General features: G+C 37.9%; 21 protein-coding genes across 39 annotated transcripts in view; 15 read left to right on the top strand and 6 right to left on the bottom strand.

Moving 5' to 3' along the window:
• Nucleotides 1-1,262: 1,262 nt before the first annotated feature.
• On the top strand, nt 1,263-3,944 carry LOC113770713 (30S ribosomal protein S10, chloroplastic). Of its 2 annotated transcripts, XM_027315272.1 has the most exons (3): nt 1,263-1,609; nt 1,750-1,800; nt 3,434-3,944. In XM_027315272.1, exons 1-3 carry the CDS (start codon nt 1,400-1,402, stop codon nt 3,743-3,745), a joined length of 573 nt encoding a protein of 190 aa, XP_027171073.1. In that variant the 5' UTR covers nt 1,263-1,399; the 3' UTR covers nt 3,746-3,944. The 2 variants fall into 2 exon arrangements, with proteins under 2 accessions (XP_027171073.1, XP_027171074.1); XM_027315273.1 differs by lacking the exon at nt 1,750-1,800.
• A 5,861-nt stretch (nt 3,945-9,805) lies between these two features.
• LOC113770163 (serine acetyltransferase 1, chloroplastic-like) lies at nt 9,806-11,420 on the top strand. Its single transcript, XM_027314550.1, has one exon. The coding sequence runs from the start codon at nt 9,887-9,889 to the stop codon at nt 11,093-11,095; it is 1,209 nt and encodes a 402-aa protein (XP_027170351.1). The 5' UTR covers nt 9,806-9,886; the 3' UTR covers nt 11,096-11,420.
• Nucleotides 11,421-12,356: 936 nt separating this feature from the next.
• LOC113771970 (cytochrome P450 71D10-like) lies at nt 12,357-15,061 on the top strand. The gene is made up of 2 exons (XM_027316512.1): nt 12,357-13,241; nt 14,435-15,061. Exons 1-2 carry the CDS (start codon nt 12,357-12,359, stop codon nt 15,059-15,061), a joined length of 1,512 nt encoding a protein of 503 aa, XP_027172313.1.
• A 3,806-nt stretch (nt 15,062-18,867) lies between these two features.
• Nucleotides 18,868-20,716, top strand: LOC113772186 (tabersonine 16-hydroxylase 2-like). The gene is made up of 2 exons (XM_027316761.1): nt 18,868-19,769; nt 20,007-20,716. The coding sequence occupies exons 1-2, from the start codon at nt 18,879-18,881 to the stop codon at nt 20,628-20,630; spliced, it is 1,515 nt and encodes a 504-aa protein (XP_027172562.1). The 5' UTR covers nt 18,868-18,878; the 3' UTR covers nt 20,631-20,716.
• Nucleotides 20,717-21,534: 818 nt separating this feature from the next.
• On the top strand, nt 21,535-28,792 carry LOC113772352 (putative DUF21 domain-containing protein At3g13070, chloroplastic). 2 transcript variants are annotated; one of them, XM_027316942.1, is made up of 14 exons: nt 21,535-22,367; nt 23,492-23,589; nt 23,687-23,780; nt 24,540-24,617; nt 24,781-24,884; nt 25,390-25,471; nt 25,751-25,890; nt 25,978-26,056; nt 26,174-26,237; nt 26,865-26,956; nt 27,058-27,123; nt 27,981-28,100; nt 28,251-28,430; nt 28,519-28,792. In XM_027316942.1, the coding sequence occupies exons 1-14, from the start codon at nt 21,768-21,770 to the stop codon at nt 28,765-28,767; spliced, it is 2,046 nt and encodes a 681-aa protein (XP_027172743.1). In that variant the 5' UTR covers nt 21,535-21,767; the 3' UTR covers nt 28,768-28,792. The 2 variants fall into 2 exon arrangements, with proteins under 2 accessions (XP_027172743.1, XP_027172744.1); XM_027316943.1 differs by having other exon boundaries at nt 21,536-22,367; nt 27,984-28,100.
• Nucleotides 28,793-30,674: 1,882 nt separating this feature from the next.
• On the bottom strand, nt 30,675-33,725 carry LOC113771968 (putative calcium-transporting ATPase 13, plasma membrane-type). The gene has a single exon (XM_027316511.1). It carries the CDS (start codon nt 33,723-33,725, stop codon nt 30,675-30,677), a length of 3,051 nt encoding a protein of 1,016 aa, XP_027172312.1.
• Nucleotides 33,726-36,077: 2,352 nt separating this feature from the next.
• On the bottom strand, nt 36,078-39,359 carry LOC113770672 (U-box domain-containing protein 2). 2 transcript variants are annotated; one of them, XM_027315207.1, is made up of 2 exons: nt 39,220-39,359; nt 36,078-37,692 (listed from the first exon to the last, which is right to left on the bottom strand). In XM_027315207.1, exon 2 carries the CDS (start codon nt 37,636-37,638, stop codon nt 36,232-36,234), a length of 1,407 nt encoding a protein of 468 aa, XP_027171008.1. In that variant the 5' UTR covers nt 37,639-37,692; nt 39,220-39,359; the 3' UTR covers nt 36,078-36,231. The 2 variants fall into 2 exon arrangements, with proteins under 2 accessions (XP_027171008.1, XP_027171009.1); XM_027315208.1 differs by lacking the exon at nt 39,220-39,359 and adding an exon at nt 38,025-39,208.
• Nucleotides 39,360-46,774: 7,415 nt separating this feature from the next.
• On the top strand, nt 46,775-51,731 carry LOC113772579 (zinc finger CCCH domain-containing protein 18-like). The gene is made up of 8 exons (XM_027317205.1): nt 46,775-46,996; nt 48,066-49,040; nt 49,162-49,329; nt 49,423-49,602; nt 50,015-50,091; nt 50,422-50,580; nt 50,718-50,835; nt 51,216-51,731. The coding sequence occupies exons 2-8, from the start codon at nt 48,082-48,084 to the stop codon at nt 51,286-51,288; spliced, it is 1,734 nt and encodes a 577-aa protein (XP_027173006.1). The 5' UTR covers nt 46,775-46,996; nt 48,066-48,081; the 3' UTR covers nt 51,289-51,731.
• Nucleotides 51,732-53,359: 1,628 nt separating this feature from the next.
• LOC113770840 (transcription termination factor MTERF9, chloroplastic) lies at nt 53,360-56,987 on the bottom strand. 11 transcript variants are annotated; one of them, XM_027315444.1, is made up of 7 exons: nt 56,527-56,987; nt 56,027-56,081; nt 55,759-55,952; nt 54,989-55,678; nt 53,975-54,741; nt 53,821-53,885; nt 53,360-53,659 (listed from the first exon to the last, which is right to left on the bottom strand). In XM_027315444.1, exons 1-5 carry the CDS (start codon nt 56,860-56,862, stop codon nt 54,430-54,432), a joined length of 1,587 nt encoding a protein of 528 aa, XP_027171245.1. In that variant the 5' UTR covers nt 56,863-56,987; the 3' UTR covers nt 53,360-53,659; nt 53,821-53,885; nt 53,975-54,429. The 11 variants fall into 11 exon arrangements, with proteins under 11 accessions (XP_027171245.1, XP_027171239.1, XP_027171243.1 ...); XM_027315438.1 differs by lacking the exon at nt 53,821-53,885 and having other exon boundaries at nt 53,886-54,137; nt 54,287-54,741; XM_027315442.1 differs by lacking the exon at nt 53,821-53,885 and having other exon boundaries at nt 53,886-54,036; nt 54,287-54,741.
• A 1,387-nt stretch (nt 56,988-58,374) lies between these two features.
• On the top strand, nt 58,375-59,191 carry LOC113770474 (NADH-ubiquinone oxidoreductase 20.9 kDa subunit). Its single transcript, XM_027314940.1, has 2 exons — nt 58,375-58,652; nt 58,821-59,191. Exons 1-2 carry the CDS (start codon nt 58,499-58,501, stop codon nt 58,973-58,975), a joined length of 309 nt encoding a protein of 102 aa, XP_027170741.1. The 5' UTR covers nt 58,375-58,498; the 3' UTR covers nt 58,976-59,191.
• A 1,907-nt stretch (nt 59,192-61,098) lies between these two features.
• On the top strand, nt 61,099-63,888 carry LOC113769900 (peptide-N4-(N-acetyl-beta-glucosaminyl)asparagine amidase A). The gene has a single exon (XM_027314219.1). It carries the CDS (start codon nt 61,727-61,729, stop codon nt 63,587-63,589), a length of 1,863 nt encoding a protein of 620 aa, XP_027170020.1. The 5' UTR covers nt 61,099-61,726; the 3' UTR covers nt 63,590-63,888.
• A 399-nt stretch (nt 63,889-64,287) lies between these two features.
• LOC113769902 lies at nt 64,288-65,915 on the top strand. The gene is made up of 4 exons (XM_027314220.1): nt 64,288-64,742; nt 64,930-64,979; nt 65,317-65,401; nt 65,516-65,915. The coding sequence occupies exons 1-4, from the start codon at nt 64,478-64,480 to the stop codon at nt 65,560-65,562; spliced, it is 447 nt and encodes a 148-aa protein (XP_027170021.1). The 5' UTR covers nt 64,288-64,477; the 3' UTR covers nt 65,563-65,915.
• Nucleotides 65,916-66,232: 317 nt separating this feature from the next.
• On the bottom strand, nt 66,233-71,977 carry LOC113769899 (probable WRKY transcription factor 20). The gene is made up of 6 exons (XM_027314218.1): nt 71,600-71,977; nt 70,126-70,320; nt 68,651-69,191; nt 68,375-68,534; nt 68,139-68,294; nt 66,233-67,031 (listed from the first exon to the last, which is right to left on the bottom strand). The coding sequence occupies exons 1-6, from the start codon at nt 71,948-71,950 to the stop codon at nt 66,539-66,541; spliced, it is 1,896 nt and encodes a 631-aa protein (XP_027170019.1). The 5' UTR covers nt 71,951-71,977; the 3' UTR covers nt 66,233-66,538.
• A 3,550-nt stretch (nt 71,978-75,527) lies between these two features.
• LOC113772267 (truncated FRIGIDA-like protein 1) lies at nt 75,528-78,552 on the bottom strand. Its single transcript, XM_027316858.1, has 3 exons — nt 77,709-78,552; nt 76,820-76,995; nt 75,528-76,724 (listed from the first exon to the last, which is right to left on the bottom strand). The coding sequence occupies exons 1-3, from the start codon at nt 78,538-78,540 to the stop codon at nt 76,173-76,175; spliced, it is 1,560 nt and encodes a 519-aa protein (XP_027172659.1). The 5' UTR covers nt 78,541-78,552; the 3' UTR covers nt 75,528-76,172.
• A 1,717-nt stretch (nt 78,553-80,269) lies between these two features.
• Nucleotides 80,270-82,807, top strand: LOC113770821 (probable serine/threonine-protein kinase WNK11). 3 transcript variants are annotated; one of them, XM_027315412.1, is made up of 3 exons: nt 80,270-80,375; nt 81,208-81,711; nt 82,140-82,807. In XM_027315412.1, the coding sequence occupies exons 1-3, from the start codon at nt 80,373-80,375 to the stop codon at nt 82,539-82,541; spliced, it is 909 nt and encodes a 302-aa protein (XP_027171213.1). In that variant the 5' UTR covers nt 80,270-80,372; the 3' UTR covers nt 82,542-82,807. The 3 variants fall into 3 exon arrangements, with proteins under 3 accessions (XP_027171213.1, XP_027171214.1, XP_027171212.1); XM_027315413.1 differs by having other exon boundaries at nt 81,152-81,711; XM_027315411.1 differs by lacking the exon at nt 80,270-80,375 and adding an exon at nt 80,490-80,610.
• Nucleotides 82,808-86,388: 3,581 nt separating this feature from the next.
• LOC113771967 (putative inactive receptor-like protein kinase At1g64210) lies at nt 86,389-88,311 on the top strand. The gene is made up of 2 exons (XM_027316510.1): nt 86,389-87,634; nt 87,725-88,311. The coding sequence occupies exons 1-2, from the start codon at nt 86,389-86,391 to the stop codon at nt 88,309-88,311; spliced, it is 1,833 nt and encodes a 610-aa protein (XP_027172311.1).
• Nucleotides 88,312-91,483: 3,172 nt separating this feature from the next.
• On the top strand, nt 91,484-95,980 carry LOC113770153 (heterogeneous nuclear ribonucleoprotein 1). Of its 2 annotated transcripts, none has more exons than XM_027314540.1 (5): nt 91,484-91,893; nt 92,015-92,136; nt 92,419-92,645; nt 92,947-94,138; nt 95,270-95,980. In XM_027314540.1, the coding sequence occupies exons 3-5, from the start codon at nt 92,424-92,426 to the stop codon at nt 95,281-95,283; spliced, it is 1,428 nt and encodes a 475-aa protein (XP_027170341.1). In that variant the 5' UTR covers nt 91,484-91,893; nt 92,015-92,136; nt 92,419-92,423; the 3' UTR covers nt 95,284-95,980. The 2 variants fall into 2 exon arrangements, with proteins under 2 accessions (XP_027170341.1, XP_027170342.1); XM_027314541.1 differs by having other exon boundaries at nt 91,970-92,136.
• A 3,648-nt stretch (nt 95,981-99,628) lies between these two features.
• LOC113770065 (protein TORNADO 1) lies at nt 99,629-104,943 on the top strand. The gene is made up of 3 exons (XM_027314416.1): nt 99,629-101,301; nt 101,419-102,662; nt 103,361-104,943. Exons 1-3 carry the CDS (start codon nt 99,795-99,797, stop codon nt 104,738-104,740), a joined length of 4,131 nt encoding a protein of 1,376 aa, XP_027170217.1. The 5' UTR covers nt 99,629-99,794; the 3' UTR covers nt 104,741-104,943.
• A 233-nt stretch (nt 104,944-105,176) lies between these two features.
• LOC113772494 lies at nt 105,177-107,877 on the bottom strand. Of its 3 annotated transcripts, none has more exons than XM_027317102.1 (2): nt 107,671-107,877; nt 105,177-106,820 (listed from the first exon to the last, which is right to left on the bottom strand). In XM_027317102.1, exon 2 carries the CDS (start codon nt 106,798-106,800, stop codon nt 105,490-105,492), a length of 1,311 nt encoding a protein of 436 aa, XP_027172903.1. In that variant the 5' UTR covers nt 106,801-106,820; nt 107,671-107,877; the 3' UTR covers nt 105,177-105,489. The 3 variants fall into 3 exon arrangements, with proteins under 3 accessions (XP_027172903.1, XP_027172901.1, XP_027172904.1); XM_027317100.1 differs by lacking the exon at nt 107,671-107,877 and adding an exon at nt 107,343-107,659; XM_027317103.1 differs by lacking the exon at nt 107,671-107,877 and adding an exon at nt 107,069-107,327.
• Nucleotides 107,878-114,735: 6,858 nt separating this feature from the next.
• Nucleotides 114,736-120,876, top strand: LOC113769937 (kinesin-like protein KIN-12F). The gene is made up of 16 exons (XM_027314266.1): nt 114,736-115,098; nt 115,191-115,325; nt 115,455-115,538; nt 115,670-115,795; nt 115,903-115,962; nt 116,052-116,105; nt 116,220-116,312; nt 116,422-116,517; nt 116,764-116,912; nt 117,109-117,258; nt 117,634-117,763; nt 117,849-118,787; nt 118,890-118,988; nt 119,063-119,158; nt 119,253-120,044; nt 120,295-120,876. The coding sequence occupies exons 1-16, from the start codon at nt 114,811-114,813 to the stop codon at nt 120,550-120,552; spliced, it is 3,549 nt and encodes a 1,182-aa protein (XP_027170067.1). The 5' UTR covers nt 114,736-114,810; the 3' UTR covers nt 120,553-120,876.
• A 374-nt stretch (nt 120,877-121,250) lies between these two features.
• Nucleotides 121,251-121,896, top strand: part of LOC113770423 (chloroplastic import inner membrane translocase subunit TIM22-2) — a 2,199-nt gene continuing 1,553 nt past the window's right edge. The window contains exon 1 of the mRNA XM_027314871.1: nt 121,251-121,570. Within this exon, the coding sequence (XP_027170672.1) occupies nt 121,360-121,570 (211 nt within the window). The 5' untranslated portion in view covers nt 121,251-121,359. The remainder of the gene's footprint in view (nt 121,571-121,896) is intronic.

Genomic DNA, 121,896 nt, shown 5'->3' with positions numbered 1-121,896 from the left:
AGTGCCTTAAGCTAGCTGCTAGATTCTATGGACCATTTCAGATTGAAGCCAAGGTTGGTGCAGTTGCCTACCGTCTCAAGTTACCAGCAGGGGCACGCATTCACCCAGTCTTCCATGTCTCGCTACTCAAGGAAAAGATAGGGCCTTTGCAATCAGTGGCGATCACACTCCCTGAACTTGACAGGGAGGATCAATGCCCCCTACAACCTGAACTGGTCTTGAAAAGAAGGGTGATCATGCGGAATGGACAGTCAGTGATCCAGTACTTGATCAAATGGAGTCAGCTGAGTGAGGAGGAAGCTTCGTGGGAAGATAAAGACTTCATCCACGCTCAGTTTCCTCAGTTCCAGTCTTGAGGACAAGACTGTTAAAAAAGGGGAAGGTAATGTCAGGACACAACAATTGATTTCCCAAATTAGACAAATTGATTTTGCCCCAATGCGCAACGATGTCGTTCCTTTTAAATGTTAGTAGTAGCTTCAATAACTGAACGATGTCGTTCCACTTAAATGTAGTAGAACCAGCAATAGGTAGAACGACGTCGTGGAGGGTCCTCCAACTCATTAGCACGACGTCGTGTAGCGCATAACAGAATTAGTTAGCAAATTTGATTGTCGGTTACTTCATCCTATTTGTACTGCTTTGATTGGCGGAAAAAGGCATCAGAAGTTTATAACAGAATTTCCCTCTTCCCAATACTTTCTCTCTCTATTCCTACTCTCTCTCAATTCTCTCCCTTTCTCTTTCGCCCCTTTCCAACTCCAAAATTTCACGATTTCACCAGATTCAGAATCAATTCAAGATCTGAGGATGACAATGGATCTAGAGGCCTGACAAATCTCATGCCAATAGAAATTCGTCAACAAAACCACAACCCACATTTTAGAATTACTTGACTTTAGTATATATCATTTGCCCAAAGGAAAAAAAGATTAATTTGTTGGTGTGCTTGATCTCTCTCAAACAAACATTGAACTAGAAAGAAACATCTCTAGAGGAGTAAAACTTAAAAGTACCACAAGTTGGGGTTGGGCTAAACTTGGGCCTAAATCAGAGGAATCTTACGTGGATAAAATCGCCCTAACTTTGGGTCCGAGGTACAATCTGTAAATAATGGGCTCATCCCAGTTCATATTTTACCCAATAGTACTGGACCCACCCACTTCTACTCTAACAAATGTACCGACTAAATATGCATTGGCCCATACAACACATGGTGTCAACAGAAATGAAAATAAATAAAAATTCGAAAATTCTAAGGATAAACCTCAAAATTTGCAAAGCTCGGTCTGCGGGACGATTTGCTCCCAGCTTCCCATACTTCATAGACAACGCCTGAACCAAAATTGGAAAACAAAGAAAAGAAGTGAAGCTGAATTCAAAAAATTAAGTAATAGCTATGTCATCTTCGTCACTTTCTACCACACTTTTTCCAATATGCAATTCGTCTTCCACCACAATCTCCACAAAACCCAAGCTTTCTCTTCTTTCTTTGCCTTCAAATGAGGCAAAACTGCCGACCCTTTTGGGAAAATCCTCTCGATTTTTAGTTTCAACAGTCTCTGCTGCCCCTGAAGTCTTGGACACTGCTGACTCCACTGGCTTTCAGGTTTCATTTTTCGTTTGCTAATTCTTTTTATTTTTATCCCCTTTTTTTTTTGGCTTTTTGTAGTCTATTTTAGTTAAATATTGATCAAGATTGTATTTTGAACTTTGCGGTTGAGGAGTGTTCTTTTGTGGGGTTTTCAGGGTGAGGATTCTGGTGTTGAAACGTTGAGTGCTGGTGGTGACTCTGATAGGGTGAGCCCATTATGAATTCTGACTAGAAACTTTCCGGGTCTCTTTTTCTTTTTTCCCTTTCCTTTTTTTTTTTTTTTTTTTCTAAAGGGTGGTTATGGTCTTTGGTTTAATAGATTTCTTGGATATCTGAATTATATCACCATGATATTGTGCTGATACGTGGTAAATATGACGTGTTCTTTTTTTTGTATTTTGAATTTTCATCAATAATGTCTCTAGCTGCGTTTTGCGCTTCCGAAATTAAGCAATTCAATGCAACTCTGAGCCAATACATTTCCTGAACAAAAGATCCTTTTTGGCAAATTTAAGGAACAAAAATGATATTCTAAAGATCGATTTTTGGAATTTCAGCTATTCTGTTATAATGTATTGAGGAGGTTCGCAGTATATGCTACTTCTTCACAAGTTTTGTCAGATTTGAGTAATCTCTTGGGAGCAGCCAAAAAAACGAACCGACTAATCACAATGGCTTTATTTTGCTGCTAGATACTCGAGTGGCAACATGAGAGTTTGCCAAACTCGTATATGCAATTGTTGAAGATTTTTCATAGATATACTTACCTTGTTATTCCTAGCCAACATTAATAGGTTTGATTCTTAATTTTATTTGTAAACTCCTCGGATGTAGACTCCATTGACCGTCACTAGCTTGGGAATTATTTTCTCAATTTAATTTGATTTTATATTCAAAGTCATGACAACTCTACATCAAGAACAAAGTTTTATATGAAATGCTTCATCAAGAATCAGTCAAAGGGTGCCTGATATATGGGTCATTTGAGTTTTTGGTCTTCAATTTCCTTCCTTAATTGTGCTTCGTATTTAGAGCTTTGCCTTACTAATACTGTGCTGGTTGGCTGACAATGTTTGTCTTGAAGTTTCAGCTTGACGGACCATTTGATTGGTTTTGTCTTTCTATCTCCAAGTAATTTCATAAATCATTTCCTTAGTTTCCTCCCTCAGTTGACATAAGATGATTATATTACCTACACGATGCATCAGTTCTGGTATTGACTGTCACAGAATCGGGCTTTGCCCATCATTATTACATGAGATGATTCCATATTCAGATTTGCTGCAATAACAAACAAAGCTGGAAATGTGAGGTCATCTTTTGAGATACCTCTCCAAGGGAGATAATTAACTAGTTAAGGTATCTCGACATCTCACTCATGTCCAAAGCTTTCTCATAACTGAGAAACATGACTATCATGAAATTGATCTTGTCCATGGGCCTTCTGTGATTGGATTGCTACAACATCACCAACTGATTAATTAGTGGAATGCTCGTGTAATCGCATTCTATATAGGAGGATATATAAAGATTTACATGGCTCCAAGAGCTAGTTCTTGGTCCTGTGGATAACTATTGGAACTTGGGAAACTTTCTATCCAGACTGAATTCAAGTTACAGCATCACACAGAGGAAGAAGAAACTAGCAAAAAACAGGCTAATCTAATTGCTATCTGATGGCCTAAATGTCATGTTGTGGCGATTGCACAACAGTCGAAAATTGCAAAGCCTTTTTACAGATGAAAGTTTTGAGCCATTTATAGTTGTACTTGCTGGATTTTATTATCTAAGAAAGACATGTACTGTACGTCTATACTTACCAAAAAAACACGTTTTCAGGTAGCACCAAAGCAGAAGATTAGGATCAAATTGAGGTCATATTGGGTACCCCTGATAGAAGACTCATGCAAGCAGATAATGGATGCTGCAAAGAATACAAACGCAAAGACAATGGGTCCTGTGCCGTTACCAACCAAGAAGCGGGTGTATTGTGTTCTGAAATCTCCCCATGTCCACAAAGACGCCAGGTTTCACTTTGAAATCAGAACTCATCAACGTCTTATTGACATACTTTACCCCACTGCCCAAACAATTGACTCACTGATGCAGCTCGACCTTCCTGCTGGGGTTGATGTGGAGGTCAAGCTATGATATAGCAATCTTTTCATTTTTATGGTTACTTTTGAATATCTGTGCTTTGTAGAATGGCCATTAGCCTAGCATTGAAGAGGATGATGTAATTGGCATTAACTCTTATGGATATCATAACAGGATCTTATTGCTATCTTACATTTTGCGATGTTTATATTATGCTTTGCTGTTGCTGTGAATTCATGTATCTTTTTTATGACATCATACGCTTTTGGCTTGGGATAGCGTCTACTGAAAATTTGCACCCTCGTTAGCAGTGTGGCTCTTTGCTCAATTTCTACAATTGGAGATATTCTAGTTGGGCTCAGCTTTTTCACACGTGCTGTCAGGTTTTGATCATCTTTCCCATGCTGTCAACCAGCCATTTGGCTTTCATTTCCCGAGTAAATTTCTCCTAATGATCTTCCAAGATTTGTGGTAACTGCTGAAACACAGTACCCTTGTTTTTCTAAGCAATAACAGAAAACTTGGTACCATGATAATACAATGACTTTTGTTACTTGTGTAGTAAGCCAGGATCGACTAGGATAATTTGTTATGGTTCGTGGACTCGCGAATTCTTTGCTAATTTCGCCTAGCCCTTGATGCCATATCAAGTTTTTTTTTTTTTCCATTGTATCCTGTCGTTGACTGCTGTCTCTTCCAATTGCATGTATTACTGGGACCTTGGGCCTTAACCAAGATGGGTGCAAGGAAAGACAGTGGCCCCATTTGGCAAGTGAATTTTTTGAATGTTTGTCTAAAATTTTATTGTAGTTTCGTGTAGAAGTTTTTTAAAAATTTTTTGAAGTGTGTAAATTTTTGAATATTTTGAAGTGTATAGTTTAAAAACTTTGAGAAGTTTTTTAAAATGATTGTAATTAAAGTTTTTAAAAAATTTGTAGCAGATAAACTTGTCAAAAAATTTGGGTTTCAAACAGGGCGGAACTGGTATACTAAGTTGATTTGGCAGCCAACATGGTCAACTAATGGACACCAAGTCTCTGCTGGGATGCCAGAGTGGGGAAAATTTTGTGAATCTTTTAAGTTCTCCGCTGACGTGTATGCTTGTGCAGACTAATCCCCAGCCAAAGTTTATCAAATTTAAAGCCTTGCGTGTAATTCTCAAGTAATGAAGCGTTATGTTGCTTTAGAGCACGTATTGGGTTTGCCTAGTTAGCAGATGCTGATATTATTATACTATCTTATTGTGATCCTTTATGACGCCAGAGTCAAGAGTGTTTGTCAGTGCTGAGCATATATGATGGTTATCAACAAATCATGTCCCTGAATCTTGGGTTCTGAGGAAGAAGACAGGAAACAAGGATGCTCTTCTTCTTTTTTTCGGTTCAGTGTGAGCGAGATGGGAGCTCTCAAATTCGAAACCTCTCGCTTATATTTTCACCTTCCGTACCATCCAACCCATTCCTCCTCGCTTAGAAACCTAAAGGATCCTACTAATTCATTACAGATCAAATTTAGAGTCTCAAATGCTCAAGTGCTGTGTTTCTTGCAAGTGGAAGGCACTAGCTATCTTGACAACCAAGACTCTAATATACAGCCAAAACTGCCTAGTATAGGCGGCTCTTACTGATATGCTGGAGGTAGAATGAAATGAATGTAGCTGCTCTGGCTGATGAAAAGCCAATTCAAAGTTCAAACCACAAAAGAATCGACATTCGACCGGAGGGCCCTTCAGGGAGTGACGAAGAAGATTGCAGGGTAGGAGACCCAAAAGTTCTATCCACTTCTTTCATCTTCAAAGTTGATAATATAACATCCCCATCACTGAATTTTACGACCATAAAGTAAGCGAAGGGGACTGCTCATGAGTCATGAATGGCAATTCCTAGGAAGTGTGCATGCCTCGTTTTGTTGCTAGGGAATCTATTGCTTTTGTGACTCTTATTTCTATGAATGAGGCTCCATTATTACCCAATAAATAAATGCCAATTGCCAATACCATCCCAATTTGGACGAATAATTAATAAGGGTGTGTCATTTGGATAGTCCTATTTTCCTTTTTTATCTGTCTCAAACTGTAGTTCACTTTTCAATTGAAAAATGTAGTTATCTTTTAATTTCTCTAAAATATCTTTATTCAATGTAGGTTGTTATTAGTATAAATTACCTTATTTAATATAAATTATTATTGAATATAACATACCCAACTTAACGTAAAATGAGGATTGATTATTTTTTGACCATCAATTCAAATTTCCATAAACTATCAATTCAAGTTTCCATGAATAATTAATATAAAATTGTACTCTATTTAATGTAAGGGTATTTTAGAAAAATAGCAATCTAAATTTGTTTTTCTAATAAAATTAATTACTTTTCCTTAAACTGTGTGAAAAAAAAAACTAGGACTATTAAAATGGGACAGGGAAGTATCAAAATGCAAATCATTAATGGAAGTCTTAAATGTGGTTTGCGCGTAGTATTTAATCATAATGCATGATGGAGAAACTGTAAATTTTTTGCATTTTCATTTTTGGCCAATCATTGACATTTAGATGGACCCTTTTGGATGAAATAACCACAACTAATATGCATTAGTTTATGGGGTGATCAGTGATGTTATATACTGCTCCTAAATGTACATAAAATGATATGAAATTGAAGAATGCAAGTAACCTCAATTGTCAAACGATAGGAATTGTATGCGGAAGCTTCAGGTGGACGCTCCCCAGACGTAAGGGATTACATAATTCACCTGCCACGCTTGTGTTGTGACAAACCTTATGGGGGTTTGTGTTCAAGAAGAATACGATATGTGTGACGCGGCGGCGGCGGCGCGGCGGCCACAGTGAATACCGTTTTTGCATCCGCCCGGGAAGGTGGGTGCATTGATTTGAGTCCAATTATTAGGTTCGATTACGGAAGCAATTACATCATTATTGTCTTTAAACGCTCCCGCTGCCGCTTTTAACATTTCCGCGTTTCATCATCATTGGTCTATAGCAATTGCGTATGGTTCGTCCATTTGGAGTCCTGTTTGGATTACCTTTTTTTTTTTTCCAAAATTTTTTAAACTTTTTGTGAACACATTTTTTTTTTAATTTATCTTTCTACCTTACATATTTCAAATTTTTATAATACATTTTAATATTGCAAAAGAACAATTTGTCTGGATAGTGAGTTATTTGCACATTTTATTTGTTTATATCATTAATACATTTTTCAAACATCTTTTTATCTCACATACATCACATTAAAAAATGCTACGACATTTTTTTTTTCAAAAACTTGTCCCATATATTTTGTTTGGATAGTGAATTATTTGCACATTTTTTCTTTCATGAAATCATTAATGGTATTTGGGCATGAGATTATTTGAAATATATAGTCCTCATTAGCGGTGTTTGGATATGAGATTATTTAGAATACTATACTACTTTCTGTAATGCCATATATGTAAAATTTTGTGGGTTATATAATTATTTTAAAACTTTAATAACTATTTTACTTTCTATTTTTTTTGGATTTATATTGTGTCTTAGGATACCAACTAGATAAACTTTTGGCTATTGCCCACCAAATTGCTTATTGCCCTCCCAATAGCAAATTACAAATTACTGTACAAATTACCTGGTTTTTTTTTTTGTCAAAACGGCAACATTTCATTCATCAAAACCAAGTTACACATTCTGGAGCAACTACTCCTCAATGTCTGCTTGAGCACTATCAAGCAACCAAACTGGAAAACAAGCTTTCCAATCAATAACAAACCCTAAATTTAGAGCAAATTTTGCTAACTTATGGCTAACAAAGTTGAACTCCCTTCAAACAAAGGAGAAACAACATTCCTCAAAGTTATGTTTTAGCAGCTTAATATCCTGCAAGACTGTGGATATAACCACATCATCCGTATCCTTCTGTATTCTATCTATTACAGCCTTACAATCTGATTCTATAATGATCCTTTCCCAGCCTTCCAAAGCAGTTTAACCATTGCAGTTCTGATTGCCAATGCCTCCTCGAGTATTGGTGCTGAATATGTAAAGGAAGGACAAGCCAATGTAGCAACCAGCTTCCCCTTCCAATCTCTAGCAACAATACCCCAGCCAGCTTTATTTGTCTGCTGATTCAAGGCAGCATTAGTATTCAACTTGATCCACCCTTTATCAGGAGCAGCCCATCTTTCTTGCTTCCTTACCCTTTGCCTTAACTCCCTCTCTTCCTCCATTCCCTCACCTTGGATCTCCTGGTACTCTAACCATTCTGTTAATGCCTTATGTACCACCACTCCTGGAGCCCTACCCTTTCCATTGAAGTTTATCTCATTCCTATCCTTCCATATTTGCCATAGCAGGTTGACTGTGAAAGTAATGTGCTCCTCCCCCTTCTCCCTAACTGTTGCCTCCACCAACTCAGACCACCACAACCAAAACTTCCCTCTCAAACTTTCCAAACCATCCCACTGAATTGGAGCCATTTTCCAAATAGCCTCTGCATGATTACATAGAAACAACATATGTTCAGTCGACTCTGAACAGACCTCACAGCATTTACATAGTGGATTGCCTTGCATGCTCCCAGCCTTGATGTTTTCATTGACTGGCAGAATACCCTTCATGCATTTCCAGATAAAATGTTTCAGTTTATGCTTCATATTAAGTTGCCATAAGACTTTCCATCCCCTTGCATTTACCTCATTCCTACATCCAGATTCTTCATGACTATTTCTCACCCTCCTCCCTATCTTCCTCTCCTGAGCAGACCTATAACCAGACTTGACAGTGTACTCCCCAGAAGCAGAATGTGCCCAGAAGAGTCTATCCTTGGTATCCTGTAGGCTCAAAGGAATCTGCAGAATCCTCTCCCTATCCTTCTTAACAAACACCTTTCCCAGCAACTCCTCATTCCAACTCCCATTTTTAATCAGCTAACTAACTCTACTCAATCCCAGACTTGAATCCTGTTGTGTGCTCACCTTCCCTCCTGCCACCCCAGGGATCCATCTATCCTTCCAGATGTCTATAGTCTTCCCATCTCCCACTCTCTTCCTCACCCCCTCTTCCATCAGTAACCTTGCACTCAAAATGCTTTTCCAACACCATGAATCAGTATGTTTCCCTTTCATCTTCCAGATTGAGGTGCCTTTGAAGTATTTGGCTTTAAGGAGCTTATACAAATTACCTTGTTGATTGCAATCGATGTGAGATTGAATGACGCCTTGTTTGGAAATGGATTTTTTATCAAAAAAAATTTCTAATGTCGCCTTATTTGGAAAAGGATTTTTTATCAAAAGAATTTCTACGTTTTTCGTAAATACATTTTTCAATCACTTTTTTATTTCATATGTATCAAATTGCGACATTACACTTTCTACAAAAACTTCAGAAAATTGCAATTCAAACACAACCATTTGGCTAAATAAAGACAAGTGTGAAAAACCCCAAGTGATAGTATATGTCACCAAGTGCATTTTTTTTTTTTTTTTTTTTTTTGTCGACACAGGGGTGTTCGGGTCAATTCTTATGGGGCCCGACTAATCCCCTGCGGCCCGGGCCCGACGCCCCAACCCGACCCGAACACGTTAAGTGCGCGGAGGAATCCAACGTAGCGGAGACTCGAACCTGTGACCTCAAGGGTCACTGGTGAGAGGCGTTGCCGCTGGACCATTCACACGGGAACCACCAAGTGCATTTGATACTTTAGATTTCAAACGTTAACTGTTTCTCCATTTGTCAACTCGAAGAAGAATGCCATTTGGATTTTCTAACTAAAAAAATCTACCTTAAAAAAGAAACTAATTAATGCCACTATCCTCGGACAATAGATATGCTATTGCAACTTTCTAAGGTGAGATAAATGATGTGGACCTTCAATTGATTGGTTCCATAAAAATAGACAACAAGAACAAAATATACAAATGCAAAAAAAAAAAATCATGCCGACTTTCCTATTGACCGGTGCCATAAAAATATAAAATGAGAATAGAAAAGAAATTTGTTGGATACGTTTATGGCTGTATTTGGATTGGACCATCTTCTATGAACAATAAATAAATACAGTACCAGCGTATGCCGTAGGAGCATCCATCATTATATAACCGGAAGATTCGCACAAGAAATTCGTTTTATTCTTTCTCTTCTCTTCTTCTCCGAGGAAAATAATTAGTACTAGTAGCAATTAAATTTTTTTTATTTTTCTATGAAATTTCTGGTTATTGCTCTATCCACAATTCCTTCGCCTCTATATAAATCTCACTTGTCATCCCCCCGTCTCCTTGTGCCTATGTCCACAGATTTTCTCAGATCACCAACAAACATTCTCAAAGCCATCTTTTTTAACCCTCCCAAAACTCCTAAGATTCAACCTTTAGCCATGGCAGCCTGTATTCACACTTCAAGAGCAGAGAATTCTAGGACCAGCTCACTTTCTTGCGATCCAAACGGGTCCCAAATTGATGATCGTGTCTGCAATTACATAAAATACTGCAGACCTAATTTTTCTGACCTTGTTTCTTGTGTGCCCAATTCTGAGAATCATTCAAAAAGCATACGCATCCCCGAAGATTTGGGCAGCTTTGACCCTGTTCAAAATCAGGATGATTTATGGGTGAGGATGAAAAATGAGGCAAGATCAGATATTTTGCAGGAACCTATCTTGTCAAATTTCTATGTTAATTCTATATTGGCACATGATTCCTTGGAAAGTGCATTAGCTAATCATCTTTCTGTTAAATTGAGCAATTCTGGGACTCTTCCTAGTGGTACGTTGTTTGATCTTTTCTTAGGTGTTATAGCTGAGGATAAGGAAATTATTAGAGCTGTCAAGGATGATTTGAGAGCAGTTAAGGAAAGAGACCCTGCTTGTATCAGTTATGTGCACTGTTTCTTGAATTTCAAAGGATTTTTAGCCTGCCAGGCTCATAGGGTGGCTCATAGTTTGTGGTCTAATGGGAGGAAAATATTGGCACTGTTGATACAGAACAGAGTATCTGAAGTTTTTGCGGTGGATATTCATCCTGGGGCAGATATTGGTAGGGGAATATTGCTTGATCATGCTACCGGCGTTGTTATTGGAGAGACTGCGGTGATTGGAAATAATGTTTCAATCTTGCACAATGTGACCCTTGGGGGCACTGGCAAGGCATCTGGAGATAGGCACCCAAAACTTGGTGATGGGGTGTTAATTGGTGCTGGTACTTGTGTCTTGGGGAATGTTAGAATTGGAGATGGGGCTAAAATTGGCGCTGGTTCAGTTGTGCTCAAGGAGGTGCCTGCTAGGACTACTGCTGTTGGAAATCCAGCAAGGTTGGTTGGAGGAAAGGAGAACCCCATTAGGCTTGACAAGATGCCCAGTTTAACCATGGACCACACCTCACATATATCTGAGTGGTCTGATTATGTTATCTAGATTCTGGGTATATTTATATACATGTGCTTGTAGTTGGCAAGCAGGAGGAGTTGAGTATTGAACTTGTCATCTTGATAGTTAAAGTCAAGATGGTTCTCTAGCGCCAACCCTTACTGTAGAATGTTTTTTACATTGTTCCCATCTAGGTCTTTGTTTGATTAGTCCCAGGGAACGTAACTCCTCTCTGTCTTATATTTCTAAGAGAGAACCTAAGTTCTCCAATTCATGTACCAAGGCCTGATAAGATTGCAAGTTTGGCCACGGACAGTATATCAGATATCTCTGATTGTCATGGATGAAATGGTATTTCAATTTTGCTGATCTCTACTTTCATTTCTCAACTAGTATTTTGTTTATGTTTTTCATTTTCTGTATTGTAACTCGTGCTACACAAGAATGGCGATTCAAATTCTAAACATTTTGCACAATGCAACTCAAGTAAAATGATTTCATCAAAATGTGAGCGCATTTGGAACAAATTTTGTGTATATCCCTTCTGGTACTGGAAGAAGAATTTGCCTAGGGATACACAATTTGCTCTGATAAATATGGAGCTCCCGCTTGCAAAATTACTGTATCATTTCGATTGGAGTTTACACAGAGAAATGGACAGGAAGAGTTGGACATGACAGAAGCCTCAGGGATCACAGTAAGAAGCAAAGATCATCTTTTTCTTGCTCCTCCTCTTGTAGTAGACTCAGCAAACTGATGTTTCATGTTTTTCATCTGCGGGTTGAATAATTGCTTGCAAGGAAATAAGATTATCTGGAATTAACCTTAACGTCTTAAAGTTGATGAATATTTCATTAGCTAATTACCTAAAGCTCTCATATAAGCACCAGTTGCACTCATGAATTGATATTTATGCTTGTGGTCAAAAGATTTTAGTGCCTTGGATCCGTTTTTCAGTGCAGCAGCTAAGCACAGAAAAGTTGAATCCATAGACAAGTAATTTATAGCGGGTCACTCAGATTAATGGCTTAAAACCAAATCATATCAGAAAAATCAAAATAAACAATTAGGTACGCGGATCATCTCCTACGTAAGCTGCCTCATAAACTACAGACAATTTTGTCTTCGTTCCCAGATAAACCGTATATGACTATAAGATATTACTTCCTCCAGTCACTTGAAAAAAAAAAGTAGTTGCAATCTTTCAATCTTTTCTTCCGGTTAATTGGATGTGAAGCATTCAAAAAACCATTTCTAGTTTTTGATTCAAACCATTGTTAGCACTTTGTCGTTTCAAGTTTCAACCCTCATGGAGTTCATCACCGTCATTGCCTTCTTTATCTTTCTCTTCATGCTAATCAAGCTTCTGAAAAGATCGGTAATGAAATCAGATCTGAAGATGCCTCCAGGCCCAAAACCACTTCCAATTATTGGAAACTTGCATCAGCTCTTTGGCTCTCTAGCACATCGAACCCTAAGAGATTTGGCCATCAGGTATGGGCCACTGATGCACCTAAAGCTAGGTGAAGTATCCACACTGGTGGTAACTTCTCCAGAGGCTGCTGAAGAGTTCATGAAAACACATGATCTCCAATTTGCCAACAGGCCTCAACTGATAAGCGTGAGGATTTTCAATTACGATTGCACTAACATTGCATTTGCTCCATTTGGGGAATACTGGAGACAGCTGCGCAAAATCTGTGTCATGGAGCTCTTAAGCACGAAATGTGTCCTGAGTTTTCGGCCAATTAGAGAAGAGGAGGTCCTCAATTTCATCAGAGATATTTCCTCAAATCAGGGATCAACAGTTAATATTAGCAGAAAAATCTTCTCGTTTACGTATGGCCTTGTTGCAAGAGTTGCTTTCGGCAAGAAGAGCAAGTACCAAGAAGAATTCATCTCACTCATGGAGGTAGCTTTAAAGATGAATTCAGGTTTTAATGCAGCGGATGAGTATCCTTCAGTCAAAATCATTCAAGTGACAAGTGAAATGAGTCCTAAGTTGAATAAAATGCACAGGGCTCTTGACAAAATCCTTGAAAACATAGTTGATGACCATGCGCAGAAAAGTCGACAAATAGTTCCTACGGATGGAGCAACAAAGGAAGATCTGGTTGATGTCCTTATAAACGCCCAAAAATCCGGTGATTCTGGGATCCCCTTGACCAAGAACAATATAAAAGCAGTCATACTGGTGAGTGAGTGATATTTATCAATTTTCATTCAGAAAGAAAGTAATGAATTTTTGCAATTTGTTTACTGCGCTAGCTACCAGCTTGCTGAGAAGCATGGTTCAAAGTCGCGGTCGCGGTTGTGGTCGCGGCCTGGACCGTTCCACATCGGTCTCGGCATATCGGTCGCGGTCTTGGCGAGACGCGAATTTTTGAAATATTTAATATTTTAAAAATTGTAAAAAATATGATAAACAAAAATAATTAAAAAATTAGTAAAAATAATAAAAATTCGAGTTGACTCGGGATGATTCGGAGTGATTCGGTGAGACTCGGCCGTTTCAACCCTTTACGGTGATGTCTCGGCGAGTCACGTATCTCGGTATCGTTTCATCGCGATCTCGTCTCGGACTAGACCGAGACGGTGACGACTCAGCCGAGTCGTCTCGGTCTCGGCCGAGTTTTCGAACCATGCTGAGAAGAACATGCTTGCCATTTTCATGTATAATTCAGATGAAAAGAAAAGTGTGATTCAGGTTAGTCGTCATGTGGTTAAAAAAATAAGCCTTTTAGTAGGGGAAATATAACTAATATCATCTAGAAGTGTTATAAAAATAATAGAATTGCAAGGCATTTGAGTTTTGGAAGAAGGATTAAAGACCAAGCTCAAAAGCTGGCATTACAAATAAATGCCCCTTTTGGTTCATCTGAATCTTGCATTTTAGCTTTCAAAGCATAATTGCTGTTGCCAAAACCCTAATCTTACGTCCTTTATGAATTGCACTAAGAGTTGATTGCCTTGTTTCCATGGTTCGAAGTCTCGGCCGAGACCGAGACGACTCGGTCGAGTCGTCACCGTCTCGGTCCCTATCGATACGATATCGTGACGAAACGATACCAAAATACTTGACTCGCTGAGAAATCGGCCGAGACGTCACCGCGACGGATTGACTCGGCCGAGTCACTCCGAGTTATCCCGAGTCAAGACGAGAAATCGGCTGAGTTACACCGTGACGGATTGACTTGGCCATTTCTTTTGCTATTTTTTATTATTTTTGTTTAGCATACTTTTTTATATTATTAATAATTTTTAGAATATTAAATATTTTAAATTTTACGTCTCACCAAAACCGTGACCGATATGCCGAAACCGATGTGGAACGTTCCGAGCCGCGACCGTGACTGCGACCATGACTTTGAACCATGCTTGTTTCAGGACATTTTCAGTGCTAGGAGTGAGACGTCATCTGCAGTAGTGGAGTGGGCTATGTCGGAAATGTTAAAAAATCCAGGGGTGATGACAAAGGCACAAGAAGAAGTGAGAAAAGCTTTTGATGGAAGCGGAAATGTCCAGGAGTCAGGACTTCATGAATTAAAGTACCTGCAAGCAGTGATCAAAGAAACTTTTAGACTACATCCCCCTGTTCCACTGTTACTCCCAAGGGAAAGTAGCGAGCAATGCAACATTAATGGATTTGAAATACCTGCAAAAACCAGAGTTATCATCAATGCTTGGGCAATTAGCAGGGATCCCAGGCACTGGACTGATGCTGAGAAATTCAAGCCTGAGAGGTTTCTCTATTCTACAATCGATTACCAGGGGAAAGATCTCAAATATATCCCATTTGGCGCTGGAAGAAGGATATGTCCAGGCATAGCACTTGGTCTAACATCAATGGAGCTGCTACTTGCACAATTGCTCTATCATTTTGACTGGAAACTTCCAGGAAAACTGAAGAATGAGCAGCTAGACATGGCCGAGGCCTTTGGTTTGACTGTCAGGCGAAAAAATGATCTGCAGTTGGTTGCAGTTCCCTACAAAACTGGTTCTTTATTGGCATAAGTGTAAGACATAAAAGTAGGATCGTAGTTTAGACTTGTAAATCATAAATAGTAATTTGAGACATACCTTATGATCGTCGCGACTCCACAATTAACCGATGTCAAGTACCCATCATTTAATACGGCTTCTAGGTCCGACACCCTTGTGGAAGAACCATGTGACTTCTAATTACAAGGTACCTTCCCTACCTGGTCTTCCCTCACCTACTCTCCTATTATGTTATTTTAGTGATGGGTAAAAATAACGTATGTCAGAGTGGTGAGAGGGACCAGGAGCCCTAGAACATTTATAGAGTCACAATCCCTCCCATCATGGGATAATGATAAATTCTAATATTCTTATCGTACTTTATTTGTTAATCATAATGATAAGATATAGTTTAAAATTACTGTAATTATCAGATAAAGTACCATAATAAATATCATATAATATGTCCACATACAATGAATATGGAACTCCCTACTTCCTCCAGTCATCTATTCTCATTAGAGTTCTGTAATTGGTTATTCATATTTATTCATATGGTTATTTATCCTTCTAATTAATGGGAGTTATCTTAATAATATTATATGTGGTCATGTAGGCCACATAAATATTCTAACAATAAGAACTTGGTCCATTTACCAGGCCAAGATTGTTTAATTTCAACAGATCAATCTCATGAGACTCTGCCATTGATACACTTTTATGATTCAAATCCGTTATCCATCTTTGAAGATTCGGACTTACAGACCTATTACAATTTACAAGTCGATTGAAGTTATATGCAGTTTATTATCCTACTTAACAAAGTTCAGCAAACTTTGTATACTGGGATGGAAAAAAAAAATTACTGCTATCCAGGTTTTGCCATTTTGAATTGGATAGAGGTTTTTTCTCGCCCATGAATTACAGTTTTTCATCATCTGCTTCAGGATAGAAATTATATGGCTCTGCATAAGCCACAAGATCAATCACAAGTAGATAAGATTGTCAGTCCCCACATTCAATACAGCCAATCCCACAAATGCACATCAAACAGATGGACAAGTGTCCCAAGCCCTCTTGAAAAAGTATAAGCTGGTAAATGGATTGGATATCTGTTGATTTTTTAGGGCATAAACTAAGAAACAATACTTTAGTGTTGCAAAAAAAAAAACTTATAAGAGACTTGTATTGAAGGTAGAAAATGAGCTTATGTTCTACATTCATCAACTCACTATTTATAGTGATTACATGAAACAAACTAGCAAAATATCCAACTAACAATTATTCTAGAAATCTCAACAAAATATAATCTTCTACTACTAGCAAATCTTAACTAATATATTTGTTAACAAACCAACATGATCTTTGGTTAACAAATATCCTTATTTTCTAATAACTAAATTATTTTGATATCAAATCCAATCTGATAAAATCTATAGGAAAAGTTGGCATATCTCAACACTCCTCCTTGCCACTTTTGCTGCAAATTTTCAATTGCCTTCTCAAATCTTTGAACCTTGTTTTGGACAAGACTTTCATAAAAATGTCTGCAATCTGGCCATCAGTCTTGCAATGTTTCTTGAGCCAAACTTCAAAATCAATACCAAATTTTTCGATGTATTCAAATGACTTCTTTGCAACTTGAAAGTGGAACTCCCATATGTAATAGATGAACCTGAAGAAGAAATTCACAATACAAAAAATGATTACTATGAGAGATATAAAACAATCCTTCAAATTTTTGTATGGCCTTTTATCAGCTATGTCACCACCATCATCCTTGGGTAGTATTTCATGAATTTTCACAATGTAACCTCCTTCAATTGCTTCATCAGTGATCTCCTCCTGAATTTTAGCAACATCTGAATTTTTTGGTTCACTATACTGCACCTTAGAATTGTCAATTTCTGACAAATTCAAAGCAAAATTTTTGTCTTTCATTTTCACTGAGAAAAGTTCATTCCCAACTGGATCATGTATAACACAAGTCCTATTTTTGAAGATGACAGAATAATTCTTCTCCAATAACTGTCTAACACTTAATAGATTTTGATTAATTTCAGGTACATACAAAACATTAGAAATAATTTTGGTACCTGAACCATAATCAATAGCAACACTACCTTTGCCTTTCACCTCAATATAATCTCCATTTCCAATTCTGACTTTGGAGATTTGCGATTTATCAAGTTTTCTAAATATAGATTCATCATTTGCCATGTGATGAGTGCAACCACTGTCTATTAGCCAAGTTTCAGTATTGAAATTATTGCTTACAAAACACGTGACCATGAAAAGTTGCTTCTCATCTTGTTCATCAACCATCTAAGCGTGATATTCTCTTTTTCCTTTATTTTTGTAAACTCTCTCCATATGTCCCATTTGCTTACAAAACCTACATTGAATGTCAGGTCTAAACCAACAATATATTGAAAGATGTGAGATTTTCTTACAGTGTGGACACGGAGGATTTCTGTCATTTTTCTTCTCATCTTTGCTTTTTTTTCTTGACCATTTCTTTCACCTTGTCGAATTTGATCCTTGTTTATTGCTTGAAAAGCACCTTCAATGACTTCTTCAGTTCTTATGGCTCGTCTTTGTTCTTGTGCCTCTAGAGCATTGATCAATTCTGGCAAGGTCATCCGAGAGAAATCTCTTGAATCTTCAAGAGAGGAAATCTTGGCTTCAAACCTTTCTGGTAAACTCACCAAGACTTTCTCCACAACTCTGCTATCTGGAAGTTGTTCTCCAATCAATCTGATTTTGTTCACAACATTTAAGAGTCTGTCAGAATAGTCTTTAATGTTTTCTTTGTTTTTCATCCTAAGGAGTTCAAATTCTCTCATAAGGTTCAAAACTTGCATCTGTCTTGTTCTGTCATTGCCTTAAAAAGCCACTTTGAGAGCATCCCAAGCTTCTTTTGCAATTTCACAAGTCATAATTTTTGTGAATACTGCATTGGAAACTGCTGAATGAATGCAAGTCATGGCTTTTGATCTCCTTTTGACTGCATCTCTATGGACTCTCATCTCTGCAATAGTTGGATCTTCTGGCAATTCAGGAACAGGATCTGTATCTATCACATCCCAAAGATCATTAGCATCCAATAGGACTTCATTTTGACAGCCCAGATTTGGTAATTCTCACCAATGAAACTTGAAGGATTTGACAAGAAATTGTTTCCTGGCATTTTGATGTTGAGGGCTTAAGTGTGAAAAAGGAATTCTCACCAGATTCACTCACTCTCAAAGAAACAGGCATTTAAGATTTAAGCTCTTGATACCACTTTGTTATTTTTTTGGGTATAAACTAAGAAACAACACCTTAGTGTTGCAAAAAAAAAAACTTATAAGAGACTTGTATTGAAAATAAAAAATGAGTTTATGTTCTACATTCATCAACTCATTATTTATAGCGATTACATGAATCAAACTAGCAAAATATCCAACTAACAATTATCCTAAAAATCTCAACAAAATATAATCTTCTACTACTAGCAAATCTTAGCTAATATATTTGTTAACAAACCAACATGATTTTTAGTTAACAAATATCCTTATTTTCTAATAACTAAATTATTTTGATATCAAACCCAATCTGATAAAATCTGTAGGAAAAGTTGGCATATCTCAACAATATCCATTGAGGTTTTGCTGCCCTGTGAGAATTTAGTAAAACGGTAAAACGACTGTTTTGCCTTCATTGGAATCAACCTTAATCATCTGGCGTCGAATTTTGCCCTTTGAAAGCGAAATCTACAAAGTCAATATTGGCAACCATGATCTGCTCACTCTCTTGGGCCATTTGATTTCCTGCAAAATACAACAGATCAACTTTCTCCCCGGTCCTCATGGAGTTCCTCACCACCGTCTGCATATTCCTCCTCTTTTCGTTCATGCTAGTAAAGCTTCTCAATCCGTACAAAGGCAAGGAGTCTGCTCTGAAATTGCCTCCAGGGCCAAAGCCACTGCCGATTATAGGAAACTTGCACCATCTTGGTGGCTCACAAATGCATCATATCCTGAGAGACTTGGCCAACCAATATGGACCGCTGATGCACCTTAAGCTTGGTCAGGTTTCCACTCTCATCGTGTCTTCACCAGAAGTTGCCGAAGAGTTCATGAAAACACATGATATCATTTTTGCCAATAGGCCTCGGCTTCTATCGGGCAGGATACTCAATTATGATTGTACTGACATTGCCTTTTCTCCATTTGGTAATTACTGGAGACAGCTGCGTAGAATCTGCAAGATGGAACTTTTAAGTCCCCAGCGCGTTCAGACTTTCCGATCCATTAGAGAAGAGGAGGTAATGAATCTAATTGAATCAATTTCCTCCAACAGGGGTTCAACAATCAATCTTAGCAGCAAGATTTTATCTTTAACATATGGGATTACCGCACGGGCTGCCTTTGGCAAGAAGAGCAAATACCAAGAAGACTTCATCTCTCTCGTAAAGGAAGCTATAATAATCGCTGCAGGCTTCACCATAGCTGACATGTATCCTTCGGTTGAAATCATTCAAGTCATTAGTCAATTGAATCCCAAGCTCAGGAGGTTACACAAGAACATCGATGCAATACTTGAAAACATTGTCAACGACCATAAAGAGAAAAGCTTAAAGACAAGAGGTACAGATGAAAAAGCAGAAGAGGATCTAGTGGATGTTCTTCTTAACATCCAAAAATCTGGTGAATTTGGAACCTCACTAACCAATAGCAGCATCAAATCAGTCGTCATGGTGAGTGAAACATTTACCTATCAAATTGGCAATCATTTTCATTCTTTAAATTGCTTTACTGTAGTTCAAAGAGAGCTTTTCATCTTGAAAGCAAGGATAGATGATTCTACTTTACCACTTTCTGGTGTTGCATATTACACTAATGGAATTCAACTGAGCTTTGCTCTTCTTATCCAGCTCGAAAATGCAGTGAGATTAATCTAAAAACTATCCTCTGCCTTGTCCACCAATCTTCAGGACATTTTCAGTGCTGGAAGCGAGACATCATCCACAACCGTGGAATGGGTCATGTCAGAAATGTTGAAAAATCCAGACATCATGAAAAGGGCACAAGACGAGGTAAGAGAAGTTTATGACAGAAGAAGAAATGTTGATGAATCAAGGCTTCATGAACTAGAATACTTGCAAGCAGTGGTAAAAGAAACCCTGAGGCTACATCCCTCAGCACCACTGTTGCTTCCAAGGGAAAACAGTGAACAATGTGAAGTTAATGGTTATGTCATACCTGTAAATACAAGAGTTATTATCAACGCCTGGGCTCTTGGCAGGGATTCCAAATACTGGACTGAAGCTGAGAAATTCAAGCCGGAGAGATTCCTTGATTGTCCAAGTGATTATCATGGGAATGATTTCAAGTACATGCCTTTTGGAGCTGGAAGAAGGATATGTCCAGGCATATCATTTGCTTTAGCTAGTATTGAACTACAACTTGCACAGCTACTGTATCATTTTGACTGGAAACTCCCAAATGAACAGAAGCCAGAGCAACTGGACATGAGTGAGGGCTTTGCTTTGACAGTGAGGAGGAAAAATGACCTGTATTTGATTCCAATTCCCAGTAGCTGTTCCTTTCTGGAATAATTCTAAATGTGGTTTTGGGGCAGTAACGGAGCTTTGCAGTTTGGCATATACGCTTGGATAGTGTATTATTTGAAATATTATTTGGAATAATTACTGTAGCACTTTTTGTGATGTAATGTATGTGAGATAAAAAGGTGATTGGGAATATAAAAAGGTAGGTTGGAAAATGTGTTTGTGATGCAAGTGACATATTATTTGAAATAATTGAGGTATCCAAACACTCCCGGAAATTGAAAATGTGTTTGTGATGCAAGTACTATTATTTTATTTGATCTGATGTATGCTATTATTACTTTGTTGTACGAGTAAATTTTAAATATATAAGTAGAACAATTACTTGCCGGAATCCCACCAAAAGAGTAGACAGTAATTTACTATACTAGAATATGAAAAAAAAAAAACTGTTTGCTAGTACCTTGCTACTAGTATGTAACTTTTGTCGAGGAATTTTTTTTTTTTTTTTTTTTTTTTTTTTGTCTATTGTCACCCTCTACTTCTAGTCCTAGTTCTACGCTAACTTATACTAAGAGGTTACCCAACGGGATCACGGAGAATCGACGGAAATTAAACTATCATCAGATCATGCATCCATATGGATATTAAAGAAGTCATATAAAATGACAATTTTTTGAGGAATTATAAGGGTAAGGAGGAGACCTGCAGAATCCCAGCTCATAAACACGAGCCCAACTGGAAATCGTGGGACGGTCTTCGTTTGGAGGGCAAAACGAAGGTGGGCCTGAGCTTCTAAATTCCCCTACTACAACAATGAATCTCAGCCCATTTTTCTTTTAATGGGAGAGGTCGGCGGTCCGCCTATCGACTATTTGTAGAAAAGGACAAAGATACGAAAATGCAAGTTGCAGGGGCATTTGGCGTCATTTCGCTCCAAAGTCCTCGCCACCCAGTTGCCTGTACTGTAGGAAAAAAAAAATAAAAAATCCTTCCATGTTTGGTTGAAAAGAAGAACAAAACCACCACCACCACCGCGATGACCTCCTCAGCTGTTCGATTTCACCGCTTCAAACTCCGCAAAAAACCCTAGCTCCTCTTCTTCCTCCTTTAAATTAGCTTCATTTTTTTCCTTCTTTTGGAATTAATATTTGTATTTTACAAACAAACAGAAAAGGGAAAAAAATGGATGCAGTGGTAGAAGCTTCACTCCTCGGTCGCTCCACATCTGTAACCGTTCCCAAACCCCCATTTCGCAATTTCCGAACTTTGACTTTCAAATTTTTCCCCAAATTTCCCTCAAGAAACGGAGTTTACACTTACCGCCCCACAATTATCAACTCCACTTCATCCCCCAGTTCGAGAAATCTATTCAATTCCCAACGGATTAGAATTAGTCCGAAAATTGAAGCTTTTAGTGGTTCGTTAGCAATTAGTAGGGATTACGAGGGGGAGAATGTGGAAAAATCTTCGGGGACGGCAGTGGCAGGGACGAATTCAGGTTTTGTGGAGGTTTCATTGAGGAGAGGATTGGTTTTGGCAGTGTTTATTTGTGGGTTTATGGTGTTGTCGTGTCGCAAAGCGGTGGCGGTGGAGGGAGTACTGAATGCGGGATGGAATGGCGTTTTTGAGAGGAGTGGGATGGCTTTGAGGAGTTCTTGGCCTAAGGTTTTGCAGGTTCTTTGGGTTTTTAAGGAGCAAGGTCTGGTTCTGGCTGCGTTGTTGGGTTTATCGGCGTTTTTCTCCATGGCTGAGACCTCTATAACTACTCTTTGGCCTTGGAAGGTATCAACTTTCTGCTCCACTGTAAACGCTGAAATATGATTAGCAAATGTTGGTTTCTTTATTGCATCTGTTGGTTCTGTTTCCTGTTTTATCCTGAACGGTGAAGTTAGAACCCTGTTAGTAAACGAAACTTTTATACAATAATAGTATCAAATTATGATGAGTGTAAGCGACTATTACTGATATTTATCGTGAAACTGCGTCCAATTTCAGTGTCGCAGAAAAGGGGTCATAGTTTGTATTCCACTGCAAAATAGAGTTTGCAAAACTAACTGGTCAAAAAAGTTTGAATTTTTCAATTGTTCATAATGATTTGGATGAAGATGTAGTTTAGGGCTTGGGTTAGCTCAAGAATACTCTTCTGAGTAACTTTATCTGGCAACTCTGTATGGCAGATATTTTGCTTTGTAATCCCTATATAAAGTTCCTGCGTCTAAGAGTCTTCTTCAGCATTTATCCTTCTTGCAGGCCTATTTTTCACATGTTTGAATATGATGATGTTTAGCATTTCATTGAAGTTCCTATTAGTCAAAGCCATTATTTTGGGGCTTCCCACAAAATGTTAAGATGTCATTTGAAATTGGCAATTGAGATTCACTGATAAAAAGTTACCTCTCCTTCTGAAAATTCATGAGCATAATTGCGTGTTGCCATTGCAAGGCATCTATAGGAAATATTGCAAATTGTGGCCTTGCTATCACAGTACCTTGGCATGAATATACAGACTTTGCATCTTACACTCGAGATATTGGTGTACAACGCCATCATCACATCTCAACCTTTTTCCACCTTGTAGCATCGAATTTAAGCTATTTCAGATTTTGGGAGCGCGATATTGTTTTCGCTAATGTTCCATTATCCAAGAGTTATTGAAACAAATAACTAATCCTTCCAGTATAGATCTATTGTGTAATTATAAAAAAATTTAAAAAAAAAATGTAACATATGTGGAGAACACTGACTTTCAGGCTTATAAATGCTAGTAGTTACTTCTTTTCTTAAGAGTTTTATTTGGGTATTGATTGCAATACTATTGCAAATTATATAGATGATGTATCTCTTACCTTTTCTGTTCCCTGCTTAATTTCTCTACAAGATAGTATTTGAGACTTTAAACATGCCAGGTGCGGGAGCTAGCTGAAAAAGAATCTGAAAATGGTGTTTTTAAAATGCTCCGTAGCGATGTTACTCGGTTTTTGACGACTATCCTCATTGGCACAACGTACTGCTCTCTTTTTGTAAATGTACTATGACCATTCTGTTTTCTCCAGTTGAAGACAAGCATTATCTCTTATTGTAGATTTCATTTATGTACTCAGCGTGGTTAATATTGGAGCTACGGCATTGGTTACAGAGGCTGCAACGGCAATATTTGGTGAAGCTGGTGTGAGTGCTGCGACTGGAGTAATGACGGTATGTATGGATCTCTCTGAGTTTGTCAACTGAGAATCTCACAGTTTGCAGTAAAAAAATTTTTGATAAATTTTTCTGTTTCAGAAGATGTTTCGGTATTCCATTGTAGATATTGATCTCAGGGTCGTGGTTCCTGTGTCTTTCTTGTAGGAATTTCTCTTATTGTCTGATGCTCTTGAAACAAAATATTGATAAAAGTCTTGGCAGTTTTAGTGTCCTAAGGCATGCTTGAAAACTTGCTATGGGTGGCAGTAAATTGACCTGCATTGATATTTTTTCCTTGCATGTTGAGCCAAAAGTTGCATGTTAGTCTCCTTGTCATCAAACTACACTTCTGTTCATTTTCTTATTTTCCATTTCTTGTAATTATGATGTAAAATTTTTTTCTATCAGTCTTAATGGGACATCAGGGCTAGGATTGGAAAAGGTTTTAACTTGTGAGAATTACAGCAGATTAAATGGTCACTAATGAATGAATTTGAAGTGTTGAAAAAGGGTACGCCTTATTAGAGCTGGTGATTGGAGTTCAGAAATTTGTAATTATCGTCAATAAAGGAAGTTAAAAATTTTAGTAAGAAAATAATGCATAAGATTAAAAATTTTGATTGTTGGATTAAAGAGGTTCTTGCATTTCTTCTGGTACAATGACAAGGACGTCTCGTTCCCTTCTTTCCCCTGGGTTAACATCAATTTTAGCTGTGAGTAATAAGACTTCTATGTGGTGTACTGATATAAACCCCTTGTCCACAATGTTGCCAGGTGGCTATTTTGCTCCTCACTGAAATTACTCCAAAAAGTATAGCTGTTCATAATGCCACCGATGTTGCTAGGTTTGTGGTAAGTTAAACTTGTTTCGTTTTTAGTAAAAATTTTAAGCTAATAAGGATTGGAAGATTGTTTCTTTTTGTAAAATTACCAACTCGTTACTGTATCTCTCTGTATGTGTGAAGATATTCTGCTATCAAGTGCATTTGACTAGATGTATCGTAAATGTATCTAGGTCAGGCCTGTGGCGTGGCTTTCCTTGATACTGTATCCTGTAGGAAGAGTGGTCACATATTTGTCAATGGGAATGCTGAAACTCCTTGGTTTGAAGGGAAGAAGGTATGTCTCAGCATACAAAATTTTCTGACATTTTCTAACTTCCATGAGATGGCCAATTTAGTACACTGCATCAGTAATTTACTTGGACTTTCAACACTATCTCATTTGTATATGTTTGGTTATTTTTTTATCTGAATTTGGCTGGCTAGCGCCAGTAAAGAAGAGTTCTAATGAGGATGAGGAAAATTAGGACTTAGTCCCCTTTAAGGAGGACGGTCATGTGCCATCAAGCTTTCTAGTGCCAAGAATCCTATGATGTATAATTCGTAACTCTAAGGACTCTTTCAGTACCCTATAGCTCTCAAACAGTTTAATTCTTTTAATCTGCTTGCTTTGAATGGCTTTCAAACAATCTGTACACAATAAAATGTTCAAACTATGCTTGAACAGTGCCACTAATTTTCACTACAAGTTTTTGTTACTGTTTATTGCTATTATTCATGTTTCAGATGTAAATTGGATTCTCGTTTGACTCTACTTTTTGGCCTTCTTCTTAATGTACTAGTGAACCTTATGTTACTGAAGATGAATTGAAGTTAATGTTGCGTGGAGCAGAGTTAAGTGGGGCAATTGAGGAGGAAGAACAGGCTAGTAATGCACTCACTTCTTTTTTTCATAATGTTTCATGCATAGAGGCCATATGAATTATAGGAGCAATTCTCTGCTATTTAAAAACATGGGTTGAGACTTTTACAATCACAGGAGCATTGTACACATCAAATTTCAAGATATACATGTTAAACTAAACAGTAGAGCAGTTGATCATCCAATGCTTAATTTTGTTTTCATTTTCTGAGCTGTTTTGATGCATCCCGTTGAAAAATGTAATTTGCCTATGAGAGCAGCATTTGATTTGACTCTTTCAGGACATGATTGAAAATGTGTTAGAGATAAAAGATACACATGTAAGAGAGGTGATGACACCTCTTGTTGATGTTGTTGCAATTGATGCCAGTGCAACACTTGTTGATTTTCATGATTTGTGGGTGACTCATCAGTACTCCAGGTACTTGAAGCTTCATTTTCATTTGTCTAGTTGGTCTCTTTTTACCCTTTCAACCGCCTGCTAATAAATATGAATCCCTGCTTGCAGAGTGCCTGTCTTTGAACAGCGTATTGACAACATAGTTGGCATTGCCTATGCAATGGATCTTCTAGATTTTGTCCAAAAGGTTGACTAACTACTTCTGCAAATGATATTCCTTTTTTAATTAGGGAAGCAATATCTTTATCTAATCATGCAAAAATATCTCACAGTCTGCAGAATTTTATTCTGTTTGATTTTGAAGGGGGATCTACTAGAAAGTTCTGTTGTGGGAGATATGGCACATAAACCTGCATACTTTGTGCCTGGTAATTTAAGAGTGCCTGATGTTTCATTGATTTTGTATGTTGCAGTCATGGAATGTCTTATGTTTGTCTAGGTTCTTTTGGTATTATCTGCCTCCTTGCTTGCAGTTCATTCTTTTATTACTTCTTCCAAGATTGATGATTATGAAGAATATTGAACACCACATAGACATTGAAGTAAATCCAGATTCATGCTGTTTTTGGAATGAGCAATTAAAAAGAAACATATCAGTGCCCATTCAGAAAATTGTATGGAGGGAAATAGGCCCCAGTTTTTTTTTTTTTTTTAAGATTTTCTCCTTCCCAATTGATTTTTTAAATTGGTTCACATCTCATTATTGGTAATGTGTATGAGCTGAAGATTATAGGTATGCTGTATTCAGAAATCACATTGTAGGAAAATCATTGTTTACAGAATGCTGTTGAGATTGATCTTTTATAATTTACTTGATGTTTTGCATCATACTGGAAAACAAAGTTTCTAACTTAGTAACTACTATTTGAATTTGCATCCGCATTTATCGAGTGTTCTCATCTCTATTCTAGACAGTATGTTTTAATTGTTGTTCCTTCAATTTAATTTTGTGCTACTACTGAGCAATGGAATAATATGACTTTCAATTGTTGCAGATTCGATGTCAGTGTGGAATCTTCTTAGGGAGTTCCGCATCAGAAAAGTACATATGGCTGTTGTTCTTAACGAGTATGGAGGAACTATTGGAGTATGTATCACTTACTTCATTCTATTAAAGAGTCCTTACCTTTTTCCAATTGAGTTTTTGCCTGATCCCTCATGTTTACTTTGTGCTAATTAATGTAACAGTTAGTAACACTTGAAGATGTGGTTGAGGAAATTGTTGGTGAGATCTTTGATGAAAATGATTCAAGTGTAAGGCTCATTGTTATTACTAATAGTATTTTTTTTTAAAAAATTTGTGCATATGTCTTCATGATGGTAATTTGCTTCCCCTACTCAGTTCAGAGCTAAATTTGTATGTTTAGATCATTTATATCAAACCAGCATTGAAGTTGGAAATGGTTATATGATATCTAAGTGCATTTCATGAGATAAATTTGCTTCCCCCTACTCAGTTCAGGGTGTGATCTTAGCTTGAGCTGTTTCAATGTGCTATCCTAAGAAAAACAGATCATGAAAATGATCAGTGGGCAGTTACAGATAAATAAATGTACACTTACAATAGGATGTCGTAGTTTAACAAGGCACAGGCACTAAGGGAGATATGAAAGTTAACTGGTGGGAAAATCTCCATCAGGTTAACTAGAATAAATCTAAATAGATAACTAGGAACATGTAGGAACACTAGTAGCCTATATGAAAAAAGTGGGAAGGAATATTCTGTACTCGCTGTGTCCATCTTTATTGGCCAGAACAGTGCTTAATTAGCAGTGGTGTTATTAACATACCAAAATCACCCCTAATTTGAACACCTTGCAATTACATGTCGTCAGGCTAGCCATGTTTGGGGAAAAATAGAGAAGTTCTTTGTGAGTTATGGTATTTATTGACTTTTGACAATGTACATTTGCTTTGGGCCATAGGAAGTATTATTGACTTGAATGTTGTTCTTTGCATGCAGCTTACGGTTTCGCTGACATCTTATGGTAGTAGTGTGACTTGGGGGCATTTCTTATTAATTGAGTTCATACAAAAATTGGTGTTGTATCATACACTTCATTTTTTAGCTTTTTTTTTTTTTTTTTGGTCTCATGTTTACCATCATATAGCAGGAGGAAATTCAGAAAAAAACTGGTTATATTGTAATGCGGGCTCAAGGCATATACGATGTGGATGCGAACACCTCTATTGACCATCTTTCTGAGGATCTAAATATCAAAATGCCTGAGGTATCTTTTTTATTTAATATAAAAAGGATATTGTTGTGCTTATTGTCTAGCATCATGAGTAACTCGAACAGTAATCTTCAGACTTTAGGATGGTAATTCTCTTATCAAATGCTGCCTTACAGCCCAACTTTTTTAATAATTATAATTCAGGGTCATCAGTATGAGACGGTGTCTGGTTTTGTCTGCGAAGCATTTGGTTACATCCCAAGGACTGGTGAGACTATAAAAGTGGTGCTTGAAAGGGAAAATGAAGAAGAGAATGATGAGTATAAAGAGGCAGAATCTGATCGGACAGATCAACATGAAAAGAGTCAAATATTTAAGCTTGAGGTACATTTGCCAATTCGCTCTGCATTTTCTGCTACCAATATGCATATGCAAGTGTTAAAGATGGGTTGTGATTTGCATCTCACTGCAGATACTAGCGGGAAATGCTAGAAAGGTGAGTGCCGTCCGGTTTGAAAGGGTAAACCAAGATGATGAATCGGAGACAAAAGAGGTGACCCGGTTGTTCCCTAAGATTATGAAGAAGAAATGGGGTGCTGATGGCGACACAGACAAGGCCGACGATGGGGTCCTAGTTAAGGAGATAGTCGACCACAACCTTTCTGATGACACTGTAAATGCTGAGCAGGTTGACAATCATGACCATCAAATCAAACAATAATAATAGCATTTCACATTCTAACGACCTTTCAGCATTGCCAAGAAGCATAAAAAAAGAAAAAACAATTGAACGAAACAGATTATTACGTGTACGAGAAAAGAATGAAAATACAACAGTGCATGGTTATGATCAAAGTACTACGTGCTGCACGCTCCAGCCCTTCGTCGTCAGACGGCCTTTGAGTAACAAGGCAGAACTTTGATTGACATGAAATTCTCTAATCCTAGGCTAGACTCCCTCACTCTCTCTGAGGGAAAGTTTTGCTTCTCTTGGAAAACGTTGCTCGAGGCATAGGGACCTGTGTTGATGTTTTGTGTTGAAACAAAATTGCCCGGGGTTTCAATTGATCGGATTCTTAGTTGTGACGGCCTTGCTTCCTTTGCTGTAATGCAAGATGATCTCAGATGTCCAGCTTGTAGGAGTCCAGGTAGCCAAAGAGGAGTGGGGGCTTTCTGGAGATGAGGAGGGTGACCGGGCGAAGTGGAATGACCGACCGGTCGAAGAGAAGTCATCGTTGGTCTCCTTTTAAACCAAAGAACAAATGTTTGAAGTCATCCTTGATCTCAGATGTTTTTTTTTTTTTTTTTTTTTGAAAAAAGACCAAAGAACAATGTTCGAGGCATGCGCATGATCATGATGGGAGTTAATAATTGAACCAGAAAGGCTTGAATAACTGAAGCAAAGTTGAGCTTGTTATTTTAAAAAAAAAAAAAAAGAAAAAAAAAAGAAGCAAAGTTGGACCATAAGAGCTTGTTGTTTAATAATTTATTTATGATTGGCCGGAAAGCAATTTGTTTGGTACTATGATGATTGGATACTAGCAGTAATTGCAGCACAGCACACCAAGGTATATAAACACCGGAGAATAGCCCACTTCAGTCTTACTACTATTAAATTAACTTTATAGTATCTCAGAATCGACAAGACCATGCGCGAAGTCTATGTCGATGGTGTGTGCTTTACTGCTGCTGTATTCTTTTAAGGATTAATACGCATTGATTGATGCCAACTGCAACCGCCATGGCTGGATAGGGTTGCCTGGGAATTATGCCCTACTGATTGCTACTCTGGATACGCAGACAGAGCAACCTTTTTTATGTTTGGTAGGTCAATAAATGAATGAAAGCTAAGTCATCGTCATAACTACCCCATCAATCTTGATTCTTTCTCAAAATGTATAATAATGTATAGTGTATTTTCCAATTCAAGATGTCGGCGGCCCCGGATCCACCTGCTCCGTCTTACCGAGTCTTTTAGTCAGTTTGTTTTTGGATTCGAGCTCCCCTAATTTTTTTTTTCTTCCCTCCCAACCAAAAAAAAAAGAGTAGCAAAATGTTTATCATCCATTTTCATTTCAAGTCGCGTTTCAAGTCTTTTAGAGTTTTTTTTTTTTTTTTCAAGTCTTTTAGAGTTGTGACAGAACCAGAGAGACGTAACGAATTTCTCTTAATTGCAATGATGAAGACCGAGTTGGACCCATCCTGTAAGTTTCCATTCATTTTTCTCCACTTTTTGACCACGATCGAATCCATTTATATACGCGCATGGATGCTTTCTTCCAAATGGTACTCAAAACCTTCAAAAGAAAAGAAAAGAAAAGAAAATGCACTTGGTTCACGCTGTTTAAAAATATCCAAAGTCACGCTGAAACCCTACTGCTGCTTACCTATGCAGCTTTTTTTAGTGTCTGGATTACGGCCTAAATGTTTGGAGTCCATGCACAATGACACGAGATGAAAGGCGAAGATGATCGAGGGAGGAAGGAAATATATGACTACTGTTCAAGTTGTTTTTTCTTTTTGTCTCAAAGATGTTTGGACAAGTTCCAATTTTTATTTAGAGAGAGTTCGAGTTTCGTGCTTCTGAAGGAAAATAAACTATGTACAGTGCACGATTGCGTGATGAGATCAGTTGCATGGTAACACCAAATCAGAACCCCTTCTTGCAGCAGAAGCTAAGGGAGAACATAACGCTGCAAGTCCAATACAGATCCACCATCTTTTGAAATTTAAGCTTCCCCAGTGAGCAACAGCAACCATGATCACAATGAGAAGCATCTGCAGAGCCAGCATCATCCCCGCAACCGCAAGGAACAACAAATTCTCAATCGAGAATTCCCCCCTCGAAATATTACCAATGGTCTTCTTAGTTACCTTCATGGCTGCAATCAATGTAAAAACTTGGCACATAACATAAGAATTGAAGCTCATGGTTTCCAGCACATCTTCGTCAATGTGAAGCATATCTTTCCCTTTCATCCCTAGGACCATCAAGATTGCGACTTGAAACATAGACCGGATGACTATATTCCTCCACATGGTCTTGGTTATAACTGGACCGGCACCGAAAACCGGTGGTGGACTCTTCCTATCCTTCCCTTGACTTTGAGTGCTTTTTGATGGTTCCATTTCTACCATCAATACCGCCAAAGCAAATGCTCCGAGAGCTTCCACGATTAAGTTTGTCCAAAGGAGCTGAATCGAAGAAAGTTGCACCTCAATTGAGGAAGCTTCAAATATCAAATTTGTGGTGAAGGCAGAAATATTTAGAGTCAAATGCAATTCCAGAAACTTTTCAATACTTTGACATGCATACCTTCCCAACCTTAAGATGTTACCAACTGTAGCAATACTCAGCCCTGCAACAATATCCGCATAGTCTTTCGCTATTTCTGCATTTTTTTCTCCCATGAAAATTCCAACATCAGCATTCACAAGAGATGGAAAGTCTCTTATACATGAACCGACGGTTGCCACCACCTCATCCTTCTTTTTCAGGCACTGCACCATTAGGAGTTTATCGGCAGGGGAGGCATTTGCAATCACTTGGATTTTATCGATCATGTTCATGCGAACTTCCTCGGAAATGTTCCGAAAGTCTGAGCCATCAATGACAGTTAATTCGCTGTCATCTTCACGCCTCAAGATTCCAGAGTGAATGGCCATGATCCTTGCTGCCTTTGGATTGTCATCCACCAGTAACTTGGTATTCACTCCCAAGTCCCGCAAAGCTTTGATTGCCTGCCTTACCTCAGGTGGATACGGATTTTTCAAGTACACGAGGCCAATCAAGGTCAATCCACGATCAACCTGTAGGGTTTTCTCATCATCAAGATACCCTTCCTTCTCCGGTTTTGGAGTTTCTGGTTCCTCAGGTATCAGTTTCTCCCAAGCAAAAGCAAAGCTCGGGAGATTAGAAGATGCAATTTGTTCAACTATCTTGTCGAACATGGCTCTCTTTCCTTCGTCTAGGGCCTGCATGGTTCCATCTGCTTCGTAATATTTAGAACACCGAGGCAGTATACAATCTGGAGGTCCTCTCCAGTGGAGATCCAAGATTTCCTGTTTTTCTTCAAGCCTCTTCAGAACCAATAAGTTTTGATCCTTCTCACGATCAACGGGTCCATTGTGAAGGATTTCACTGTTTCTGTACATGTCATCCACGTCCGCATCAAGCACCTGTTGAGCCCAATAAAGGAGAGAATCCTCGATTTGACCCCCGGAAGAATTCATGCAAACAGCTTCCTGCAATTTCCCGAGGACTTGGCCACTTATTTCTTGAGAAATATCTTTGATGTGGTTAAGTCCAATCCACACCTCGGCCATTTCTGCATGCTTCATGGTTAAATCACTGGTCTTGGTAAGACAAATTGTTGTTACCAAGCCAAGTGTGGCACATGTAGAAAGCTTTTGAATCATGGCACTGAAAAACTTCATTTTCTTTGATACAACGAAGAACAAAATGAAAATCCCTAGGGGCAAGCCATCTCTTGTTGCAAAGAGTAGAATGCAGAGCATACTCACCAATCCATTGATTTTTCCACCTTGCTTTTTCAAGAGTTTTGTTGATTCATCGACTATCTCTTCCACCGTGTTCTTTACGCCCTTGGGGTCTGGATTATGACTTTCATCACACGCACATTTCCACACGAAACATCTAAGCACCTGCACCATGAGAATCAATAAGGAGAGGCTCAACCATAACTTCTCCAAACGAGAGTTCAATCGGTCAATACCATCCTGCAGCTTGGAATCCATGAGCTTTCTTTGATTGCCGACTGATACCATATTAATTAACTTGCTTATTTCTGTGTTTTTCCCAACTGATGTCACGAGCATCCGGCAGTTTCCTTCCACCACCTTTGCACCCGTAAACATGCTGGCATAGTTTGCCCCTCTTTCAAACAAACCATCGTCAAGCTTGAATGAGGATCCATCAATGAATAATCCGTCAGCAGGGACCTGAGCACCAGTCCCCAACAAGACTACATCACCCACCACCACTTGAGAAGCTGGTATTTCCTGCATCTTTCCCCGGCGCACAACATTAACACCTTTTTGGTGCTTCTGTGATTTTTTGAGAATACGTTTTTGCTGTAAGAATCTAAAGATATGGCCAAAGTTGACAGCAACAAACATCGCAAGACAAACGATTGCTCCATCAAGGAATGCTTTTTCTGGACCATATCTCTTGACATCAATCACGAGAGAAAGAATTGCGCAACACACTAAGAGGATAATCGTGCCGTCTTTGAAAGCTTCCAAGACTAGCCGGTTTAAGCCTTTAGTCCCAAGTTGGGGTTGCTTGTCTGATTCTTGGTTTGAACCAAACGTTTTGATTCTGCAATCAAGATCTTTTTCGTCTCCTGTTATACCAGAATCAATGCTGGTTCGCAAAGCTTCAGAGATTTCTTGGATTGTCGGACGAGGATGATCAGGAGAGTTCAGGCCATTGCTCTCGACAAGTTCTGCTAGTCTTTCTGGACTAACAGAGAAATACGGCATATCAACTTGATCTTGCACATTTTGATTTTTACCAGCTGATGAGGACAGGACGGGATCCTGAACAGAAGTGTCCCCAATTTCTATTGAAAGATGGGATCCACTCGGAATGTTAGGGGTGCTCGTGATCGTACTTTTGCAAGATTTTGCTTTTAGAATTTTCATAGGCCATCCCATGTACATTTGAATAGCACTTGGCACCAATGTGGGGACTGGAAAGACAAAGTAGCTAGCAATAGAGTTTGGGCTTCCTGTAACAAGTAAAAACAGCGCTACTCCATCTCTATGAGGTTCTTAGGGAAAAGGAAATGAAGAGGAATGGAGCTCATGAGGGGTATGTACTGCTGTTTGGTTTTTAAGGATGATCATATGCAAGTGATGTTGAGCAAATGAGTATGGCTAGAATCTCTTGGAAATTATGTGCATGTATTCCTCGAAGTTTCAGTGACTAACGACAGGTTCGTTAAACTTCGTTATTTTGTGACCTCCTCAATCAAGTTAACCTCAAATGTCATTTATTATAGTCCCTCCGTCTCTTTTTTCAGACAGATTAAGAAATTTAGTTAACGTAGTTACAATAATTATTTTTTATTTTATACTTTCCTCAAATACCTCTTATTAATATTAGATCATTCATTCAAAATAAGAGACACACGTTTGCTATATCTTACAAAAATGGTAAATCAAAGTAGTTGTTAGTGTTGTATTTAATATTCAAAGTAGAATAATCAACTAATGGAGTAGGGCATTTGCTAATAACTATGTACATTAAATACGGGCGTGTTAGTAAAGTAGCAAACTAACTACTCTTTAGAAAACGAAATAAGCCCATAATTTGGGGGACAAACACAAAAGAAAAGTGAGCCTATCTTTATGGAACGGAGCGAATAACTATTTATTATTTATTTTGATTATTATGGTTATTGTTTATTAGTTTGAAAAGTTTCGACTCAAATACTTGTAATTTGATTTTATTCCTAACTTTCACATAGTCAATAACTTAGTCCTCCTTTTTTTTGGACTTGTTTTCTGGGTGTGCTTGAACTTGTGGCCTAAATTCTAATTAGTCCTAAATTAGTTCTTGAACCAAATGTGCCAAAAAAATCCAAGGCCGTTTTAACTAACTTAGGATAGTGCAGTGAAGGTTTGACAGCTAAAGAGATAGGTTCTTTTTTCTTTTTTTTTTTTGGTTTGGGAACATATATAGCATGGATTGAAATTTGAGCAATATCTTTCCTTGTATGACGAGACAAAAATGGGTTCTCTTCCTAGTAATTTGGTGTGCTGCTGGGAGGATGACCCACCAGCAGTCTATCATGCGATTGGTCTATTGAGAATATAGTCAAAACACAGCTGACTCCGATCCCACTGCTGGTGTCCTTCCGTGCATTTTCATCTTGGAATGGAACTCGATATTATTATTCTTCTTCTTCTTTCTCCTTCTCTTGATCCAGCTTACTTGGCTCATGGCACCAGAGGAGCAAAGATTTTCAGAAAAGCATTTCAACATGAAATGAAATTGCTTAGAAAAAACAGCCAGCCAGTGGACGTCGAGTCTTACGTGGGTGGGTGGCATCGGAGCGATCAGGACGCCGGCTGGCATTTTACAATGTGGCAACTTCTGCACATCAATCAGTAATTTGATCATTATCAATGATATATCAATCAGGAATACGAGCAGCAATTGTCTGTAATCTTTGCAGAGGACCTTCCCTTTTAAGACTGCGATAATGAGTCGGCCGCCAGGAGAAAAATGAACACATACTTCCATCCATCCTCACGTGGCCCTTATAGTCAATTTTTTTCTTTTTCTTGTTTTTTAACGTCAAGCTTAACACAACTTCGTTGCATTTTCGTTACAAAGAAGTGAAAATGCCAACTGAAATTCAATCTTCTTATCTCAACTGTCTCCATCGTCCTACCACCAATTCCCACAACCAAATCTATTGAAAATGCACATCATTACAAACATCCCACCACCCCGGGACCCCTCTCTCTCTCTCTCTCTACAATTTATTCCATCTTTGTAATTAGGTGCAAATAAATGACAACTTCCAGTAAAATGACATTAGTATTTTCTTAGACTAAATTTGTTTTTTTCCTGCTGGATTGACAGTCGGTCGAAAACATTTCTAATGGTGTGAGAGTTGTGGATTATTACCTAGGAGGCCCTGCCAAAGTTGTTTGCTGTTATACTCTAACTAAATGTGAGTCCGTCATCTGAGAAAAGAAATGTGCTACTAGTTTCAATGCCGGCCATGCATGCAAATTCGCATATACAGCAACCTTATTTGTAAAATTTTTTATTTGTGGCCGACATAGTGCGCAAACGTTTGCGTATTCAATCCCTTTTTTTTTTGCAACGATCGAATGGAGGGGGGTTCTTTTGAAAGTGCAATGATTCTCTCTTACTTTTTTGGTCTTTCGGACGCTGTTTGAGTCAAGAGGAAAGTGAAAAAGAACGATTTAAAATCTTAGATAAGATGACAACAAATATTGGTCTATCCCTAGTTAGAGACGGTCGCAGGATGGACAAGGAAAAACTGCACAAACTGTCTTGAACAAGCATTCATCTTTTTTGATTGCCAAAACGGGTTTTAGACGACCGGCATTCTCTTACTGAATATGTACATGCATTGCCAATTTGCAACTCGATTTACAGAGATCCTTTAAAGGACAAAAATCAGGAAAGGCTAGGATCCAAAGTGAGGTGTTCGATGCTCAACAGTCTCAAAGATGAATCCAAGCGTGCATCAGAGGCACGAATTTGCATCAGTTTATCCTGCGTGTCCTGAAATAAAGGACTATCCAACACACACGATACTCTATCACCTAGTGATGGATCCTCTGAAAAATTGACTAGTGCTTCAGCAGCATTTTCTCTCAGTTCCTGAGACTCGTCCTCCAACATCTGAATAAGCAATGGAATCACTCCTGAATCAGCAAGAGCTACTCTCCCAGACTTATTGTAACTGAATTGGGCAATGGCCCCAGAAACCTTTTCCTTAACATCACCATTACCGCTCCTCAGGAGCTCAACTAACGCCGGAATTGCACCCGAGTCCTGCACGACGGACACCAACTGCTTGTAACTTGCCAGATGCCATGTAATATCCGCCGCTGCTGCCTTAGCTTCATCATTACTTCCTCTTAGGATTCTAACCAGGTGCTGAAAAATTGGAGCAGCATTTTCTTCAACTACAGCCAATATGCAGAACACATCCTCCGCAATCTCCTTGCCTAATGGTTCACATCCCTCGAGAATCTCAGCATACACTGGGATGGCTCCAGCTTGAGCAACTGGTCTAATATAATCAACGTGCGATGAAATCACACCAAGTGCATTAGCAGCTACCAATTTAGCTGAAGTATCCCCATTCTGAATCAAGTCCAGGAGTGCTGCCGCTGCCCCAAAATTAACAAGTGTACGCCTGGCTCTTTTAACCAATCCCAGCAACCCAATCCCTTGAGCAGCTCTAGTTCTAGATGCCATGCTGCCACACTTTGCTGATTCAATAAGAAAACGAAGGCCACCTGAATTGAGAAGTACCCTTCTAACCTCTCTCAAAAGAGATAATGCACTCAAAATTTCCAATAAAGGCCTTTTTAATCCGTCAGGACTAGCATTTAACATATTGAGAACAATTTCCAAACCACCATTTCTAACTACAGCCGGGCGATTACTATCACTGAAAGTCACCATGTTGCGAAGGCATTTCAAAATAACCATTTGCAGGTTGCTTTCTGAAGCTTGTAATAAGCTCAACAAGGAAGGAATTGCCCCACACTGGCCGATGATTACAGCCAATCTACCTTCCCCTAAGCAAGCAATGCATTTTAAGCAGTAGGCAGATGCTCCGTGAATGGATGGAGTCTGATTGTCAAATGGGCTTCTGAGAAGCTCCACAAGGACTGGTATGGCACAAGCTAAAATATTTTCAGGTGCATGTTTGGACATGCGCCCAAGCTTGAAGGTGGCTTGGATACGCTTAGATTTTTCATCACCTGCAATCACAGTTTCATATAGATGAAATGACCTCTCCCAATTTGTGCCTAGTTCTGCCTGTTTTGTATCCAATTTATCCATCATATTGAGCAGAAGACCGATAATTGGTCAACTTCGGATCTCCATTAGAAGGAACTCCTAAGATCAAATAGAGAGGGGAACAGGGAAGACAAAAAGAATGAGAAAAGCTTTTTCAAAAGTAAATTAAAAAAAAATACTTTTATCAGGTAAAAAGAAAGGAAAAGCTTGATGGCAATGAAAAAAATTCAGAAGTGCCAAAAAAATGTTGGTTGGGATCCTTGTAGGAATCTTAATCCAAGCAAGTCATTCAAGTAAGCATAGTTAAATCGAAAGTGGCAAGATGCGACAAGGAGCATTAATCAAGCCAAATCCACAATAAAAAGAAGGTTGCTTAGTTATGAGGCAGCAAATGAATGTACAAAATCACAGCTTTACATGAGTTCCGTAACCTCTTTTCCTACCCAAAACAAACTTCAAAATGATCAGCATCAGTGAATCCACCAAAAACCTCAAAACAGAACATGTAAAAGAATGAATGCTTAGTTGCAAGGCAGCAAATGAATGTACAAAATCGCAGCTCTACATAAGTTCCAGAACCTCTTTTCTTACCCAAAACAAACTTCAAAATGATCAGCATCAGTGAATCCGCCAAAAACCATAAAACGGAACATGTAAAAGATGACACTAGACTAGCTTTACTAATCTTGCACACTGAGGACCCAGTACAAGAACTCCCAACTTAGAAGCTAGAATCACTTTTACTTCATAAAGAAGATTCACATTCTACATCAGACACCTAGAAGAACAGTTCAGCCATACGAGTCCATGACCACATTTCAAGCTTATTTGCGATTGACTAACCAGAGTACCACTCGCCATAGCAGACAGAAAGCAAGCAAAACCATCAAACTAGTGCATAACCAATACGTCGTCATCATCAGCTACAAGTACTCCCGAGAAGAAAATCAGCATCAGAACCAATATACAATCAAATTTTTATCTAAGACATTGGCTTTTTACTGGTAATTTTGGTAAATTGAGTACAAAATGACAGCAAGAAAAAGAAAAAGGAAAAAAAATACAATTTACAGGGCCTAATACTCCGAAATTAATCCTCATTCACTCATCCATGATCAGTCATGTCATCCAATGAATCCATGTCTATGAAACGAACCCATAATATGGAAATAGACCACATCTCGGCAAAGCAACTGTAATCCAGCCACTTTAAAGAACTGACTTTGATCCGTGAATGGTAATAATAAACTATACAAATTGAATCATAAGGGAAAACCCGATACAAATTATCAGTTATTTCACCAAATTGTGGAAATTTCCCTCATAATTGGCGGGATACATAGTCATCAAGAGAAAAGCAAAAAAGGGCAAGAAAAAAAAAAAGAAGAACAGATTGAATTAGAGAAAGAAAGACCTCAGCCGAGACTAAAATGATTCCAATCAAGCAGAGCCCCAATTAATAGTACATGTAGTTTCAACGACAAGTATATATCTCTTGCAAATCATAAGAAACACAAATAGGTAAAATTATTTCCAATTAAGAAAACAATAAAATTAAGCACCCGAGGACATGCGTTATATCATTGAGATTAGGGTTAATCAGCGGATTAAGATGATAATCCTAACCTCTAGTTATCAGAGAGAAATATGAAAATCTTTTCCCCTTTCTCTTCGCTTTCTCTTCTCCGTCGGCCGTTTCAGCTGGAGTCATAGATAGGTTTGTCACTTATCGGAATGAATGGTCAAATAATCCTTGAATATAATAAACTGCTGCTTAAGGCGTGGGTCCGGAACAGCCTTTTTGGAAGTTGAAATCCTGAAAGCGTGGTTTCCTAGTCCCGCTGTGCAGGATTGATATGGGCAAGCCCTTGGGGTGAAAGTTTCAAGCAGCCCGAACTCTAATTGCTCTTCTGGGCTGTCAATGTCCAAGAAATGTAGGCTTAAGTGTTCATTGTGGCAGCCCAATTAGTTTTTGCCAAGACTCTGCAACTTTTTATTCCGAGCAAGTGGATGGATCATCATCAAGATGCGCTAACTCATTCCATCAGGGCAAAGAAAATAAAACATCGTCTGATTACCTATGGATTAGACAATAATCAAATTAATCTTGTCCTCTTTAACCTTAGCATCATGATGAAAGCCACTCGGATTTTGGATTTGGAAATGATATAAAGCTCATGAGCCTTTTTTTTTTTTTCCCCGGTAAGCAGAACGTCTTGAACGAACCCAGAACTCTCTACTTGCAATTCCTCGTTTCCAAAACTCATGAGATTAAATGATAGCTTTTGATCGTGTCTTTTATTGAGATCACAATCTTAAACAATTGCTTTCTCGCCATTAAGTGGAGAATTTATCTTCATAATACTACTACTGTCACTGGTTTTATAGCGAAAAGTAGAAGCGTCCGCAGTAAACAATAATCTAACCAATTTAATACGTACGTTATGTCAAGCTTTTTGACAGCAACATCATGGTGGAGAATAAATGGTACGAGATTCCTTCTTTCTCATTTCTTTCTTTTTTTTCATTTTTCACAGTCAAATTGATTTTCTTACTTTGGTCAAGAAAACAAAAACAAAAGATTTCACAATACTGATAATGATGATACCCACTAATAGTATCAGTATGCTGCCTCTGTTATAAAAGTTGTAAATCAATGCTATGCTGTGCTATGGTCCCCTTCTCCCTCATGGACCACGCATGTGATCTCTATTCAACACGACCCATAAACTACCGACTCCCACCAAGCCTTTGCCCGAAAGAATGAGGCGCAGATTATCAAAATCCTAGTGTTGCTTTGTCTGTAATCGAGTGGCAATCGATCATGTTTGGCCCACAAACACCGGCTGCATGTGATTCCTATCAGGAAACCATTTTCTTTCTTTCTTTCTTTCTTTCAGCAAAGATCAAACACACTAATTCCAGGCATTATTTATCGGCTCTGTGAAATTGTTTATGACCTGCCATAAATGGCAACTGGATTCTTGTCTTGTCATTTGGCCTCCTCTCTTAGAGGAAGGGAAAAAAAAAAAAAGAAGGAATATTTATTTCATAAACTTACATGATCCCTCAGATAATCTTCTTATCTCCTTATTCGCATTTTGTTTCCTTTTGTGCTCATGCTAAGTCCTTCCTCGACATCTAGTACAAGACTAATGGAAAATGACATGGGTATATTTGAATTTTTATGTTCGGTTATATTTGTGGAAGGAAAAAAAAAAAAAAGAGAGAGAAATGCGTTTATTTTTATTTTATTTTTAAATGCACAACGGCGAATCCAACAAGACTAATTGGTGGGAATTGAAGGTTGGTGATTCTCTTGAAGTGTAAGTAACTTTTTATATTTATTGAATAACAAAGGTTTTATGTTCTCTGGAAACCCTCAATTTTGATCGTTATCGCTATATATTTTCCACTTTAAAATTCCCACCTACAATTTTGGAATTTGTTGTACGCATTTCTCTCTGGATACTTTTACTAAATCCATCTAAAACACGGACAGACGTTACACTACACCTTGCAGCTCTGATTGTGTTTGGATTGCATTTTTCATAATTTTTTATGAAAAAATTACTGTAGCGATTTGATGTATGTGAGGGAAAAAGGTAATAGGGAAATGTGATCACGGAAAACGACGTAATTTTCCGACGGAAAATCACAATCCAAACAAGGTATCATTCCACCAGTAGAAGATTCATTTAGATAATATTATTATCTCTCAATGTGGTTAATCATTTGAGGTCTTGTTAGGATCTTTGATTTGTAACCACTTGTTTTAGGGGGTTGGTGATTAATATGAATTCCAGAAATTACAATTCTTGTTGGTTAAATAGTTTTTTTTTTCAATACCTAGGTGATAGGGTTAATTTGTACCCTTCAATAATTAATTGGGGCTAATTTTTCTTAAGAACCTTGTAGTGACACTTTTTTTTCAAAAATGTATTCCCACCCCTCTCCACACATTTTTTTAAATACCTTTCTTCATGCATTTTCCTTTCTCAACTGTCAGAAACAAGATTTGAATATTAAACCTGACAGTAGAGAGTAGTACTCTAAGAATCCTCTCCTAACCACCTTACAGTGACACTTTTCATCCGCTAACTTTTACTATTTTTAATGATTAAAGTGGTCATTATGACTTCAACTATTATGATATCAATTTGTGACTTCCGTTCCCTTATGATAGTTACATAAGCATTCTTTTGTAACACTAGATATATGTCGTTCATACATACTTGCAGCATAATGTTGATTAGAATTCAATCAGAAAAGCAATGCTAAGTTTGATGTTTGATACTCTATAAGTGGACATTACCATCTAGTCTAGTATGAATTAATCATCAAGCAGGCAAAAAAGTTTTGGAAATTGCTAGGTATATGGTAGCAAACATCTGAACAAGTCAACATGTTTGTTGATATTACATCTAATGTTCTAAACGGAAATGATTGGCCAGATGAAAGCAGCTTATTTGTAACAGCGCCTTCATGGGCAGCATCGGGAAGTCCGTATGGTGGTTATATTCTCTCCACAATTCACAACTTTTTACTACTCCATCTTATTAGCAAAAAACCATCAGCCTTAGGCTGATGGCCACCACCAAGCCTTTAAGGCTTTGGTGGCGAACCCTTGCCTCCCACCAATTTGCCACAGTTGTGGTTCTTCAAAAAATCCAGATGGGTGCGTGGTGCACCCATCTGGTCTGGTGGTGGTTCTTCCCCATCGGTCCCCCCATAGGCCCAGTTGGGTCTCCCCTCTAGTTAGGTTAGAATAGAGTAGAAATAGGAGTAGGGTTGACGATTGACAAAAAAAAAAAAAAAAAAAAAAAATCTTATTAGCAAAAGCATGATTATTTTTTATTTATCTTATTTGTGGTTAAATGTCCCACAGTTTGATGGACCACTTGAAGCCGGGATACAGTGAAAGAACGAGCTGGCTGATTAATTTACCAAATCAGCCATTAATTGGTCCAATAATTACTTGACACGTGACTTCATAGCTTAGGAACAATAATCGAGATTGATTTCCATTGATGCTAGTATCATTCTACCATCAAATTATGGTTGTGCATAACTTTTAAGCACTAGTCGCTTGATTAGTGGTCATTTCACTGAAAAGTGAAGCTGTAATATGGACGAATAGGAAGGCTGGAACTGAAAAGGTCAAAGCACTAAGCCACTAACCTCCCAATCCCATCCGCAATGAAACTCCTCCCACTGCTAATTACCCTTCCACCCGGGCACATTAAAAATTAAAAAGAGGAAAAAAAAAAAAGAAAAGAAGAAGAGAACCCTTTGAATTTGATGATATATTGCGGCCTGCTTAAACAAACGGATGGTTTGGTGCAATTACGTTAGAAACTCGGCGAGGAGCAATTTATAGGTGTGCTTAGAGATGGAATTAGATGTTTTGGGGCCAAGGATCTTTAATTAATTTGATAAGTAGTGTATTTGTTTAGTGATCATGGCGCGTCGATGTCACATGGGGCAACTTTGATTGGATTTCAGGACTTTTCTTCAAGTACAAAAATATGCATTAACCTTTTATACATACTTTCATTCCCCTTCATCCCTTCTTATAATAATTATAATCAGTTTGTGACTTCTGCTCTCACCGCTTAGAATTATGGAAAATGCATAAGCATTCTTTTATAGGAGTAATATAAAAATAATAGATGTTGAATACTAACTATGCAGAAAAAATAGGTGTTACGTAGCGCGAGAATGCTTAGCTTAGAATGATTCCTCCATAAAACTACTTATTAGAACATTATCTAGACTAGACTGGTCTAAACTAGTTTCACTCCTCCTCCTCCTCCGTCGGAATAAAATAATAATTTCCAATTCGCTGACTAGAAAACAAATGAATACGCAGCTAAATATGTAGCAGTAGCAGAGCGGGCAGGCATCTGAATAAGGTCAACATGTTTGTTAGTACGTACGTCTTTCAGAATTGAGAACCCTTGACAGCTTCAAGTTATTCAGGATTTTTTTTTTAAAAAAAATGGTGGTGTAAGCTTGAAGTTGGGTGTTGTGGATATGGTTTAAATTACACGTAATATGCTAAATGGAAATGATTGGCTAAGTAGTCAACTCCGGACACGTCGCTAAAACATTTTTCTTCTTTTGTTTAGTTTTTTCTAATATTTATGTAATTTGCAAAAGCTGATTGTGATTTTCATCCTATGCTAAACTGACATCTCTTCGCATGCAGAATACGGCCGTACGCATGGATGTATTCTTTCCACAATTCTGTAATGCAAGAGTTTAGATTCTTTTTTTTTTCTTTTTTTTTTGTTGGGGGGGGGGGGGGGGGATGGGGGTTTGTTGAGCAGAATCTTCTTAGTCAAATAATTTAGTCTCAAACTCAAGAAGATTTATCCAAAAAATAAAGCAAGTCTTTTTGCAAACCTTTATGGAAAAGAGCAAGATGGTTAAATGCCCCATGTTAAACCAATATATTAATCTATACTCTATATATATATATATATAAAGGAAGAGATGGAGTTTTGGGATAAATATTTTTTTTGTCACTTTATATACTTTCAACTTTACTTTCCTGAAAATTACTCACTATTTACACAAAATGCTAAAATAACTAAATTTGATTATTTTTAACCAAAACTCATCTAAACACATCTTGACAAAATGATCGACTGATACTAAGTATTGAAACTACTAAAATAACTATCATTTGATGGAAAAAAAAAGGTTAAAATACCACCATTTGCTTTAGTAACAAAAATTTTATATAAAATTGACTCACCGAAAAGCATTTTTAGTTGGACACACATTGCATATGCCTTAGTTGGAATTTTTTTTTTTGTTTTTTGTTTTTTGGGGGGTGTACAAATAAACTTAGTGCTTACAACTTACAAGCAAAGCAAAGCAAAGAACAGATTGGAAGATGACGCAGAAGAAGAAGAAATCAAAAAAGTCAAAACATCCAAAATTTGGAGAGTCCACGCGGGCGGGGACGGTAACTGAAGCCCGCTTCCACAGCAGATCTAAACTGTCCCTCCTAAGTCTCTCCTCGCATCTAATAACTGCTCCCTTTCACTGCTCCCTTTGACTCTTCACAACAAATCTAAATCTTATACAGTACTTACTTGTGGTACTATATATTTTAATCTTTAACCATCCACCTCCATGGGCCCCACTCTATCGCCTTCATGAGAAACTGAAGACAGCCAAAAAAAAAAAAAAAAAGCAACGTAGGAAAAACTTTCTCTGTCATCCGGGCGTCCAGCCGCTTGAAACGGTCCCTTACTTAGTTCTTCTTCCCAAAACACCCCCTTCCCCTTCCAATAATTATTTTTATGCCTTTTTAGATTTTTTCTGAATAAAATACTTTTTTATTGTTAACTGCCGCATTGCCAAAACAAAAATTTGTAATTTTGTCCATTTTATAGCTTCTCTGGCTTGAAATTCTTCCTGCGGCGGATGGGCCAGCAAGAACTGTTCAGCTTTATCCCTTAAACAGGAGACAAAAAATCATGAGAGTTTTTTTTTTTCTTTCTGGGAAAAAAATAATAAATAAGAGCAAACATCACGTGCCAATAATGACTTAATTACGTCTACAGTGTTAACTTTGTGATTAGGACTCTGTCATATAAAACGTTACAATAAATAATCCATTCTGAGTGTAAACTTGAGTGAGTCATTTGTTATATATATATATTAAGGAGAAAGTGTATTGAGAGCACACAAGATTCCAGAAATCACAATTTGACCCCACCAAGGTGAAGGTCATTTGCACTTTGCCCCTGAGTGCAATGCTTTTAAACCGAGACAAATATTAACCACTTCAACAGTTGATCATTCAAAACAAATTTATCCTTTGTAGGATAATCCAAAAAGTTTTTCTATCACCAACTTTGATGTTTGAAACTTGAACTACTGTTAAGAAATTTTTCTTAAAAAAAAAAAAAAGATGCATAACTGTTCAAAATGGATATACATATATTAGCACTATATTACACTCTCCTCTAAGCATTTTTCATTTACATGTCCTGGCTCAAAAATTTATTTGTTTTGAAAATTGCATCACCGGTATCGTAACATTTTTTTTCGAATCAGGTTTTTAGAACGAAAACAAAGAAACTGAATTTGGCCATTTCGACATCTAAAGAGGATGCTATAATAAGTGAAAATTCAATTGAAACGCTATTTATGACTAAATTTGGCGAGTGGAATTATCGAAAGGAACCATTAACCATAAGACGCCAGAGCGACGAGTCTATTAGAATTTGTGTCTCAGGGGTTGCAAAGTGCAGGCGACTCCATACTTAGGAGGAGGGGGAAGTGTAATTAACTGCACAATTTTTGGCCATATATTTGTATCTGAAATTGTTTGTGGTGTACAACGAGACATAAATGATATGAGTGGGGTCGATTAACAAAAAAGGAGGAGTGGGGGTCCTGTGTTGAACAAGTTGCATCTAATCATGTCTAGTGATCCCTTAATCATAGTGATGAACAACATGACAAAATATACAGTAACATTGCACCTTATTATTATTATTATTCAATAAAAGTAGACAATAATAAAAGATTAGGATGTATAAGCAATTTTATCCTACATCAAAGGGCAGCTCTAATCATCTTAATCAAATCCTTCCCATGCAAATCCAACGGTCCAATCAGAGGAGGAGGCGCTCTGTGATCAAGAGAAAACCCCCACCCCACGTTGTTGCCACTCAATTCATCCTCCGCCCGACATCTGTAGTCTAAGCTTTGCCAATCTCTAAAAACTAATCCAGTTTACCTTACCCTCAATTTTCAATTTTGCCACTACTAGTACGAGACCATTATCCAAAACCCACAAATTGAAATAATAAAAAAAACTGAATGGCTTTTTTTTTTTTTAATATAAAAAAATTTGTTTATCATATCATCCGCTCGGATTTCTAGCAGGGGTACTATCGTAACATCGTAAACTTCAAGCTGTCTTCAACAATTTCGTAACTCTAGGAATATATTTTGTTTATTATGAATTAATTAGTATCATAATGCTAGCTGGAAAATTTAAACAAATTCCTTAATAAGTGACATTACCAACTTTTTTTTTTCTTCTTCTTGGAATAGGAAATTCAAATTAAAGTAGAATTTTGCCTGCTTTCATTCTTTTCTTCTTCTTTTCATTTTATTTGAATAATATTTTTTTTCGGAGGAAACACAGTTGTGCCTTTTTTTAAAAGCTTTCAATTCTGTCATTTTGCTTTCTGGTACGGTGTCTTTACTCTCTTCCCTTTCTCCGAGAGAAGTGAAGCAAAACCAGAGATGGAGTGAAGTGAAGAGGCAAATTCTGAGTTTTGTTTTCAGTTTTTTCTTCATGGGTTCAAGCAGTTTTGGGGTCTCCTTTGACACTTAAATTTTCTTACTCATACTCAAAAGGTTTTGTGGGGTATGTAAAAATCTGGTCTTTTTGCTGTTTTATATGCTCTTCCAAATGGACTTTTTGTTGAGTCTCAAGATGTATTTTCACTCTGGTTGTACTTCTTGTCTATTGAAATCCTGAGAACAGGTTTTTAAGCCTCAAGATTGAGGTCTTTTCTTTTTTATTGGTCTGCTTTTGCTTCTTTAATGCGTGCAAGAGTACTCTTTTTTTTTTTTTCCCTTTCTTATTTTTAAGGGGGGAGAGTGGGAAGGGGGGTTGAAATCTTCATGATGTGGGAGCATGATTGTGGATTATCATTATCTAATGATGTTTGAATTTTGAAACCCTGTACTGGAAGTTGTTGTATTCTATATGGTAATGAACCGGGGGAATAGGGACTTTGAGTTGAATCAAAACTCAAACTTTTGGTTTGTGTAAGGGGGAAGTTTGGTTTGCTTTCAAGAATTTGAAATTCCAATACCTTCGCATCTTAACTTGGTTGAATTTCTTGTTCATGTTTTTCTTATGGTACTCTTTGGATCTTCAGTGTAATCTTTTTCTGTAACCGCTCTAGTGAAAATTATGCAGTTTTCATGCATTCACTGCTTGGTACCCTTATTTTTTTCCTTTTTCAATATTTTCGGCTTTTGTTTATTTTTCTGCAAAAGATTGCAAACTTTACTGTTTCCCTGTTTAGTAAAAAGTCTTACTTTGGCTTTCTCACCGTCCTACAGCCTTTCTGGAGTTGTCTGAGGCTTTGTTTTTTCAATTTTTCCTGAAATGGATTGGATTCAATTAAGCAATGAGGTGGAATGATTTAGTAAAACTGAGATCTTAGCCCTTTTTGAGGTTTGCCCTAGGCCAAGTTGTAGTCTTTACTGTCTTTTAGATTGTGTCTCTGACAAGATTGTAGCAGCCTTGGCCTTACGCTCTCAGTCTTTCATTTATATTGTTATCTTAGGCTTGCTTTTTGGGTTTTTTTTCCCAAGATCCCATCATTATTATCTGGAAATAATTATAGCCTTTTTTTAAAAAAAAAAAAAAATATCTTTGTTTTGCTAATTCTATTTTCTGTTTTGGGTTGATATATGTGCAGTTACCAGCACAATAAAATGGATTCCATTGAGGCTGCTAAAGTTGTACATGACAGAATAATGAAATTAGAACCTGAACATGATGTTGCTAGGAAGATAGTTGGATATATTTACTTACATGACTTCCCTGATCAAGAGATGATAAGATTAGCTCTGGGACCTGACCAATTAATCCGTAGTTTGGTACAGAAAGCGAAGGCTGCGCTAATGTTAGGCTCGACACCAGTTCCGTCTCCTCCAATTTCACCTAATATGAATCCTACTCCTATTTCAGATCATTCTCTTCAATATACCACTTTTTCACCTGCTTCCCCTCGGCGCTTTTCATCTCCTGCTGCTTTCCGGGTTTCAGCTTCATACTGGGAACGCCAATTAGCCACTGACCAACAGCCTTTGAGTAATGGGGATTTTATACCAGTAACTTATCCTGATTCAGTCCCTGATGATCATAGGTTCGAAAATCAGTTTCTGGGCATGGAAGAACAGCTAGAACCAGTGAGCCTAAGAAATTTGGATTTTCCTGGTGATTTTTATTACCCTGAAGCTGCATTTTGCAATGCAAATGGTGGAGGCAGCAGGGTTCCTCTTAGCCAACTTGAGTTTCCAATCAAGACTTGTCACTATTTCAACAGGGGGTTTTGTAAGCATGGCAGTAATTGTAGGTACTTTCATGGACAACCGTTTCCAGATAGCTATCCTCAAGTTTTTGGCCCTAGTTCAAATGAGAATGCTTATGAAGATCAACTGTTGTCGCCTGGTTCCCTTGAAAAATTGGAATTCGAAATCACAGAGCTCTTGAAATGTAGAAGAGGGAACCCAGTTTCAATTGCATCACTGCCGATGATCTACTATGAAAAATATGGGAGAACTCTTCAGGCTGAAGGATATCTGACTGAGAGCCAGAGACATGGTAAAGCTGGTTATAGTTTGACAAAACTGCTTGCTCGATTGAAGGGCAGTATTCGCCTGATTGACAGGTATGATCCTTAATCATGGTAGCATTGTTGTAGGTTTTTTTTCCTGGTAGCATTATTAATTCAGGTTTTATTGTTAATTCTGGTACCATTCTGTGTTTGACCCTTCACTGGTTGTGTACAGGCCTCATGGACAGCATGCAGTGATACTGGCTGAAGATGCACCAAAGTACATGGAATCGCGGGGTGAAAAAAATGATCCTGGTCCAATTGTTAGTGGTTCACGACAAATATATCTAACATTTCCAGCTGAGAGCACTTTTTCAGAGGAAGATGTCTACAATTACTTCAGGTAAGCTGTCTCAATCTTCCATATTTCGGCAACTTTGAAATATGAATTTTGCTTCCTGGAATTTATCTAGTTCTTTTTGCAACTTCTCTGTAGTACTTTTGGCCCAGTTCAAGATGTTAGAATTCCTTGTCAGCAGAAACGGATGTTTGGTTTTGTAACTTTTGGTAGTGCTGACACTGTCAAGATGATTTTGTCAAAAGGGAATCCACATTATGTTTGTGGTGCTCGTGTTCTTGTGAAACCCTACAGGGAAAAGTCAAAGCTTGTTGACAGGTATGCTGATGATGTTCATTAAGAATTCCATAGGATTTATTCATCATTTGGTTTCTTTTGCTAAAGTTTTAGTTTGAGTTATTTCATTCCTTGTGAATTTGGTTGGTTATATTATGTAGTGGGCATACATTATGTAGTGGATATATATTAATAACAGGAAGATGCTTTGCTTATCATTGTACCCTTGGGTGATGGTGTGTGTAAATGATGTTTGAAGATCACCCAAAATGAGTTTTTCAGTTCTGCTTTATGCCATAAATCCTAAAAGTCTAACTAATACAGATATTTACATACAGCGTATCTCCATGCATACTTTTATCTCTGCCTAAAATTTTTTATTTATAATAGTAGCACCTGCAAGAAGAACCTTCTATTCTCTGCCTGACATGGTGAGGTCATTGGTCTAATGCAGGAAGTTTCCAGAGAAGCTTGAGTCTCCAATGTGCTACCATCTGGACCACATAAATATGGATTCTGAGCTTCAAGCTAGTAAGGAATTTTGTATTTACTGCACTCCAACTTGAAGACTTGAATTTTGATGATGTGTATGCGTTTGATGGTAACTTGAGGAAAAACCTAGTTCTCTTCCTTAATATGTAGAGACAATTGTTTAAATGCAGATTTTGTCTGTATCATGGACTACAAGAATTTGGTTGCCTAATTTTGTATATAAACTCTTTCTGCTTAATGAGTATAGATGTATTCTGTAGATTGTCCCTATTCATGATGTTTCTGCATTCACCTCTTACATCACCCAATAATACCTTTAGTTGCAGCACGTTCTCTTCTATATGAATAATTTGATTTGGATTGCAACAGGATGGCATTCACCCAGAGTCAGAAAAATTCAAGGGCAGGAGCAGGAGCAACAGGTCATTGAATTGGAGAGACGCATGTCACAGTTAAAATTAGCAAGAAAACCTCTTGCCAGTCGATCTTTTTTTGGCCATTCCATGGATGAACTAAAACTTTCAGAAGGTTTGTCATGTGTATCATATGTGATCATGAGTTTGTATCTTTTATCACTCATCTGTACCCTGGTTTGGGCTCCAGTGTGCTCACAATTTTTCGTTTGTTTCTTTATTATTTACAAGGTGTGTGAATGTTTGTTGCAGATTGTTTTAAGCTTTCATTGCCAGAGAACTATAATCATTTTCTGGATGTTTTGAGTTACGGATCAACAAGTGATGATAACCTAAAACGTCGTGGCACTAACTTTACTGATCAAGGGAGGTATGGAAGATATCTGTTGCCAGCCTGTCTTGTCATTCAGTATTACGCTTTCATGTATTCGCAGTTGGGTATGCATGTGCTTGTTGACTTATTTTCTTCTTGCTGGTATTCTTAATTGGTTACCTTTTACCTTTTAGTCACTCAGTATATATTGGGCTTTTAAGATATTTCTCATGCTAAGCGAATTCATATTTGAACCTATTATTTAGCTTCCTGTGCTCAGTGCTTACATTTCATTGTCTCCATGTCATTGAGATTCACGATTGTTCTACTCATATTTGAGTTCTTATTCTTTTTACTATTCACACGCTTACTGCTATCTGCTTGCATATTTGGATATCTGATTAACTTCTTCTTATTTTGTTCCCCCATCATTACAGCAATGAAGGTTTGAATCTCCCTGACAGCCCATTTGAATTGCCGGTAGCAAGCAGCATTTCTTCTGTTATATAGGCACTGAGAGTTGAACTACTGGTCCTGGAAGGCAGTATCTTTTCTTTGACAGAGTACAGCTATTAGTCAGGTTTCCAAATTGTCGTTTGGATTTACAAAACATAGTTTGCATCAAGTACAGTTTAGCAAAGGAAGGATCATCAAAGGCATGTCCTCTAGGAAAGAAGAATGACACCGAGAATATGTAGAAGTTCTACAGGTTTTTCTTTTCTTTATATATTTCAATCTTAGTCACAGAAAAAGGAAGAGGTCTTGAATATCTAGAAGTCGAAATGTAATATAGCTTTAGATGAAACAAGCTAAGTATATATGGCAGGTTTCAGAGAGGTGAATATAGTATTAGAATCTGTGACCTAGAAATAGACTAAACAACTACAAACCGAAGTGCTGGTGGCATATTTTCAACTAATTGATGAAGATCAGTTTGCTATTTAGTGTTGTCTCCACTTCGATCAATTTATCCATGCCAACCTGCTAGTTTCTTGTTATTTGATCTTTTGCTTAAGCTATGCACATTTTGCCACCATGCTGAGGATTTGAAAAAAGCCTCATTTATAGAATTATTCTTAGACTAACTGATTTCTCATGTTGCACTGCCTTTTCGGCCTAAAGTCATTATGATCAAGGGTTTATTGTTGAGATGATAGGTCGTTTCTGTGGTTGTTCCTGTTGCACAAGGAGTTTAGGGTCTTTATGGCAAAGTTCTGTGTAATCTGCTGACCGTTGGCGAATATGCTTGTGCCTTACTCTCTGTTCCATGGTCATCTTGCTTTCCCCCTCAGAAGGGAAGTAACAGGAATATGTGGGGCTTTCAAAGTCCAAGATTAAAAAAGATATCTTGGACTCGGTTACCCTTTTCCTCGCTTCGTTTCTTAAATTTCACCGTTGTCCAGCTATATAAAACTGTACCACACAAACATAAAGCTTGCTTTTGTCCAAAAAGGTTGAAGATGCGTTGTCCCTCTGGAAAGCAATGGACAGGCCCTGTTAAATATAAGTTTCTGTATAGCCTATGATGTGAGAATTGACCCTCGTGATAAAGGTAAATGGAGCATATGCGGAAGGTCACACTTGAGCCGAAGCTTATCCTGCTGTACAGCAATTCTGGAAAGTGACATGTGATAGGCGCCACCGTTTTCGATTTGGTTTGGAATTAATTTATAAGGTTGTGTTTAGTCACCTCGAGTTGGACTGCCCCTCTTCATCTTCATCTTCATCTTTACCTGGATCCAGCAGACCAAGATGCTCAAAAAGGCCGATGATGATCAGGCACTGATCTAGTAGTAATTGTTTGAAAACCGGATCATCCAAACGTTCTCTTGAGCTCATCAAAAATAGACATAAATTAAACATAAAGATGGCTGGATGTGGCAAAAATAGGCCCGCTAATCTCGGGAAATAAAGATAACGTCACAGTAGCCGCAGATAGAAGCTTCATTTCTTCCAGGCAAATGGAAATGTCTATGTACAATAACGTCCCGACAAAAAGCTAATGGGATCAAGAACAAAAATCCCCCGGTTGGAGTGTAGGAGGACCAGTACAGCAACAGTGACAATGAGTTTTCTTCCTCCATTGGATAATGAATTTGGTTGAGCCATCAATTGGACGGCAACAGGAAACCATCAGGTCCCACGCTTTTGAGTTGACATAGTGCATGGTGCCAAATAGTAACAATTAAGGAGAAGCCAGCACCTGATTTCCTGGATAAATAAATTCTAAACATCTTTATTTTTTTCCCCTTGAACAAGGTAAATTTCAAGGTGGCAATTCATCAATATCCATGTCATTTTGGTCCTTCCCCGAACTGGATCCTAAGTCTTGACAGGTGGAACTCTAATACTTGTGTTACATGAGATGAGACTAATCGCTTTCTTGGCCACAGTCTTTGATCATTCTGTCGTTGATTGTTAAGGAAACTGTGTCATCAACTGCTAATTAATGCTTCTTTCGGATGCCATACCATGCCACGTATCCTGATGCATACAGGTTCCGGGATAATTGTTGTTCTGTTGAGATTTGAAGGCTTACTTCTTTCAATTGAAGGCCTTTTTGCTTGTTTAGACCACAAAATGGACAACATGAATCATAAGATTTTACAATGATGTGATTCACAGTGCTAAACATATGATTTTACAATCTATTCGACAAATTTTACCGAGTTTAGGCAGTTGCCCCTTCTCTGTTTGGACTTTAAACAGACCATGTTTCGATAAGATACAGATCAGGTAGATGTATAGTACTGCTCTCATACATGCTTCTTTATGGCTTGTAAAGTGGGTGGTGTCGCTATATTTCTGGTATCCATATGCATTGATTCCTTTGATCTGAACGCAATACTGGAATTCCAGCAGTCTACATCATCCAGGACTTCTGGCAAAAATGAAATGAGAAGTAAGAATATGTTTCAAGGCATTAACAGCCAAAGAATATGTAGGTACGGTACAAAAATGACACACTGTTGCAAAGCAAATGTATAACAGAACTGTGAGAATAACACATACACAATGACTTGTTAACCTCTGGTTTCTCACCAGAAAATATGTAAGCCACTTGAGAGAAAAGAAAAACCCTGAGATAAAATGCAAGTAGGATTAACCTGTAATAGGTTGAAATTAGAGCCATCAGACACGAGCTTAATACTAGCAAATCCAATGATGAAATAGCATCATTTTGGAAAGGGCCAACCTTGAACGTCCTGGCTTCATCGACACTTTTGACTTTTATATAACCATGAATATATCAGCTTCCTGTTAGATCATTTCCAGTAACAGGCAAGGAGAACAGTGACAGAGTCAAATAAAATCTTCAATATGAGATGCTCAGTGCATCGCACTCTGTCTGAGGATGTCTGAGGACGAAGCAAATGCACAATTTGAACATAATTAATGCTCTAAGATTTTTAATCCAAAACCTTATGGTGTTAACAAAGTACTTCACCAGTCCAACTAGGTGAGTAACTGAAACCAATTAATCTACTGAAAGCAAAGACTCTCTTACCATATATCTGTGAAACAGCATCAGAGGTTCACCCTCACAAATTCTTGAATGCTTCAAGAAAGAGGTGCATAATGGTATAGAAGAGACATTATTTCCTCTACAATGTCTGAAGAAGACAAATTTCAAATTTAAATATTGCTGTGTTATCTTTCATACTTCTTTGCAAAGTCCCTGAGCAATAATTTCTGCCGAAAGTCGAGATATTTGTCTAAGCTCGTTCCTGCCCATTGCTGACAGAAGTGCTCGTCAGTTGGCACAAATGAACTTAAAGGAAATGGTCCCTTTGGAGCTTTCTTCAGAGAAACCAAAAACCTGTGGCGAGGCCGAATCCTTTGGTCCAGAGACAAGCTCAGGTACATTGGATACTTGGTCAATGAGTGAACCTCATTTCGAAGTTCATTTATCAAATACATGTACTTAGGCTTCAGATTTTTTTCCAGAGAAAGTGAGAGCACCTGCACACGGGTTGCAATCATCTCTGAGCCATATGAGAAGATAATCCAGGAACAAAAACATTTCAAATGTTCTCTCCATCGCATAAGCACAATCAAAAGCCTCTTATTGTCAACATTCAAAATAGTTTTGCACATAGATTATCAAAATGAGCAAGCAATAAGATGATGCAATTAACAACTGTAAAACATAAGCTCAGGCAGCTACATCATCTTAAAGTAGTTTCATTCATAATAAGGACAAACAAACCTGTGCAAGGCTAGTCAAGACTTTTAATATGTCAGCATTGCGCAACCCAATACTCCTCAGGAAATTAATCCTTGGGAGTAATCCATCTTCAATACTGTAATGAAGTAATTGGGGATGCTTTGTGACCATCTTCACTATACTATCTCTGGGAGCACCCAATTCTTTGGCAAGAAATTTGAGACGAGTATTCCACGAACTGTCAATCCGCTGAACCAGGATTTGAGGGCTCAACTGTACAACCTTGCTTAGGTCACTCTTCTGGATACCTACCTCCTCCAACAGGTACCTCACTGTGGGCTTTAATGAGTTTTCCACACTGTAAGAAAATAGGGAAGGAGTTGCTGTAATTATCTGCCCTATTTTTGAATCTGGAATGTCCAAACCAGCCAAAAAAGCTACATGGGATTTCAGATTGTTCTCCACCGTATACTCAAGAATCTGAGGCTGCCTCATTATCATCTTTCTAATGTCTCTGCACTTAACACCGACACTCAACAAGAATTCCAATCTTTCTTGTGCTGATACAACATTTATCTGGAGGGAAGGCATGTGTCTCTCATACATTTGGATAAAGTGTGAATCTTTTAGTCCAAAGCCGCTGAGATAATCAAGAAGTGCGAAGCATCCTTCGTCTAAATCTAGTTCTTCTATTAAACGGTGATACTTGGTCTTAGAGGATATTCCCACGTCCTGCTTCAGCCATATAAAGTTCATACAAGTACTATTGCAAAACAGTATTCTTTACATATTCTAATGGTTATAGTGCGTACCTTTTCTTTGGCATCTCCAGCAGATGAGCCAGTAGTAGCTAAAAATTTTGAAGTATTATGAAAACTGCCAGTGTTTCTCATGTATAAGGCATTTCTTCCTTTTCTTTTGCCAAACCTGCCTTTGTTCATTTCTAGGCTTTTCCCAGAGTTCAATGATCTTACACCCCATCGACTTTCAAAATTTTCGTGCTCGACTGCGTAAGAGGTTATTAAAGTCATAGTCAAACAAAAGATTGAAGTAATTTATCGTGGAGAACTTGAAGTATACCTTGCCTTGTTTTGCTTGCATTCCACGATTTTGTTTTATCTCCTGGAGAATCATCCTACAGTATTTGATAGCACATCGTTAAAAGCGAGCAGCAATGCAGTCAAAGATAAGGATAGTTCTATACAACATGTAAATTTTGCAATCAATTACTAGCTAATGTGAAATGAACAAATTGAAGCAAGAATTCGTTTCTGTAACTAGACTTCGAGTAATATTTATCGAATGGAAAACTACAGCAGAGAATCCATGTTGGAATAGTCCGATTGAGACTACAGAATCTAAAGGTTGCACCTTTGAAATGAAAACTCAACCATATCTATAACCAATTGCTAAAAGTTAATCTTGCTTAATTTGAATAACATTTAAAACAAAGCTGCTTAAGTACGAAAAAATTATAATAATACAGTAGAAAAGTATGCTTTCAGGGAAGAACGGAATAAAAAAAAAACACCCAACTAATTTGCTAAGCAGGCAATTAAAGATAAAGAAACAAAACCCACGTCAGAAAACCAATCATCATCCTCGTTTTCTTCAGCATCATCTTCCTCAGTGTCATAAGGTGAAATCGGTCGGCCGTACCTAGACATGTGCTTGGACTTAAGAATATTCGGATTGGAATGAGATGACGCAACGCCAATTCTGCTAAATATAACTCTATTTTTAATGTTTCTGCTTCCATCAGCAGAAGAAACACGGGACAAATTTAAGAAGATTAAAGAAGGAGAAGAAGATTGAAAGGGAAATCCACTAAATAATGCGGAATTGAAGCTTGGGCACGTAGCCATATGCTGTCTAATAGCATACTCATAGTAGGAAGAGTGAAAGGAGACTGACATAGCAAGAAGAAGAATATACTCTAAAACCCTAAAGCCCTTGAAAGCAAAAACAAGTTCTTCTTTAAAGGGAGAGGACCGTACAACATCTATCTTATCTTCTTGGTTCGCATATTATCTCCTCCCCGGGTCGCCATCCGTCATCAGTTCAGTCAAATTATGCATTAGTTATTCCCACAACACAAGTGTTTGTCTGAAGCAGGAGGCGGTGATTTTTGTTATTATTACTCCCTCCGTCCCACTTTGATAATCCTACTTTGATAATCCTGTATTCCTTTTTCATTGTCCCAAATTGTAGTCCACTTTCCAATTGAAGAATGTAGTTGTATTTTAATTTTTCTAAAATACCCTTATTCAATATAAGTAGTTGTTACTCTAAACCTACCCCATTTAATGAGAGTTGATTCTTTTTTTACCATTAATTCAAGTTCCCATAAAGTTGTACCATATTTAATGTGAGGGTATTTTAGAAAAATAGCAATCTAAATTTATTTTTCTAACAAAGTTAACTATTTTTTCTTAAACTGTGTGAAAAAAGAAATAGAACTATCAAAGTGGGACGGAGGGAGTATTATTTTTTGATAAAGTGAAGTAGAGAGCCAAGAGCCAACATTTATTCTTTTACATGCTTTGGTATTTGGATTGCTGCTTTTTGGTGAAAAATTTTTACGTTATCTTGAACGCATTTTAAATTATTTTTTAATTTCACATGTATCAAATTATTATAATATATTTTTTAATAAAAATAATAATCCAAACAAAAGTTTTTACCTCCTCTAGCACAAAAGTTTTTGTTGTATCGTACCATTGATGAGGAGGTTTTTTCATGGCAATTGGGAAGGGGAACTAGGAGGAATGGAGACTTTTGAGGTATTTTAAGACCAAAGTTTGGACAACTATATATGTTTGAAAAAAAAAAAATTCCTAATATAGGTGGGTTTAGATTTTAATGAAAAAAATTATGTGTAGATAAATTACCATCAATTTTGAATTTGAGAAGTGACAATCTTAAGTATCATTCTCGAGTTGCCTAATACTGAATAATTATATTTGTCTACTCAACTCATTATTCAAAAAAATAATTACTCGTATTTAATTACATCATGAACATGTTTGTGAATCGCCTTTTCCTCTTTTTAACCGCGAACATGTTTTTTGATATATAGATACGGTATAACATGCTACGAAAAATGTGCTAATTTTTTTTTTTTTTCAGATAATCTTGTGTCCAAATACGCTCACTCACCGCTAAATTGGAAGCTCAATTGGTTGAAGCTAATTGTCTGGAGCAGGCCTAACTGTGTAATTGTATAAACTCCATGTACGTCTTAGATGCTAGATCTCTAAGCGGATCCAATGCCTCGAACTAATGGGCCTTCAGTTTTCCCACTGGAAATACCTTGTTGAAAATCATTGTGGCCTACAACAAGAGGCCCAACTCAAATTATTCTCAGACCAACATATTTGTATGCCCGTGTCGACCCACCTAAAACCCAAACTTACCTTACCATTTTTCGTCTCCAGAAAACAGTGAAGCAAGCTGCAAAGCAGAGAGATTTTACGGTCCTCTGGGAGTCTTTCTTCGGGAGAGCAGCTGCAAAGAAGTGAAAAGTTGGAAGAAAACAAGAGCTAACAAAAAATGAATACAGACATCACAGCATCAGCAAAGCCAGAATATCCAGTGATAGATCGCAATCCACCCTTCACCAAGGTCGTGGGCAACTTCAGCACCCTTGACTACCTCCGCCTCACCACCATCACCGGCGTTTCAGTCACGGTCGGCTACCTCTCCGGTATCCGCAGGATCCTTTTGTCCTACTGTGTTCATATTTCAATAACCCATTGCTTCTTTTTATCTTTTCTTAGGTTAATTTGTTCTTCAATATACGCATCGTGGACTTGATCTTTTTTGGTCGTAAAAGTGAGATCTTTTTTCTTCTTTTTTTTCCTGTGCTTTCTAGGAATAAAGCCTGGGATAAGGGGGCCATCAATGGTGACTGGGGGATTAATTGGACTGATGGGTGGGTTCATGTACGCGTACCAGAATTCTGCAGGGAGGCTTATGGGATTTTTCCCTAATGATGGAGAGGTAGCCAAGTACAAGAAGTTGCTCTAGGGTTCTTGCCCTGTCTTGTGCTAATTTGTAGCATTTCTTTACATTTTCTAGAGATAGTTGAGGAAAGGAAGGAACTTTGTGACGGTTTTGGTGAAAAAGGTGCTATGAGAAATAATTAGACTCTGGCTACTCTTTGATTCGGATTGTTTTTGTTCTCAGTTTATATATTGATCATTCAAGATGCTTCTTTTACTCCCAATTTGGATTGTTGTCTTAGCCCTGCAGTTCTTAAGCTTTTCTTCTTCTTTTCCTTTTTAGCTGGACTCTAATTGGTGTCATTGTATTTTTGGGCTTTTTTGGGTTTCTGAAAGGCTTTCGCTGATGAATAGTTGATATATGAAACCGCATTGCCAAATATCTTGGAGTAGCATTGTCAAATGACTTCTGTTTTAGATCCCCTCATCTTTTCCTTTCTATCGAAAAAATAGAAAGATTTAAGTTGCTTAAGTTTGCTGTCTCGGTACTTGATTGAGACTTTATTTGCAGTGCTTGCTTATTGTCGTCGGTAGTGCCTAGGGCCTATGCTGGTCTTTGCTTATTGTGCTTGATAATTTGTCATGGTTACTCGTCCATCTCAACATTGAAGGTTTTATTATGATGAGAGCACTTAGAGCCCCTTTTTTTTAATTGAGAACTATATGATGCTCTAGGTCAATGGAAGTTGCATCTGTTGGCTTTATCATTACCTGGTTAATCGGACATATATTAGATGTTTCTTTTGGTTTTGCTAAAGTTATCCATAAGGAATGACAGTTTTTTAATATAATGGTTCTCCACTCTGGTCAGTTTATCGTTCATGCATGGAATATATGGTTCAAAAGTTGCTTCAAGGATGATTGCCATTACTGCAAGCATCGTTCTGCTTATATTGTAACCTGAATTGCACTTTGGTAAGTATGGACATCATAGTGAGTTCTATGAGTGGTCTCTTAATGTTATTTGAGCTCCGAATAGGAGTCTGTATTGATTCACGAACCAAGCATGCTTTGTTGAAGCTAGCATTTCGACAGTAGCTCATGAGTTTTCTGTAATCAAAATTGAGGTGCATACTTCTTTTTAGTTGTGACCATCAAAATCTATGTAGAGTTGATTTCTCAACAACAATGTACCCCTCATTCAAACCTGTTAGGTTTCCTTGTATGAAGATTAACACTTTGGATATTCTACTTTTCTTTTTCTTCCTTTGTTTCTTCTTACTACACTTCTTAATGATACTGACTTAAACAATGAGTTGATTGTCCTTATGAGTTAAAGATCCAAGCTTGTAGTAATGATTGCTCTTCTTTTATCTTCTCCAAATCCATGGTAATGCATGCCTTCGATTTTTGCTTTGGATGCAATGTATTCTGTCATCAGTTACGGGGCATGATGCATTTAACAGATGTCCAATAGAAAGAGCAAGGGATTATGGTTTAGATTTCAGTTTGCATTCACACTTGCAAATTGGTGAATAGTTCTACAATATACAGGAAGGCCATGATCCAGATGGGATTGTCTTGTTTATTGTCATATGTATGTGAATAAGCATCTTCCAGATGCGATGACACTGTTGGAAGCCAGCAGAAAGATTCGACAGTGGTCGTCACTGAAGTTGTGTGGTGTAAACAGGTGATGGTTAATCTTATTCCTCCTTAGGAAGATGGAAGAAAACAAGACATCCGGAGGGAAACAAAGACATCATAACTCATAGCTACATAACTGGTAACTCAGAATTAATCGGCCCTCTACTTTGTTTCCTGAAAGGGAATAGCAGGCTGGTAGGAGCATTTACTCCTAGCTCTATTTGCCTTAGCTTCATGAGCTTCAGAATGAACGAAAAGTAAGAGGGGACTTGAAGCTTTTAACTAACCTATTGTCAAGATTAATGGAGAAGCTGACTCGAATAGTGCAAATCGGACTCTGGCATTGTTGCTGGCGTAATAAAAATGCCCGCACAGACGGTTGACTAAAGCTATAGTAGTACAAAATTCAGGAAGATTCTTAGGAAGTCGGGGGAAGAGTTGCGGATTGTTGCATTAAATACAATAAAATTTTCATCTTGGAAATTTTCAACGGGGTACGGTCCCATGACAAGAATCAAATGCAGCAAAGTCAGTACGGTCCGCTGGACACGTATAGAAGCTCTTCTCGTTTTCAACAGCCTATTCGATTCATCAAAGTTAACTTGTCATCATGTAGTTTAAGGCCACCAAACATCCATTACTGACTTTCATTGCTCAGGCTTCTGTTCAACTCTCCATCTGACTTATCGAACTCCTCAGAATCAATAGCTAAACCAAGTCCCGATCCAAGAAAATCGAAACCCATGTAAAATCTCCTCTTCTTTGAGTTCCCTGTCTATACTTATTCGGTTCTTCCTTGATCATCCAAACCAGACAATCCAAAAAACCAAGATGCAAACTTTTTTCCTCTCACTGATCCTCTTGTGCCTCGCTATTCCACCTCAGTCCAGAACGCTACCCCCTCCATCAATCCCACTTTACAAAACGCTCTTTCGTCTTTCCATCAAAATGAAAGTTAACTTGTCATTATGTAGTTTAAGGCCACCAAACATCCATTACTGACTTTCATTGCTCAGGCTTCTATTCAACTCTCCATCTGACTTATCGAACTCCTCAGAATCAATAGCTAAACCAAGTCCCGATCCAAGAAAATCGAAACCCATCTAAAATCTCCTCTTCTTTGGGTTCCCTGTCTATACTTATTCGGTTCTTCCTTGACCATCCAAACCAGACAATCCAAAAAGCCAAGATGCAAACTTTTTTCCTCTCACTGATCCTCTTGTGCCTCACTATTCCACTTCAGTCCAGAACGCTACCCTTCCATCAATCCCACTTTACAAAACGCTCTTTCCATCAAAATGATCGCAACGTTGCCTCACCGCAAGAATATTTTGAAGTCACCAAGCCACTTCCCTTCGACGGCGCCCACGCAACATGCACTCTCCCAATCCTCACTCACAATTTCAGCAACACTTACGGCCTTCCCCCCTTCTCCGTTCCTTACTTTCCGCCCCTGAATTGCATCTGGACTCACGTCACTCTCGAGATCCAAGCCTCTTGTCAAGGGGAGCAACACGACCGCATAGCCGCTCTCTGGCTCGGTGGAGCCGAGCTGATCCGCACCAGCACGGCTGAGCCCACAGCTGATGGAATTTTCTGGACGGTTAGGAAGGACGTCACCAGGTATTCTTCTCTTTTATCACAGAACAACCTTACTCTCTCCGTCATGCTTGAAAACATCGTTAATGAAGTCTTTACTGGCGTTTACCAAGTTAATGTTACCTTCCTTTACTATGATGCTAACGCCAAAAATGTTAAGCCTTTGTTAGCTTTGCCTTCAGAGAATTACTGGCCTAGTAGTAGGAAATTGAAATCTGTGTACAACCCTTTAGAACCACTGGTGGATTCTGAAAAGGGTTCCTTTGATTTACTATATGAGAAACCAGCGGATTTGATCATTCCTATTTCAGAGGTTGGAGATGAAGGGTATTGGTTTAGGATTCAGAATGAATCAGATATTCATTCCAGAGGAGTTCGAATTCCTCAGAATACATATAGAGCTGTGGTTGAAATTTACGTGTCATTTCATGGGGATGACGAGTTTTGGTACTCTAACCCTCCTGATTCATACTTAAAGGTGGCAAATGATGATGAGGCTCAGCATGTGAATCCTTCTGATTCATATGCAAACATGAATAAGGTGACTATGGGGCGAGGCCACGGTGCTTACCGTGAAGTTTTGGTGATGATTGATGGGAATCTTGTTGGATCAGTGGTACCTTTTCCGGTGATATTCACTGGTGGAATTAATCCCTTATTTTGGGAGCCAGTGGTTTCCATTGGAGCATTTGATCTTCCTTCATATGATGCAGAGTTGACACCCTATTTAGGCTTGCTTCTCGACGGGAAGGTGCATTCTTTTTCGCTTCGAGTGGCCGATGGTATTTCATTTTGGCTTGTGGATGCAAATTTGCATCTCTGGTTGGATGCTGGTTCAGAGGAGGTTCTGGCTGGAATTGCTTTTAGTTCTCCCGAGTTTTCTTTAGAGCGTGAATTGAAGTTTGCTGGGCTTGATGGAAAGTTTCAAATCGAGGCAGAGAGGGAGACTAAGATTTGTGGCTGGGTGAGCTCAACTGCTGGCAATTTTACTACCTCAGTTTCGCAAAAGTTGAAGTTCAAGAACTCTATAAAGTTTTATAACAATGGCACTCGGAAATTGGTTAAGCAGAAAGTGAAGGACAAGATTGAAGTGAGGATTGAATCTGGTACCGGTCACAGGATTCTCCATACAAAGACTAAAAGAACTTATCCGCTAAAAATTACCACTGAAACACTTCCTGGGGGAAATAATACTTATTCGATGATCGCTAGAGTGAAAAATTCGGTGAAGGAGAAGAAGACTGTGGGGGGTGCTAAAAGCACTTTGCAAAACAGCCAGAAGTCGAGTGGGTGGATGTCTGTCAAGGATCATGAAGTCCTTTCTGGTGGTGCAAGTACTGAGCAAAATTACAGTTACGAGGATGGGTTAGAATGCTACTCGCGGGTAGTTGAAGCTGAAAATGGTACTCTTCTTAAGGACGCTGCTAGAATTCTATGTGCAACTTCCTCTTAATTTTGCTTTTGGTTTGTTTTAAGAAATCTTTGTAGTTAAAACTTTTATGTGTGCAAATTCTGAAGTATCCCCTGGGGAATTCTGAAGCCCAGACTGAGTTAACCTAGATATACCGCGGTTGGTCCGGAAGTAGAAGCAAGCTGCCATAGATTGTTTGTGCTCTGCTGCAGTTTATCTGGACAGTTCTTGATTTAAACCGCTTGGTTTCAGAGGTTCTTTTAAGTTTTGTACAGCTACTTTAATCAGCTTTATTTACTTGTTTGTCCTAGCTTAATATACTTGATGGATGTTGGATGCTTTTTGCCCCTCCATTGTTGACCGCGGCAACCATATTGCTCCGCTGCTGCATTGGCCTTTTTCACGTCTTTTGGCAAAAGCAATACTCTGTGCTAAAACAATCATTGGATTCATGACGCTAAAATGCGCTTCCATGATTGAATAGACGGCTAATTCAACTATAGTAGAACAAGAAGACAACTGCCGTCCAGCATTCTGTCATCAACCAAGCTGACTCCATGATCCGTCTTGCTCTCCGGCAAACCAAAACATCTGGAGCCTAATGAAAATTTGATGAGCGGAAGAAATTCATGGCTAGGGGCCTAGGGCAAGAAAAGGAAAAAAAAAAAGAAAAAAGAAAAAAGGGGGACGTGGAGAAGTATGATATGACCTACTTATATCTGGGTTTGGCGCGAAGTGGAGGTCCAAGTGGACGTGGAGAAGTATCAGCGGCTCCTACTCTGTGGCTCTAATAAATACTAAACCGAAAATGCCATGGCCAAAAATGTTGCGACTCATCAACGAACGGAACAAGTTAAAAGCTTTCTAGTTTCCCGGCCGACTTCCTGGCCCTGGCCCTGGCCCTGGCCCTGCTCTTAATCAAAAGCGAAGATGGGGTATGCAGTCGTTAGCGGCGGCTTTATACGAAGCTCAAATCAACCCACCACCAGAACCAGATTCCCCACCACAACACTTTCCCATCCAATATCTCTGGCTCCCAGTGGGAACACTACTAGTAGTAGTATTACTACAAGTTATGAATCTCTCAAAATCAAGAAATCAAAGCCAAGAATATCCGCCCTGGCCGAGGTTTCCAGTTTCACTTCTGACCCTGCCCGGGCTGTGGTCACATGGCAAATTGTTGTTGGTGCTTTAGGTACTCGACCTTGACCATGTTTAATTATCTTGGCTTGTTCGGGTGTTCACTCTCTGTCTGTCTGATGAGTGATGTCTGGGGAAAAGATTTTTTTTTTTTTTTTTTAAATTATTATTATTATTAGTGTTACTCTCACAATATATGAATACAAACTATTCAAGAAGTCTTGCGTTGTAATTTTTGGCAGCTGGAATTACACCTTTTATGGTTGCTGGAATTGAGTTCGGCAAAAGAATTGTAAGCATTTCCAGGATCCTTCTGTTTATCGTACTACTTTGAATTTTGATGTAGAGAATGGAGTAAATTTGATTAGTACGTAGTATTTACCATCCAGATTTTATTATTGTCGATTGTTATATATGATTGAAAGGAAAAAGGAAGGAAATTTTTTTTTTTTTTTTTTTTAAAAAAGGAGCTTGGTGCGGTAAATTAGTATTATTCGTGCAAATACTAAAGCAAATATCTCTGATACATGTGAAGGCAAAATAGAAAAGATTACTGAAATGCCTAGTAATAGTCCACGAGGTAGTATTACTGAAAAAAAAAAGAAGAAATGAAAAATTGCAACGTGCAGGTGAAACAGAGGCAATGTGGAGAATGTAAAGGGTCAGGTCTAGTTCTCCGGACTGACCAACAATACATCCGTTGTCCTGCCTGTGGTATCTTCTCTAACCAACTCTCTGTTTTCTTCAAACTGGGAGACACAACCAGAAGAACCTTCATCGCTGTGCATTCTTATTCTCTTTGACTGCATTCCTTTCCTTTCTTGGCAGGTGGATGGCTACCATGGCAGTCTTGGAGAAGATTCTTCACGGGTTAAAATACTATACTTTTCTTGCCTTGAGGATACTTGTGGGGTACATTGTTGAAATGTTGATAGATATGGATGCGGGTACGAGTTTATGCAGTCTGTGGGCTGTGTTTCAAGGAGATTTTATTCATGTAATTCTGGGTTTGGTTCGTACTTCATAGTAGTACACCACATACGGATTGTGACTCCTGTTTTGTGTAACTCAAGGAATTTGCAGTCATGCAACAAAATAACCACATTTGAGGATGTTAGTCTTTTCCCCAGAAAGTATCAGAAGAGGTGACAGACAAATACACCTTCCTCAACCTGTTTAATCGTCAGTCAGTTTGTACATGATGGATGGTAATCTTTCCTTCGATCAATCATGAATTTCGGTACATAAACTCCTGTATCAATGTAAACAAAAGAAAGACTGTAGATGTAGCACAGATGGAACTATTCTCACACTGATGGCGGGGCGGAAAAATTCATCGTGGTGGGTGGCTCCCATGACGAGGTTCTGCCATTTCCAAGTAGTGGTCCCTTTTTATCTTCGATCAGACGTATAAACAACAAATTAATGATTTCAAGATTGCCCGAGGAAAGTGAATGAGTAAGCAGATGGAGGAACGTTCATACCCGGGGAAAATTCTTTCATTAGTTGTCGCCAATCATGATGTTGGGCAGACGACAAGAATCCTGTTAAAATTGACGCTAGCTTTTACTTGAAAATGAGGAAGGGAGATGAGATGAGATGGATTTGCTACAAAAACCAAAAGAATTCGAGCACTTTTGAGGGTGCAATGTCAACCTTTACTGTATTCTAATTTACATGGTAACTAATACTATCTTACAGCATGGGCAGCTCTCAAACATAAAACTGGAGAGGCAGGCATTCACAAGTGAACATCGGTTGAATCCTTCGACCATTCACCCACCAAGAATCCCGAAAAAAATAAATGGTGGCATTATTTTTTCACTTTTCCTCCTCGTACTCAGTAACACTTTACGGGCCCAAAATTATTCTTCCAAGATTTTGTGGACATTGGTTTGAAGACCGCAAAGGTGCTGTCCCAAAACCACCGCCTTCGTCCAAATTTTCTTTGGATCCATATAAAGTTATTCCACCATTTACAACACCATAACATGCTGGCAATGTAGATGCTTGAACTACCATTCGAGTAGAAGCAGCTGCACGAACTTGGCTTTGAAGAGGCTCAGAGTTCAGCATTTGTAGCTGAGCATCAGGTCTATGCTCAGCACCATAGCTAATACCAACTCCAAGATCAAGGCTTAGTGGATCATCCTCTTCTGACCTAATTCTTGACATTGCACCCATCGTTGCTGGTCCTGCCATTTCATGGCTACTTGTTCTGGCAGTTGGTACATCATGATTGTGTTTTCCTTCATATGTCGTAATAACTGCTTTGGGATCATGCGATGCTCTTTCAACATGTTTCCTTACTGGACATCCTGCATGAGTGCACTTGTAATAACTCCTGCATCACACCCAAGTGGTGAGTCACAAAATGCTTGGAAGATAATTCCTAGCTAAATGGTAAAACTACACCCATCTCATTTAAGAAAATAGGGTGTGCATGGCAACTGGATAGCAAGGGCCTGGGTATTTTCTGTCAAAAATAAGAAACGCCTAAATGAGGGAATCATACAACTATAACCACCAAAGAAGATAAAAGGAGCAATACCAACTTGCTTATAATCCATAAAACCAAAATCCGATTGCTCAAGACTTGACTTCGCAGAATTCATGGAAGATCAATGATTACAAACAACCAACAGCTCATACATTTAAAAATATAAATAAATAAATGTAAGACAGAAATCTTGCTTAATACTCCATTAAAATACATAAAGAACGCTAGGCCTAATAAATGGAGGTTAGTTCTACAAGCAAAATAATTTTCCTTTATACAATGTGCCGTCTTAGTGATCACAGACCATGTAGTGTCAGAAAAATGTGGACAAGCACTATGTGCAGAGATTGCAACATAGCTTCATCTCATATTGGGAGTAGGTAGTTCAAAATGCAGAACAAAATCGATTCTAAGAAATTTTTTAAACCACTTATATCTCAATTTGTCCTCAACGCCTTGCTAATATGCAGAGAAAATTGGTTGCTAAATTCTATTGATGAAAGAAGCAAAACAACGCATGATCAAGTTCATACTTCTCCAAGTAGAACAGGATATCCCAGAAAAGCCAGCTTCAAAGAGAAGGTACAGTTACTCCATGACACAAATAAACATAAAGTTGAGTTTTTGGATATCAGTTGAAATGGGAGCATGCACATTGTATAATTCAACACCCAATCAAATGCAACCCATCCTTTCAAGCACAAAAATAGAGCAACTTATACAAGTTGAGCCATATCAGATGGTCAACACAGATGTGACACAAGAAGGTATTGATGTATTTGGATATAATGATGCTTCCAGATAATTTTCTGGATTTGGATAAAGGAATCATATACCACCACCAACGTAGTACCTTGTGATGTTCTAAAACAACGCAACTTCTGGGACAAGAGCATAAACAGCAACAATATACTATTAATCTGTATGCACAACAATAAACTTATTATGTACCTAGGATTTGGGTTTCCACGGACCACTTTCTGCCCATATTTACGCCACCGATACCCATCATCCAGTATATCAACCTCGCTTACAGTTTGAACAACAACACGTGGCTCACGGATAGGCTTCACCACTGGTGTAACATCAAGTGAACCATCTAATTTCCTGGTCAAAAATTTTACAGAATTCATAAAACAACCATAGGAGTAAGAATAATACATGGATCTTTTGTGAGATAAAAATACCTCCTCTTTGAAAATGGGTCATCTTCATCAATCTCATCATTAACACACTGCAATTTTGACAGGGTACCATCCAATCCATCATCATTTTCTTGCTGCGGAGATGGCAGAGGAGTGCTATTTGGCTCGACACTGGTATTCTGGCTGTTGACGTTTAGTTTGTCTTTGGCAAGAGAAGCAAACAAGAGAGAAGATATTAATTTACCATTCTTAGACGCATACAGCAAAATAAGGATCAAAAAGTTCCATAAAACTGCATTAATTTGTTAACTTCTTTACCTTCTTGACCAGTAAAAGTTGAATCTTTATCAAATTTCTCTTCTTGAATAGACAAAAGAGCACCAGGAGTAAATCGACGGCTTGGCTGAGGCTTAGGATGATCATGTGAACCCTTATACACAATTTCTGTTATTTGCCCCTCAGGAGAACGTTCAAATATCTTTTTCACTTCACAGTTAGGATACGTACATTTGTAATAGCTTCGAGGAAATTCACTTCCTTTTACAAGTTTCTGTCCATATTTTCGCCAATTATACCCATCGTCTGATGACCTGTCATTTGCAACTGATGACGTTGTATCTTTACTATCAGAATTTGATACTTGATTGCTGATATTTGGATGATTTTTCTGATTCAATACATCAGAATCAACAGCTGTAGTAGCACTATCTGATATTGTGGTTGGTGCAGAAAAATTTGACTCTTTTGCCATCACCACCTCATGTTTAACCAAAGATGAAGATACTAATGACTGAGGAAGGCCCAAATCTGGAACTTGTCCAAGTGACTCATTATGCTGCTGGACTAAACCTGATGACACCTTCAAAATAATTCTGCAAGTAAGATTCCAGTAACCCCCAAAGCGGCAAACTAAGCAGTTAATGAACAGTATTGAACAAATCCACATATTGTAGCCCTTGAGATTTTGTTTAGCGTCGGGACATACTTACTATGACATAATATGGTTGCTGATAAAGGGCAGTCACAGGAAATGAAAAATCTTCTCTTCTCCTTTTGGTTAATAAAAGTTCCTCAGAAGAGGCGAAAAATATTTCCAAATGTATAAATACCATAGTCTTGTTCCATGATATTACTTATAATGAGAAAAAATTAAACCCAAGAAAAAAAAAAACCAAAGATCTAATCCTAATGATTATGTACTCTTTGGCATGTCAACATAAACTTAGTCACAGGAAGGAAATAATGCACCAGTAAACAAAAGGCAGCTACACAACTTTTCCAAAAGAGAAACTCATCAGTCAATGGTTGGTTTCAAAACATTCTCATTACATATACATAGTGGTGCAGCATATAACTTCATTTTTTACACAGAATTTTTGAACAACAATATTTTTTTGATCTTTTTCCATCATGAGAACTTCAACAGAAGAAGAAATGGTAGCAAGTGAACTTCTAATAGCATAATAATATCCTAAGTTCAGGGTCATGAAATTTTAGAAAATAAGAGATCATTTCTACCTTGTTAAACAGGGAAAGAGCTATTCACAATAAGCAAAGAAATATTAAGCGGACCATCAACATCAACAGCTTTCAAAATCATTCTTGCCTTATAGCCCCTTTTTTACTCACCAAAAACACACCAAACTAAAAATCCTTCAGGAGATTATCATTAGAAATGCTTAAACAACTTTGACCTCAGAGACTGTATAAGAGTACCTAGGTTCTCAACAACATAGAAATTTGAATAATTGTTTAAATCAACTACACAAGTACATTAAAAGTGATCAAATTACCGCAAGTCCAATTGGTCTCAATCCTGCTGCATCGCCTGAATCAGCATGGAACTGAAACTCAAAATTGCAGGAATTCGTCTTGTTTACAGTATTCAGACTGGAACAGTTTGTGAGATATGAAAATCCGGATGTCCCACTACAGCCTTGCATCATTTGAGGCATAGAAAAGGTGCCTGTAGTTGGAGAAGGCTCTGCCTGCAAAATTACAAGGGTGAAGTTAGCAGAATTAAGTACTAAAAAATCAACAAACAGGAATTAGCAGAATGAAATTAAAGAGCAATTGTTAATCTTTTTCTTCTGTTTTCCCACCCAACTTCTTGCCTCTCTATCTTCAGGGGGAGGAACTGAAGGGAAATTGTTAGTCTTTAAATGTTTATTGTCCTGGCACTCCAGGAGTGATTTCAAGAATGATTGAAAGTAGGTCCCTTCTTAGTAACAACAGTGCTCATTAATTTGAAATATGAGACCTAAAACTTCAACGTATCAGATGTGTTTCATGAGTTTCACACCAACAGAAGTGAAAAGATGTGTTCCTCTCTAGATGCCAAGAACAACTTAGTACGTGATTTTATGCATATACAACATCATTTGCCCTATAAGAGCAACAACGGAAAAGAAGGAAGCACCCAAAAAGAAAAAGAAGGCAAAGATTCATTATGTGAAAAAACAACACTGAAGCTTAAAAAGTAAACCCAGAAAGCAAAATGTTCTAGAGAACATGAGGCATAAATCCACCAAGAAACAAATACAATACACCTCAAGTGCGAGCATCAGAATCTACGTCCTGAGACATCCACGCTAAAACACAAGTTCGCACATAATAAACTAGATATTCTCCACATAGCACTGAGATGGTAGACAAAAAGGAAATGATCCCAACAAAGTGAAATGTGATGATAAGAATCAGACATCCCATTAGAAAACTTCATATTCTCAGCCTACTGAGCGCCCAAGATGGAAAAAGGAATTAAAACGGACAAATTGCGACGTGATGTAAGGAACCAAACATCCTATCATTAATTGAAATGGTACTATCCACAAATAGACTACAAAGCATTTTACAAAGCAGACCTTCACATCATCCAATTCCTCAAATTCTCCACTAGACACTAAGACAGACATCTAACATCATCAAGGCACTCAGTTTCGCGACACCCTTGACGTCAACAACACCATCCCATTCCCCCAACCAAAAAAGAAAAAGGAAAAAAAAAACATTTGAGCTGTAAAAGATGTCCAAGTTCAGAACCATTCTTTTTTCATATTTGTAGCCATTTTTTTTTTTATTTTAGGAAGTACGGTGTCTAAATGAAACAGAAAATGGGTATCGGATCGGAATCTGAACCTAAAGCTAAGGCTAGTTTAATTTTCACTACCAGAAGTAAAGAGGGAAAAGAAAAAGGCTCTTGTTCTTCCACTGAAAAGTAAAATCAAAGCTGAAGATAACCCATTTAATCTAAAATAAAAAGCTAACCTTGATGTTGGAGAGTAGAACAGGGGATTCAAGAAACGACGTCGGGCTAAGCCCAGGTGGGATTGTGAGGGTACAAGGTGACCTAGAGATCGGGAGCTTGGCCGGAGACATGAGCTTATACTTAGCACCGCCACCACCGGCGGCGGCGGCGGCGGAGTGGTGGTATGCTGCAGCAGCTTCTGAGTAATTTCCATTTCCATCCCTGACTCGCTGGAGAGATGAAGTCAGCCGGCCGTCCATCTCCACATTCGAACAAGCACCACTTTGCTGTTCTTCTACTTGCTGTTGCTGCAGCAGTTCGAAGGCGTGAGGGGAGTGATAGCGTGATTGCAGTGAGGAGGCTTCTTCCATTGGAAAAGCTGAAGAGAACGAAGGTGGGAGGACGAGGGAGGACCTCTTTTTGCTGCTTCTTGTTTAATGGGGGAGGGCTATTTTGGTAAACTTACGTTCAGGGGTGCTTAAGTAAATTCGAGTTTTCCTCTGAAACCTGTGCGCGGATTAGCATTGGACCGATGTCTTTGTATTTATTGAGTAGATAGAAATACACTACTCCTGGAAGAAGCTTTTGTTTTTGCACCGTATTAGGGGTATGATTGTAAATACGGAGTTGTGTGCGCGAGTAGACTTGTCAGTAAGGGACCAGTAGTTTAGCAGTTTTACTGGGGTTGTAACATACGTGGATTCTGGACCTCATTGCCTTGTCTCTTTCCCGGTGTTTTCGAACTTCTTGTCTTAAAACCTTTTCCCTAGTTCGTTGAATTAGAATAAATTTTATATACATTGATAATATATATATTATCATAATTAGATATACGATATATATATAAAATTTAAATTTAAATTATATGTCACGTATTTAATGGTGAAAATATATACACTATCAATATATAAAAGATTAATCCATAAAATTGTGCGTTGAAGTAAAATTGCACTCACAATTCTGCATTTCTTGGCCATATATGGAAGTTATGGTCTCTCTCATGTTCTCCTCTGTTGGATGCATTGGGACATCAGTTGGATAAGAGATCAACGTAGATGATGCTAGGAAAGCTTAAGCCCACTTGGATCGATTTTTTTCTTTTCTTTATGAGAGAGTTTTGGAAAAAAAAATTACTGAAACTCTTTCTTAACATGTGATATATGTAAAATAAAATTGTGATTTTAAAAAATGCGTATGAGAAATATTTTTGAAAAACGTACAAATTCCGTATCAAAAAATCACAATCCAAACAACGCCTCTCATTGAACAAACAAGATGGATTCCTCTTCTTACTCAAAAATTATTATTATTGTTCGGTCCTCACGACTTAGGCCTCAACTCTCAAACTTTTTTCTTTGATTTTCTTTTTCAAAAGATTTGAATTCTCCATTAGTTAAAAAAAGTCAGTAGCATATTAATTGTTCTTAGTGGTTTTTGTACTCTCCGCTCGGACTTATGAGCAGATAAGCGAGCAGCATTCATTTCACTAGCAACGACCAATGGGATAAAGAGTGATTAGTACGTTTAATCCAACTTATGCATCAAAACTATATGATTTGCAACACTTTATCCGCTTTTCTTCTGCCTTGCGTTGCTTTTATACGGAAAAGCGGAATTTTGGTATTCTTAACAAGACATTACATAGAAATGTTTGCTAAAGACTGATTAAGATTAAGAATGTATTCAAATTATATGGTGTGAGGTTAATGGATTTGGTATCAAGATAACTATAGTACTAATTGCGTTTTTGGTTAAGAAATCACTATTAGGTGACTAATCAAATAGTTAGATGCAAAGAACCTGAGTATTGGTGGAGAATCATCATTCACTTTATATTGTTCCCCATTGACAAGCTACCATAAAATCAAAATTGGAGAATTTTATGCTGAAAAAATTAGGGCTCATAGGTGAGCTTCTTTCTTTCCTTCTTTCTTTGTTTTTGGTTTAGGAAAAAAAAAAAAAAAGAGTTTAGGTGACAATATGTTATTCATGGGAAAGCAAACGGAAAGCGTGGGGTTCCATTTCATGGAGCGGATTCCAAATGACGAACAAGTGTGTCAGTTGTTGTTGCTAGTACTTATTTTCATTACTTCTCTTTTAATTTCCTCCTCGTTTACTTTAGATCTTCTGCTTGATTAAGCAAGATTTCATTATTCATGTCCCATCACTCATCTTCTCCTTGTTTTCTTCCTTCCTTTTTTTTTTTTTACCCTGAATTCTATGTTATCTTTTACTAGTCACAAAAAAATTTCACCTAAATCATTTGTCTTCCTAGAACCTTAGAGATTTTAGTGGACTATTTTATTCCAGTTCTATAAACGTCATGTGATTCTTCAAAGAATTCACAAATATATGCGCCACTCGGGCTCCAGAAATTACTACAAAACTTAGAAAATCGTTTTTATAATAACTTTTAAGGGCCTTAAATGCCACCAAAACTAAACTGGTCTCTAAAACATGTCAAGAGACTGACTTGTAACGAATGAGGAAAAAACGAAACTTCCAATTGCTATTGTGCCAAGAGATGCCCCTTTAGGTAACGCTCAAACCACACCGCAAGGTTTCTGTAAAAAGGAGAAAAAAATAAATAAAGGTTTTGAGATGTCCATTTCGAGCTACAACCGCCAGGCACTTCCCCAACTACTTTCTGAGAGGTTTTGTTGTGTTCGGATATCATACAACCACAGAAACCTTATGAATGATAGCCGATTCACCTTGTTATCTTGCATTTTCATGTTGTAATATCATCAAGATTTCGAGACCTAATGTGCACATACCTGCTAGAGACTAGACACCTGTAAGGTGCTATTTCCATCAAATAGAAAGCATACTTCGTTGAATATAAGAGAGAAAGAGAGAGAGAGAGTGAAGCATCTCATACCTGTTAAAACACCGGAACAGCCAATAAAATAGACTTAAAATCAGACAGTTGAAATAATAACACCCCAGCTCTCATAAACTTCACAGTTTGAATCCACATCTTTAGAGTTTACAAATAGACAGAGGAGAGCAAGTACTATTCTGTCAATAAAATTTTAAATGCATGCATATCTGTGTGTGTGTGTGTGTGTGTGTGTGTGTGTTAGAGAGAGAGAGAGAGAGGAAGGGTGTTTTTGGGGGGTGTTGGGGGGCTTGGGCTTGGGCTTGGGCTTGACTGGGCAGGAAGAAGATCCTATCCATCTCAGGGTCTGTGGAATCTGGATTTGCAAAAGGCTTCTGCACCATTTCCTGATAAAAGTTTGTCAGAATGGACAAGACTTTATTAGAGATGTTCAACACAACGAGGTTGCGGCCAAATATGACTACTCTCAAGGCCCGAAGCAAGTCAGCATCACAATTCACAACCTTAGCTCCACTGCAAATGGCACCCGTTACGCACACCCTAAATATGTGCTCTCAATATCCAAAACAAACAGGATCAAGAATTTGTCCACTTTCGGTCATGATATCCTCCACAAAAAGTTCCCAATCAACAATCAGTCATGTCAACATATCAGCCAACTACAAGACCCACAGCCTAGTAGCTTCCCCATCATGGAGAAGCATTCCACTTAAAAGTTTGCCCATGCATATAAGGCAGCAAAACAATTGGTTTTGCTACACAAGTAATTATGTCATGGACACTAGGATTCTCATTCAGGACAAGACAATGATGAAAGCTTAATGTCACTAGGATGAAAATGTATTTCTAACGTGAAAGGCTACATCACTAAAAGGAAACTTATGTACAAAGGCCTGTCGATGGTAAAAAAATCAACCATGGATGTTCCGCACCAGCGCTTGCAGATACATCTAACATCGATTGAAGAAAAATTTGACCTTGCACTCACTGAGCATTAAAAAGAGTACTCAGTTCTAATGATAAGATGCAGTACCAATACATAGCGTTACAAGCTTCAGACTAAAAATAACTAGCCCATTTAACTAGCCTAGTAAAAAATAAACTCATGAACACAAAATAACGGGCCACTTAAATTTGCAACTTCAATCCATGTGGTAAATACAGAATTCCTGGCATGCTTATATTCTTAAGTTCTGAGAGGCAGGATTATTATGATATCTTAATCAGGATTAACAAAACAAATTAGCTGCACGTTTCAACAGAAATAAGAGAAAGGAACAAAATACTATTAAAAAAAGGTTTGACCTATTCTGACTAAATGAAAACTGTAATTAAGGTACAAGGACATATTTAACTGGAACAGTTTCCAATGGTGGTTAACCCCAGAAATCTCTTTTAGCAAATTTCAACGTGAAACCACATGATTATGGGAAAAAGAATGGGAATGAACTATGTGCTTATGCCACACAGGATGCAAATGAAACTACATGATTGTGGCCTAAAAGGATCGGAACTGGAAGATAGTTTGGGAATATGGTAGGCATCACTGATCATCGGTAAGTGATCTCTTAAATGCCAAAAGGATGTACACCTGAAAATTAATTCAGGGGTACCACCCATCACTGACATATCAGTAACTTTCCAGAACCAAGTATAGTATCTGCTAAATGCTGGTCACCAAAAGCAGTATGCTTTTGTGCTAACCACAGGAGAAAATCAGGGGAAATTAAGAGACCATCTATAAAAGCAAACTACTGAGGATAGTAAGCTTGATGGTACTGAGGTGGGAAACCATATCCACCATAAACAACTGACCTATCATAGTAACTAGGTCGCGTGGAGGTTTCAGAAGGGTATAGACCGGCTACAGAAGGGTCTATATGGGTCCCTGGCAACCCATAAATGCCAGCAGATGTGCCTCCATATGGGGCAACAGCAGGAGTTGAGCCTGCCAAGCCATAGGCTGCTGCAGATGTACTGAGGTATGGATCTGCCAATAAACCTGCCATCTGCATATGAGGTTGTTGGACTGTTGGAACAGTTGGATAGGTAGCAACATTCTTTTGGAATGTAGACCTGCCAGCAGCTCCAATCTTCCTACTCTGCTTACCTACATTGGGCTTCTGTTGTTGAGCTTTGACTGCAGGGACAGGTGCAGGTCGCTTCTTACTTGTCCTTTCTTTTTCTAGCTTCTCAACACGCTTCAGAAGGATGTCCTTTGAATACTGAGATTCCAAATTGTGATCTTCAATAATTCTAATGACTGATTTGAGCGAGCTAATTTCTTTTGCAGCTGCCTCATTCTACAAGGAAGAAGGAATGGGTTACTTGAGCAACTTAGGCAGATTTCAATCGGTGAAGAAGTCTACAGAAGACATGTTAAAGTATAGTAGATTACTAAAGATTGACGAGAACTCTTTCCATCCTTGCGAACTTTCTGAGCAAGTTTCTTTGAATCTAATACATAGGTTTTCAGCAAAGGCACCGGTGGGAACCTGTCCGTCATCTCAAATTGGAATACGAACTTAACAGCCAAAAGATGTTTGCCCTCGCCAATAAGTTTCTGAATTATGTCTGTCACAAACAAGCGAGGAAAAATATATTTATCAGACAATTCAGAAGAGATTCAGCGGTAATCCAAGAGCATATTCCATAAATGCATTACATTTTTCTTATTAGAGTATGCAATCATTTGTGTAATGACTAACAAACTTTAAGGCTTAGCCTGATGCAAAGATAATTAAGACAAAACTTGCAGGGGACTTCACAGCTTAGTCCGGCTCTGCTCTATTTCTCATGCACAAGCATCCTGTCAGTACAAGGAGCGAGAATTCTCTCCACAAAATAGTTACGTTAACCTAAGGTGTTCGTCCATTTCCATTGTTCGGGTACAAAAATTGCAAAAGTTTCTACAAGTTCTAGATAACTCTATTCACCATTTCACAGCCAAATTCCAGATGCAATTCCCAGTTAGAGACAGTTTACACATAGAATTCCACTTCTTTCACCCCAATTTAGGTGATGGAAGGCAAATTCAACAAATAATCAATAAAGCAATACATATAAACCAGGGTGCAAAACCTAACTCAAATTCAGCTCACAACCACATGGCTACTAGCCTTTTCAAATCTTTCCCCAATAAATATCCATAAATTCAACAAATATCCCCTGAAAATAATCACATGTCACTGCCTGACCACTAAAAGCGTACAAAAACCTAAGAAATTATTCACTTACACAAAGTGAGTAAAAATGATGATGAGCATATTAGTACAATAAAAAATTACCAGAAATCTTATCGCCAAACTTAAGGGCACGACACAACTCCACAACCTGTCGATACCTCGCGATTACAGCAGCATACTCAACCAGCTCATTCAAGTCAAAACCATCATTCTCCACTAACCCAAATGCAGCCAACATATGCAAAAAACACAACTTTTCCAATCCATCCTCCTCACCTCCACCATCACCACCACTACCACTACCACTACTGGCGGCAGCCAATTTCCCCTTCCACTCAGCCGCTATCGCCTTCGCCTTCTCCTTAACCCCGTCCCTAATCTCCACTTTAGCCCTCATCAACTCCTCTAACAAAACCACGCCCACCCTCCTCAACCCACCCAAGTCCACACTCGTACCCGAACCCGAATCATCCGCAACCAACCCCTGCATGGCATCGACAACCAATTTAGCTGGGTCCGGCGCGTACTTCCAAGCGTCCGCCAATTCGACCCGAATAGCAGCCCGTTCTCTGGGGCGGTCGAGTATATAATTTCTCAACCCTAACCCATCCATATTCTCACAGAAAGACTTCAATTCAGCCCGAGCCGGAACTGGGTTCGACAAATCCTTGGCTGGAGTTTCTTTCTGTTTGGGCTGCTGGGGCTGTGGGTGGGACAGGGGTTTCGGGTCGGGTTTTTGGGATTGGAGGCGGGAGAACTTGTGGAGGAGGTGGGACTGGAGGGAGGTGAAGTACGAATCTAAGTCTTCCCATTTGAGATTGGTGACAGAATAATGGGCTTGAAGCTCTTCGAATGCTGATTTAAGTTTGGCCTTTTTTCCATCGACCAGTTCTAGTTCCTTTGAGATTGATTTCTGGGTGGTCGCCGTCGCCATTTTTTCCCCCGCTTTTCTGTTTTTTACTTTTTTTGTCACAAAGTGAATTTTTATAGGGGTGAAGAATATATTGCAATCAAATGGAGGAAACAAGTCGGGTGACTTGAATTCAGGATACCGCCCGAACCAAATTTGGGGATAATTGAACCCGAGCGGATCCAAAATGGGCTTAATTTGATGTTGGTTCTCGAGAGTACCCGTTTGGAATTGAAGTGATTTTAAAAAAAAAAAAAAACACTTAACACAAGCGTTATTAGCAAATATGCTTTTAAGCCTTTACGGCGTCAAACGCTCGAGCTCCTTATGTTAGTTGTCAAACGCTGTAGAAATACTTTTACTACTTAAAAGCATTTTTTTTTTCTCGCAAACGCACTACAACTCAAAATAGGGCTTAGCTCTATATCCTATCAAGTAATTGATATTCCTTTTTTTTTTGGTAATAATTGATATTCCTATTTGCTTTTGAAAAGGAAAAGTAATCCGTAGTTTTTATGTTTTAGTGCTCTTTCCATCAATTTATGTTGTCCAAAATGATAGAGAAGATTTACCTTAAAAACCCTTGCTTTGGATTTAAAATCTAATTAGCCTTGTTTGGATTGCTTGTTTCCGTCGGAAAATATTGTCGTTTTCCGTGATCACATTTCCCTATCACCTTTTTCTCTCACATATATCAAATCGCTACAGTAATTTTTCCATGAAAAATGACGAAAAATGCAATCCAAACACAATGTATTAGAGATCTCAAATACACAGCTTTGCTACTGAAATTGATCAAAACTTTGTATTTATTTTCTTGATCTTCCTAACTCGAGGTACATTGAAGTTCATAGCGAACCAAATTCGATTCAACTGATATAAATGTACAGATATTTGCTTGGCACGGTAAAACAAAAGGAAGCCGGTCGGGAGAGAGAGAGAGGGGGGGGGGGGATTGATTTTGTTCATAAAATTATGTACCAATAAAAATGCTAATAAAAAATAAAACCTTAGCAAATGAAGTCAGCCTAAAAGGATAAAAAGGATGCATTAACTTTCAGTCTTAACTTAAATTGTCAGGTTAAAAAGAAAAGGAAATAGAGGGAAGCACCACCTAATATTGAGCCTTTATCTCTCATACCTTGTTCCTTATTAGAGGATATGTCTTGATCTTCTTATCTTCTAACAAATCTTAATAAATATGTATGCATTATCATATCTTGTTCAATTATTTTCCCACATACACACTCAAAACGTGGGATTTGTAAACTCAATCAAATCAAAGAATTGCCAAATCCCATGGAATATTTATCTTCACCAGTTCAATATATATACTTTGTAATTCTGATCATAGAAATTACAATGATAATAATCCGTTCTTGCGTATTCTTCTTTATTTTTTATTTTTTTTTGGGTGAAGAATCCATAATAGAAGTAAATCAGAATTGGATCCCTCTACAAATTTATCCACGCGCAAACAATTTACTTGTGCTAGTAATTAGTAGTGCTAAATTAGTGCTAGTAATTAGTCACTGGTAAGTAATAACCCTCGAGTTTTAGAACCACAGTAAAACCCACCGAACAGGGGTTAAGACCCAGTAAATGCAGAGCCGTCAAGAGTCAGCCGCCCTAGCTGGCTTTGGCTGACAAGCCCCCAACCGACCAAGTCGAAAATTCCCCCTAGTCCCAAGCACTACTATATAAACCGCCACCTCAATACTCTTCATCATCTTTTTCAATGTCGCATGTTTTGTCTCGTCTTTTTACGGAAGCAGCAGTAAGCTCTAAGCTTCTGTTTAGACTTTAGTGAAGAAGACAAAAGTCTTCTCATCCACCCTTCTGGGCCTTCTCCCTACATGGTAAAAGATCCCATCTTTTTCGTCGTTCCCCCAACCACCCCGGGCTTTTGGTCTATTTCGTGCATGTTTTCGTACGGTGGTTTGTTGGCATGTTTACTTTCTCGTTAACAAAGCTTTGAACTGCCTTAGAAGTCAGGATTGCGCATCATAAGTTTTGAATTTTTTTTTTAAAAAACAAAGAAAAAACTTCTGGGTTGACCATGAAACTCTGATCTGTATGCAAAAATATGAGAAAGTGAGAATTTTTGGAGTTTTTTTTTCGGAAAATTTCTATGAATTGTCAAGTTTAGGAGTGTTGGTTTTTTTTTTCCCTTTTATTGCTTTTGCTATTTGGGAAGTTGTGTGGTTCTTTCGTTAACAAGAGATTTTCAGAATCGGTTGTACTGCTCTTTTTTTTTAGCTAAAGAAAATCTTTTGGATAAGTATGAATTTATCTTTTTTTATTTTAATATAAACCTGTGAAATCGTGAATTTGGTTAGTTTTTATCGTTGGATAATTGCTGTTATGTAAATTTGCGTTTAGGAATTTGATGGTTAATTGGAGTCCCTGCAAATTACTTAGAATTTCGTTTTTTTTTCTTTTTTATCTGCTTCATTCATATAAAAAAAGGAAAAGATAAAAAATTGAGATCCAGAGATTGATTGCATCATTTCAATTGGCACTCATAAGGTTGTGTATTGCTTTTGACTAGTATTATGTTTGCTTTGATTTGAATAAAGTTTCGATCTTTTTATTTATTGAAGCTGCCAAGTCGTAAGAATTTTTTTGTCATCAGGCCTTAATCGGTTTTATTGTTGGGATCTGAATAAAGTTTTGGTCGTTTCATTGAAGCTAACAAGCATGGGCTCTGATGCGGCCAATGCAGACACGGAGCCATTCGTGGAGGTTGATCCCAGTGGCCGATATGGCCGGTATAATGAGCTTCTGGGCTCAGGATCAGTGAAGAAAGTGTACAGGGCATTCGATCAAGAGGAAGGAATAGAGGTGGCTTGGAACCAAGTGAAATTGCAGAAATTCTGTGAAGATAAAGCTATGATTGAGAGGCTATATTCTGAGGTTAGGTTGCTGAGGACATTAAAGAACAAGAATATTATAGCCCTGTACTCTGTGTGGAGAGATGAGGAAAAGAAAACATTGAATTTTATCACTGAAGTTTGTACTTCTGGGAATTTGAGGGAGTACAGGAAAAAGCATAGGCAGGTTTCGTTGAAGGCATTGAAGAAATGGTCCAGGCAAATTCTCAAGGGTTTGAACTATTTGCATACTCATGAACCCTGTATCATTCATCGAGATCTGAATTGCAGCAATGTGTTCATCAATGGCAATATTGGACAGGTATAAACATCTTTTATTAGTTGTCTGTCATTGATATTGTCGGTATTTGCTTGGATGTTGTTGAAATTTTGGAAATGTAGTTGCTAGATAACGACAACGGTGTAAATGTTCTCTCCTTTACTGATAATGCATTAGTATATGCCTGAGTGAAATTTTAAATTGAGTAAATGAGATTGTTTGATTTTGCTTTCTTTTTTAGAAATAGAGACCAGGATCAATAAGATTAGGCGTGCACAGCACGTGCCAACTGTTATCTCGCTCCTCTCAATTGAACCTTGTAGAACATGTAGTTTTTGGTTAGATAAAGAAAACTCAGGAGTTGATTTTGCAATACTTTCTTCCTTTTGCGGCTTAGGAAATTGTGATATTAGTTAATTGCTTGAAATTTCTGCGGGGGGAACTTTACAGTTTGTTTTTGACTTATATAGGTGAAGATTGGTGATTTGGGATTGGCTGCAATTGTGGGGAAGAGTCATTGTGCACGTACAATGGTTGGCACCCCAGAATTCATGGCCCCAGAGCTATACGAGGAGGATTACACCGAGTTGATTGATATATATTCATTTGGTATGTGTGTGCTTGAGATGGTAACCCTTGAATTGCCCTACAGTGAGTGTGACAATGTTGCAAAGATATACAAGAAGGTGATGTCTGGGGTGAGACCTCAAGCCATGGACAAGATTAAGGACCCTGAGGTGAAGGCATTCGTAGAGAAGTGCCTTGCAAAGCCAAGGGATAGGCCCTCAGCTGCTGATCTTCTCGAGGACTTGTTCTTTGATGGGATAGTTGACGATGATGACGATAATGCAGAGGATAATATTCGTCTATGATGACTATTGATTATAGATGTAAATGTTGGTTTTGCTAAGTCAGCAAGCAACCTTGTTGCATTGTTTCTTCAGCTTTCCGCCCTTTTTGCCTCTGACTTATTAGAGAGGCATGGGGAGGATCACAACTGGTTTTGGATGATTTGTTTTGATATTAACAAAGCTGTAGTTGCACAACCACACTATTATGTTAGTATTAAGTTCAACAAAGACAATGAGTAGGATGTCGAGTTGTACAAGAAAGAACATGACCAAAGAATAAGTTGTTGAACAAGGTTTATAAGTGGTTTTGGGAACGTTTCGGCTCCTCAAGCAAAAGTCAAAAGTATTAGTACTAATTTATTTGTCGATTGCTGAGACGCAATTCTGATCAATGGAAAAAAAAAAGAAGAGTTATGTCAGTACAATTCACGTAAAGCTAAAGACGACTTGCAATTGCATAGTTGCAAGTCATTAGGTGATTGATTCTTTTGAAACTAAACGCTGGCAAAGATGTGCAGCCTAGCTAGTACACTTTCTTCTGGTGCTGGCTGGCCGGTGGGGTGATTTTGTTTTGTTTTCTAGTAGTATTTCACTAGTATTTTGTTGTGCATTGGTGGCGTCCAACAAGCCAAGATTCCAACCTCAAAAGATTAAAGATTGAGGCCGAAGCAAACGACCTTCTGACTTTTTTACGAATTTGGGCCTTTCTTTGGCGTAGGAGGTGGGGAAGACAGCTTTACTAGAAGAAGAAGCGGCTGGCAAGTACCAGTTGTCGCTCTCAAGAAAAGGGAAAAAGAATGGCTGCCGTGATTGGCTATATCTCTTGCTTTCTGTTTCATTTAATGTGCCAGTAATATAAAAGAAAGAAGGCGGTGCAACGGCGGCGTGGCGCACGAGCAGATTTTCATATGGGCCTCTCCAACTAACGGCCGTCGGACTCGTAGGCTGCTCTGCCTCCATGCCCAACCACTTCCATCAACTCTGTGCAACGACCAAACAAAGGTCGCGGCTGATTTCTTCCAGTAATGACCAAAAAAATCACAAAAATGGAAAAATTGGTGGAGCTTTTCTCATCTATGATAATGCGGTGGTGCATAATGGGCATGCAGCGACCAAAATTTATAGTTTGGTCAACAACACTAACCAAACTTTACTGGTACGGTGAAGTCTTACCAATTTTTTTGGATTCTAGAGCGATTAACCTCCTGTGTAAGATGAGTTGAAAAATTATAGAACGGTGCTAGTCTACTCGGCTTTAAAAGATTGAAAATAGCAGCAAAAATATATATATATTTTTCAGATTAGAAGAGTATTATTTTATCGTTTTTAGATCATTCAGATGGGGAAGTGAATTCCTTTAAAGTCCGTAAAGATTGATAGATTTTACTTTATCACTAACTTTAGTGATACGTTATTGGCCAATCATGAGTTGATGGAAGGGCTGGTTCGATACGAACTAGGGCTTAATTGGGGCTTGATCGTCTTCAGGGATTGATTTAACACATTGATCCACTTTGAAGGGTCAAATTGAAATTTACCCTGATTTTTATTCATATTAACGAGAGCGAGCAGGAAAATGGTCAGAGCCCAAATAATGATTATCTTGAAAATGATATGCGTTGATAAGAAATCTGAATTTTGCCATTTTCAGTTCTCCTAGTATACTGAAAGTAGTAGTAATTGAAAGGATCTAAATCAAATTTGCCAGTGGTTTGATTCTGACCCTCTATAATCTAATACCCCTCGCCGCAAGTAGATACTTCCTCCGTCCCACTTTGATAATTCTGTTTCTTTTTTCACACAGTTTAAGAAAAAATAGTTAACTATGTTGGAAAAGTAAATTTAGATTGCTATTTTCCTAAAATACCCTCACATTAAATATGGTACAACTTTATGGGAACTTGAATTGATGGTAAAAAAATAATCAACTCTCATTAAATGGGGTAGTTTTATAGTAACAACTACTTACATTGAATAAGGGTATTTTAGAAAAATTAAAATACAACTACATTCTTCAATTGGAAAGTGGACTACAATTTGAAACAGATGAAAAAGGAATACATGACTATCAAAGTGTGACGGAGGGAGTAGTAAATAAGGTTTTGCTTACAATTTTCTTCCTGCGAAAGAAAGCTTAAAGAATTGATCCCTGGTCGTGCAACCAAAAAGTGCAGTAGAATCGAAAAGCCAACACAACATAATGGACTATCAAAGTGTGACGGAGGGAGTAGTAAATAAGGTTTTGCTTACAATTTTCTTCCTGCGAAAGAAAGCTTAAAGAATTGATCCCTGGTCGTGCAACCAAAAAGTGCAGTAGAATCGAAAAGCCAACACAACATAATGGCTTGGATACTCCAATTGGTTTCGTAACCTGATAGTTACTGACATGTCTAGTGATATCGTGATCGATTTTTGTGTACTATTTCGCTATATATTTTTGAGGTAAGGCTTTACATAATTTTAAGAGATTAATCTTGTCGAAATGTTAGAATACCCTTAAGTTTAAAAAAAAAAAAAAAAAGAGCCGTCCAAATATATCTCTCTCTCTCTCTTTCTTTTTTGGGGCGATGTTATCAACGAGTTTGCACAATTCAATCAAACTCAAAAGTCCAGTCTCAATCAGTAATCTAATTCCCTTTTGCTAAAAACCATTGCTAGACAGTTAATCGCATCACATGATTTCCTTCGTCAGATACTACAAACGTGATCTGCCTAATATACCTTATGCTACGATTAGCACCATCACACAAATGGGCGGTTCCCATTTCTTGCTTTTGTCGTTTGCAAGAGTTCCATCAAATGCACATGCTAATAGGGCTGTCAATGCCATCGCGTCGAACCTAAGTTTTAATTGGGTTGGATAGAATTTGGGTTTAAAATTAAATGTGGGTTGAATTTGGACCAAACTAGATTTGAACCCACTTAACACACGATCGATATATGAGTATAATTATATATACACAAAATAATAATACATATAATTTATAATTGTACATATCATGACATAAAATATTAATAATTTTTATAAAAATATTAATAATTTTTATATAAATTTATAGTAATTCATAATTATACTATATATATATATATTATATGTTTATGTATTTAATTATGAACTTGAGCCAAACTCGATTTGAACCCGAAACTCATATAATAGTGTAGGTTAAACTTGAGCCTTTTAATTTGAACTCGAAGCTCAAAAGCCCAAAATTCGAAAACCAGTATAATTTGTCAGCCGAGTTTGAATTTGCTAAAATTTGACTCAAAAAAGTTCAATTAACACCCCTACATATAAATAGTCCTTTTCCATAAGGTTCATAAAATTTTGATTGGTCAACTATTGAGAATTACATAACACGACACAGGGTACAAACAATCTACATGCCAACATGTCTCCGTATATTGTTATTTGAAAAAATTTAATCGAAAAATCCTATATTAAGGGTAAAATACAGCTTAAGCAACAGCCATAGACTAAAAGATAGTCCACCTATTTAATTTTAAAATTTTCATATTTATGTCTAAGTTTAGAAATATCGTGATTTCAAATCATTTTTTGTACTTGAACTCAATTTAATCTAATCGGGTTTTCAAACTCAATGACACATTGATACGAGTTTGTCCCATGTTTTTAACCTTATCATAGGGTCAAATTAGAGCATAGGGTGCTGGACGATTGGAGCAAATTTAATAATAACATTTAGTCTGTTTCCCATCAAAAAATTCGAGCATAGGGTGTTTCGCTGTAGGATGATGTTATGCGAGCTGGTCATTGGAAACCGTGAAGAAATTGTTTCCATTTCCTATGCAAAACTAAAAACGGGAAGATGCAGGAGAATGAATGATAGCAATTCCCATCCACTCGGGAATGATAGTCATTGAATTGAGAGCAGGACAAGTATCATTCCGATTTATTGACAACTCTAGGATCATGCAGAGGGGCAGCATTCCTTGGCTGGCAGCTTTGGCAGGTTTAGCTTTATTTGTCAGCGGCTGCAATGGAGGTGAGTTATCTGAAATCGAGCTATTTTTCAACTTCATTCGTGCTCTTGATCCCAAAACTGTATTGAGAATTGAGTGGAGTCGGTCACTACGACATCCATGTTCAAATCAGTGGAATGTAGTAGTTAGATGCAAGGTGGTTAGTCTATTTGGCCGCCCTGTAACAGAAATCAGACTTCAAAACCTGAACCTTAGTGGGATTCTGGATGCAGAGACACTATGCAAACTACCAAATTTGTGTGTGCTTATCTTAGCCAAGAATCGAATCCGAGGGACCGTCCCCGATTCCATAGCAAATTGCAAAAGCCTGATGCACTTGGACTTGAGCAACAATTTGTTGACAGGAAGCCTACCTGCAGTAGCTCTTAGTAAGCTGAAAAATCTTAAAAGATTTGATATTTCTAACAATCATAATGGTAGTACGGATCCTCAATTGAATCGTGAAGCCAGACGTGTGAGGAAATATTGGCTTGTTTCAGAAATATCACAAGCCAATGCTATTAGCAAAGGCGAAAATTCAAATCAAAGATATGCATTCTCTCCAGCTCCAGAAGATGTATCACATGGCAAGCAAAGTTCAAAGAATGATGATAATCCGCGTAAACATTGGCAATCGTGGATGGTCGTCATAGCTATGGGAGTCACATTTGTTCTGCTGCTCATATTTTTCACGAAGCTGAAAGCTGTCCAAGCAGCTAAAGACACAGAGATTACAAGGGAACTCGCACTCTCTCTTTCCCCCCCGAAAAGTCCTCATGTCGAGATTGTGGTAGAAGAAAAGGCGGAAGAACGACATTCAGAGCTCGTGTTCTTCATAGAAAAGCATGAAAGGTTTGGTTTGGAAGAGCTTCTTGAAGCTTCAGCTGACCTGCGAAGGCCGGGGCATTGTAGCAGTCTTTACAGGGTAAGACTGAAGAATAATGCCACTTTTGCCGTCAAAAGATTGAAAAAGTTGCAGGTGTCCTTTGAGGAGTTTGGCCAAACAATGAGAAAGATTGGGAATTTGAAGCATCAAAACATCCTATCTCTTGTGGGTTACAATTCCTCTAAAGAGAAAAAACTCTTAATCTACAGATTTCAAAATAATGGAAGTCTACTAACTCTGTTCAACGGTTAGTCTCATTGCATAGATAAACATATGTGATGAATATTTCTCACGTTCCTGCAGATTCAAATTATGTGAACAATTCTTGCCTTTGCAGATTATATCGAGGGCAAAAGGAATTTGCCATGGAAACTTCGATTATCAATAGCAATTGGGATAGCGAGGGGATTGAACTTCATATATCAGTGGCCTGAAGACGGGGAGATCATCCCCCATGGCAACATTAAGCCTTCAAACATCATGTTGGACGAGAAGGAAGAACCACTCATTAGTGAATATGGAATTGCAAAGTTTTTAGTTTCCAACAAAGCACGTTTCTTCAACTCCTCCAGTTACGCAGCACCTGAAAAACGACTGACTGAGCAGGCAGATGTTTACAGCTTTGGAGTGATCCTTCTTGAGCTATTAACAGGGAAGTTTGCAGAAATGCAGAAGAATGGGTTGGACCTTCCGAAGTGGGTGAAGGCCAAGGTGCGCGAGGAATGGACCGGAGAGGTCTTTGACAAGGAGATTGAAAAGTTTGAGATGTATGGTTTTTCACTGTTAAACATCTCTCTCATGTGTGTGTCAGAATTGCCTGGAGACCGACCTTCCATCTCTGAAGTACTGCAGAAAATACAGGAAGTCGTAACTGCTCAAGAAGATATTTCTTCCTCCTCCACAAATTCTGTTGAATCAATCTAGCAAAGACTGTTGTCTTCCTGTGGCCTTAAAATCCCAAAACAACCGTCCGGATTATGTGTAAGGTTCGGCCGACTAGTTGACTGAACCTTTATAGCGAAATCATAGTTAATCTTCAGTTTCAGCCTCGTAGATTCTTCCATATTGGATCTGGACATCCTTTGGTACGCTGACTTCTTGTTCTTCTGTGTGGATTCTGTAGGTAAGAAACACCATGATTAAAAGACCATTGCAATGAGGAATAGCTGGTATAAAAAGGACAACTCACTGCAAATATATTCGCGTTTCAACTTATTTGCTTAATCTTAAATTTGTTGCAGCATCACAGAATTATAATATGAAGTTAAGGCATTGTAGAATTACTTGTGTTATTTTAGTGGAAATGAATGAACAGTGAATAGAATATGGATGACCCTAGAAAGACATATATCCCTGAAGACATCAATGATCATGCATGGCACTTTTCAGGACAATTCGGGGCTTTGGGTGTCACCAATTGAATTTGTCATGCGCACCGGTGGCCCAACCATCAACATCCCAGTTTAGCGAAACCTCACCCTTACAGTTTATGGTAAAAAGCTTGAAAATGAAAAATCCAAGGGTGTGTTTCGATTGTAATTTTTTTAAAGAAAAATTGTTACGTTTTTTGTGGATACATTTTTCAATCATTTTTTTATCTCATATATATCAAATTGCTACAATAATTTTTCTACAAAAAGTTCAAAAAAATGCAATCCAAAGAAAGCCTAAAAGATCACATGCGGTAATATCCCGTGCATCACTAGTTCGAATCTTGCTGTATATCCTTGGGCGGGGCTCTGTACAGCCCAGGGGATTAGTCCGGCAATGACTGGGATACCCCTGTGTTGACCAAAAAAAAAAGAAAGCCTAAAAGATCTTAAACAATACGAGGGACTTAAATGCAAGAACAGCACACAGATTTATTGAGTTGCTGTGATATTTATTCATCTGATGGAGGAAACTCTTGGAGTTTTATGTTTTCATACGTTTGTAACGAAATTACTTTTTTTTTTTAATCAAAAAGAGGTTTGGGACTGATTTTTTTTTTATTTGGACCATTGTTTATATACAATTATTAATTAGAAAAAAAGGATAAAAATTATGAGAAAAAGAAAAAAGTTGTTTCCACGGATCAGAGATATTGGAAGAGACATGTTGTCACATGTCAATTTCAAGACGTGGACGCTTGACCTTGATTTTTACCCGAGGTGCATTGCAATAATCAGCTGGCAAGCCGCAATCTTATCGACCAAGCGTAGCCCTACTATGCTAAATGCTACTATTTGCTAATTTTGCTTTTAATCTCATTTTGTTGTGCAGTTGCATTAGAAATTGGATCATTAAGCAATTCTCATTAACTAATTATCAAACCAACAGTACTGTTGGTTTGTTTGGATTGTAAGTTATTTGGGATTATTTGGGATATTTTTACTGTAACACTTTTTGTGATGTGATGTATGTGAGATAAAAAGGTAATTAGTAAGATAAAAAGTTGTATTAAAAATTGTAATGATAATGTAAGCAAATAAAACTGAATAAATAATGCTCAATCCAAACAAACTGCTTCATAGCTATCATTTGCAGCAGAAACAAATAAAACATTACAAGCTCTCAAAACAATTTTTAAGTAACTAGGAAGATTTGAGGGACCTAAAAATGGAAAACTCACTCCTAGTGTACTAGGGAACTTTTCCAAGGTGAATGACTCAATTATTCTAGTCAGAATCCTTAAGGGTGGTCCTCTTTGGAATCCTCGTCGGTTTAACCAAAACAAACGGGTTTTTTTTTTAAAAAAATAAAATAAAATTCATTAACGAATTGTGAAAAATCGTTCAGCACGTATTATTTTATATTATTGTAGTAAACATGCATGAAAAGTAACAAATATGTAGGTTAAACATGCATTAAAAAATAACAGATATGTAGGTTAAATAGGCACAGATATAATAGATCTGAAAAATTATAAATAAATCTGAAAAATACAAATAAGTTCAAAAATTGTATTATAATAAGATAAATTGCGCAACTCCATAGCTGTCAAACAACTTTGGTTTAATAATCCAAATTTAATATATAATTACAATTTAATAAAAAATATTTTAAAAACAAAGTTGTCCAACAACAGCTTGATAATATTAAAAAAAAACATTAATGAAATAAAGCCTACAAAGTAGAGTAAAGAAGTCATATAACTAGTATTGTATTAAAATATGTATTAGTATGTCAAATTACGTAGTAACTCATGTTTTAATCTTCTCTTCTTTATCATCGGACATGAAAAAAAGAAAAAATAATCTATTTATGTGAACATATTACAAATTTTTACTTTAAAGTATAGAATATTGGTTACAACTGTTAATTGTATTACATTTTGAAACATAAAGCACTCATAGGAAATTAAATTTTGTTGATAAAATAACTTAATAATTGTCAGTGTTTGGATACCAAAATTATTCCAAATAATATTTCGCTTGCATCACAAACACATTTTCCAACCTACATTTTTATATTCCCAATCACCTTTTTATCTTACATACATCATATCATAAAAAGTGCTACAGTAATTATTCCAAATAATACACTATCCAAAACAATAATTATAAATGAAAACTGTCAAAATTGGATCTGAGCAATTAGAGGACAACCGAAACTTGGCTCCTAACCGTGTAGATGCTGCTCTATATTTTTTCCTCAAAACAATAAAAGCATGAGAAAATGGATAAAGTGAGATTGAAAAAAAAAATTGACTTTAATGTTGTTGTTTTTCAGAAAGGTACATGATTTTCATTTTCAGTAGTCATATCATAAAGAGATTTTATAAAGGAAAAAAAATATGTAATATTAGCAATTGATGAATTGATTTTATTGTTGATTTTAGAAAGTACATGATTTTCAATTTCAGTAGCTCATGCCCCAGAGATTGTATAATGGAAAAAGAATATGTATTATTAGCAATTGATGCATTGATTTTTTGGAATTCCAAGCTGGTCTAGGGGAAGTTTGTGGAACAACAAATTTGAGGCCTGCACTGTAAGTGTATAAATCTAAATCAATTTTAGTTCATTTTGTCCGCACTAGATATGTGTTTCATTTTCATGACACCCGTAAGTTCCTTGGAAAACATTTCACGATATCTTCTTGGGAAAAATTTCTAAGAGACGCTCGTCATTTCCTGTCATCTGCCTTAGGCTCCTCTAAATTTTCTTTCACCAGAGGATTGCCTAACACTCACACAGAGACACACACTCACACACACATTTCTCTCTCTCCTCTCTCCATTATAAATATTTTTTTCTAATAATTTCTTTCTCACAGCCCCTCATCTCAGCTAGGATTTCCATTGCCCCTTTTTTTAATTTTTATTTTACTACTATTTAAAAGGAGTGGAATAACCAAGAAAAGGGCAAAGAGGAGAGGGACCTCTGGGGTAGTGAGAGAGAAAGAGAGAGAAGAGGATGAGCATATCCTCTGTTTTTATTGTGGACATACATATTTATTCCTCTTCTTAGATCTTATTGGTTTCATCCTCATCAATTCCTTCTCATCTGGGCTATCCTTCAAATGGTGAGATTGCTTCAAAAATTGATTCTTTTTTAGCTCGTCTTGATTAAATCTGTAAAATTTTGATCTTTGTTAGCAGATTTTGTATTGGGCTTCTGATCTATGCGAATTATATTTCTCTCAGAGGTGCTGGATTGAGTTTTAATTGATGCATGAAGGATCCGATGATCCTGGATTTTTTCCAACTTTTCCCACGTGCTATTTGATCGGTGTCTTTGCTGGGCTCTGCCTGATTTTCTGGATAAGGTCAGATTTTTGTTCATCTTTCTCGTCCATCCCACATTTGGATCTGTTTTGCTTCATATCTGATGCGGACTGTTGCAGTCTCCTGTTTTTAATAATCTGTGTCATCAACCTTTTTTGATGTTTACAATTGTGCTAATTGCCAATTGATTTACTCCTTTCCTGAGGTTTGGACGATTGTTATTTGATTGTTATAGCGTTTTGTTAGATTGTCAGTTTTTGCATTTTCTTTGTAAGGTGCTGTTGTATTTGAATTGAGGATGCTGATGATTTAATTGTTTGCAGAAAGGATGGAATCAGATCTCGGTAAGCTGTTCATCGGTGGGATTTCTTGGGATACGGATGAGGATCGCTTAAAAGAATATTTCAGAGCGTTTGGTGAAGTGGTAGAGGCAGTGATCATGAGAGACCGCACTACTGGTCGTGCTCGTGGCTTCGGTTTTGTTGTCTTTGCTGATCCTGCAGTTGCTGAAAGAGTGGTTATGGAAAAGCACGTGATTGATGGGCGTACTGTAAGTAGCTTATGTTGTAAATTTCATCGAAACATTACAATGTAGGAGTCATAAACTTTTGTCAAGCAATACTGCACTGCAATCTGATATTAGTTGGAAGCATGCCATTTGGCATGGAACCTATTCTTAGAGCTTAGTAATAGTAATATTATGTACCTGACAAGCAGGAAAGTGGAAAAACCCATACCTTTGTATGGTTTTTCCTACAAATGTGACATTAAAGATATGATAATTCAGGCGTCTAGAGTAATGAGCAAATGTCTCCAAGTATATGAAGTCTTTTGCTGGCTTTCATTTTCAGGTTGAAGCAAAGAAAGCTGTTCCAAGGGATGATAAACACATAATAAATAGAAATAGTAGTAGCATTCAAGGATCACCAGGTCCTGGACGCACAAAAAAGATTTTTGTAGGAGGCTTAGCATCTACAGTCAATGAGAGTGATTTCAAGAAATATTTTGAGCAGTTTGGTAATATTACAGATGTTGTAGTGATGTATGACCACAACACCCAAAGGCCACGTGGCTTTGGCTTCATAACGTATGATTCAGAAGATGCAGTGGACAGGGTGTTACATAAAACCTTTCATGAGCTCAATGGAAAGATGGTTGAGGTAAAGCGGGCTGTTCCAAAAGAGCTATCTCCAGGGCCTAGCCGTAGTCCCCTTGTTGGATACAACTATGGTTTCAATAGAGCAAATAACTTCCTTAACAGCTATGCACAAGGATATAATCTGAGTTCACTTGGAGGCTATGGTGTCAGGATGGATAGTAGATTTAATCCAGTTGCTAGTGGTCGCACTGGTTTCTCTCAATTTGGTTCTCCTGCTTATGGAATGGGTGTGAATCTGGACCCGGCATTGAGTCCTGGTTTTGGTGGGGGTTCGAGCTTTAGTAACAATCTTGGTTATGGGAGGGTTTTGAACCCCTATTTTGGTGGCAATTCAAGCAGGTACAGCACTCCAATTGGATACAACACAAGCAGTAGCAGAGGAGATTCATTTTTAAGTTCATCATCTAGGAACTTATGGGGAAATGGTGGTCTGAATAATTCTGCAAATACTGCCAGCTCTGGTTCATACCTGGGCTCTGGAAGTGGTGGCTTTGGAGTCTTTGGAGTCAATGGAGCAAACTGGGGCTCTTCTGTTTCTGCTCCTGTTGGTGGTAATTCTTCTAATTATGGCACTGGAAATGCTGGGTTCAGAGGTGGAGAAAACAGTTATGGCCTAGGATCTGGAGGAATTGGAAGAAGCAGTGGGACAGGTGTAGCTCCAGCATCATCATTTGCTGGGTCTAGTGATGCTTATGAGGGGTCTTATGAAAATTTGTACCGCAGTGGGTCAATGTATGGTGATGCTACTTGGCAGTCTGCATCCTCTGAGGTAGATGGTACTGGTTCATTTGGTTATGGACTTGGAAATTCATCAGACGTTACACCTAAGGACTCTGAAGGTTATGTTGGAGGTTATACTATTGCAAATAGGCAATCTAATAGAGGTAATCCTTTTATATGCCATTACATAATTAACTCAAATATGTTGCATTTTAACTATATATTGGAACTTTTCCAGTGATCACAATGTATCCTTGATTTTTTTTTTTCTTAGTGCTTTCTTCCTTTTCAGTTATGGTGAAATTTTTTTTGTACAGATGAAAATTCTTCTCTTAGCATTCTCTGGGTTATATGAGTAACTTGTTTATCAAAATCTCTCTCTTGGTATGCTATTGTAACAACAGAAAAAAAGAGATCAAATGAAAATCATATCCTGCACTTGTTAGCACTTGGGGGATTTAATACTTTAATTGGTAACCATTATTAATAGCACAATGCAGCACTGCTTTGAAGAATCACCAGAAGGCTCACCTTTAGCTAATTGTATATTTAAGCTAAACAACTCGAGTTATTAAGCCAGAAAGAGAATCAATTATCTTTCTGTGCTAAAGTAGAATTGGACTGTATTTAGCTGAATCGAAACTTGAAGAGGAAGGCAATGGTCCTAACTTTAGTTTTAGAATCCTACCGTTCTGCTAATCGGCGTGATTTACAGATGTGGGTGACCAATGTAACAAAGAGTAAAGAATGGAGTACTCCTTGAGACTTGCTATCTTGCAGCTCGTGGAGAAATGGCCTCAGTTGAAATGTGTCAACCTTTTGAAATTTACATGCTTAAGACGTGTATCGTGTGTGAGCTAAACATATATTCTTTACTAACATGTGTTCCATCAAATCAAAGAGATAAAATTGAGGTTTTTCAAACTTGTTATTATGTTTAGGTCCTGAATGTGGACATTACACAGGGTATCTATGTTGATAGTTGTGGAAAGGATACTTAGACAGGATGAACAAAGCAACAGCTTAGTTGCTTTATTCAATCGGGAAATGTATAGGGCTGAGGTGTGGGATGAAGGAAACTGAGAGCTCATCTGTATGCATCTATCTGTAGACTGTGGCAGTGTTCTTATATTTCTGTGCTCCATGAACTCATCAGCTTGATGATTAATTTAGGTTTTTTTTGCTTATTATCTTTTAAATGCTTTATCTGCTTTTGATTCAGTGATTAAGTATCTTAAAGTATCTGGAGCAAGGTTCTGATATTTGTTTTTCCTTTTCTTTCTTGATTTCCACAGGGATTGCTGCATAGGAAATTTTATTATTTGAATGTCTGAGGATAATAGTAGAAGAAAGAGACTCAAGTGAAACAGGTGGCCAGTTGAGTTGCATATGTGTTTTCCAAAAATATTTCAGCTTACAAGGACTTTGATCATATAGAGCTAACGGGGGGGCGGGTCTTATTCAACGTATACATATTCACAGAGAGAGAGAGAGAGAGAGCAGTTTCAAGGGATTTTGTGGTGGTTTGAGATTTGATTTTCTAATATAATTTAGGTTCCTTTGTCAGCATTTGATTGAGATGTAAATGAGTGCGGGATATACTCAGGAGGTCCATTCTAGTTAATGTGTTGTGCATCTCTTCTACAATATGGTACTGCTGGTACTACTACTATATCAAAAGGTAGAGTATTATTTTTTTAATATTCTTTTTCACCTTTTTGGTATTTTGTTTTCCCTTTCTGCTGTAATGACTGGCGAAGTTGCTGGCATCTTCTGTTCTCATAGTTTCCTTCTTTTCTGGGAACTGTACTTCTCTCAGATTTGTATGTGAGGTTCTGTCTGATTTTCTAGCGTGATTATTAATAGGGATACCGACCTAGGATCCCCATCAATAAGTTACTGAAGATTTGTGATTCGTTTTGTTTTTGGAGATTAATGTATTCAACGTGTTTAAGACTTTTGTTTGGACATTATTGAATAGATGGCTGAGCATGAATAGAATTCCACTTTCTGTCTTCATTCTATTTCTTAATTTCTTTTTCCTTGTCAGGTCTGATAATTTGTCATTGTGTTCCTTTGACATTCTCCATGATTTGCAGAATCAATGAGGGTTTTCATAACGCGTAAGAAACTAAAGACTTTACTTGGGAAGGCAATAAAAATTGTAGAGATGTCGTCAGTTTTGATGGAATTCATAACCTGTGAGGTTACTAATAGTCTAATTTTGAGCTGCTTGTGGGTGTGTATTTTGTGGGAGTAGTCAGGTAAGACTCCCTGAAACTTTTACCAAATTTAAGACTGATGGTGGTTCTCGTAATGTAGGTATTTTTTTGATGCAGTATAACAGCAACATTTTATAGCCCGCTCTAGTAGAAGATACGACAGGAGTTTTCTAGGTACTAGTTTTTAAGAGACACGACAGGAGTTTCCTGTTGTAGATAGGAAGTAGGATGGGAGATCCTACTCATTTGCACGTCACTCTTAACCAAAACAAACCCTTTGTTTTGCATTACATATGATCTCATTTTCATGGATCATCTGCGTTGCTTTTCTTGCCTTGTATTTTAGGACACTGAATTGTCATCTGGTCTTTTTATATTGCCTCCTCCATATCAGGCCTTAAAGCTTGTTGTTCTGTCCCTTCCCGTCCCGTCCTCTTCATCACATATCACCTCTGCCATCATAAATTCTTGGGAGTGTTGTCGATCAAGAGTCCAGGCAGTTTGTAGAATCCTTTTTTTTTTCTTGAAAGATAAAAGAAAAGAAAATTATTTTGGTTAGTAACGTAACATTTTCTGATTTATTTTTTCTTCTTTTTGGTTGATAAAATAAGAAATATGCTTGCATTATCTAGGTTGCTTGCTAGATAATCGTCTAATACGAGGTAGTCAGCAAAGTTCAAAGTTGGGAAGGAAATTCCACGGAGACTCCAATTAGTGCTAGATTTGGCAAAATGAGTTACTAGCATAGAGACTGAAATGAAAGGAGGAGCATGTTTTGTCACCTTTCCAAATTGGTCAGTGTCGCCTTAATAAGTGAACACAGGCTGCTGTAGTGTACAAAGGCAGATTATTCTTGTGCAATCCAATATAATAGTATCATAATCATTTATTTTGGGTCTAGAAAGGCTTGTTGGCCGGTTAAAATGGAGAGATGTGGACGGCGTAATAGGTAAGATAAGACCTTTTTTTTTTTTTTTTTTTTGGTCAAAAAGGTTGGATAAGACTCAGGGGGAGGAGGGATATATTAATTATAATTTATAATTATTATAGGAGGACTCAGGAATAGTAGTGCGTGAGGAGTAGGTGGTATTTGATCGAGGTGCAGTTGATCTGATGTTGTTTAAGTCTTGCTGCAGTGGGAAACAGTGGGAAGAGGAGAGCCGTTTTCCCTCCGTCAAATCTCATTTATTGTCGAACGTTAAAACATCTTTCGTTGCACGTTTCTTGGCGGAAAAGCAACTTTGATGGTTGTTTTAGCCATCGCATCGCCAACCAGCACCAGTATTAGCCAGCCATTATTGCGTTTGGTTGGTAGATTATTTTGGATAATTTTTTTTTATTTTAAAAAAAATATTGTAATTTTTTTTTTGATAATTTGATGTACGTGCGACAAAAATATGATTGAAAGACGTGTTGATGATGTGAGGCCGGCCGAGCACCAATAATACAATAATAATAATAATGTCCTGCTTAACTACTTTTTTCCTTTCCCTCCCCCGTGATCGCTGCGGCAATCCCAATGAGCTAAATAAATATTTCAGGGCTTAGCTACTTTTTGCCTTTTCCCCCTGGCAATACTAATTAGGGTGTGTTTGGATTGCATTTTTCTGAATTTTTTTTATAGAAAAAAATACTGTAGCGATTTGATATATATGAGGTAAAAAAATGATTGAAAAATATGTTCACGAAAAACGTAACAATTTTCCTTTGAAAATCTGGAATCCAAATACTACTGATGAGTGTGTATTTCATCTCAACAAATAATAAAGTATTTCAAGCACCACCGTGTGGAACAGAGTCCTAATACGAGTCCGTAATCACAGGTTCAAATCATCAAAGGGCCCAAAATGGAAAAGGACCTGGACTGACTGATCATTAGTCTCGTATTCATTCCTGGGCGATCATGTGTGGGGTGTGGGCCTGAGGAGAACGTTGCTCTGGTCAACAACAAAAGAAAATGCATATATAAAACATTCTTTATGGTGTTAATCCGTTGTGTTTTTTCATTTTATATCTATGATTATGACTATGAGAATAATAATAATATCACCGTAATTAGGACGGCAGATTTAGCAAAAGGGACCACTTTCTGTTAGTTGTCAGGGACTCCAAACCACGAGCCATGCTACTATTCTTTTATCACAACCAAAAAAAGTGAAGGAAGTTTTTTTGTACTGCATGTATTTATTTAGCAAGAAAATTGAAAATTATTCTCTTGCACTTTCCCTCATTTTCTCATGTTTTGTGTCCTTCAATTTTGCAAGATTATGGTGGATTGTCTTTTAATTTGTTTCTTTCCGTCATTTAACTCAGCATAGGATTTTGCTTAATAAAGTAGCTGCCACTAACTTTCAATAACTTCCCACTTTCTCTTAAAACTTTTCTTGCTAATCAAATGGACCCCGAAAAGTAACCTTTTCTTTTTTTTTTTTTTTTTAATAACTTCATTTTACTGCACTCTACTCTTTTTTTGGTCAAAATTACCCTTCCCTCCATCGTATGTCTTGACTCTGCCTGCTTATTCCCTCCCTTCTGAAATGTTCAAGAGAAGGGTTGAAGGGGAAAATCACTCGAAGACAAAAAGAGCTTGAGAAAGTACTTAGTAGTCCCTCTTGGGTAGCTCGGTTGGTCACGTACCCTCAAAAAGCGTGTTGTCCATTTTACCACTAGGGTTCGAGTCCTAGAATTAACGTGTTCGAGAAGATGGGGACCGCAGGGGATTAGTCGGGGACCTGCGTCTCAAAAAAAAAATACTTACTACGTTTACATGCAAGCATTTTACACTCTTAGCCCTTGGACTTTCCACATTTTGCAGAAAGCCCTTTTTTGAGCCTTTCCCAGAGTACCAAAAAAGCTATAATATGGATGATAAGTCTTAACTTCTCTGGAAGAAAAGGAGAGAATAATAAGTCGCTACCGCACACTTGGCCATCTCTCGATGCTTCCTTGGATTCTTTATTCTCCCCATGGGAAAGGATCAACAATATTATTGCTTCTAACAGGTCAAAAGTTGCAGACTGCTTTACAGCCTAACCTCCATCTTTTATCTTTAGAGCTTCATTAATCAAATATTAATCGAATATTAACATTCCAGTTTTACGCCAAAAGCATGTAGAAAGAAGGCAAATTATACAGTAGAAATGGACCCTTGTGTCTGCACAATCACACATGGGATTGTTGACGAAATGGAGACAATGCACAACCTGAAAACGAATTCCACACTCGGGGAGCGAAAAGCATCATTAAGAGTTTAAGACCCCCATTGGGATTTTATGGACAGAAAAAAAAAATAAAAGAAGGTTAAAGAATCCTGTGTAAAGAGCCTGAGTGCAAGAGAAGCTAAATGGAACCTTTTTGTCAATTCCACAAACACTGGCGCAGTTTTAGTCTTTTAGCCGAAAGGTGGCTGGATACACAGGAATAACTTCTTCATCATTCATCAAGGAAACCAACAAGATACTACTGTTTAAGTGTTTAAACTATTCTATCAACCAGTTCTTTTGTTTTCTAACGAAATCAGTCCTAGGAAAGATAGTCATTGCCTGTATTCCGTAGCTTATGCTTATCTCGTTAATCTTTAGGCAGTTCTCTTCGTACGATGGCATCAAGTCATCGTGTAAGAGATCTTCAATGGGTTCTGCAAGCGATGAATTCTGGAAGTCTCAACCTGCACAGCATCTCCTTCTACCTATCTCAACCAACTTCAGGTTGTCACCAAGAAACAGAAAACTCTGTAAACATAAATATTTCGAATGACAGTCTGCAATACTTTGGTCGCCTGCTTGCCATTCTTGGATCAGCTGAAAACTCAAGTTCTTTGAGAAATTTGGAGTTCCACGACGTTGAATGGGAGTTACAGCAAGTAAGAAACCTTGGTTTGTCACTTGAGAATTCCTCAAATATTAAGCTGCTGGTGTTTCGAAGAAATAGGTTCGACATGGAATGCTTATCAGGGCTATCAGACATTATAAGAAAGAATGGAGTCATCAAAGAAATCATGCTTTCTGAATCAAGAATTGGACCAATTGGAGCCACCCTGCTTGCTTCGGCACTTAAGGTAAATGGCAGCTTAGAAGAGTTGCAGATATGGGAAGACTCAATTGGATCCAGAGGGGCGGAGGAACTGTCTAAAATGATTGAAGCGAACTCAACTCTGAAGCTGCTGACAATTTTTGACTTCAAGGCATTCACAGCAACACCACTAATTTCAGCAGTTTTAGCGAGGAACAGATCCATGGAAGTTCACATTTGGAGTGGAGACAGTCGTGAAAAAAGTTTCAAGGTGGTTGAGTTTGTGCCTGAGAATAGCACACTTCGTATTTACCGCCTTGGTGTTTCAGGTGCTTGCAGGGTTGCTTGTGCTTTGGGGTGCAATTCAACTGTGAGATCACTTGACTTGACTGGTGTCAGGCTGAAGTCGCGGTGGGCAAAAGAATTCCGATGGGTGTTGGAACAGAACCGAAGCCTCAGAGAGGTTAATTTGTCAAAAACATGCCTGAAGGACAAGGGAATTATCTACGTTGCAGCTGGACTCTTCAAAAACCAGAGTTTGAATAGTTTGTATCTTGATGGAAACTGGTTTGGAGGAATTGGTGTAGAACATTTACTTTGCCCTTTGAGCAGGTTCTCTTCACTGCAAAATCAGGCAAATATTACTCTGAAGTCACTGACTTTTGGGGGAGGTAGAACAAAAATTGGCAAGGATGGGCTAGCAGCAATAGTACAGATGACAACCACCAACCAGACTTTGACCAGATTAGGAATATATGATGATCAGAGTTTAAGGCCAGATGACATTATCAGAATCTTCAAGTGTTTGGAGAGGAATGCCAGTCTAAGGTGCTTGTCTTTAAAAGGTTGCAGAGGAGTGGATGGTGACCTGGTGCTGCAAACTATAATGGGAACATTACAGGTGAATCCTTGGATTGAGGATGTTGATCTTGAAAGAACGCCTCTGCACAACAGTGGCAAGGCAGAAGCAGTTTATCAAAGGCTGGGTCAGAGTGAGAGAACAGAACCAGTACCGGACATCGATTTGCTAAAGGATATGCAAATGACAGCACCCAAGAGCTGTAGGGTCTTCATCTGTGGGCAAGAAAATGCTGGTAAGATACACGCTATCCCTGCAAAGACTACATTCCATGAAAAAGTTCATGTGCAATGTATTTTCTTACCCGGACAGGTTAAAGTCAAATATTTCATGCTTTTGGTTTTATGTGCAGGTAAAACGACGCTGTGCACTTCCATTCACCAGCATTTTTCTTCGAGAAAGTTGCCATACCTGAACCAAGTAAGAACTCTGGTAACGCCGGTTGAGCAAGCCATTAGACCAGTCGGAATAAAAATAACAACATTCAAAGATGAAGACACAAAGATCTCAATGTGGAACCTTGCTGGGCAGCATGAGTTTTATTCACTCCATGATCTAATGTTTCCCGGGCATGGAAGTGCATCCTTTTTCCTCATCACTTCCAGCTTATTTAGGAAACCAAATAACCGGGAACCAAAGAATTCAAGTGAAATAGAAGAAGATATCTTGTACTGGCTGAGATTTATAGTGTCTAACTCAAGAAGAGCTGTGCAGCAATGCATGCTACCAAGTGTAACTGTGGTGCTCACACACTATGACAAAATCAGTCAAACTTCGCAGAACATGCAGCACACTGTGAATTTAATTCAGAGACTAAGAGATAAGTTTCAAGGTTATGTTGAATTCTATCCAACTATATTTACAGTTGATGCAAGAGCATCTGCATCAGTGAGTAAATTAGCTCATCACCTCCTAAAGACGAGTAAAACAGTTCTTGAAAGAGTCCCTAGGGTTTACGAGCTCTGCAATGACCTTGTGGAAATACTTTCAAAGTGGAGACAGGAGAATCACAATAAGCCAGCAATGAAGTGGAAAGAGTTTGGTGATCTATGCCAAGTCAAGGTTCCGTACCTAAGGATTCAATCCAGACATGATAACAAGGAGAAAGTGGAAATGAAAAGAAGAGCTGTTGCTGTCTGTCTTCATCATATAGGTGAAGTGATTTACTTCGAGGAACTTGGATTCCTTATTTTAGATTGTGAGTGGTTTTGTAGTGATGTACTTAGTCAGCTAATCAGATTAGACAGCAGCAAGCCGAGCTCATTGGAGAATAAAGGATTCATAAGCAGAGAAGTGCTTGAGAAGATTTTAAGAGGCAGCTTACTTAGCCAGATTCCTGGAATTGGCTCAAAGGTTTTTGAGAATCTGGAAGCTAGTGATCTTGTGAAAATGATGCTTAAATTGGAACTATGTTATCAGCAAGACCAATCAGATCCCAACTCATTGTTGCTCATACCCTCTATCCTAGATGAAGGAAGGTGGAGAGCACAAAGATGGCAAGTAAACACACCTGATTGCATTTATGCAGGCAGACATCTCGAGTGCGATGACTCGAGTCATATGTTTCTCACCCCAGGCTTCTTCCCCCGCTTGCAGGTAAGAATCTTCTTCTATGTCATATTTTAGTTCTCCCCTTACCTTTCAGCTATTGCTAAAAAGAAAAAAGGAATTTCAATATCAAAGAGATTTTTCATCCTGCATAGATAAGAAAGAAACTCAATATGCCCAGGTGATGAATACTCCATTTAGTTAATTAGTAGCATTATACTGCTAAGGAGGGAAATAAACTCAATGTCACACAGGGAAGAACGTGAAAAGAGCATTATTTTCTTGCACATAATTTTGATTCAAGTTGTTCCAACTAGATTAATTTCGTTTTATCACCTTTGCTGGAGTAAAAATTTTATTTGATCTTAGAAAAAATTCAATATATGTCAAGCAGGTTATAAATGAGAAACAGATCCTATCTTGCTGTTTTCTTCTATTATAAAAACCTGTCATAGCCTGGTATTCCTCAGTTAATTTCTTTGTTTCAAACTATTCTAATTCCTATGTATAAAATTGAGAACTTCTATGATCATCAAAAAGAGTATTTTCTTACCTTCATTTTGCCTTACTGTTAGCTGATATCCAAAAAGACAAACTGCATGAAATTTGTCAATAAACTGCTTACGTCTGCACTTAGTGGATTCTGTCTGTGGGAAAAAATTCGAGAATTGGTATGAATTTCTCACCATACAAAATGGAGATCAATAATTGGTCTTTTGAAAAGAAAACACTTCCGTGAAATCCAGGTACATTTGCACAACAGGATAATGAAGGACCATCATGGAGCAACGTATAGCATTGAGAAATACCTCATTTCGATGAGCATCAATGGCATCTATGTACGCATAGAGCTTGGAGGGCAGCTGGGTTACTATATTGATGTGCTCGCTTGCTCCACAAAACACCTAACAGAAACACTCAGACTTTTCCAACAGCTGATAATACCAGCAATTCAGAGTCTCTGCCATGGAGTCACATTGACTGAAAATGTTCTTCGGCCAGAATGTATCAGAAATCTAATACCCCCCAGATACAGGAAAGACCAATTCGTGCCTCTGCAGCAGCTAAAACAAGCACTGCTCTCGGTTCCTGCAGACAGCATGTATGACTATCAGCACACATGGGGTCCAGTAGCTGATTCTGGAAAATCCATTCTGGGTTCAGGGTTTGATTATGCTCGAGATCTTCTATCAGATGATGACTTCCGTGAGGTACTTCATTGTAGGTACAATGACCTACACAACCTTGCTGTGGAACTTCAAGTCCCGAATGAAAACAACACAGATGACTCGGATCAGTCCTCAATTACCAGTGAAGGAGCTAATGCCACTGTTGAACCCACATTTGCTGGAATTGCCAAGGGGGTAGAATTAGTTTTGGAGAGACTTAAGATCATTGAACAAGAAATACGAGATGTAAAACAGGAAATTCAAGGCTTGAGATACTATGAACACAGGCTTCTAATAGAGCTGCGTCGCAAAGTAAACTACCTTGTGAACTACAACATTCAAGTTGAAGAAAGAAAAGTGCCGAATCTATTCTATTTTGTCCAGACTGAGAATTACTCAAGGAGATTGGTCACTACCATCTTTTCTGGGATGACTGCACTTAGACTGCACATGTTATGTGAATTCCGACGAGAGATGCACGTGGTAGAAGATCAGATTGGATGTGAAATGATGCAGGTCGATAACAGGGCACTGAAATGTCTAGCTCCTCATATGAAAAATTTCATGAAACTCTTAACGTTTGCTCTAAAGATTGGAGCCCATTTAGCAGCAGGAATGGGACAACTGATACCAGATTTGAGCAAGGAAATCTCGCATCTGGTTGACTCTCCCATGCTTTATGGGGGTGCCAGTGCAGCCGCTGCTGGAATTGCGGGTGCTGCCGCACTTGGAGGGAGACACAGAAATAACAGCTCAAGGGACGTTCAGCAAGATCTTAGGGCAGCACAGCAATGGGTCGTGGATTTCTTAAGGGATCGAAGGTGTTCAACTGGAAAAGAAATTGCAGAGAAGTTTGGACTATGGCGAGTTAGATACCGGGATGATGGTCAAATTGCATGGGTTTGTAGAAGGCATTTACACTCCAGAGCAAATGAAATAATTGAAGTACCAATTTAAAATTTGTACATCAGTTAGCATGCAACAATTCCTTTTCTTTTTTCCCATGTTAGCAATTGGATTTTCCTTTTCCTACCAGCATAATTTGTCATCCATTGCAGGCGCAGTGTGTACATTAAAGTCGTCCATCACCTAGCTTCAGCTGCCAGAAGAGGCTGGATCCTATTGGCTATTAAACATTGATGTGTTAATAATCATTATCAGTTCTGTGAACTAGTGTAGACAAGCGGACTAAATATGAAATATCATTTCCTTTTCAGACTGGATTGCAAGTACGCATAGATCCTAAAACCAATCATCACGCAAGTTCAGACTTCAAAAAAGGGTGTCGATTTAGCATGGGTACTTCAGTTGATTTAGCATAACCTGGCTAACAAATTGAAACAAGATGTTTAGTCATTGCCAGATTCAGAGCACGTATTATCCAACTATTGGCTTCTTGTAGAAAGTTGATTGGGTTATTAGTAGAATCAGAAATTTACAAAGACTCTAACCCAGACCGGCGAGTTTTCAAACCATCACAAGTATATCAGTGATTAGAATGATGAAGTACAGCAGTGACAAATATATACTAGGAGCAACTGCAATAAACAACACGAACAAGTCAAGATCTTTTCCATCACCTAAAGCACTGCCAGCTTACATACGAAAATGACACAATCAAAACTCAGCTTAGTGTTACTGATGGCATTGCACTTGATTCTAATCACTAAAGTCACCTGTGAAGTCCCATCCACTAAAACAGGAAGTCAGAAGAAAGCTCTACTGCCATAAAATACTCTATTGCCAGAGTTCTTAGATGACTCTAGTTTCTGATCAGAACTTGAATTTCCAGAACTGGTTGGTCCACTCTCAAAGTCCATGGGAAGTTTCATTTTTGCCAATGACTCAGTAAATTGCTGCATGCTTTTCATGTACATATCCACAATATCCTGTTGCACCATCTTTTGTTCTGGCTCAATCTTCACAGTGACGACAGGTTTTACAAATGAATCGCCAGGCAGGTTTTCAGATGCCTTACTCTCGGCATCTCCCGCATCTGCGCTTCTCTCTTTCACATTTTCTTTAGGAGGTAAGGCATATTCAGTAGCAGCAGATTTTGAAACTACTGGTGTCTCGGAAGACTGGGAGCTCACTGGAAGTGAAGCAGTTGGTGAACCATATGTGGACCCGCTGCTAGGAGGAGAATCAAGCTTTGGGAATTGGGTAGAACCAACGGTGCCCATTGACAAACTCTCGACAAACTGAACACCAGCTTCAGAACTCAGCTGATTTTCAGTATCTGAAGAAACGAAGCTGTCAGAGCTCTGGGAGTCTAGATTGGCACATGGAATCCCAAAATACTCGGAGACCATCAAATGATTCTCATTCAATATCTTGGGATCAGGGAACTCAATTTTGTCAAGTTCATCCGGAACAGACTCGGCTGCTTTTGAATCATGTACAGCTACATCAGTAACAACAGATGGAGGAGCAGAAGAAATAGCCAGCACGTCAGGTAAAGCCCCACTGTAGGAGAGGGACAACTGAACAAATCCAGCAGGGGAATGAAAGAGATCCGTTGATGATAGAGAGAACTCTTTCTCTAGCTTCCCACTCTTGACCAGGACATCAGACAGAGGCACCAAAGCAAATCCCAGCAACTGGTCTTCAAGATAATTCCTGACCCTGCTGAGCATCCATATCTCACACTTCAGGGAAGTATCGACAGTACGAACGCCAAGTCTAAGATTCTCATTGAAGACTGGATTCTGCCCACCTCCATTAATTATCTTAGTGGAGACAGCATTTTCAGGGTCACTTGTGAGGCAAAGCTTGGCATAAACATCTTGCTTGTGGTATATACATATGTTGTGGATGTCCCTAGCCTGGTATATGTAAACCTCTAGAGTTCCAACGGATTCCTCCAAGTTATAAACCTCAGCCTCCTTTCTGTGAGCACCAATTCCCCTTGACAGGTGATCAGGGCTTTTGACAAAGAGATCAGCAGTCTGCTTCTCAGGCTCAGCAAAAACAGCAGAGCTCTTGAACGGCGATACAACAGATTGAGGGGAATCCATTGCAAGACCACAAAATAAGCCTGGTAAAAGAAGCAAACAAAGTTGCTCTCAGAAATTATGAAACATATCATTGCCTGTATCGAAATCTGAACTTGTACAACCAAGCAAATCACACTGTACCTTAGAGCTGATAGTACCAGAAAAATAACTAATTTTACTTAGATCAATCAGGTTAATGAAGTCAATAATTGAGAGCACAAATATGTGAACTTGCAGAAACCACAAGTAGTAAACATAAGCTAGTCAACACGCAGGAATCCAGTCAAACCTGGACTTAATGATCTCACTCAGCTAAAACTTGAAAAGTCAGTACTGCTACCAGAGATCCCCCCAAACTAAGTCGAGTTCAAATACTCTAAAAATCTAAAATTTTAAGCCAAAAAATGCCAACTTGACCAAATAATACCCGTCTGGAAAACTACCCAAAACCCCAATTCCAGACTCAGAAACAGACAAAATCCGTCGAGTAAAACCCAAAATTGAGCTCAAATTTAAACAGAACTGTAAAGATCCTAAAATTGAGATGACATTGAAAGACAGACCTTGTTCTGCTTCTGCTTCAAAACACAACCCTCTCCAATTCCACTAAGATGCAAGGCCCGAGTAAAGTGAAATCAAGACTGACCAAATATCGACAAAGTTACCACCTTTTGTTCTGTACCAAATAATTACTACAAAAGTCCAAGAGAGCGAAACAAAAATTCAGATCTTACACATCTCGAGAACAAAAAGCAAACTAAGCTTAAATCCAACACCAAAAAGCACATAGAAGCAAGTGAAAATTCACAGCAGCTAAAAAAAAGGTAAAAGAAAAAAGCCGAGAAAAAGGGAGTGAAAATAGTAGTGTTGAAAGGTCTCTCCTTTTCTTGCCTTTTAGCTCCAAAGTCAAAAGCAATTTAAGCGTAATCTGTGGCTCTAATCCAAGATCCAACGACAAACCAGTTCGCAGATCGAGGCGTTTTTTCTCTTTTTGACGAAGTAAGTGGTTGCTGAGAAATGCAGAGAATAAAATCTACTGAGAATTCATGGGACTTGAGGCCTGTCGGAATCCCTTGTTTACCTCAGCGTATTTATGTGTTAAGAGAAAGATATTTTAATGCAGTCAATCAAATTTTCGATTTTTGAGTTTTTGGATTTTCTGACTGTATCATCCACAACGAAACGCCGATACCACACCGACCCACGCGTTCTGATCCAACTATCAGAAGAAAGCTTTGAGTGCGGACTTTACAGTTGGGAGTTGGTAGTTGGTGCGTGTAAGGCACGTACAAGAATTGAGTTCCTTTTTTTTTTTTTTGGTGTATAGTATTTGAAAGTTTTTTACTACTTAGGCCAAATACTAGCGCATAATTTGACTCGATTAAGTCTTTTTGGGTAAAAGATTATAAGATTTTTTTTTTTGGGAAGCAAAATTATAGCACTTTTTTTTTAAATTAACGTATGCAAAATAAAAAAAATGATTCACGAGATTAGAAAAAGAAATTTTTTGCAAAAAAAAAAACTATTCATCCTAACAGATTTGATTCTGTACGCACTATATAATTGTCAAATTTTTTCAAAATAAATTTTACCGTATAATTGTCAATTTTATTTAGTAGAAGAATGGTACTAAGATTTAAAAAGTGGAGAAAGAACATAAAAATTCAAAGTCAAAATATCTAATTCATAAATTATCAACTTTTTAAACTAATAGATCAACACCTCTTTGGCATATAGTAGTAATTGTCAAGTCTATACTACAAATTGTGCTTCTACCATGTGGTTGTCTTTGTACTTTAACCCACACGCACGCAATTAGTAGCGTCTTTGTCTCACATGGCTGAATTGTTTTTCGTCCCGGGGAAATTGGGTCACAGGCAAATGACTAGAATTTAGTTGTGTGGCACTCAATCGCGCGTGTGTGAACCATTTAAAGAAAGATCAATAAGCTGCATTTTTACTTCCTTTATTGGGTTACAAATTACAACTATTGGGGTCCCCAAACTCTCATGATTTATTCCGAGTCATAACCTTGTTCAATTTTGGGAAATCAAACTCAAAAGAAATTGGCTTGCTAACCAGTCGAGTGTTAAGCAAGGCCCTTTCCTTGAATAAATAAATGTGCATATCTTTTTTTTTTTTTCTGTTTTCAGTTTAAGGAGGAGATTTCAAATCTGAATATTTCACTTACATTCTATCCCTCCAGACCAGCCAACCCGTGTCACTTCCAAATCTTTTTTTCCCTACAAAACAATAGAAGAGTATACATTCAGATGATTAATGATTTAATGCGTTTCCATTTGAAGGGTAAAGGCAGTTTGTCAACTTTTGAAAATGAAAAATGGAAGCCTATGGTAGAAGTCAAATTAATGCTAAACTAATGTACTACTGCTTCTAGACAGAAATGCCATCATAAATCTTCCCATGACCGCGAAGTCAAGGGGGAAATGGAAATGGAAAAGACACACAGAAAAAGCATGAGGACTGAGAAAAAAAATATGCCCCAAGGACCCAAAATTTTTCTTGGGTTGAGTTGTAATCCAAAGTGTTGGAATGTTGAAGCTTTCATCGCTTCAATAGTGTACTAAAGGAGACAAATTGCCGTCCAAGACTTTTGCGGAGGATACGGTCGGTCCCATTTGGATTATTATTTTTTAAAAAAAAAATTTGCTAAAAAATATTCTAGGACGACTGATTGATTGATTGCTGTGTGTGAAGTAGTAAAATGGGTGATTTAAAAATATATTTATGAAATTATTAAAAAAAATTTCATTGAAAATAACAATCCAACCATGACTGTGCCCAAAAAAAAAAAGAAAAAGACGTAATGCAATTCCCCCAGCCCGAAAGGAAAAAAAAAAGATTATGATTAGTGCATTTTATAGAATATCCACATCAATAATTATCGCAACAAAATAGGAGTGCATGTTTGCCATCTCGACCATAATGTTCAATCTAAAGGACAGGCACATTCTGGAACTCAAATCTAACTAACACTACAGGGGAAAAAAAGAAAGAAAAAGCAAATTGGAACGCATTTATTAACTTTAAAAGCAAGTCTCCCCAGAGAATTACTCCTAATATTTTAATCAAATTAAAGCCCTGTCGAGACGCCAAAAAATAAAAGAAAATAAAAATGGACCAATCACAATTAGGATAATGGTAGGGTCATTAACTGCCACCACTTTTATTTAAAGCGTCAATCATCCTCTCCACCCTCTCTTTGAACTACTCTACAACTATTTATATATCTATCCAAAAATTTAGACTTTTGAGGAGGATGACCAAATGGATGATTTCAATAATTAAAAGATGCTTCATTATTTTCTTTTTCTCATTTTGGAGGAGACAACAATTCAGTTGAGAATGACACCCTGATAAAGATGGAGGTGGAAATCTTTGCGTCTTTTGAATCTCCTCTCTGTCTCTCTCTCTCTCCCTTTTGATCTTTTTAACTTTTTTGCGTCTGATTAGATTATATATATATATATATATATATATATATATATATATAGACTTGAAGGAGATTAGATATTCAAACTTGTATGTAATGCACACCAGCAATAATTTGCACTTTCATCTTCTTCACTTGGCACTTCGCAGGAATCTCAAAGCCTTGCTGCAGAACTAACAAAAGCAGCTGCATGAAAATTTCAATTGATCAAAAATGGATTCTTGTTCTAAAATTGATCCCATTCTAAAGTGTCAAGGATGAACAGTTGGGGACTCAATTTATGTGGGCTCTTGTTTAGCTACGTATATCAATTTTTTTTTCTTTTTTTTTTTTGTCAATCATCACTGTCCACTTCACTTCTATTCTTGCTTTAATATATTTTACGGGGAATGATTCAACTAAATCAAAAAAAAAAAATCGATAAAAACTGAACTACCATCCAATCATATTAATACACTACTGCGTACATACTCACACGAATCCAGAGAAGCCATAAAAATTATGAAAGACCAGAAGGTCTGAATCGTTAACCTCTCCCCCCACCCACAAAGACAAGTCCTCCTTTTGTTGGCACTACTGGTACACGTTTTAGAGCGTATGCAATGCATGATGTAGCACTATAACTGCTTGTAATGTGAACAAGCAAAAAAATAATGAGGTGTGCACCCACCGTGCACTTGACTTTTGGAACACCCATACGTCTTTTCAGCTACTTACCCCCAACCCACATTCCCCTCAATTGTCACTAGTCAAAGTTATAAATATATGACCCAACCCACATAAGTACTCCCTCCTTTTTTTTATAACTGACGTCTAAAAAATTTGCTCTAATATACTTTTATCTGTCATTTTATTATCCCCATACAGTATTAATTATTTTTTCACAATTTTACCCTTTTATTTCTCTTTTCCAATACAGGGTTCTTAATTACTACTCCTAGTAATTATTGCTTCTCTCTTTGTAACAACCCTAGTAATTATTGCTTTTGACCTAGTAAAACAGCACCATTTAGTATTCTAATAAGAGAAAACATGGGTGAATTGGATAATTAATGACGGTACAAAAGGAAAGTAGTGTACAGATTTAAACAATGAAAATTTTTTTTTAATTGGTGTGCAAAACCTTAAACGTCAGTTATAAAAAAAGGGAGGGAGTAATAGTATTATAGTAACATTTAATAGCATCCATCACACGACGCTAGCAGGAGGGAGTACTCATTACTTAACAGTAGTAATTTGGAATAATCCCGCCCTCATGCACATTGCATGTGTAATGACAACTATCATTAATTTATTAATCCGTTCTGTAGTCTCATAAAGGATCCTAATTATTCCGCCCTATTTACACAACTGACCTCGTTTGGGTACGTGCGTCACCAGTGATGATTATTATTCGCTCCATCCTACTTTAATAGTCCTGTTTCTTTTTTTACACAATTTAAGAAAAAGTAGTTAACTTTGTTGGAAAAGTAAATTTAGATTGCTATTTTCCTAAAATACCCTCACATTAAATATGGTACAACTTTATGGGAACTTGAATTGATGGTAAAAAAAGAATCAACTCTCATTAAATGGGGTAGGTTTATAGTAACAAGTACTTACATTGAATAAGGGTATTTTAGAAAAATTAAAATACAACTACATTCTTCAATTGGAAAGTGGACTACAATTTGGAACAGATGAAAAAGGAATACAAGACTATCAAAATGGAACGAAAGGGAGTATTTATTACTACCCTCCACTCTTTGCTTTAGCTGATTATTTTGTTTTTCTCATTTCAATTTCAAGCCGAGGCTATTTTAACTGTTTTATTCAGACCTCATTCTTGTTTGCTTTACATTTTGCGCGAGCTAGCTATGTAAATTGATATTGCAGAGGATGATCAAAACCAGTAAAAATTACCTATTTTGCAAAATATGAATTTTAGCATTTTTTTTTTTGTTAATCGTAAAATCTATAATCTAACAAGAAAAAAAAAGTTTCCTTGAGATTATTTATAGAAGAATTAATTCCTGTGATTGCAATTACGTTGAAACTTATATGCGTTCCTATTCATCTAAATGCAATAATTCGTCCCCCATGACCGCTTTTGCTTTTGCAACTTCACGAGTGACGACTGACGAGAACGAGGGACCCAAAATAGGGACTCCTCCTTTATCGCCAAAACTCAAGAGACCAAAAGATTGAAAGGGCGGCCCCCTTGAATGAACGTTACAGAAAAAATGTCTGCATTCTTTCTTTAGAGTTTAGACTCATCAATCAATGGCGTACGTTACGTAGGCTCCACTTCGTCGTCCATTAATAAAAGCAAGGCGTTGTGGGTTTAAAAGCAAGGCGCTTGTGTGTATTACTACTAGAGGTGGCAATTTGTCCCAAGTCCCAATGAATTACTCGTGCCCACGGGGACTTTGGGCGGGATGGGTACTGGAATTTAATATTGGATTTAAAATGGGATAAATTCCAATTGTACCCATTAATTGATGGAAAATTTTGGGAAATACTTGGGTACCATTGGACTCAAATAGCAAGGGCTCCGTTTGGATTAATTGTTTTTGGGGTGTTTTTGAAATATTGTATTGTAGCAGTATATATGAAAAATTTTTACTATAAAATTTTTTTGAAATATTTGATATACTAATATGGATGGGATGTTTTTTGAGTTATTGTATATTACTATAACATTGTACTTGAAAAAATTATTTTTTGAAAAAATAGCCAATCCAAAAGGAGTCTTAGATTCAAAAATTATCTTTAACAATTTTTATAGTCATACCAGCGAATATAATCTAGCAGTCTTCCTAGTCATTATCCACAAGAATTTCTAACATTTTAGTCAGTTTAGACCTGTCATTCTTGGACAATGATGAGCATAAATATTCAACACCCTAAGTGCCTTGGCCATCTTGATATATGTTGGAATATGGATGTATATCTATATTTTCCTTTATTTGTTAATCCAATTTTTGGTGGGCATCCTAAGTATAAAGCACTTGCATGTTTATTTAATAAAACTAAAAGAAATTTAATAAATAAAAAATATTAAAGTTATATAAAAAGTTAAAAATGAATTAAAGGAAAAAAAATATGTAGAAAATAGATTTGGGTATTGGGCGGGATCAATTTAAACCCATCCCAAAATGATCCCGCCCAAGTTAGTTCCAAAACACATATAGGTAAGGTTGGACCCAAACCCATATGACTCAGTTCCATCTCAAATCCAAGCAAATCCCGCCCATCCCGCCAATTTTGCCGCCTCTAATTACTACTACCATTTACTCCCGTCTCCATCTGCTGCAGAGTGCAGACTGCAGCTGGGCTATATGCTGTCGTTTCATGTGAACTCTTTACCACTACTGTTATTAGTAAACCCATCTGGCTAAATAGTGAGAAGAATAACTTGCATGTTTATGGGAGAACAAATAATAAATGTTATCCTAGCCGTTAACGTTAGATTAAGGTTAGCCTCCCGAACTTTCGATTTTAACAGCGAAAAGGGGATATTCATATTCTGGTTAATTCTTACAATTGTAATGTAGCGTGAGGTACAGATTAAGAAGTCATTTGGAGTAAGCTGCCCGTATTAATATGATGGTAAATGTAGGCTAGTCAGCGTCAAGGGGTCGAGGTGATCAACATAAAAAGAGCCTACTAATTGGATGCAAAAACACCCCTGTGTTGACAAAAAAAAAATTGGATGCAAGTGAGTGGCTCCTATAAAAATCATCAAACGGTGGTGGTATGTATGAGTGGCATTTGACCAATCACGCAAGCAAAAGATAACTTGGAATTTATGTGTGTGAGTATGACCATTAGTATAAAGAAGCGAGCGCAAAAACGATAATCATATTTTAGGATAATAATTGGGAATACCAGAAACGATACGTTTTGCATTTGGTTGTTTTTTAGCTTTTGAGGGAGAGATGTTTGCAATGAAACGAAACTAAACTCTTGATTGATTGGATTAGTTTCGAATTCGAACCCTTCCATTTACATCTTATAAAAAAAAAAAAAAAAGATCAGTCTAATTTATTCTATTGTAACAGTAATAATCAGTAGGTTATTGGACGAGAAAAGAAAGCCCACAACTGTTACATTCTTCAAAACAAGGCAGGTCCTGGTGGGCCAAATTTGTGGACGAAATGAAAAATAATGGAAACCTTTGATCAGCAATCATTTCAGCCCAAACCAAACTGAAAAGGGCAAAAAATCGTAGCTGGACCCAGCAAAAGCTGTGGATTTAAATAAGCCCACAAGCCCGTGGGATAAGGGCATATCTGTCACTAGACTGAAAATTTGAAGTTTTAAACGAAAGTCGCCGCCCCCCCCCCCCTCTCGCTCTCTCTAACGGTCATCTTCACCTTGAACTTCAAATTTTATTTTTTTTTTTGTTTTTGGGATCTGTCTCTGGCTTCCATTTCATCTCTGCAACTAGATTTTCCATTTATCATTTCTCTCCCTCTCTCTCTTCCTTCAAAAATTTGTATACTAAGTACACCAAACAATTCTCATCTCTCTCTCTCTCTCTCTCTCTCTCTCTCTCACACACACACACTATCATCTGTGAAGAATTGTCTGCGATGGAGAACAGATTCTTGGGAAGCATTTCAGCTTCATCATTTAAAAATCTCCTTCCCAATTCAGTTTCACGGAAGCAGAAAGCGAAGAGCTCTATACGTTCAAGAACCAAATCCAATAGTGAAAACATTCCGCCGGTTGACTCGAACATTCAGATCAGTGACCCTCCGTTGCTACCTTCCAGTTCACTCCACAACAAGTCACTCTCAAAACCCACAATTACTCATAAAGAAATCATCAGATCTGAGGCTCAGTCAGATGCCCACTTACAACCAGATCCACCGGTTAAGGTTAAGATTCTGACCCTTTTACTTGCTTGGTTTGTTGGGAAGGTCCCAGATTTTCAGACTCGATATTTCGTGGGTTTTATGTTTGTGAATAGGTCGTGGTGAGGATTAGGCCTTCAACTGGTCCTGGGTGTCTGGATTGGGATGTTAAGAAAGTTTCAAATGACGCTTTATCTGTTGGGGATAGGAAATTCATCTTTGATTCGGTTTTTGACTCGAATGCTACCCAGGTTAGGAAATCAATCTCACTGATGCTCTTTTTTAATTTCTGTTTTTCTGCTTATCTTCAAGTTTAAATTCGCTCCTAAAAAACAGAAGCTGATTGATTTCAAGCAAAATCCTTTATCTTTTGTTATCAGGAAGATGTATTTAAGATGGTTGGTGTTCCTCTGGTTAATGATGCATTGGCGGGTTACAACACGTCAATCTTGGCTTATGGACAGGTAAACCATCAGCCTAAATGGTTCTTCTTCTTTCTTTCTTTCTTTCTGTTTTGTTTAAGATATAGCTTCTTTAATTGCTCTCTATTGCTTCTCTGCCTTTCCTTAAGTAATTTTGGGTCAACTGTTTCTAGACTGGGACTGGAAAGACCTATACAATGTGGGGTCCTCAGAGCGCCATGGTTGAGGATGCCTCATGTAATGGAATTCATGGCATTGTTCCTCGGATTTTCCAGACGTTGTTCTCTAAAATTCAGCAAGTAGGTGTTTCTGTTTCCTAATTGTAGTTTTAAAATTAAATGAAAAAAAATTATGATTTATTTATAAGAAAGATGGCATGATGTCATTTGGTTTTGTTAACCATAAGGATCAAGAGAACTCTGAAGGGAGGCAGGTTAATTATCAGTGCCGTTGTTCATTTCTTGAGGTAAATAGCTGTGGTTTACATTGTACTTGTCAATGCTTCCTGCTTTGACATGTTTTAAGCTGTACTTCATGATCAACTCATTATTGCAGATATATAATGAACAAATTGGGGATCTACTTGATCCAACCAAGAGGCATTTAGAGGTGAAAATCCCTCTTCTCAACAAGAAAACATGTCTATCAATTGGCTGCTCCTTTAGCTTTTGAAGGTGACCGACTGCTTGCATAAATTACTAACTATGAGTTTGAAACTAGCAGATAAGAGATGACCCAAAAAATGGATTCTATGTGGAGAATTTGACAGAAGAGTACGTCACTAACTATGAGGATGTCAGTCAAATTCTAATCAAGGTAAGTCAACTAGTAAAATATGGATTTCTGTATTCTTGATAGTTGTATTGCTAGTGGCTGTTGATACCAGTGACAAAAGACAAATACATCTTAACCCGCTGATGCGCAGGGTCTGTCAAGCAGAAAGGTTGGAGCAACAAGCACTAACTCGAAGAGCTCAAGATCCCACATTGTGTTTACATGCATAATCGAGTCCTGGTGCAAGGTAAAACAAATGAAACAGTACCTCCTGGTAATACATATTATTGATTCTTACACATGCGATCTCTATAATCTTGTTTGAAGATTGCAGATATTGAATTACTGCAGTCATTTGAATGTATGCAAGTTCTTTAATCTGCTAATAAGAGTTCATTCTGTTTGAAGATTTACATAAATTCATAATTCCAGTAGTCGTTCTCTGTTGCATTTTTGGGTTCATTTATCAGTTATGTTCAAAATAATGCCCCAGGAAACATCATCAAAATGTTTTGGCAGTTCGAAGTCAAGCAGAATCAGCCTTATTGACCTTGCTGGATTTGAAAAATGCATACTTGATGATGCTGGTAAACAATGTCTTAAAGAAGGAAAATTTGTGAAGAAATCCACATCACAGCTCGGGTATGTATATCTGTTTTTGGGACTCGGGCTTTGATAAATGCTTCATGTGTTGAAGTATTAAAAGAACTAATTTTTGTTTTTCCTTTGTTCATATGTTATCTTGTTGCAGCTTTAGTAAATCAGAATGAGCTGCACAGAAAACTTATTTCTGTCCTTATCTACAGTAACTAGTTTGCTGTTCCTGTAATTGGTTCAGGTACTTGGTGAATGCCCTTGTTGAAAGACGTCAATCGGAAAATCCTGGCGCCCCACCATATCAAAGTTCCTGTTTAACTCATTTGCTAAGAGAGTCACTTGGTGGCAATGCCAAACTCTCCGTCATATGCACCATCTCCCCCGATAAAAAGTAAGTATTTGACTTGCTGCATTTTTTGTCCCCTTTATATGGAGTATGGTTAACTTATAATCAAACACTGCAGCTAACTGATGAATTAAGCAATTATATGGTACAATTCATACATAATTGACCGACAATTTCTAATGCACATACCACATTCTTTTTCCCCTTTTTTTTGGTGTAAAATGGGTTTGCCTCGTGATCAACAATTCATATAATTAATACATAATTGACCAACAATTTCTATTGCGCATACCCCATTCTTTTTCCATTTTGTTGGTGTAAAATGGGTTTGCCTGGTGATCTTGCGTACTGAAAACAGTACATGACAGATTTGAGCAGCCTGAAAATGATATGGTACCCCTTTTGTCTTTCTGTATATAGGTGCAGTGGTGAGACAGTGAGCACACTCAGGTTTGGACAGAGGGTTAAATTCATGCGGAATGAGCCAGTCATAAATGAAATAACAGAAGATGATGTCAATGGTCTGACTGATCAGATTCGGCAGCTTAAGGTACTTAATGTTGTTCTGTGCTCAGAAATTTTCTTTCCTATCCTGAAGCTTGCCTGGATTGTTTCTAAGCTGCTCTGTTGTACAGGAGGAACTCATGAGAGCCAAATCAAATGTATGGGACTCAGTTGGAAGTAACCATGGACAACTCAAAGGACGAAGTGTGCGTGAAAGCTTGAATCAACTGAGACTTAGTCTTAACCGCTCATTGATTTTACCTTATTTGGATAATGATTCTGAAGAAGTCTGTGCTAATGAAGATGATGTTAAAGAACTGCAAGCCCAATTTGATAGCTTAAATTGTTCTCGTGATGAGGACTCCACAGACATGGCAGATGGTGGTGAAACAGACTTGACAAGTGAACAATACGTTAGCTGTTCAGAAGAAAGTGAAGCCGAAGAAATTAATTCAGAAAGAGCTCATACACAACTAGAGCCAAGTGAAGTTTCAGGTGTTAATGATCTTGAAGAGGACATTGCTGGGGATTCAAGGAACAATGATCATGCAATCAGGAGTAATGTTTCAATTAACGCAGTCTGTCAGTCTGAATTCCTCCAAGAGCCTGCAATATCAGAATCTCCTAAAATTAAAAACATGCACAGGAAAAGCATAATTGTCTCAGCAAATAGTTTAGTGAATCATGATCATGCACAAGAGACTCTCAGAAACTCTAAATCGTTAGATCAATGCTTGAGAAACAGCCATCATATACAATCTTCTTTGAGGTCTAGTAAAGTGATCCCCGGACCTGCTGAATCTCTGGCAGCTAGTCTTCACAGAGGCTTACAGATTATTGATTACCATCAGCAAAATTCAGCGTTAGACAGATCTTCAGTTTCTTTCTCTTTTGAGCACTTGGCACTGAAACCATGTCTGACAGTTGACAAGGCGAATGCCTCTGCCCAGACATTACCAGAAGAGGGACAACCTTCAAATGCACTTACGGCTTCTTTCTTATGCACTAATTGCAAACAGCGAATAATTGTTTCTTCTACTGAAGTCCAGGATAGCTTGAAGGCATGGATGGTATAATTGCCTTTATTAGATTGACAACCAAAAGGTCATCTCTTTGGAAATGTGTGATGATAATTCGAGTGACATTCTTCTTTTCTCTTTGTGCCTTTCCAGGATTCAGGAAAAGGTTCTTTTAAAACTGCTGAAAGAGAGGAGGAACTTGAGAGTGTTTGCAAGGAACATGAAGCTAAGATTGAGCAACTAAACCAAGAGGTTATGGCCTTTTATGTCCTTGTATGACTGTTATCACTAGGTAATTATAGTACTAAAAAGTTAATATTCTGCAGCTAATGAAATATAAACTTGAGGAGAGCAAGATTCAAGTGGCATCGACCAATGAATATGAAAATGAAAAGTATCATTCTCAAACAAATGGAAATAAGGTTAGTAATTTTATTTTTTTCTCTTGGTGGTAATGGATCTCCTATTTTCACTAATTGTTTTCAACTTATGCATTTCTGGAAATTCTTTTCACAGCTTCTTATGTGGAATGGTGATGAAAATCATGACTCAGAGTTGTGCATTGAAAAGTGTGAAGTAAAAGAAATCCAGGAAAAGTTGGATGATAGTCAAGATAATCAATCATTCAATATGAATGAAAAGGAAGCCCTTCTTAAAGAAATTGAATGCCTTAGAAGCAAATTGCATTTGCATAATGATGGAACTAATAAATCAACTGAGAGGATCAGATCATCTCTCTTGGCTCAATCAATCCAGTTGAGAAAAAGCGGCACATTTACTTGGGGAAAAAATGAGGAAGAACTTGAGAAAGAAAGGCAAAGATGGACAGAAATGGAAAGTGAGTGGATTTGTTTAACTGATGATTTGAGGATTGATCTTGAATCTCACCGCCAACGAGCAGATAAGGTGGAGATGGAGTTGAGATTAGAAAAGAAATGCACTGAGGAGTTGGATGATGCACTCAAAAGAGCTGTTCTTGGACATGCTAGAATGATTGAGCATTATGCTGAACTACAGGAGAAGTATAATGAATTGGTTGGAAAGCATCGATTGGTTATGGAAGGTGTAGCAGAGATGAAAAGGGCAGTTGCTAAAGCAGGAGCCAAGGGCCATGGCTCTCGTTTTTCTAAGCGCCTTGCAGCGGAACTTTCAGCTTCGAGAATAGAAAAGGACAGGGAGAGGGAGCTGCTGAGAAAGGAGAATAAAAGTCTAAGAACTCAACTTAGAGACACTGCAGAAGCTGTTCATGCTGCTGGTGAATTACTTGTCAGGCTGAGAGAAGCAGAGGAAACAGCTTCAGTTGCAGAGGTATTTCTATTTCAATACCTGATTCTTTTCCCTTTTTCCTCGTATAGCCGCCTTCTATCAATCCATGCTTTTCCCTTTGCCGCTTTAATAAAATGATTGTTAGCTAAGAATCAGATTATGTAATATTTATTTTTTCAAAAGCACCTCGATATATTTTTAGTCATTGGCTACATTGTCCTTGAATAACTTTGCAATTATCAACACAAAACAGGTGTAAGCATTTTCCCTTTCTTTTGTTTTGTTTTGGCAGGGAAATTTCACAAAGGTACGAGAAGAGAATGAGAACCTAAAGAAACAAGTAGAGAAACTCAAGAGGAAGCACAAGATGGAGATGATCACAATGAAACAGTACCTTGCAGAGAGCAGACTGCCTGAAGTTGCATTACGACCATTATACAGGGAAGATTCTTACTCAGGAGGGCATGATGATACGCATTCCTATATGCATGATGATGATCAAGCATGGAGAGCAGAATTTGGAGCAATTTATCAAGAACAACACTATTGAGTGCGGCAGGGAAAAATGTCAAGCTTGTCATTACCCCTGACAATCATCCTACACAGAGGGGAGCTGTTTTGGGACCCTACTTGGGACCGAGCATAGCATGTTATTTTTCACTTTGCAAAAGTGTGCAATTTGATACTTTTATTCAGTAATTCATTGATTGATAGTAGTGGGATATATACATATATTTTTAATGCACTAGCGTTGTAGTATTTTACAAGTGAGAGGTGGAGAGAAATTGTGTTCATTTTTTTGGGGGGGTGGGAATTTGTGTTCATTCAAAATTCTGTCTAATGAAATATGCCTTAATTGGTTGTTCTTTATCGATTCCAGCTGATGAAGCATTTGTTGTTCCACTATTTCAGTCATACCTGCCTAAAATCTTTTCGAGTCCTGCCATTTAAGCAAGTGCAAAGTTTTACTAGTAATATTTCAGCACAGGCAAACCTTAGTGAACATTATTTATTCAGAAATTCTTCATTTGACCTGCTCTTACTAGTTAATTGTATACATCCATCAAAACCCCACAATTCTAATTTACTTGAATTATGCGCATTAACATTTGTACACTCATCTCAACGATGGTACGAGCTTGTTTACAATTACAAATACAACCGTTTGATTATATGGGCATATCCGATCCGAATCCGAATATCTAATCTTGCGTCTGAGATCCCTATCCTAGAAAATATCCGCACCGCAGAAGGGTGGAAAGAAAGCAGAGAGACTCATTTTTTTCTTTCGGTAAAATCACAAAGAAGTTCAAAGACTTTTTATACCCCCAAAAGCCTTTTTTAGGGTTTTTCGGAGATGACAACGCCGGCCAATTCATCAACCTCCGACTCCGACTCCGAAATCGAGACCCCTCCTAATCCTCCCCCAAACCCCACCCAAAATTCAGACCTAAATGTCACTTCCGATGCCTTAATCTCTAACCCCTCCAGCCCACCTGTTGTTTGCCTCCTTAGGTTCGCCGGCGATTCCGCTGCCGGCGCTTTCATGGGCTCCATTTTCGGCTTTGGTAAGTGACATTCTATCCCATCTCGCTTCCGTTTCCTAATGTGTTCTATTTCTTCGTTGTCTTCTTTATTATTGTTGTGCGGGTTCAAAGGTTGAAACTTTTTGGGGGTAATTGGAGTTGGGCCATGTCAGATTAAGAATGATATCGAAATATGAGTCGAACCTTCTACGGGCTAATTTCTTGATAGTTTTGCTTCTTATTTCTATACTGATATTTTGTTAGAGTTATCCTTTTGGACGAGTAGATTTTGTGTTCAAGTCGATCGCTTTTTACATTATTTTGTTTGATTCTGGATGCATTTTTTTCCTAGATTTACTTTTTGTTTC

The sequence above is a fragment of the Coffea eugenioides genome, chromosome 5, assembly GCF_003713205.1.
Source record: "Coffea eugenioides isolate CCC68of chromosome 5, Ceug_1.0, whole genome shotgun sequence".
Classification (NCBI taxonomy): Eukaryota; Viridiplantae; Streptophyta; class Magnoliopsida; order Gentianales; family Rubiaceae; genus Coffea; species Coffea eugenioides.
The sequence above is the reverse complement of the archived record's forward strand: the minus strand, read 5'-3'. Positions and strand labels throughout refer to the sequence as shown.

Bases quoted from the DNA above. Each gene is read 5' to 3' on its own strand.
- LOC113771967 (XM_027316510.1), top strand. From the start codon at position 86,389: ATGATAGTCATTGAATTGAGAGCAGGACAAGTATCATTCCGATTTATT. The intron at 87,635-87,724 runs GTTAGTCTCATT...TTGCCTTTGCAG, and splicing joins TCTACTAACTCTGTTCAACG to ATTATATCGAGGGCAAAAGG.
- LOC113772494 (XM_027317102.1), bottom strand. From the start codon at position 106,800: ATGGATTCCCCTCAATCTGTTGTATCGCCGTTCAAGAGCTCTGCTGTT.
- LOC113772186 (XM_027316761.1), top strand. From the start codon at position 18,879: ATGGAGTTCCTCACCACCGTCTGCATATTCCTCCTCTTTTCGTTCATG. The intron at 19,770-20,006 runs GTGAGTGAAACA...ACCAATCTTCAG, and splicing joins GCATCAAATCAGTCGTCATG to GACATTTTCAGTGCTGGAAG.
- LOC113771970 (XM_027316512.1), top strand. From the start codon at position 12,357: ATGGAGTTCATCACCGTCATTGCCTTCTTTATCTTTCTCTTCATGCTA. The intron at 13,242-14,434 runs GTGAGTGAGTGA...TGCTTGTTTCAG, and splicing joins ATATAAAAGCAGTCATACTG to GACATTTTCAGTGCTAGGAG.
- LOC113772267 (XM_027316858.1), bottom strand. From the start codon at position 78,540: ATGGCGACGGCGACCACCCAGAAATCAATCTCAAAGGAACTAGAACTG. The intron at 76,996-77,708 runs GTAATTTTTTAT...TGTTTGTGACAG, and splicing joins GTTTGGCGATAAGATTTCTG to ACATAATTCAGAAACTTATT. The intron at 76,725-76,819 runs GTAATCTACTAT...TCTTCCTTGTAG, and splicing joins AGAGTTCTCGTCAATCTTTA to AATGAGGCAGCTGCAAAAGA.
- LOC113771968 (XM_027316511.1), bottom strand. From the start codon at position 33,725: ATGGGATGGCCTATGAAAATTCTAAAAGCAAAATCTTGCAAAAGTACG.
- LOC113769937 (XM_027314266.1), top strand. From the start codon at position 114,811: ATGGAGAACAGATTCTTGGGAAGCATTTCAGCTTCATCATTTAAAAAT. The intron at 116,106-116,219 runs GTGAAAATCCCT...TGAAACTAGCAG, and splicing joins CAACCAAGAGGCATTTAGAG to ATAAGAGATGACCCAAAAAA. The intron at 116,913-117,108 runs GTATGTATATCT...TAATTGGTTCAG, and splicing joins AAATCCACATCACAGCTCGG to GTACTTGGTGAATGCCCTTG.
- LOC113770821 (XM_027315411.1), top strand. The intron at 81,712-82,139 runs GTATAAACATCT...TGACTTATATAG, and splicing joins TCAATGGCAATATTGGACAG to GTGAAGATTGGTGATTTGGG.
- LOC113770672 (XM_027315207.1), bottom strand. From the start codon at position 37,638: ATGATGGATAAATTGGATACAAAACAGGCAGAACTAGGCACAAATTGG.
- LOC113772352 (XM_027316942.1), top strand. From the start codon at position 21,768: ATGGATGCAGTGGTAGAAGCTTCACTCCTCGGTCGCTCCACATCTGTA. The intron at 26,238-26,864 runs GTAATTTAAGAG...CAATTGTTGCAG, and splicing joins ACCTGCATACTTTGTGCCTG to ATTCGATGTCAGTGTGGAAT. The intron at 28,431-28,518 runs GTACATTTGCCA...ATCTCACTGCAG, and splicing joins GTCAAATATTTAAGCTTGAG to ATACTAGCGGGAAATGCTAG.
- LOC113772579 (XM_027317205.1), top strand. From the start codon at position 48,082: ATGGATTCCATTGAGGCTGCTAAAGTTGTACATGACAGAATAATGAAA. The intron at 49,041-49,161 runs GTATGATCCTTA...GGTTGTGTACAG, and splicing joins AGTATTCGCCTGATTGACAG to GCCTCATGGACAGCATGCAG. The intron at 49,330-49,422 runs GTAAGCTGTCTC...ACTTCTCTGTAG, and splicing joins GATGTCTACAATTACTTCAG to TACTTTTGGCCCAGTTCAAG.
- LOC113769900 (XM_027314219.1), top strand. From the start codon at position 61,727: ATGCAAACTTTTTTCCTCTCACTGATCCTCTTGTGCCTCACTATTCCA.
- LOC113770153 (XM_027314540.1), top strand. From the start codon at position 92,424: ATGGAATCAGATCTCGGTAAGCTGTTCATCGGTGGGATTTCTTGGGAT. The intron at 92,646-92,946 runs GTAAGTAGCTTA...TTTCATTTTCAG, and splicing joins ACGTGATTGATGGGCGTACT to GTTGAAGCAAAGAAAGCTGT.
- LOC113769902 (XM_027314220.1), top strand. From the start codon at position 64,478: ATGGGGTATGCAGTCGTTAGCGGCGGCTTTATACGAAGCTCAAATCAA. The intron at 64,743-64,929 runs GTACTCGACCTT...AATTTTTGGCAG, and splicing joins AATTGTTGTTGGTGCTTTAG to CTGGAATTACACCTTTTATG. The intron at 65,402-65,515 runs GTATCTTCTCTA...CTTTCTTGGCAG, and splicing joins CATCCGTTGTCCTGCCTGTG to GTGGATGGCTACCATGGCAG.
- LOC113770163 (XM_027314550.1), top strand. From the start codon at position 9,887: ATGAAATTTCTGGTTATTGCTCTATCCACAATTCCTTCGCCTCTATAT.
- LOC113769899 (XM_027314218.1), bottom strand. From the start codon at position 71,950: ATGGAAGAAGCCTCCTCACTGCAATCACGCTATCACTCCCCTCACGCC. The intron at 69,192-70,125 runs GTAATTTGATCA...ATTATTTTGAAG, and splicing joins TGAGACCAATTGGACTTGCG to GTGTCATCAGGTTTAGTCCA. The intron at 67,032-68,138 runs GTACATAATAAG...GGTGTGATGCAG, and splicing joins CGTGGAAACCCAAATCCTAG to GAGTTATTACAAGTGCACTC.
- LOC113770065 (XM_027314416.1), top strand. From the start codon at position 99,795: ATGGCATCAAGTCATCGTGTAAGAGATCTTCAATGGGTTCTGCAAGCG. The intron at 101,302-101,418 runs GTAAGATACACG...TTTTATGTGCAG, and splicing joins CTGTGGGCAAGAAAATGCTG to GTAAAACGACGCTGTGCACT. The intron at 102,663-103,360 runs GTAAGAATCTTC...CGTGAAATCCAG, and splicing joins GCTTCTTCCCCCGCTTGCAG to GTACATTTGCACAACAGGAT.
- LOC113770713 (XM_027315272.1), top strand. From the start codon at position 1,400: ATGTCATCTTCGTCACTTTCTACCACACTTTTTCCAATATGCAATTCG. The intron at 1,610-1,749 runs GTTTCATTTTTC...TGGGGTTTTCAG, and splicing joins CTGACTCCACTGGCTTTCAG to GGTGAGGATTCTGGTGTTGA. The intron at 1,801-3,433 runs GTGAGCCCATTA...ACACGTTTTCAG, and splicing joins CTGGTGGTGACTCTGATAGG to GTAGCACCAAAGCAGAAGAT.
- LOC113770474 (XM_027314940.1), top strand. From the start codon at position 58,499: ATGAATACAGACATCACAGCATCAGCAAAGCCAGAATATCCAGTGATA. The intron at 58,653-58,820 runs GTATCCGCAGGA...TGTGCTTTCTAG, and splicing joins CACGGTCGGCTACCTCTCCG to GAATAAAGCCTGGGATAAGG.
- LOC113770840 (XM_027315439.1), bottom strand. From the start codon at position 56,862: ATGTCAGTCTCCTTTCACTCTTCCTACTATGAGTATGCTATTAGACAG. The intron at 55,679-55,758 runs GTACGCACTATA...TGGCTGAAGCAG, and splicing joins CTGGAGATGCCAAAGAAAAG to GACGTGGGAATATCCTCTAA. The intron at 54,742-54,988 runs GTTTGTTTGTCC...ACCCGTGTGCAG, and splicing joins TCTTGACTAGCCTTGCACAG to GTGCTCTCACTTTCTCTGGA.